Source organism: Beta vulgaris, chromosome 1 (genome assembly GCF_026745355.1).
Source record: "Beta vulgaris subsp. vulgaris cultivar EL10 chromosome 1, EL10.2, whole genome shotgun sequence".
In the NCBI taxonomy this organism is placed as follows: Eukaryota; Viridiplantae; Streptophyta; class Magnoliopsida; order Caryophyllales; family Amaranthaceae; genus Beta; species Beta vulgaris.
This window is the reverse complement of record NC_079202.1, coordinates 48,542,787-48,684,899: the sequence shown is the minus strand read 5'-3', so window position 1 is coordinate 48,684,899 and position 142,113 is coordinate 48,542,787. Positions and strand designations below refer to the sequence as shown.

The window sequence follows — 142,113 nt, the reverse complement described above, 5'->3', positions numbered from 1 at the left end:
AAATCCTATAACTCTATATGAAGTAGTCAATTAACTTACGTAAAACATATAAGCTTAATCTATAAACATAATATCATAGGAAATACACAGTTAGACTGCTCTGTAGTTACTTTAATACGATCTCATGCTTTAGCACATAATCAGGGTTTTGAGTTAGGGCTTTTTAGGGCTATTACAACAATCGTTGTTTAGAAACCTTAACTTACTAAAACTCTATGTCGTACACTGTGCTCTGGGACCCGTTTTCAACACTCAAAATTTTTCAAAACTACATATGAAAACATGAGTTATTATTCTAATTTATATCCCTTATATAACATATCAACTAAAGAAAAATTATTCTCCAAGATATAATTATCTTCTTGAATAATTTTATTCCTAAAATTAAGGAATAAAATATTTTCCTTTCCAAAATAAAATTCACTGGATTTTTCTTTCCTTATACGATAAGGATTCCTCCATATCTTATGCCAACTACTAATCAGATTTTAAATCAATTTTTATCCAAAATCGATTTTTCTTAATTTTTTCGAAAGCTAAAAAAAATTATCTTTTTAAAAACTGATTTTCGAAAATAAAAATTATTTGTTTTTAAAACTAATTTTCCAAAATAAAGTTCCTTTTCTTTTTAAAACTAATTTTCGAAAAAAAAAATCATTTTCTATTAAAAACTGTTTTTCGAAAACCTTGTTTTATTAAAAGTCTCCCTTTGTTTTCTTAACTCCATGTAAACATGACAATAATATGATCACCTATTTTCTTAACTCTAAGAAAATAGTTAATCACCTCAATTTCATATCTTTAATTTAGCATACAGTTATAATATTTTAATTACATTATATACTGTTGAACCCTAGTTTTGATGATGACAAAGAAACAAAGGAACAAACTAAGTAGTGAACTAATGAGTTATTTAAGTGTATGGTGTTTAAGGTATCAATAAAGGAACTGGGAGAATACGAAGTCAAGGAAGAAGTCAAGAGAGGATTTCAAAGGCTAAGTAAAGAAGTTTCTATGTTGATACTGGAGCAAGCATTGGATCAAGAAGAAATAGAAGCTAGGGGTTTTATTTTCTAGTTTCAATGTAAAGGAACAAAGAAAGAATGGTAAGGAACATGGCATTCTATTTGAGAATGAGAGTTTGTTCCTTTATAAGGAACAAACTAAGTGGCACTAAACGAATATGTTAAAGGAACTTAGTTAATAAAAGGAACTAGACTTAGGCGTGCAAATTATAACGGTTAAAAATGAATTGAGTAAGTCATGCCTAAATTATAGGAAATTAGTTATATCTAATTTCAAATGATAAAATCAGTTTTAAAAAGAAAATCTGTTTAAGAAAGATTTTATTTTTCGGAAAATAAGAAAAAAAATCCGGTTGTTAAAAGATTTTTTTAAAAGATATTATTTTCTTAAAGATTAAAAATTCAGTTTTAAAGATAAAAAGAGTTTTTAAAAACTGATTTTCGGATAAAGCTCAAGGAACTCCTATTACTTAGGAGTAATGGCTGAATTAATATCCACGTTCATTATAGTTCATGGGATCATGGGACATGATGTGAAACGTGTTCCTTAGGGGAAGGAACATCATGGGTTAATGGACTTAAACATGTACTCTATTTAATCCCACGTTCTTCATGATTAACACTATAAATATAGAAGTCTAGATAAGTTCCAAATTGTTCTGACTAAGTAATTAAGTGAGTTTAACTTAATTAAGTGTCAGTGCCTTCATTCTCTCATAATAGCCATTTGTTCTTTGCCTTCTTACTCTAATTCCACTAAGCTTATTTCGATCAATTGTATTTTGGTTTTTGGGGTAAGGGAACTTTGAGTGAAGTTCTGTAAGAGAGAAGGCTTTGAGTGAAGCTTGTATGTGTGAGAAAACTTCGAGTGAAGTTGAGAGGAACTGCTGTTAAGGGAACAGTGGTCAGGAACTTGAGTTTAGGAACTCAAGGTGTGGCTCGAGTTAGAATTAGGTTGTAACAAGTTGTTTGGCCTAATTAGTGAAAGTGTTGAGTTTAAAATCCCTAGTGGTCGAGGTTGTTTCTTCTTGTTGGGCCCAAGAAGTTTTTCCTCGTAAAAATCCCTTGTGTTCCTTTAGCTTGTTTATTCGTTTAAGTTTTAATTTCCGCAAAAAGTTACGTTTATTTCTACACCTACAATTCACCCCCCCTCTTGTAGTGTTCCTAGGGAAATAACAATTGGTATCAGAGCTAGAACTCACGTAAGATAGGAAACCCTATTGAGAAAAAGATCCAAGGAACAATGAATACCACCGAGAAACTTGAAGAAGGTTATTCCACTCAAAGGCCTCCTATGTTCAATGGGAAGTACTACAACTATTGGAAGAACCGCATGGAGATATTCATCAAAGCTGAAAACTATCAGGTATGGAGAGTCATTGAAGTTGGTGATTTCGAAGTCACAACTACAAATGACAAAAATGAGGTAACTCTTAAAACCCCTCTCTGATTATGACAAATCTGATTTTGAAAAAATGGAAGTAAATGCCATGGCTATTAAATTTGTGCATTGTGGACTTGGACCCCATGAACATAATAGGATCATGGGATGCAAATCCGCAAAGCAAATATGGGATTTACTAGAAGTAACCCACGAAGGAACTAATGAAGTTAAAAGATCGAAAATTGATTTACTTATGAATCAATATGAACTGTTCTGCATGAAATCCAAAGAAAGCATCCGAGACATGTTTACTCGTTTTACTAACATTATAAATGAGTTGGCTTCTCTTGGAAAGTTTATTTCATCTGAGAAACAGGTTCGAAAGGTTCTTAGGAGTCTTCCTAAGACAGATGGATGGCTAAAGTCACTGCTCTTCAAGAAACAAAAGACTTCACTAAGTTCAACTTAGAACAGCTGGCAGGGTCACTTATGACTCATGAGCTTCACCTTGATACTGAATATGGTGAAAGCTCCAAATCAAAATCAATTGCTCTCAAAGCAGATGATGAAGATGATTCGGACTCAAAAGAAAGAAGCAGCCCTCATGGTTCGAAAATTTCGAAAGATGTACAGGAACATGAAGAATGGAAACTTCAAAGGTAAAACTAAGAAATTTTCTAACAAAGCTGCTTGTCATAAATGTGGAAGTACAGATCACTTCATCAAGGAATGTCCTCTTTGGGAAAATGACAAAACCAAAGAAAGGAACAAGGAACGCTTTGCTGAAAGGAACAAAGAATCAAAAGCACCTTTCTCTAAGGCAAATGTGCGCAAAGCTATGATAGCTGCTTGGGGAGATTCAGAGACGGAAGAAGAAGAGGAACAACCAACTGAAGAAACAGCAAACCTTTGCCTCATGGCAAACACTGACGAAAAAGAAGATGAAGAAAAATTGAGGTAAGTCAACATGGACTTGAGTCAGAACTAGATGGTAAAACTAGGCTGAAATATATGATCTTCTTTATGATGCAATTCTTGAATGTAGAGATGAACGTGAAAAACGTGAACAAACGGAACAAGCCTTAAAGTTTGCAAGGAACACATAGAATGGCTTAAGAAAATGAGAACAGATGTCGAAACAAGATTCTTTGATTATTTGATAAAAACTTAAAAATCAAAGAATGTTATGAAGTTTGAAAAATGAAAATTATCTAATTAATTTAGAGATTTCACACTTGAAGGAATTTGTCCCTGTTCTGAGTTCCTTTGATATAAGATCAACCCCTTTGAAAGGATACAGATCTGAGATTGAAAAAATGAATAAAGAGAAAAATTTTTAAAGGAACAGATCTGTAATCTTAAAAAGGAACTGGTTGTCGCAAGGAACAGAGGCAAAATCATGAAAGTTCCTAAGTGGATTGAGAAACCACAGACCAAAAGGAAGGAAGGTCTTGGTTTTGAAAACTACAAGAAAAGGAACAAGACAAAGAAATATGTTGATCTACCTAGTGATAAGTTTTGTATGTATTGTGGCAAGGTAGGTCATTACATAAATCAATGTCAATTAAAATCTGAATGATTGGGAAAAAGTGACAATAAGTAAGAAAAAATGGGTTGTCAAAACAAATCCTAGTCAAGAACAGGAACCCACGAAAGATGGGGTTCCTAAACTAACAACTAGTTGATTTTTGCAGGTTGGAGTGAGGGGGAACAACACTTGGTATCTCGATAGTGGTTGTTCCAAGCACATGACAGGAGACAAAACGAAGTTTCTCTCACTCACAACCTATGAAGGTGGAGTGTAACATTTGGTGATAATAAGAAAGGTAACATAGTTGCTATGGGTAAGGTCGGTAAGTCACCATTACACTCCATTGAAAATGTATTTTTAGTTGAAGGTCTAAAACATAATCTATTAAGCATTTCTCAATTCTGTGACAAAGGAAATACTGTAAAATTTGATAAAGAAAAATGCTTTATCATCAACATTAAAACTAAGAAGGTTATCTTGGAAGGAACAAGGAAAGGGAACACATACATTGTGGATCTAGACCTTGTTCCTCAAATCAATTTAACTTGTCTTAGTGTTATTGAAGATGATTCACTTCTTTGGCACAAGCGTCTAGGACATGCTAGCTTTTCATTACTTGAGAAACTTAGATCAAAAGATCTTGTTTTAGGATTACCATCCATAAAATTTCATATTGATCAAGTTTGTGATGCATGTGCACGAGGTAAGCAAGTAAGATCCTCTTTCAAATCTAAAACGATTGTAAGTACCACTAAACCATTAGAATTATTTATATGGACTTATGTGGACCCATGAGAATTCAAAGCAGAAGTGGAAAGAGGTATGTACTTGTATTGTAGATGACTACTCTAGGTACACTTGGGTTATTTTTCTCACTAGTAAAGATGAAACTTATGATGAGTTCCTTGTCTTTGCTAAAAGAGTTCAAAACTAAGTGGACATAAAATAATGCACATTAGATCAGATCATGGCAAGGAATTCGAAAATTATAAATTTGATGACTTAAGCAGAGATAATGGCCTAGATCATAATTTTTCTGCCCCTAGAACACCACAACAAAATGGTGTTGTAGAAAGGAAAAATAGAACTTTGGAGGAAATGTCTAGAACCATGTTAATTGCTAGTGAACTTCCAAGGAACTTTTGGGCTGAAGCTGTTAATACTGCTTGTCACATAATTAATCGTGCCATGATGAGACCTATCATTAATAAAACTCCTTATGAACTTTATTTTGGAAAGAAACCAAATATCACCTATTTTAGAACATTTGGTGCAAATGTTATGTGCATAATAATGGAAAAGATAATCTTGGAAAATTTGATGCAAGGAGTGATGAAGCAACATTTTTAGGATACTCCTCACATAGTAAAGCTTATAGAGTATATAACAAAGAACTATGTGTGTTGAAGAAAGCATTCATGTAATCTTTGATGAATCTGACAAATATAATCCAAGTATACAGGTTGATGACTATGAGATAGGATTAGCACAACCAAGTACAAAGAACGCAGTTTCACAAGAAGAAGAAGAAGTGAAAGAGGAAAGGAACGAGGAATTTGAAAATAATGACATCAATGATGTTCCTGTTCCTCAAGCAGGAGAAGATGCTCCTGTTCCTCAAATGAAGGAACTGAGTCCACCGAGGCTAACAGAGGAACAACTGAGCAGAGTTCCTATCTACTCAAGGAACTCATGAGGAACAACATGTTCCTATAAGAGAGTTTCAACCAAAACCTTGGAGATTACAAAATCACATCCTTGGAACTCATAATCAGCGACATATCCAAAGGTACGCAAACTAGATCTCAGTTAAGGAACTTTTGTGCATTTCATGCGTTCCTATCAATGATGGAACCAAGAAATCATGAAGAAGCCTTAACTGACTCTGATTGGATTACTGCAATGCAAGCTGAATTAAATGAGTTTGAAAGAAACAAGGTATGGCATCTAGTTCCTCATCTAAACAACAAAAAGTAATTGGCTTAAAATGGGTGTTTAGAAACAAACTAGATGAATATGGAACCATTGTAAGAAACAAAGCTAGACTTGTAGTAAAAGGTTATAATCAACAAGAAGGAATTGATTATGAAGAAACCTTTGCTCCTGTAGCTAGATTAGAAGCCATTAGAATTTTAATTGCATTTGCTGCTTACATGGGATTTAAATTATATCAAATGGATGTTAAGTGTGCATTTTTAAATGGCTATCTAAACGAAGATGTATATGTTGAACAACCCCCTGGTTTGAAAATAATAATCTCCCAAATCATGTCTACAAGCTTGATAAAGCTCTTTATGGGTTAAAACAAGCACCTAGATCATGGTATGAGAGATTATCAAAGTTCCTTTTAGAAAACAATTTAAAAGAGGAAAGGTTGATAAAACCTTGTTCCTAAAATCTAAAGGAACTGATATTTTGCTTGTTCAAATATATGTTGATGACATCATATTCGGAGCTACTAATGAAACATTGTGCAAAGAATTCACTAGTTGAAAAAGGTCAATTTGCGTCGCCCCATTTGCGTCGCACAAACACGGAAACGACGCAGAAATACTATTTGCGTCGCACTCAATGAAGAGTGCGACGCACAACATAGGTCCATATCATAAAAAGAAGATTTGCGTCAGACAGTTTGAAGCACGCGACGCAAATGATCCGACAATGTGCATCGCACGTACCCAAGTGTGCGACGCAGATGACAGAAAATAAGGATGGGCCAAGCTTTGCGTCGCGTGGGCTACGACATACGACGCACATGATGGGCTTCGCTTATTTAATGGCAAGTTTTTCTTCAAACCCTAAAACACTACCCGTCTCTCTCTCTCACTGTGCCTCTCTCTCTCACTGCGCCTCTCTCTCACCCTCAAACCCCAAAACACTACCCGCCTCTCTCTCTCTCTCTTTCTCTCACGGCGCCTCTCTCTCTCTCACGGCGCCTCTCTCTCACTGCGTCTCTCTCTCACGGCGCCTCTCTCTCACTGCATCTCGCTACTTCTACCATTTATTTAATTCGCATACAAGCGTGGCATCTCCGGTTTCCTGCTAATTACAGTTTTTGTCTCTCATATTTCATGCATCTCGCTGCTTCAGTTGCGAAAATAATGATGCACGAAGTCTAAATTAAAGGAAAATGGATAACCTCAGAATAAAAGAATCAGACGATGCGACTTCTCCGGTGACTTCGTGCTTCTCCGGCCCACTTAGCACCTTTTTCTTTCTCAAACTGAAGAACTCATGAACTGCGATTGTGTTCCTGCTTCTCCGAATCTTCGCACATCTCCGTTTGTTAGATCTCGAAAGTGATGATTCTTCGTTTTTTTATTTAATAGTTTTTAGATCTGAAATGTAAAGAGATTCTTCTTTTTTTTTTTGTAAATTAATGATATTGGTTTGTTAGATCATGTATTATTGTATTATTTGTATTATTGTTTCATTTTATGAAAGTGATTGTTTGTTTGATGTTGTTTCAATATGTTTGTTTGATGTTGTTTGATACTCTTATCAGTTTCTTGAATAATTTTTGTCTCGTTTCTTTTTCCTCGAATGCAGTACTGCGTTTTTTTTATTTTTCACATTAGGTCATTTGCGTCGCACATGGCACGAAGTGCGACGCAGATGACTAATTTGCATCGCACCCCGTGCTATATGCGACGCAAATTCCCTTTATATCTTGCCTGTAATTTGTAGTTTGTGTCCTCGGAAGACTAATTTGCGTCGCACCATATAAAGGTGCGACGCAAATAGTTGAACCATCTGCGTCGTTTCCACATACGACGCAGATTGTTTCCGAGTCATTTGCGTCGAGGGCTTTGGCGTCGCACCATAGTCCGACGCAAATAGGCGCCTCACATCCGATGCAAATTGCGTTTTTTGTACTAGTGATTCTCAAGTCTCATGAGCAATGAATTTGAAATGAGTATGATGGGTGAGTTAAATTTCTTTCTTGGACTACAAATCAAACAAACTGAAAAGGGTATAATTGTTCACCAACAAAAATACATAAAGGAACTATTAAAGAATATGGCCTCGAAAATTCAAGATAAATCACACTCCTATGGGAACTCAACTAGATTAGATGAAGACTCCATAGGAACAAGTGTTGATCAAACAAAATATAGAGGAATGATTGGTTCACTTTTGTATCTAACTGCTAGTCATCCAGACATAGCTTTCAGTGTTGGTTTGTGTGCTAGATTTCAAGCAAATCCAAAGGAGTCTCACCTCACTGCTGTGAAGAGAATTCTTAGATATCTTAAAGGAACAGATGTTCTTGGACTCTACTATCCAAGAAGTGATACATTCGAACTAAAGGATATGCAGATGCAGATTATGCTGGAGATCTTGTAAATAGGAAAAGCACCTCAGGTATGGCACAATTCCTTGGTCATAGTTTAGTTTCTTGGAGTACCAAGAAACAAAACACAGTTGCTTTATCCACTGCTGAAGCAGAATATGTAGCAGCTGCTGCATGTTGCTCTCAAATGCTTTGGATAAAACAACAACTTAGTGACTATGGAATAAACTTTGAATGTGTTCCTATTTATTGTGACAATACAAGTGCTATAAGTATATCTAAAGATCCAGTGCATCATTCTAGAGTAAAGCATATACATATCAGACATCACTTTTTAAGAGAAAATGTTGAAAAAGGTTTGATTAAACTTGAGTTTGTCAAACTGAGATCAGATTGCTGATATTCTAACTAAGCCTTTGCAAAGGGATAGATATGAAAATTAAGGCTTGAGTTAGGGTTAATAAAATTAAGTGATTGTTCCTATGTCATTCCCCCATGTTTGAATCAATTTGAGTGACTTTGTGTGCTAAAAATAATTGTGTTTAATTGCCTAAGACCATTGCAAATTGGAATGTTGCAAACATAAACATGAATTCAAAAAATTAAACAACTCACAAATGTCACATAAACTCCCCTTACTGTTCCTAAGGTTAAGAAACATGCGATATGAAGGACATTATATGTAGCATTAGTTGTTCCTATAGCACAAGTTCCTTAGCATTTATTTTCTTTCAAAATTAAAAACTCATAAAAATTCGAAAAATCCGAAAAATCCAAAAAATAAGGGGAATCAGATTTAATTAAATCTTGGTTCTTATTAATTATCTTTTCGTTTTGTTTTCCTTTTTATTTTTATTTTTTTTATTTCTTTCCCGCGTGTCATAATTACTATTACATGCAAAACTTCCTTCTTTAATTCATCTAAGAAACCGTGTTCCTCTCAACTCTTCATCTTCACCATAGCCGAAACCTCATCACACCCTTTGATACTCCATAAAAACCTCCAAACCTTCACAAATCATGGCAAAAACTTAAGAAACTCTCCTTTTCCACATCAAAAACTCCGACACTTCAAAAATGGAAAACTTCATCTCCAACCAAAACCCTTGAAACCGACATAATTCAAGAAAACCCCATAGAGGAACAGCAATTAGAATCTCCTAGAAGGAGTAATGCAAGAAGAAAGTTAATTGGGGAAGACGATGAAGAAGAAACCCCGGAACAATCTCAGGGGGAAGAAGAAGAAATTGCTCCTCCAAGGAATGTTTCTTCATCTTCCAAGAAACGGGTCGAACGAAGTGAATCTAGGTATGTTTTGGGTTTTTGCGTCGATTTAGAATGGGCTAATAAAGTAGAATTTCAAGAATTAACCTCCATTCTAAAGGAACAAGGCATGGAATTCTTGTTTGAATTCGCCTTTAATAATGCTCTTGTTCCTCTAGCTATGGATGAATTCTGTGCAAATTTTGTTAATACTAATGGAACTTGCACAACTGAGGTTAGAGGAAAGAAAATAAGGTTTAATCAAGCCACTTTGGGCAAAGTATGGGAAGTTCCTTGCAAAGGAACTGATTTGTACTTTAAACGGAAAGGAACTGTTTCTTTTCCGAATTTTCCTCAAGACAAAATTTTAGAATATTTTGGAGGAACTGCTGGCCAAAACAAACTTAACCATAACTACTCTCTCCCTTCACAAAGTGCGTTTAATTTGGTTGGAGAGCACTCATTCCTCGAACTGAAAAGAGGAATGAAGTGGGTCTCCTGGATATGTGTTACATGTTTTGCTTGGACCACCACATACAAATCAATTTCCCTTCCCTCTTCATTCAACATACTCATTGTATTGAGAAAACTGTGTATTGGGTACGGTGCTTGAAACATCTTTACTTCATCACTTTGAAGTAAATTACGGGTTGGACCACAATAGGATCAACAAGGGAACATCTTGAATGAGAAGACCTAAATGGACTTGGTTGTCTGTCCAAGAAGGTGTACTCACAAGGAGGATGGCTCCAAGTTCCTCAGAAGTAAAGAAAACTGCCTAAACTTGACTTAGAAGAAGATAATGAGTTATCTTGGATGACCCCGTTCCTAAACCGGAGGAACCGAAACCTAAGAGGCGCAAACACATTGCCATTAAGCCTAAACCTTCTGTTCCTCAGAGAGTGAGGAAGAGCACTCGTATAAAATTGCTCAAGTTTTCGTTCCTTCCAACAAGGATCTCCATTAGTCCTTTCGGATAATGAGGAACAGGAACCTCCATCTCAAGGAACCTACTCCACCACCATCTCCTAAACTTCTGTTCCTTTCACCAAATTGCCCTATTTCACCTTCATCCTTCTCTGTTCCTTCCAGTTTTGAGCAGTTGAAGGATGAAATAAAGGCCCAAATCCTTTTGCTTCCACCTCCACAACTCTTCACCCACACCACATTCCTTCCTCCCATTTTCACCCTTCACCTTCTGTTTCTATTCCTGGAACAGATGACCTTCCATTCTAACCCTCTCCAGTTCCTCCACAAAATCCACCATCTGCCTCAAGTTCCAAGGGTAAGGAACAGGATACTCCGGATGATGCCAACTGGGTAAATGATGTTGTCTTCCTGCTCAACATATGATCAAGTTTTAAATCATCTTCATTGGTTTGGATGCTAAAACTGATACAATGTTCAGTCTTATGAAGAGCTTGAGTGATACAGTGGTTGCGCAACAAAAGAAGATGGACTCTATGGCCCGTGCCTTGGAGGAGTTGAAGGAACAGGTTGGACTCAACCATGGGGTGGTGATGAAGAAATTAGAGGATGTGGTAGAAGAAGAAGTTGTAGAGGAACACCATTCCCTTCCCTTTCTTAGTTTTTTTTTGTTGTTTTGTTGTTCCTGTTTCTTTAATCAAGGAACACAACCTTTGTTTAATCCTTTTTCTTTTCTTTCTTTGTTTTGTTATGGAACAAGTGCTATATAATCAATGACTCTTGCTATAATGTCTGTGTTTCTAAATGATTTGCATAATTTCTTCCTTGGAATGGCTAGTATTATGTGATTGATGTTTGAGCAATTTTACTCTTTGATTTTCTAACTTAACCACCAATGGTGCTTGTATATTGGTCTTAAGGTGTTAAATCAATTCATCAATACATGCAGAGTTTATTCTTTTTGAGGATGACAAAGGGAGAAAATGATTTAAGGAACAAATTGTACATAAACTTAAAAAAATTGAAAATTGGAAAAATTAAAAAATGGATAAGGTAAATGAAAAATCAAAAATAGGTTAAGGTAAATGAAAAATCAAAATTCAGTTACTTACATAATTGTGTTTTATTTTTCATTTTTTTCTTTATGTTTTTGTCATTATCATTCACTTATATTATTTGTTATTTTCCTTAGTTTGTACCTTTGTTGTCATCATCAAAAAGGGTGAAATTGTTGAACCCTAGTTTTGATGATGACAAAGAAACAAAGGAACAAACTAAGTAGTGAACTAATGAGTTATTTAAGTGTATGGTGTTTAAGGTATAATAAAGGAACTGGGAGAATACGAAGTCAAGGAAGAAGTCAAGAGAGGATTTCAAAGGCTAAGTAAAGAAGTTTCTATGTTGATACTGGAGCAAGCATTGGATCAAGAAGAATAGAAGCTAGGCGTTTTATTTTCTAGTTCCAATGTAAAGGAACAAAGAAAGAATGGTAAGGAAAAGTGGCAGTATATTTGAGAATGAGAGTTTGTTCCTTTGTAAGGAACAAACTAAGTGGCACTAAACGAATATGTTAAAGGAACTTAGTTAATAAAAGGAACTAGACATAGGCGTGCAACATTATAACGGTTAAAAAGATAATTGAGTAAGTCATGCCTAAATTATAGGAAACTAGTTATATCTAATTTCAAATGATAAAATCAGTTTTAAAAAGAAAATATGTTTATGAAAAAGATTTTATTTTCGGAAAATTAAGAAAATAAATATCCGGTTGTTAGAAAGATTTTGTTTAAAAGATATTATTTTCTTAAAGATTAAAAATTCAGTTTTAAAGATAAAAAGAGTTTTTATAAAACTGATTTTTCAGATAAAGCTCAAGGAACTCCTATTACTTAGGAGTAATGGCTGAAATATATCCACGTTCATCTATAGTTCATGGGATCATGGGACATGATGTGAAACGTGTTCCTTAGGGAAGGAACATCATGGGTTAATGGACTAAACATGTACTCTAGTTTTAATCCCACGTTCTTCATGATTAACACTATAAATATAGAAGTCTAGATAAGTTCCAAATTGTGTCTGACTAAGTAATTAAGTGAGTTTAACTAATTAAGTGTCAGTGCCTTCATTTTCTCCTAATAGTCATTTGTTCTTTGCCTTCTTACTCTAATTCCACTAAGCTTATTTCGATCTATTGTATTTTGGTTTTTGGGGTAAGGGAACTTTGAGTGAAGTTCTATAAGAGAGAGGCTTTGAGTGAAGCTTGTATGTGTGAGAAAACTTCGAGTGAAGTTGAGAGGAACTACTGTTAAGGGAACAGTGGCTCAGGAACTTGAGTTTAGGAACTCAAGGTGTGGCTCAAGTTAGAATTAGGCTGTAACAAAGTTGTTTGGCCTAATTAGTGAAAGTGTTGAGTTTAAAATCCCTAGTGGTCGAGGTTGTTTCTTCTTGTTGGGCCCAATAAGTTTTTCCTCGTAAAAATCCCTTGTGTTCCTCGAGCTTGTTTATTCGTTTAAGTTTTAATTTCCGCAAAAAGTTACGTTTATTTCTACACCTACAATTCACCCCCCCTCTTGTAGTGTTCCTAGGGAAATAACATATACACATGAATTTAATATCACTATACCTAAGCTTGCTTCGTTGTCTTCAAATAATCCAATCTTGATAGTTGGATCACTGTTATAAATATTCATGTTATAGCACAAAGTGTATCATCATCAAAATAACATTGACTTAGAGTCACAAACTGTTTATGACACAGTGTTGTTAACAACTTCTTTTGCAAGAGACTTTTCGTATCTTAAGGCGTTTAACTCAATATTTCTCTCTTCGGCAGTTTTTGAAGCTCGTTATTTAATTTCATCAATTCATTACAGTCCTCTAACAAATCCTTATATTCAAATTTCAACTCAATCTTCTGCTTAGTTAAATTTTTCACTTCTTTTTTCATGATTGAAAAATCGTCATTTATTTATTGACAATCATCAATGACATTTTTAGGAAAAGTAACAATTTGTTTTTTTATAGAAAGATTTTTTGAAGGTTTTAGAGAAAGAAGACTTACATCACTGTCTTCAGTTTCATCTTGGGAGTTCGAACTTTTTGCCATTAGACACAAGTAAGAGTCGTCCTGGCACTATGCCCTTCTCTGTGATGTTTGTACATCATTCAGACATAATTTTGCTTCATGGTACCGTGCCTCTAACTGTTCTTCATCAGAATTTGAATCTCCCAAAACGGCAGCACTTATAGCCTTTTTGAATTCTTTCTTAGATTGCTCCCTTTGTTTCTTTAGGTTTATCATCATCCCATAACGAACATTTCTTTATCCTATGATTGTACTCACCACACTTGAAACAACTAGAATTAGTAGCACTTTTCTTAAAGTTAGTGCGATTACCTTTCAAATTTTCATATTTTCTAGGATTGTTGTTTTTGTTATTTTTGAGAAAAAATTTAAATCTTCTTGTGAGAAGATCAATATCATCATCACTATCACTATCTTCAATTTCCAATTTAGTTCTCAAGTGATAGTTTTGTCAAATTTTTAGCTTCTTGAATAGTAGTTATTTTAGGGAGTCAACGATTTGTTAAACTTCTTAACACCTTTCTTACTAAATCTTCAAAATTATATAGGTTTTTCCTAGAGATCACAATTCATTAGTGATTAGTGTACATCGAGTAAACATCTCTTTAATTGTTTTTTCTCTCTCATAGTACACAATTCATATTGTTGCACAAGAAAATCAATTCGAGATTGTTTTACCTGATTCGTACCTTCGTGGGCCAATTCTAAAGTATCTCATATGTCCTTTTCCGTAGAGCATACCGAGATCCTTGAGTATCATCAGGTTCCATTCAAGATAGCGAGTCTTCACAACCATATAGGTGAATTAATTGTGTTTCTCAATAGCATAAAATATATCTTAGGATTCATTAAGAGTTTAAACAAACTCAACCTCCACAAAAATTACAGCGCTGGATTTCTCAAATGCTTAGCTAGAGCACCTGCCACATAAGTATAAATCCATTAAGAATTCTTAACGAATTCATCCTACTACAAGCATTACAACACAAAATGCCATAAGGATGTAATATAAGTAATGCTAGTTATATACACTTCATGAGCTTGATCCACATCCCCCTCGACGAATCAAGAACTTGGTTCCTTGCCAACCCCTTAGTCAAAGGATCCGCCAAATTTCTTTCGGACCGTACATAGTTCAAAGCAATAACTTCATTCTTGAGTATTTGTCTCACCAAACTATGTATAAGGCGTATGTGCCTCTTCTTACCATTATAATTGTTATTATTACCTAGAATAATTATAGCTTGAGAATCACAATGCAAAGATACCGGGGAATATTTTTTTCCCCCACAATGAAATGTCAGCAAGAAGACCCCTTACCCAATCCGCTTCTTGACCTAGCAGAGCAATGAATTCAGATTCCGTGGTTGAGCGAGCTAAACATGGTTGTTTTGAGGACTTCCATGATATAGCACCTCTACCCAACATAAACACATAACCACTAGTGGAGACTACTTCATCATTATCGGATACCCAATTGGCATCACAAAAACCTTCCAAGACATTAGGAAATCGATTAAAATGAAAACCAATTTCCATGGTGCCTTTTAGATACCTTGACAACTGATAAAGTACACTCCAGTGTTCACTACTAGGATTATGAGTATTACAACTTAATCTACTTATCGCATAAACAATGTTGGAACGTGTGCAGATCATCAAAAAATATCACACTCCCTATTACCTTAGCATATTGCTCTTGAGAAACACTAGCTAGGATCCTTATTCTTCATGAGCTTTACACTCACATCATATGGAGTCTTACATGGCTCCACATCATAGCAATCGAACTTCTTCAAAATTTTCTCCACATAGTGAGATTGATTCATTAAGAAACCGTCCTTGAGTTTGGTCAACCGGATACTAAGGATCACATCGACTTCACCTAAGTCCTTCATTTCAAACTTAGTAGAAAGAAAATCTTTAGTGTACTTTACAACCTCAAGGTTAGTACCAATAATAAGTATGTCATCAACACAAAGACAAATAATAATACAAGATGAATTCAACACTTTAGAATATACACAAGAGTCCGAAGAATTAGTCACAAAACCATCACTCCTAAGAGCACTATCAAACTTTTCCTACTATTGCTTAGGAGCTTGTTTCAAACCATACAATTACTTCCTAAGCCTACACACCTTATGTTCTTGATCCTTAACCACAAAACCTTGTGGTTGAGTCATGTAAATCTCTTCATCAAGATTGCCATTAAGGAAAGTCATTTTAACATCCATTTGATGAACCACTAAGTCATGAATTGCCGTTAAAGCAACCTAAGTCCTAATGGTGGCAATCTTAGTCACGGGTGAGTAGGTATCAAGAAAGTCAAATCCCTCTTTTTGAGTGAAACCTCTAATACTAAGTCTAGCTTTAAACTTATCCAAAGCGCCATCAAGTTTCTTCTTCTTAGTAAATATCCATTTACAACTTATAGATTTAGACCCTTTAGGCAAATCCCATAAGTCCCAAGTATGATTAGACATGATTGAATCTATATCACTTTTAATGGCCTTTTTCCAAAAACTGACATCTATGGATTTTATAGCTTTGCTATAAGTCTTTGGGTCTTCTTCTAAGAGAAACAAAGAAACAAAATTTTCACTCACACAATTCTCAACAAGAAAAGTAGTCAAGAAATCCGGTCCAAAGGTAGTCTCTACTCTAACCCTCTTACTCTTCCTAGGTTGAACTTCTTCCATTATCGTAGTGGGAGTAGGAACACTAGAACTCGACAAATAAAAATCCAAGGACACATCAACACTTAACTCATTCATATGCATAGACGATGATGATTTCAAGGGAAAAATATGCTCAAAGAAAATCGCATCTCTAGATTCACAAATAGAATAATCACTTAAAAGCATGAATCTATATGTGGCACTATTATGAGCATAACCAATAAACACACAATCAAAAGTTTTAGACCCAATAGTGGTTTTCTTAAAATCTGGAAAAGCAACTTTAGCTAAGCACCCCCACACTTTCAAAATGATCATGTTAGGTTTATAACCTTTCCAAAACTCACAAGGAGTTTTATCCAATTTATTTTATATGGGGCACTCTATTGAGTACATAACAAGCGAATAGAACCGCCTCTCCCCACATATTGTCGAATAATTTGGAACTTAAAAGAATTGCATTCATTGTTTCCTTTAAACATATATTTTTCCTTTCGGCAATACCATTTTGTTGTGGAGTGTAAGGGGAGATTAGCTCATGGATGATCCCATTGGCTTCACACAGTTCTTTTAAAGACCATTTTCCATATTCACCACCTCTATCGGTTCTAAACCTTTTAATTTTAAGATCAAGTTGATTTTCAACCTCGATTTTATACATTAAAAATTCACTTTTGGCCTCATCCTTAGTTTTCAAAAGGTAGACTTTAGTGAATCTTGAAAAATCATCAACAAGAGTTATATAGTAATTTTTCCCTCATTTACTAGTAGTGCAATTTTTAAATCCCGCTAAATCCGAGTGAATCAACTCTAGCAATATAGTTTTTCTTGATACAACTTGCTTAAATGGTTTCTTAGTATGTTTGGCCTCAACACAGATAGGATATTTATAGGCTTTGTTAATTTGGTCAAAAGAAATTAAGTCCATGTCCTTTAGTTTTTTCATGTAAGAAACATTTAAATGCCCTAATCGATTGTGTACCCGAAACAAGATTCCTCCTAAGAGAGGGAACATACAAGACATTATTCAAAAACAAAGTTTTTCTAGAAGTGAGTTTAAGGTGGACCTTCCCTTTGCCGAGAACTCCTGCGGTGCTACTATTTTCCATGTAAACATGGTCTCCATCGGTAGCATCTTCAAAGTCAGTCATGAGAGCCTTGTTAGCACAAATTTGTCTTGATGCTCTCGTATCCAAGATCCATTCCACCTTGTTCTCCACCAAGTTGGCTTCAACCACCACCACGATTATCACTTCATCCTTTTCAACAAGATTCGCTTGGGAGGCACCATTGGAGTTGTTCTTGATAGGCCTTGTGCTCTATCATTCCACACACATAGCACACCCCTTTGGTCTTTTGAATCTTGTTAATATAAGTGAAGTTCCCTTTGCTTGCACTATTCTTATTCTTACCTTTGAACCCGTTTCTAGCCATATGAGCACTAAATTCAACCAAGTTAGCTTTAAAATAATTCAAAGAGGGAAAATGAAACTTATCTTTGAGTCGGTTAGCCTCTTTGGTCCTCATGTGACCAATGAGCTCTTGAAGGTTCGTGTCCTTCTTCTTGTGCTTCAAAGAATTTCGGTAGTCATTCCATGAAGGTGGGAATTTCTCCGAGAGCCCATTGGCTTGAAGAATTTCACACATTTCCATCCATTCTCCTAGGATTTCGATGATGATGTTCTCATAGTCATGAACTTGATCCGTGATGAATTTTTCATCCGTCATCTTGAAGTTAATCCGCTTACCAACAAAATATTTTTTCTTACCAGCATCACTGGCTTCGGTTTGCAAAGTGTATTTAACGGACTTGCTTGACCTATTGGTGATAAGGAGGTCAAAAAAGATTTCATTCACATGATGGGGAATATGAGCTCGAATAAGTTTATTGTCCTTCTTCTTCTTGGACCAATGCATCGGTCGCCTTCTTGACATCCTCCGCTAAAAAGAAAGGGATCCTGAGCTACCGCCTTACTTGCTTCAACTTCTTCGACCACATCCTCATAGAACAAATAATCTATTTCAAGTTGTTCAAAGAATGTCAACAACTTTTGTGAACATCTCTTGTAATTTTTGCCATCAAAAGACTTTAAATTAGAGAGGTCAGGAATAGTCTTGTTTTAACACCCCCATATTTCCCTCTTTTGGAAAATACATTTTAATATAAAACTCCTTGAGAAACTTGAGAGTGTTACCGCCACGTGATAACGTTAAAGGCTTTAATACTAACTACAAACTGAACTTTAAACTAATGCAGCGGAAATAACTTAAATAACTTCTCTTTATTAATATAACTTTATTGTACAACTATATAACAATGGAAATAAAGAAAATAAAATAACAACTCCTTGACTAATTATGATTCCTTACTAGCTCCCCCATATGAAGTATGCATCATATCAACCTGCAAATTCTGCTAGCCAAGCTAGGGTCATCACAAGGACAAAGCCATAAAACAAAACAAAACAAAATCGTGTCAGTAAAAAATACTGAGTACATGTATATGCGGAATGTTAAACATTTTATTTAATTAAACTTTTGAAATATTTAATTTCAAAAAAAAAACCTTTCTGGATACTTGAAAATACTTGTATAATATAAAGTATATAACTTTAATAAAAACTCATTTTCCTTGCCTAGGTACCTTGCCTAAAGTGTGCACACCCCCCAAGTTTAGTATTCCATACTGAGTCTATTACGAGGGGAACTACCTTGTCCACATGAGTTATATAAAAAGTACTCGGGTAAATAATATAATGGCTACCGTTCTTGCTAATAAATGACAAGTCGTTGCCTCTTTATAATTGCGATCATAAAAGATCATATATCTAATAAAAATCCTTCTAAAATAATCCTCCTTTAAAAAGAATAATAATTCTTAAAACTTAGCCATATAAAGGCGTAAATAAAATAACTTGCTCATGGGTTAACCTTTGAAAAATAATAATAGTTCAAAAACACCCCTTTTTAAATATTTAAACATGAATCAAAAGATAAAACTCCTTTTAAAATATTTGAATATAAATTCAAAGATTAAACTTTATAAATATATTAAACGAAAGACATAATTCAAAGTTCATAAATAAAATTTGTAAACATTCAAACATGCTCATATAAAACAAATGCAGTTCATAATAGAACTCATAAAAATATGTATTTCAATCCAAAATATTTTCCTAAAAACATGATACTACACTTGCAAAACAATTATTAAAGATCTACAAATACATGCACCTTGTAAACTAATAATTACTAGGGAGAAAGAGAAAGGTAGGCTAAAAGAGAGAGAGAGATAGAGTTCAAACTTGAGAAAATAGATTTATTTCTCAAATTTGGTGTGAAAAATTATTTGGTGGAGACCCCTATTTATACTAGTTAGATAGGTAGAATCGGGATAGGATTAGGAAACTAAAAGATAAATTTAGGAAAAAAGATAAACTAATCTAGCTAAGATATAACTAATATTTACGCTTATCCAACTAAGATCATGCACCGAAGTCAATGTTTTGCTTCTTTTTTTTATAAATCCTTTTTCTTTAAATCTTTTTTTTTCTTTTCTTTTCTAAACCTTTTTAGATTTCTTTAAAATATTTTAAAATTTTATTTTGAACCAACTACTTGAATGTAAAACTTAGGAAAGTTAGGTCCAAAATTCATTTGGGCTAAAATTTATTTTGAATACCCAAAACCTTTCTTATAAAAGCCTTTCTAATAAATAGTAAGCCTTTTTAGTAAATAAAACCTTTTTAAAAACTAAAACTTTTATAAAAATATAAATAATAACTTACTAAAAATACGAAGTATTACGCTTGTTCAACATTGGAATAGCCATATCCATCGTCATAATAATCTTGTTTTCAAATTGTTGTATTTAAAGGTTTTCAAGGCTAGAATGAAGAACAAGATATAAACAAATATTATGAACTTGTTGTGCATGGTAAACAAACCATTGCCTTGAAAACGAGATTCGATGCAATCGGGGTGCACAATTGTAATCACCGATTCGCTCCTTAAGGTTCACACAACTCTCAACGCACAATGGCACTCTTGGGTGTGAGATGAAGTCACTAAAGCTTATACCCGAAAGAGAGGAAGAAAAAGAAGAGAGAGAATAAAGATGTGTTTTCCAAAACCAGAAAAATGAATCATGTTTATAGGATTAAAGAAGGAGAAGTAACATCCGAAAGAAATTAAAGTACTTCGAGGAATCCAATGATCATAATCAATTCAATTAAACACATGATAATGAAGAATAAAAACTCTCATCATCAATAGGAATATGGATTAGAATAAATCACCATTATAAGGATGAAAACTATCCTTAAACCACGTAATTAAGAGGAGGTTACAAAAGGGATCCAAGGAAATAATGAAAAAATTCTAAAAAAGTGAATTGTAGTCTTTGCCCGATCGAGCCCGTGACAAAAATACCAAAACATCACAAAGATCGCTTGGGTGAGAAGATCGCTTTGGTTATGGCATGGTGAGAAGGGAAAATAGACTCAGGATAGGGTTAATGTTAATGTTAGCACTAGTAATTCATTAGACATTGATATGTGGAATGTCGGGGTTGAGAATGAAGCTGTGATAGAAGATCATGTTAGGATTGAAGGTGTTGATGTAGTAGGTGATGAAAATGACAATGGAGATAATAGTGACACTGAGGATGAAGAGTTTGGTGATCGATTAGGTGAGATGTTGGAAGGGGCTCGTGACCATTTTAATGAGTGGCCACGAGTGTTTGACAGTTTGTCTGAAGCTGCTGGGAAACCCTTTTATCCAGGGTGTACAAAATAAACTCAATTGAGTGGGGCTTTAACTCTTTTCAACATAAAAGCAAAACATAATTTGACTGATGTAGGCTTCACAGAATTCTTAGAAGCTTTACAAGATATGTTTCCTGAGGGTAATTTGTTACCAAAATAATACCTACTATGCCAAAAAATTAATGTGTCCTTTGGGTTTGGAATATGAGCGGATCGATGCATGTCCAATGATTGCATGTTATATCGAAATGAGTATGCGAACCTTTATGAATGCCCGAGGTGTGGTAAGTCCCGCTACAAATTGTCGGATGGGGTGGAGCCCGGACCGGGTAATATGGGTCTTTCTGCGAAAGTGTTGTGGTATCTTCCAGTTGTGCCAAGGTTCAGGAGGCTCTTCTCTATCAAAGAAGATGCACAAAACCTAAGATGGCATGCTGATCGGAGAAAGAAAGATGGGATGCTTAGGCATCCAGCAAATTCTCCTTAATGGAAAGCTATCGATTCCAGATATAGAAAATTTGGTCAGGAAGCTAGGAACTTGAGACTTGCATTGTGTACGGACGGAATGAACCCTTACGGTACTTTGAGTAGTCAACATAGTACTTGGCCTGTTCTTTTAGTGATATACAATCTTCCTCCATGGTTGTGCATGAAGCGGAAATATATTATGTTGTCTCTTTTAATTTCTGGGCCTAAGCAGCCGGGAAATGATATAGACATCTATCTTGCACCTCTCATCGAAGATCTCAAAAAGATGTGGGACGAAGGTGTTATGGTGTTTGATGCGTATTCTAATGAAGATTTCAGGTTTCATGCTATGCTATTCTGTACTATAAATGACTATCCTGCTTATGGAAATTTATCGGGTTATAAGGTCAAAGGAAAAAGGGCATGTCCCATTTGTGAGAATGGTATGGAGGCTACACATTTGCCACATTGTGGGAAACATGTCTATATCATTAGTAGACAATTTTTACATAGTTCTCATCCATATCGAAAGAAAAAAGCATAATTTAACGGGTTTTTTGAAAATGCTCCAGCTCCTAGACCGTTAACTGGAAAAGAAGTTTATAATCGTGGTAAGGGGATGGGAACAGTATTTGGTAAGGGGGTTAAACCTTCGGAAGACGATGGTGTCATTTGGAAAAAAGAGTCTATATTCTGGAGACTTCCTTATTGGAAATACTTAGTAGTTAGACATTGTCTCGACGTAATGCATATTGAAAAAAAATGTTTATGATGCAATTATTTGTACTCTTAAGGTTGATGCTAAACAATCATATTATGGGATCATTCAAGAAATATGGGAGCTCGATTATTGTGACTTCACTATGCCTATTTTTCAATGCAAGTGGGCGGATAATAGACGTGGTTTGCAAAGGGATGAGTGCGGTTTTACTCTAGTTGATATGAGTCGTCTGCGTGACATTGAAGAACCTTTTATCCTCGCATCGCAAGCAAAACACGTGTTCTATGTATCTGATCCTGTAGACACTCAGTGGTGCATTGTTATTAATGGGAAAATGCGAACTTTAGGAGTAGGTGATGTTGACGACGAAGAAGAATATGATAAGTTTGATGATATCCCCCCTTTCTCAATCCCAAATGATGATATGATGAATGTGTCTGATACTGAGAAATAGTTACATGCGAATGGATCACCAAGAAGGTATAACGGTCATCGAGCAACCTATTGACCAAAATTAAATGTTAAAAATGTTCAATATGAGTAATTTGACTTATAAATTTATGTACTTATAAAATATTTTGTCATATAATGTGATGTATATTGTTTTAAATTTCGTTAACACTCTATGTTGTTTCTATGTATATGCTACAGATATTGCTAGTGACGATTCGAGCGATCATTCATCTGAGTCCGATGCACCATTTCACCCAGAAAAGGAGGCTGACCAGGGAGAGGACAGTGATAGTGTTGTAGATGCTTTTGATGCTTGGATGGAGAGATTTGAGCTAGATGCTGATAGGAATGCTTTACTTGGCATTGAGGTGACAGGTGATCAGCAGCCACCCCCCTCAGGTTCGTGTTTATTTGAATATTGTAAATATTGAATATGTAATTTACTTGTTCGTTCTCTAATTTAATTTCCTTATTTTGATTCTTAGATCCACGTCAGACCGATGCATATTATGGTGCACAAGGGATCGGGAAGAAGTCAAGTGGGAATCCAAAGGCATCTAGAAAGAGTAAAAAGAGGTCCCATGATGAATCTCCACAACATAGGAGATATGGTCTTAGAGTTTGATGATTTGGGAAGACCAACAGGCAAATAGTTATAATTTATCATGCTTATTACAATTTCATGTTTAGATTTCTAATTGTTTGCTTTATTAGGTCAATGGCGAGTCAAGTATGGTATTTGGATCGGTCTTTCTATACGGAAGCTTAACATCAATTGGTCATGGAGACACATTTCTCCTACCTTGTTGGATTTGATGTGACAGACACTATGGTAAAAACCTCTAACATATCATATATACTTAGTTTCATATGTTTAATGGTAGTTTTTATTGGTAATACAAGATATAGACAAGTTGGAACCAAAATAAGCCATTTTAGGCCATTTCGGACCATTTTCCTTCCAAATGAATGAATATGAATAAACTCATGCTAGTTTAAGTTGTAAACACCTCTAACATATCATATATACTTAGTTTCATGGGTTTAATGGTAGTTTTGATTGGTAATAAAAGATATAGACAAGTTGGAACCAAAATAAGCCATTTTAGGCCATTTCGGGCCATTTTCCTTCCAAATGAATGAATACGAATAGTTTCATGCTAGTTTAAAGTTGTAAACACCTCTAACATATCATATATACTTAGTTTCATGTGTTTAATGGTAGTTTTGATTGGTAATACAACATATAGACAAGTTGGAACCAAAAAAAGCCATTTTAGCCTATTTTGAAAAACAGAATACCTTTCACATTCCCGACTTGGTTCCATACAAGAAGCAGTAATTGTTTGCGGTGAACACTAGATGGAGGGATTTTAAGAGCAAATTGGTATCTGGTTGGATCACAATGACGAGAGTTAGATCAAAGAAAGAGAAATTAGGTGATAGTCCGCCAGATGTATACAAGCACATCACGAAGGAGGATTGGGCCACCTTCAAAGGAAAGATGACGTCAGATGATGCTATAGTAAGTTTATAATCTAATTATTAACTTGGTTTTATTAATTTAAATAATATTATATTAACTTAATGTATTTTTTTTGCAGAAAAAGCGAGAAAAGGCACTCGAGAGCGCAAAAAAGAACACACATCATCACCACTTAGGTCAGAGGAGCTATGGGGATGCTAGAGAGTTGTGGAAGCAGGAGAAATTCGGTCCACCTAGTTTTGATTCTGGATCATCATCTAGTACACCATCCTCCTCTGTGTCCTCCACTTTTAACCGGGGTGATGATTGGTGGTGCGCGATGCATAAGAAAGATCCTGTTACTAAACAGCGATTTATTCCAGCTGAGGAAACAAAGATTGCAGCAGACAAATACGTATGTATATCATTATAATTAACTTTTAGTTTGACATGAATATTTTTTTCATTTATTAACTACATTATTACTATTAACTTGTTTTTTGGGCAGTTGGAGTACAAGGAGAAGCAAGCCAAGGGTGAGTTCATTCCGGTTCGTAACAGAGACGCCCTTTTTATGGCTCTTGGAGAGAAGCCAGATCATTCGGGTCGCTGTTATGGTTTTGGGGGCGTGAATGTTGGCTATATGAAGGCTTTTAGGTACGTACCTCGTATGCACTATAGGAGATCGAGTCAGGAACAAGAGGAGGAACTCATGCGGAAAATGAGTGAAAGGTGGAGGGAGGACATCGCCACATATATGCAGAATGTGATGATTTCACAGCCCACTCAGCCACCTACACATCCACCTACCGGGCCATATCCTTCACCATCTGCTGGGCCTTCTCCTTCACATATACAAACACCTACTCAGCCACCTACTCAGTCACCTACTGGGACATATTATCTTTTTCCATATCCTTCACATGTACAACCACCACATACTCAGCCACCTACACTCAGCCACCTGTTGGGCTATATCATTTTTTCCCTTCACCATTTGCTATGTCATCTCCTACACAGCCCACTCAGCCACCTATTCCGTCATTTGTTCCACCATTTGTGCCATCTCCTACACAGCCCACTCAGCCACATATTCCGTCATTTGTTCCACCATCTGCTTCACCATCTACTAGGCCATCTCATGCTGCTTCACATCCCACTCAGCTACGTACTCCACTATCTGGATTTTCCGACACTCATTCTCCTCAGCTAAAGGTACATATAATTATTATATATACATGTGCTTTATACAAAAAATTATCTTATATACATGTCCTTTATACAAATAATTATCATATGTACATGTGTGTTTTAATCAAATAATATCAAATAATATCTTATATACATGAGCTTTACGTTGCTGTTAGGACGAGGTTCCATGTCGATTGTATTTGATAGATCCAACTAGTGGAGAGACTTGTCTAGTGGCAGATGCATATTCTTATGCTTTTGATGAGACCACTACAGTTCATGGGTCTAGAATGATGAATGACCACCTGAAAGTGAAAATTCATCGAATTATAGAGAAATATGATCATTTGCCACTACCTGTTCCCGTCCACTACTACAAATATGTGCAAAGAAATCACCCATAAGAGACCATATTGATGATATAGGTGGTTATTTAGTAAAAAGCACCTAATTTGTTAGAAAAGGGGTCTCTTTTCATATGACAAAAGGACCTACTTTTTAGAAAAGTGGTCTTTTTGCATGTCGCCAAAAAAAATTCCAAGACAAAAAAACCCCTTATTCTTATTAAGTGGTTACTTTGATTTTACATCCTTTTTTGAAAATTGATGTCATCCATTAAATTTAATTTTCATATACACTTATTAGTCATTAATAGGTACATTAGAATTTACCAAAAAAAAAAAAAAAAATTGGAAACGTAATCTTGTGAATAAGATTACGAACCGGCCTTTTGAAGATGCAACCCTAGAAGGATAGAAGTAGAACTTTAAATATTGTATTATAATGTATTATTGCTTTTAGCCTCTAACCCCCAAACCCCCGTCACTAATCCCCTATCGCCCGACGCCGACGAACCCCTTAGTCCCTAGTTACTCGAACTTCACGACTCCCCACCCTCCTGTCTTCCGAAGCCCATGACTCCTTCCACCCCCGACGCTCACGACTGCCAACATTCTCATGAGCCCAAATAGAGGATTGTCATATGTAATTCCTCATAGTTCCTTCATCTTTCTTTATTGTGCAACATTTAGTTCGTTTTCTCTCTCCTCATATCTTACTCCTTCAGGTATCCATTATTCCACTCATCAATCTTGAAGATTATATAAATTTCATTTTGCAAATGTTTTTTTTTTCTTCTTTTGGCATTTGACAATAGTTTAGAATAAATACTTAGAAAACTTGACTGAACCTCAAACGGAAACCAATTAGTCCGCCATTACATTAAATCTTCAACTTCTCCATTAACGCCCAGAATTACGTTATCTCATTTGAAGCAATTTCGCTCTATATCTGTTCTTGACCGATCACTCTTTCGCCGAATTTGGGTATTGCAATTTGTTACTCATCTTTCTCGCTTTTTTTCTAGGGTTTATACGATATCAAATTCATCGTTAGTTGTTTTGGTTTTTTTTTGCTAACATTAATTTGGGTGTTCACTCTACCCCCTTGAATTTTACTTTTCTCTCTCCTAGGTTTTATACTAAATTTGAAGTTATAGTGATTTCTCTTAATTTCTTGGCGGTAGATGGGTTAGGGTTTAGCCAATGGGTGCCATAACAACAATTAATCTTGAAGATTATATAATTTGGGGTTTTCAATTCTTATGTGACTTATTATTGCTAAGCTTCCCTAAATTATTCACCATGAATCTACTATTACTTGATTCACCCGCATCCTCATATTGCAGGTTCATTTGTTTGAATAAATTTATAAAATTTAAGATTTTGTGTGTTGCTTATATGTATTGCAAAGCTTGGACGATATAAACTCTCGTTTTTTTTGGGAGCGAGCACTGCAGGTGTGATTGCAGTCATTCTGTATAAATTTACAACTACTATTGAGGCAGCTCTTAATCGGCAAACTCTTTCTGATAGCTTCTCGGTTTGTCTTTTCACTTCTTGACTTCTTTCCTTTTCTTCTGAAGAGTTGTGTCTCCTGATCAATTTCCATGCATTTCACTCTGTTTTGTGTTTTGGAGCTGAAATGGTGATTTGATGGTTGAGGGTTTTAAAGGATCTTCATACTATAAGTAAATTAGAGTTTCAATATGTCAATTTTATCTATTTTTTAAGCATGCATAGAACTGGTTTATTGTTGTTCTTTTCTCACTATTGCATTCATAGCTTCACTGCAATACATGTTACATAATTGCTTTATTGCTTGTCACTACTACTATCTACTACTGAAACTGAGGATACTATTTGCTGCATAATGTTGGTGTTCTTAAATTTCTTCCTTTTTGCCCATTGAGCCTCATCGTTTTGGAAAGAACATCTTTTTGTATACTTGTGTTTATCTTTCTTCCCATGGTTGTACCTTTTTTCTGTCTTATTATTATCTTTAGAGCTGTTGATGCCTGTTTGTTTCAGCCTCCACCCATGCAATTCTTGGCTCTTAATAATGGATGAGAGTTATCTGGGTTGATGTAATCGCTTTCCTGAGTTTATAGTCTGTGAATGTCTATCACCCTTAGATAACATCTTTATAACCTGGCACTGCTTAATTATCCAATATTAAGAATAAACTACTGACACTCTGTCAGGAGAGTTGTGATGATACTTCTCATGTCTTTTGCTGATAGTTTCCTTTTTCTATCCCTCTTTTGGTTTACGTGTTGTTGATTCTATTACGAAAGGGAACATCTGGAACTGGAGTAAGTTTGAGTTGATTGTGTTATATATTTGTGTGTGTGCAGGAAATAGCGATACTAAAAGCGTCTTTGGAAACTAAATCTGTGCTGACTACTGTCTTCCTTGGGACAGAAATTGTGCATGCAAAGGATAGAAAACGCATGAGTGTATACTAAATCATCGCCATCTATCGTCTTCATGCATATTCTGGTGCTTATTTGTTGCGTTTTGCCGTCTTAATTATTAAAATACTTAATAGTTAATAATGAGTATCTTTCAAAGTTCAAATGCTTTGGCCTTTAGGGATCGGATTACATTTGTATATGGTGTTTATGCTGTTTTGCTGAAGCTAATGGTGTCATCTTATTATGATATAGCTATGATATTGTAGAGTTGCAGCACTAATCTTGGCCCAACAGCTGACATTGTGGGTGGATTGTGGAGATGACTCGTCAGGTATCATAATATTGTTGGACACCACAAAAGCTGCCAGGCAAGGATTTGCGATTGAATTTACAGAAAGGATTTTCAGTATAACGCCCCCTACTCGTGGTAGTATTTTGGCAGAGCTCACATGCACAAGTGTGATGCGGATAGGAGGAACTTGAATATAGCCTAGATTTTGACTAGGACGTATAATGTATCTATATGTTTTTCATGTTTGAAAATTTTGTCTATGTAGTTTGAAATTTTCTTAATCTATTACTCATTTTACGAAACACATTCGTTGAATAATTGAGTGGTTAAGGATATTATTATGTAAATAATTATTTTAAATGAATGACTATTTGGTACATGTTTAATGGATGGATAAAACACATCAAGTGTATTAATATATTATGATAATATGTTTAATTAAAAAAAGGGGATATATGCAAATTTTTACATTAAAAAAGCCAATATAAAAAGCTGTTTTATTTATGTTGAGCAAAGAGACCACCTTATACAGATAAGTGGTCATTTTTAGTGGAACAAAAAAGACCACTTATTTGCCTAAGTGGTTTCTTGGTAGAGTTAAAGGTACCATTTAAATCAAATAAGTGGTCTCTTTCCTTCTTTCCTAGTTCCTCCAACCAGCACCTAAGCTACCACTTTTCTTAAACAGTGGTCTCTTCCTTTTATTAAAAAAAACCACCTCTAAAAAGTGGTCTCTTTTTCTAAGAGACCAGTGAGCTAGAGACCACCTCTTATGTGGTCTCTAAGAGCATTTTTAGGGGGTCTCTTCAAGCCTTTTTGTAGTAGTGGTCCCTGCATATGAGTTCGACACTACAGCTACTGCTTTGGGTACTTGGGTGCAATGGCCAAAAAATTTAGCGCAAATGTTAAGTGATGAGGTAATTGTTCATATAGGCCTCCATGTTTGTAAAAATAATAGCTTTCAATTTAAAAATTTCATAATCTTATGCGCGTTTTGAAAAATAATTATTAGGTTACACCGACACCTAAAAAACAAAAAGGGATTTCGAGGGAGGCTGTTAGATCTTCTAGCCAGCTGCAGTCAGCCGGTTCGACTTCTCATTTTAGTCCAGTTATCGATGATCGATCATTCTTGGACTCCCTCACTGAAGACTGCAGGGAGTTAGCATATACGCTTGCCCTTGCCGTCGCAAACGATGATGTTGTTGGTGTTACCTTGCCGAGATCCTTGTTCCATTATTCAAAAGATGATGGCACCGCTTTTCTGACCAAGGAGGATATTGGTCAGTTTTTGAAAGGAGCAATGATTAATATTTCTATTATCCAAGTGTACATGAGCTAACAATAATCAAAGTTATGATATTTTTTTTACATTTAGTTATATGGTAGTTGTATTTTTCACATATATATAATTTACTTTTGCCAATTTTTAGGGCTACGCAGTCGGACTTGGATGGATTTGGGGATGCTATTGGACGTGTTTAATTTGTTGGATGTGTCTGCAAAGTACCACTGTGGAGGTGCATGCATCGGAGGAGGTAACGAAGTACATTGTGCATGCTATGATGGGATCCGTCGATGTAGGTGCTAGTATCATGTTCGCGTCAATCTTTCAAGAGTAATATTCCATCTTAATATCTACAAATATGAATTGTTGCATGATATGTGATTTTTTAAGTAATTATTGATATTCAATCTTGCAATAGCCATCATTGGATGCTCTTTGTCATATGTCCCTTGCTTGGGATAATTTATACCTTCGATTCTGCCAGCTTTCACAAACCGCGGAAGTTAAAGCTTAAAACGCCTATGATAGCATAAGTTGATATGCGTTTGATATATTTTAAATGAATTGAGATTATAACATACAACAATTAAAGACTAAATCATTTGATGTTGTGTTATGTAGTGCTTTTAGGAGGTTTCGGATGAGCGGCTACAAAGTTCGTCGGGAGAAGCTTTTGTGGAAAAATGTTGAGGTATATATAATAGAATTGCTTGATTCAATTAAAGGCTTACTTTATTCTCATTATACTATAAATATTCTCATCTTCTTAAAACTTTTGATAACAACAAGGAAGCACGGAGTGCGGTTATTTTGTGATGTGATACAATTTTGACGTACTCGCTTCATATTTTGGTTCGGAGGATTTGGACAAAGTAAGTTTATATAATTATTCATTTCATATTAAATATATTTAACTATTTGATGCTAACTTTGGTAAATTATTTTCAGGTTGCTCAAACCTTTACGAAAGATCCTTATACGGAGGATCAAATCAATGAGGTGAAGAATAAGTGGGCAAGATACTTTATTGATGAGTGCATTGCGTAGGTTAGTTAGTTTATGTTAATTTTCTTTGTTTTTCTAACTTTAGACGAACATATACATTATTGCAACTTGTACCAACCAACATTTATATATATATATATATATATAATATATAATATATATATATGTATATATATATGTATATATGTATATATCACTACTAGAAAAACCTTACTTTGGGGACGCTTATTGTTCGACGCCTCGGCATAAGTGCGGCGCGGGTTTAATTTATCCCGCAATATCTCGACGCTTTTAAGCGTCGAGAAGGTTGCCCACGCTTAAAAGCGTCCTCATTACCCGTGAAATAGAAATATTCGCTAGCTTATCACTGTATACTCCCGCTCGAAATTTTAGAGCGAGCAAATAAATTAAAAAATAAAAAAATCCCCCCCCACCCCCCACCCCCCCCCACTACGCGTACTATTATCACTCAACTGCATAATAAGCGAAATTTCAGAGCAACTGGGTAGTTAATGGTGAAACCCTATCTAATCAATTCTTCTCAATTCGCTCATAATTTCTCGCCATAATCTTCGCCTTTGATCATCAGGTATGCCTTCTTCTCTTCCTATCTTTTTCGTTCCAATTGTTCGAACTTCTGTTGAAGTTTTCATCTCCTACCTATCAACAGTCTTGAAGTAATTGGAAAGCTGCGAGAATTTCTCTGAAATTTCAATAAAAGTGTTCTGCTTCGCCATCATCTTCTGCATCATATCAGGTAATTTATGCCTTCTGTAAATTGTCTCCAATTGTTGTTTTTTTTGATGAATTTTGTAAATGTCAATCTGTTTTTTCGAATTACAATTGAATTCTTTGTCTTCAACCTCCCATCAATTTAGACTTGAAATTTTCATGCCTTTTTTTTAGCTCACTGTCAATCTCGAATTGTCTAGAATATGTTTTTTAAATTCTAAAGGTTTTTCTTGCCTTTTTTTTCTTCAATCTCAAAGATATGATTTTTGATGGAATTATTGTAAATTGAATAATTAAAAGGCCTCTCATTATACAATATACAAATGTCGACTAACTGAAATTTTTATGCTTTATTGTTTCTTGAAATTTTCATAATTTAGTGCAATAAGTTGATTTCCTTTACATGCCTGAATACCTGATGTACATGCAGTATCTGTAATGAATTGGAAGTGTTGATTTTTCGATGAATATGGAGAAAACTATTTATGTTGAAAGCTTTGTTGTGGTTAAGGTATGCCATAAGTAGGAAACACAGAGAAGGAAACTAGATTGACACCAATTAGCTTTACAGACTTCTACATGTCTGTGTCTTTTTTTAAACTTCAGTCACTAGAATAATAAACTTTTTTTTCTTCGGCAAAAGCGTAATCAACTATTCCTGCCTACATTATGGATTCATAGTATTTTTAGCTGTCGTTCTGTAATTCTCTTATGTTGATTAAAGGAGGGCTTTTGGTACCATCATGCAGAGCCAAATTATTTAATGCTGGTTTACTGGATTCCTGAAAGTATTTCTACAATTCCTGCAAATGCTACACATCGCGTAGGAGTTGGTGCTATTGTCTTAACAGAGAACAGAGAGGTAATACTTTGTTCTCCTTATTCTGATATATGTGCAATTGCTTGATCAGTTCATTTCCATAAATCCGTTGCGGCGCTTTCTCCTACATAAACAAATGATGGTCTATATGATGTGGAAATGCTTTTGAAGAATCATTAAATTGTTATTCCTTTCCTTGTACAACGTATTAGTAGGGCTATCTAGATTGTATGTCAAAAGACTGCGCGCTACTTCCTCGATTCCCCTCTCCCACTTTTTATTTCCTCAGGTTTTCAATGATCTTACTACATTTCTGTAAGTTTTCACCATACTAGAGCTTATGAGGACTGTAACCATGACCCTTATTCGTAATTTTGGCTCTTTTGGATGTGTAATTGGCCCCAGTGGGCAGCCCTTTATTGTTCTTATGCAGTAATAGCTTATGCTACTAGTGATCCATAGGTCTACTTCCCTTTTCTCCTTTAGGGTGCCCTTCCCCATCTTCTACCTCTTTTCTAATATCATGTGATTTTATGTGTGTAGCTATCTAGATTGTATGTCAAAAGACTGCTTCCTCGATTCCCCTCTCCCACTTTTTATTTCCTCAGGTTTTCAATGATCTTACTACATTTCTGTATGATCTGTTTGATACTGGCTTTTGTAATTATCTGGTTGTACTCCTTGAATCAACTCTTATATAAAATAAATAAGTTTTGATATTGTTTATCATTTCCAATTCTCTTGAAAATTTGTGTTTTTTATACTCTTTAAGATTTTGATCAGTAAACTATCAAAATTGTTATGATGCCTCTGTTACTTTTTATAATTTTCTCACGTGGAACCCATCAATCCCAAGGTTTATGATTCGAAAAGCAAAGAACATTTTTTTTTTCTGGTACGCTTTCAAACATAAATTATCGTAGAACTATTTCTGGACAATAACCATGCAAGCTTCCAAAAGATGGAGTCTGACACTATCTGACTCTAGTAGCCAAGGCTGAGTTACATAAGTTTTCATATATAGTAATATAACTGCCTAAGCCATAAACTACTCCAGCACGAATTGTGTTGCTGAAGTGTGGACATATAGGGTAAATACGCAAAATAAATCAAATAGATAGGGAACGTACATAACAATTCATGTTAATCTAGATATGTTAGGCACTGAGTTCAATTTCTAGATATGTTAGGCACTGAGTACATAACAAGTCATATAAGCAAGAGTATTTCGTTTAGGTCATGTTTTATGTGAACTATTTGAAGATATATGTTCATATTTTTTTTCTTCTTAATATGGTTCTTATTTGTTATCGTATATATTTTTTTTGTAGACATGGATTCTAGTTGGATAGATTTACCAAAAGGCCATCCCGCTTATTATAATGGTTGCATGAAATTCTTAGAGCTTGCTAAAGAGACTCTTGTTGAAGGAAAAACTCGATGCCCATGTAATAATTGCAAGTTAAACAAATGGTTTAAGTTGGAAAAAGTAGGAGGCCATATTTTATTGTACGGTTTTTATAAGAACTACAAAAATTGGATTTTTCATTGTAGTCATCAAGTGGGTAACAACTTAGGGCTCCATAGTGATCAAGCAAAGGGAGTAGGTCGAGATGATATTGATGGGTTACTAAATGCAGCTTTTGGGGTTGGTAGTCCACAATCCACTAACGAACCCCCGTTATTAAATGAGTTAGATTCTGATGACGAAGATATAAATGAGATGCATGAAGAGGTAAATTTTCAATTCGAGGTAGATAATGAATATGTATCAATTAACACCGACGCAGAAGAGACAAAGTACAATAGACTCAAGGAAGCTTCTAAAGAGAGTCTATATGAGGGGTGTACTACTTTTTCAAAGCTATCGTTTCTATTGCACTTATTTCACCTTAAGTGTATGTTCCACTGGTCTACTGAGTCTTTTAATAAATTGCTTGAACTTCTATTAGACGCATTTCCTTATATTATGGAGTTCCCATCGTCCTATTACGAAAGCATGAAGATAATTAAAGATTTGGGTTTAGGTTATGAGAAAATCCATGCATGTCCAAATGATTGCATGTTATATTGGGGGGATTTTGCAGACAAAAGTGAGTGTCATATTTGCCACACACCAAGATGGCAAAATGTGAAAGGCAAGCAAGGTGATACAAGTGAGAAAGGTAAAGAAACATGTATGAAGGGGGTGCCAGCTAAAGTAATGCGGTATTTTCCTCTCATCCCTAGACTAAAGAGGCTTTACATGTCATCTAATACTGCAAGAGACATGAGATGGCATTTTGACCGCAAGGACGATAAAATTATCACCCACCCGGCAGATGGAGAGGCTTGGAAAAAATTTGATGATAGATATGAGGAATTTGCTAAAGATCCTCGTAGTGTTAGATTGGGTCTAGCAAGTGATGGTTTTAATCCATATCGTCTTATGAACACTAATTACAGTACATGGCCAGTGATTCTGATTCCTTATAATTTGCCTCCTTGGCTTTGTATGAAGTCATCATCATTTATTTTGTCCTTGATTATTCCTGGAAAATATGGTCCCGGTATCGATATTGATGTTTATTTGCAACCACTAATGCATGAGTTAAAATTGTTGTGGGAAGGTGTAGATGCCTTTGATGTTTATAGTGGAAAAAACTTTAAACTACGAGCATCCTTACATTCCACTATAAATGACTTTCCTGCATATGCTATGTTGTCGGGTTGGAGTACAAAAGGTTATAAAGCTTGCCCTACTTGTGCCAATTCTACTTGTTCATATTATTTTGGTGGTAAAATTGTCTACCCCGGTTCTCGAAAATGGTTACCGATTGATCATCCTTACCGTTCTCAAGCTAATTTATTTGATGGGAAAGAGGAATATGGCCTTGCTCCGGTTCATGCTAGTGGGACAGAAATTTTGAAGCAGCAAGAAGAAGTTAATTATGTTTATGGGAAATCAAAAACGGTTCCTAAAAAAAGAGGGAGAGAAGAAGTTGAGGATGATGAAATTGATAATGATAATGATAAGGTTCTTTGGAAAAAGAAAAGTATATTATTTGACTTGGAATACTGGGAACATAATCTTCTTAGACACAATTTAGATGTTATGCACATTGAGAAGAATGTGTGTGATAATCTCTTAGGAACTCTTTTAGAAACCGACAAGAGTAGAGATGATAAGAAAGCTAGGGAGGCTCTGAAACAAATAAATATAAAATCTCATCTTTGGCTTCAAACGCATCCTAATCGTGTTAAAGAGTATATGCCTCCAGCTTCATACAACATGGATAAAGAAGAAAAAGAACGTTTTTTAAGAGTCTTGAAAAAGCTCTGAGTTCCTGATTTGCAAAGATGTGTGAACATGAAGAAGCGTAAACTTATTAATATGAAAAGCCACGACAATCATATCCTCATGCAAGAAATCCTTCCTGTTGCTTTAAGAGCATCAAATGCCACAAAAGTTATTGATTTGCTTGAGGAGTTGTCGTACTTTTTTAAGAAGATTTGTTCAACCACCATTGATAAAGGAGAGTTAGATACCATTCAGTCAAAGCTTGTCCTGACCCTTTGTAAGATGAGAAAGAGTTCCTCCCAACATTTTTCACAATTATGGTTCATCTACTAATTCATTTAGTGGATGAGGTTAAACTCGGTGGACCTGTTCATTACAGGTGGATGTATCCTATTGAAAGGTCATTATTTCTAATTTCATATTTTCTTTTAATTTGTTAATTTTTTTATATAAAAACCATCGTCAAATCTTCTCTTATCTCTTTCATACTCACGATCTTCATATATATTAAGGTACTTGGCCTTTTTGAAATCTCATGTTAGCAATAAAGCACAACCTGAAGGGTCTATAGCCGAAGGGTTCCTTTTATGGGAGACAATTACATTTTGCTCGAGATATTTAGAAAGTGTTGAGACCATGTTCAACAAACCGAAAAGAAATGATGACGGGGTTCCACACATCAATAACTATCTATACAACTCAGGATGTCGCGTAATTGGAAAGAGAGAAAATGTTCGTCTTGATGACAAAAGTTTAAAGCAAGCACATCGCTATGTTTTACTTCATTCAGATGAGATGAAACAAGTGTTTGAGTAAGTACCATTATTGGTTATCTAGTGAAAGTATTAATTATAACTTTAACAATATATTTTTTTTCAAATTCTTAAGTGATTTCCTCCAAGTAAAGCGGCAAGAGCATCGAGTGGGCGAAATTGCGGCGAATGAATATAATGAAAATCAATGGAGACTTAACGAATTCTCCGATTGGTTGCAAAACCAGGTTATATGCTTTAAAATTTCGGGTTGCCTTAATTATTTTATATATCAATCAAAGTTTAACTAAATATTTTACCTGGAATTATAGATCCATAACCTAGATGATAACACAGTAGAAGGAAAGCTGAGAAAAGCGTTGGCCGGTGGTTTAAGCAATCGCGGTAAAAGGATGAAAAGCGTTATCATTAATGGATATAAATTTGATACCGTGGATCGTGAACGATTTCGGAAGACACAAAATTCTGGAGTGATGGTTGAAGCCGATGGCCAAGAGTATTATGGAAAACTGAAAGAAATTTTCGAGCTTGATTACTATGGTTCATTTAGGGTTGTAATGTTTCGTTGTGACTGGGTTGACATTCGTAGGGGTTTTAAAACATACCCAAGTGGCAGAGTTACTGTCAACTTCTCGAAGTTGATGCACACTGGTCGAAATTTGCATGATGATCCATTTGTTTTCTCTTCTCAAGCAAAACAAGTTTTTTATGTCGAGGATGAGATACAAAAAGGATGGTTGCACGTAATTAAGACTAAGCCCAGGGACTTGTTTGATATACCCGAGGATGACGAGATTCTAGAATAGAAGGGTTTTGGGTTTTTAGAATTTTATCATTGTTCATTTGTGGATTTATGTTTTGATTTTGGATTCGAGTTATTAACTTTTATTTAATGGTACTACTTTGTCTATTCCACATTTATCTTTCTTATTATTCCTCTATTTGCATTTCCCTCTTGATTTCACTCTATATCTACTTAAAAATTATGTAAATGAATGTGATATGTTGTGGATTATTTTGATTGGGTGAAAGCTTTGCTGAGGATATTGATTATTGATGTCGTATTGTATCGATTTATAGTATAAGCCACTTAATTAGGCTTTGTTGTTAATTTTTTGGTTAATTGCTTCATGCTCTGTTGTTCAGATTGGAGATTATTGTTGTTTTTCCGTGTCTTAAGTTAGCATGTTAATTAAAGGAACTAAGATTGGATTAAAAAAACTTAAGTTCTTGCTATCATTATGGGAAAAGTAAACCATATTATAGGCTTATAGCATAGCTACTATGATGAGAACTCTTTAAACTGTTCTTCGGATAAGTTGGTCGATGGAAATAGAAGTTTTCATATGATACTTTATATAATGAGTTTGTTTGAGTTTTTGACGTTGGCACCTTTGATCTTTTAAAGAACCTCTTCTTTTTCCTAGTAAAGCATATGTACATCAGTATAAACAAGTAATAATGCTTTAAATAGCAGTTTGAGATTGTTGTACTGTACAACTCTCTATCTCTTATACATGGCCTCAGGTCTGAGTTTCTTAATGTAGGCCAATTGATCTGTTGGCCTTCAGTTTATTAGCTGGATTAAGGAGAGACCCTCTTCCCCTTGAGCATAGGCTTTAATTGATCTTTAAGTTACCATTATTATATGATATATTCCCATACTGTTGACCGAATTGTTTGGCTTCTATTATCGCTTTATTTTCGTTTCCCAGTTGGTGGTAGTTCATTACTTCAGACTTTAGAGACCATTGTGTTGATTATGCATTATAAAGATACTTTGTGGTGTTGGATTGGATATTTACATATGTCTTGTTCTCTGGATGAATCAAATTTCCCCTAATCTAATCAGTTTCTTTTTCTTCCAACATTTCAGACACTGGTAAGGTTGATTTGGTAATGAATGTGGTTGAGCGTGTGAGTGGAGGTTTCTCGGCTGGTGGTGGAATTTCGAGTGGGTAAGAAAAGATGATGTGATAATGTTATATACAGTCTCCAAAATGATGGTTTTAAAGCTATGTATATGTTTATTCTGAGGCACTATGGTTGCATATGCATTTACAGGATAACAAGTGGCCCTTTGTCAGGTCTAATTGGAAGGTACTATTCTGTTGCTTAGAATTTTTATTCTTTTAATTGATAAAATACATATTTCCTCACATTTAGGCTTACATGCTATAATGATCCTAGAGTACTTCCTAATACTTTTTAATCTTATTCGATACTCTAAGAAAAGAAATTACGTATGCCCTGTACATAACCGAAAAAGTGCATAATTCATATGATAGAGAAAATAATTTGCTCTACTGTTTAAACTATTTAGAATTTCCAGTCTACTTTGGGGGATCCGAAACACTTTACACACCTTATTAGATGTAGTAATGTACCAATGTGTCTGTGTAGATGTCTACAACGTTATTTAAGTCTCTAAATATAGCATCGACACTATTCTTTTCACATTTGAAAATCACATTTCAAGTTTCATTAAGTTCACGTAAAGCCTTTGTGAAACTATTAAAGGTTCACCTAAAGCTGAAAGTGCAATTATTACTAACAAACTTGTAGTCGAATTAGTTTTCTGACATGGTGCTGGAGAAACAAAAACTGGATCTGCTGTGCTAAAATCTTTGGATTCCCTGTAGCTAATAGCTAATAATTTCAAGCTTCAAATTCAATGCATCATACAGGCCGATGCTAGCCTTATCTTTTCCTATCGTCATAATCTGAAGCTATAATCACATTTCCTGACTATGATATGCTTGTCGATAAGTCGAACAGATGGGTCAGATAGGATTTCAGATCCAGTAAACTTTAAGTCAGGTGTTATTTACTCTTTGGGTGAATTGTTTTAGGTTGTCAAATTCATGCGCATGACCCAGATATTTCGCATTCAGATCAACCGTGACCTGGTATTGCATCTTATTACATGCAGGAGAGTATACAGAAATAAGATGAAGACTTATATTAATCAGCAAAGCTACTCCTGACCTAACTAAATTACAAATTACAGTATTTGGACAGTAGAATCTGTCCCATACAGATGATATAATTCTATATTCAGAATGTTCATAATATATTAGAATATTCAATGGACATCTATTAGACCGTTTTGAGGGTTCATAACAGAAAGAATTCTCAAACTCTTTTCTTTTCTTTTCTTTTTATTCGCTAACGCCTGTGTGTTTCATCACAGTCAAAATGACTAATATTATTTAATCAATAATGTAGATGTAAATTGTAATTTTGCTTCATTTTAAATATTATAGTAGTTTTCAGAAGGGCTTGATCATTATCGTTTTTTTCTAGCAGTGATATATTATGACTTATCGAGGGAAGAGAACGAGGGACGTACATGCAGATGACCAGCCCAGTTCATTGTCTTCACAGTCACCAGGTGCTGCTGCTGCACACAACTCTCCTTCGACCGAAAATGCATCACAATCAAACAAAAAACAAATCCTTCAATCGCAGCCATATGAGGTTCCTTCTAACGTTGAATTTGGACCATTTTGCCCACCAAGTGCCACCACAACAAATCCTTCAATCACACCAAGTGCAACAACTAGCAAACCATTAGCTATATGGAAAAACCCTCCTTGTATCACATCAAAACCGCTCAAAATCCCTCCTGCTTCTTCTACTCATACCCCACCACTCAAGCCTTCTACTATCACATCCAAACCGCTCAAAATCCCTCCTCCTTCTTCTACTCATACCCCACCACTCAAGCCTTCTACTATCACATCCAAACCGCTCAAAATCCCTCCTCCTTCTTCTACTCATACCCCACCACTCAAGCCTTCTACTATCACATCCAAACCGCTCAAAATCCCTCCTCCTTCTTCTACTCATACCCCACCACTCAAGCCTTCTACTATCACATCCAAACCGCTCAAAATCCCTCATCCTTCTTCTAGTCATATCCCACCACTCAACCCTTCTACTAATACATCCAAACCGCTCAAAATCCCTCCTCCTTCTTCTACTCATACCCCACCACTCAAGCCTTCTACTATCACATCAAAACCGCTCAAAATCCCTCATCCTTCTTCTGGTCATATCCCACCACTCAACCCTTCTACTAATAAATCAAAACCGCTCAAAATCCCTCATCCTTCTTCTGGTCATATCCCACCACTCAACCCTTCTACCAATACATCAAAATCGCTCAAAATCCCACATCCTTCTTCTGGTCATATTCGAGCATCTCTCAACCCATCTACTAGTACCCCGCTCAAAATCCCTTCTAATTCCTTTGATCCTATCCCACCTAGTAGGTCGCCTTCTAGTCATAACTCCCCTACTATCTCACCTCTTAACCCATCAGAATCCCGTAAGCCAACAAAGCAAAAAGAGGGTGAAGAATCATTAATGAAGTCGAGAACATCAAAATCTGTACGGTCAACATCATATCCAGATTGGCCTTCAAATGTTCAATTTGATACGAAGGAAGAGGTTATGACAAAGGGTAATGTCTTTCCTTGATGGTCTACTAGGATTTTGACTTATATTGGTATCTATTATATCTATTTATGCTATTCTAATATGTTTTTATGCAACGTCATCCCATTATTTATCTCTATGCAGATGCTGAAGGTAACATCACATTGGTGAGTGGTCCTATTCCGACAATCAGTGTGTGGAGTAACAACGGCGTTAAATACTGTGTTGAATTCAACGAGTTTTACCAACCTCTTAGGAAAGGTGGAGATATCTTGGTCAGATTCATTGGTAGCATTGCAAAGGTAGAGACCTACTGTCCAGTTGGAGAAGTGAATTGGCATAACGTCGATAAGAAGCTGAAAGCTATGTTGGTAGAGGAGGTCAAAGTAAGTATATATTTGATTCTTCTTCTTACTCATTTTCGCGCATTTATGTGTGTTAGGTTGGGATTTGGCTGGATTTTATCATGTTTGTGTCATTGTGTGTTTGAGTATGATGGAATTCGTTGGTGTTTTTACTAATTCGTTGGTTTAGCTTATAGTAGCACCGTTGGTACCAATCACAGCATCTGCGTATAACAATGGGACCTGCACCAACTCATGTTATATTTGCACCAACTGTTAATTTTTGAATGAAACAAATACATATAAGAGACAAGTTATATTTGCACCAACTGTTAATTTTTGAATGAAAGAATAACAGTGAGAAATTGTTGGAGGGATGAAATACGACCAGCATGTTATATCCTCGACTACTCTCTGTGTAAAACTCACATGGGCCCTCTTTTATTTCTCTCCATCTCTCTTTTCTCCTTGGCTCCTGTGCCTTCCCCATGTTGCAAGTAAAATTAAACAGAGGGGAAGTAACTAACTGCAAAATGTTCCTCTTATCTGTGCTGCTCACAAAACCTCTTGGAAGAATGAAATGCTGACATTTCGCATTAGATGGACGAGCAACTTGACATTCACATCTTCACTATGAGGTCATTCGCATCAATTTCAGTCTATCTTAAACTTCAGCTGCACTAATTTCCATGTCCATGTAAGAACCAATGACCAGGATGAACACTTAGAGTACCAAATTTTGAAAGCAAATGAGTTAGCTCCAGGACAACATTATTCTTACAAACTACCTCCTCTGAACCAAGAATTACTACTAATGCTGACAAAACTTTGGGACTTTAAAGGGTACAAGCAACTGTAATCAATCATCATGCAGAACCTTTTTCTGTTTTTGGGATTGATAAATCATAGAATAATCTCATAAAACTGAGAAATAGATCCATTTCAAAGCATAAGCTAGCTTAACAATACTATACAGATGTACGAGTTCGTAAGGTACTATATGATTCTAGGTACCTATCTAACGCAGCAACTAGCTACAAGAATTGTTCTCTATCTTAAAGTTCTCTTTCACCCCTCCGATATGCAGATAATAACAGAACATGTTAAAGCAGCATGATCCTCATACCACATCCAACACATACATTCAGCATGGTTGCATAAACTTAAATGATTTAAATTCTAGAACCAGATTGCATTATGTAATAGTCTCTCTTGATTTTCACAAAGATATTTCTCTAACCAACTCCCTGAATTTCCGCACCCACTAGAGTGACAGTAACTAACCACCTGCCAGCTCACTCTACATTTCAGTATTCTTCCTCCTAGACCTCCTGGTGTAGGTGAACCTGATAGGTGGCCTGGCACGTGATGTAGCATTACCCCCTTCCCACACAGCAAGCTTCTCATTGATTCTTCTAGCCAGAGACCCTGTCGGTAAGGTTGAAGCTTTAAGTACACATAATCTCCAACCTGAAACTCCAATTTGCGACGGTGTGTGTTCTCCTGAATCTAGACGTCCTAAAACCTATGAAAAAACAGATCCAAGCTAGGATATTCTGGTGTTTAGTTGCTCAGTTTATAAGCACAAACTCAGCACCTAGTTTACATCCAATTGAGTACAGTATGTCTTATTGTTGCAACAGAATAAAGACCTAAAAGCAAATTAAAACATGACAAATCAAGTAGTAGCATATAAAACAAAATAGAATTATATGATTAATGCCATCTGTTCTTCTTATACTTGCTACTATACTGTTTTAATATTTAATTGTTCTGACTTATCAATCATAAGCTCTTGCAAATCTTGAAATAACATACTTTGTGCGACTTGTATGATATATTAAGTTCGGGTATCCTGACAATGCCTTCATAATAGTTCTGTTGCTGCCTTCAGAATAACAGTATTTTTTAATTCTCTTTCTTTGGATATGCTTGTAAACGCCTAGGCTCACCCACGATACTATTTTCTTAAAGGAACGCTTTGTAATTCCTGATGGTCCTGAATACGAGAAACAAATCCTCAAGCGTGCTAACAGAAGTTGGAGGCATTTTAAACACGAGCTCAAGTCACATTACTACAAACCAGATGACAAGACTCTCGATGAGATGTGTAATTTGCAGCCACCATACGGAATTACTAGTAATCAATGGATAAAGTTGGTTAAGCACTGGCATTCAGAGCTAGGGAAAGTAAGTTACTTAATAATATTAATTTCTATGGAGTCATTAGTTTACAAATAGCATCATTCAAAAAAGCTGACAAGTGATGACATAATTAATTTTATCTTATGGTAATTGGTTTGATCATTTTTGTATGCTGTATGTACCATATCATTCCAATCAAGTCTATAAATAGCCAAAACGGTATAGCTTGTTTCATACTCAGCAGAACACACAATCTTCTATTCTTCTATAGATTATGACTAACTGTATGAATGATTGAATGTACACATGCATGCATATTACATACACTGAACTAGTGAAGCTAATGATTGACATTTGATAAATCTTTGTTCTGTATTTTTGATAAATATTTTTTTTCTTTAATATGAGTGCAGAAATTGTCAGAAGCTGGGAAAGATGCACGAGCTTCCCTAAATCAACTTCACAGATGTGGCTCCAAGAGCTTCGCAAACAAGCAAGCTGATTATGTATGATTCATGAATATTAACATAAATATATATATATATCTAGGAAAAATCTTTTTGGAATATATATATGTAACTAATCTTGTAGAAATTTTCTATGATTGTTTTTACATTTAAAAAATTATTAGGAGGATGAGCATGGAGAAAAAATGAGTTTATTAACTCTTTGGAAAAAAGCTCATATTGGAAAGGATGGAAGCTTTCTACCAGACACACTCACAGAAGAATTTATGGTATAAGTACAGATTAAAATAAAATAATAAGCGTGCTTCCGTTTATTGTAAACTAATACTTCTTATATTTTATATCTTAATATTTGTGTAGGATGATGCATATGCCAAGTTTGAATCATTGAAGCAAGCAAACCCTTCCAAGTCTGACTTAGAACTTGAAGATGAAGCTTTTGAGCACACCATGTATGATGGAGAGATTCCCAAACGTCCCGTAGGTTATGGACTTGGAGTTCGAAAGGGGGACATTTACGGGGTGCATGGTGTCCTGAAGAAGCAAGGGTGTGGAAGAGTTCGAAAGACGGCCGTGTTCATGGAGAATGATAAAGAAGAATTGTCCACTCTGAAGAAGGAAAATAGATTGTTGAACACCCAAGTCCAAGAGAACAAAGAAGAAGTGTCTGTTCTCAAGAAGGAAAATAGCTTGTTGAAAGCCAAAGTTCAAGAGAACAACTCTCTGCTCAAAACTCTTGTTGGACAATTTTCTCAACTAGTAGGTAAAGTTCGTAAAGGAGAGGCTTCAATGCACCTTTTAGATTGTGCACAAGCAGTCTTGGAAGTGACAAACCAAAAGGTACCTTCCTACTTTCAAACTTTATCTAAATTCCCCTTCCTTATGAATGAGCTAATGTACCAAGCAAGAAAGTTTCTGCCCAGAGTACAGCCCTAGTACTATAACCTTTATCTTTTTTATCAGATACATTATTTTCTTCTTTGACATCAACATTGATAAGTTGCTTGAGTTTTACATGATCATTCTTCTGATCTGAACCTTTCGAGGCGGTTGCACGCAGCATTTACTTTACTCTTGTTTATACTGAAGAGGATTGAGAATTATTGGCTGCAAATCTGTGAACACGCACCCATCTATCTGTTTTAATTTTATCTTTAGTTTGTAGTATTACATGACAGTATATTGAAACAAATATGTGGCTATCTAAGTGAGTTTTTTATTTTTCTGTTTTTGAAATGGATTTGAGTTAATTCCGTTTGCAGTCTCTCATTTCTCCTGCCACCAATTGGGATAATACACAAACTGGGAGTCAACAGCTTGGTTTTTTTTAGGGTGTCTAATGTTTATAATGATGGCCAGGATGCTGACAGCTTAATGAAGTTTAGGACATGTGAATGGCCTTACTGATATGCTGGATGTCACTTGATCTAAACATGTTACTGTTTTTCCTAAGGGATGAAACAGTAGTTTGATGTTATTCTAGGAGGGTAATGTTTATGAAGTTGGAGAATTTTGATATGGAAATTGATTTTGCTAGCGCCTGTAGATGGAGACAGCTTATCTCATGAGACTTGAGTTCTTTTGTTGTCTTTGTTTCTTCTTTATTCTTCTCTAGAGCTATGCACTCTTATGTGATTCTTCTTTATTTAGTAATTAGAAAGTTTAAGACATGGAATGAGTAGAAATTCATATATAGTGATGCCTGAACATTAAATGAAACGAGAGTGGAGTGGTAAGAAACACGAATGATGGTGCTGGACTTTCCATGTGATGCTTTTAAGGTCATCTCATGGCGCTCTGCACACTTTGCCATAATCATCTCTCTACCTGGTCACTTTTCACAACCTTCATCTTTTTTATCAGCCAGATACATTATTTTCTTCTTTAATTTGACATCAATCATTACTATCGTACTGATTATATTGTCTTTTTTTTCTCCTTTTGAAGGTACTCGAAAATAATGAAGGTGCAAAAGATCAAGAACGGATGGCTTCAAAGTAGCTACTATCGTATCGTCATCTATTTTACTAGCGCGCTAGATCTTATTAGTTAGCTTATTTTCAAGGTTACTTCACTTTGGATATTTTTATTAATTAGCTAGACTTAACTACGACATACAATTTGCAATTATGTTTGTAGGGATTTTAGTTATCTTAGTATATTTACATTTATAATATATTGATCAAAGTATTTTTTTTTTTTACCTTATATATATATATATATATATATATATCTTCAAGTTTATAATGTTTGTTATAATTTATTCTAGAGTAAATATACGTACATATATATGTGTGTGATAATATATATATATCTATATATATATATATTTATATTATATATATATATATATAATTCGGAAAAATAGCAAAAGGGACTACAAAAACGAAAATACATTTTATAGTCATCATGAAATTTTGCCAAATAATTAAATATTAAAATTTAAATCCAACTTCTCTTTTAACGACGCCAAAAAGCGTCCAGATTTAGAGGCAGCAAGGTGCTGCGAGTCAACGGGAACGGTGACGCTTTTACGCGACGAGACAATTGGGGACTATGTTAGGCGTCGAGAATGGCGACGCTTTTACGTGTCGTAAAATACCTACTCAATTGACGCAACGCTTTTAGAAAGCGTCGCAAGCAAATTTAGCGACGCTTTTTGGCGTCGCCAAATGGGTTAAAAAGCGTCGCGATAACACTCCTTTTGTAGTAGTGTAACTTTATAACTGCACTCCATCTAAATACCAAAAACAGACCCAACTCCCTGTCACTTGAACTCCTTTATTTCTCCCTCTCTCTTTCTCTCCCAAAATTTGAAAACCACCATTAATGATGGTGTGCTGCTGAATATTGAAAGACATCCAACTGATTAATTGCAAAAAGGTAAGTTCACTGTACTATCCCTTATTAAAGTTTTCATCTTTAATCTCTTCATTGCACTAACACAAAACTTTTCGAAAATGGGGAAAAGCAGAGCAAAGCAGCGTAGGAGAGCAAGAAGGAGGATTCCCAACTACAAAATAATCCAAAAATGAAAAGGATTTGAACAAAAGCTTGCAAAATCCTAATTAACCTTTGATTGAAAGAGCCAAAATTGAGATAAGAAATGGGAGATGAGGCAGAAATGGTATTTGGAGTACAAAGAAGCAAATATAAGTAAGGGAAATTAGGAGGGAAAAATTTGTCAAAGTAGGGCAAAACAAGAGGGAAAAATTAGAATAGGAGTGCCATTTAGAAATTGAGGCAAGTCAATGTTTGAAAAGATTGGTCAACGTCGGAAACCGGTGGTGAGGTCCTTCGTCACAATATTTTTTGTTGTTTGGCCTTTAAATGCCAACTTTTTTTTTAAAGGTCCCTTCTCGCAAAAACAAAAAATTCTAAGGTCCCTTTTGGCAAATTATCCTTGTTTATATGATTAATTAACTCATTGACTAGGTAGCACATTTGCACTTGGATTAAGCTTTCTCGCTCTATGGCTTTCTATTATTACATCAATTGGATTGATGTTTGTTGAAATCCATTGAAATTTCACTTGTGAGTGTCCCACAATGGAAAAAGAGGAGAGAATAAACCACTTTATAAGATGAGGAGTTACTCCTATCACCAATTGGTTTTAGAATGGAACCTCCTAACTTATAAGTGGGCTAAACTCTCCTCCTCCTTATTGGGTTACCCAGGCCCATTTTCATATAATCTGAAAATTAACATGGTATCAGAGCCCGGGTTGCGAGTCTTGTTTAAACTGGGTATTTGATCGCTACTGGATAAGGATTTACCTCGACAGGATGTCCAGCCCCTAAGAGGATTATTCTTCTGACCTGTGTCACTAAGATAGAATCGCTAAGTCGAAGAAATCGTCAAGTTTTGGTTAAACTAAGTTTATAAACTATATAAATCAAATTAGGAAAAACACTAGGAATGGGAAAACATCACAATCATAGTTTGCATCCAGTAACCATGTACATATAAGTGGGTTGACATGTATTGGGGATATGCAAAGGGAATAAACAAACCTAAACACCTCTAAAATCGTTGTTAGGGAGTTTAGAGTCCTAATTATGGCAACAAAGGTTATATTTCGATGTGTTATCACCTAACTAGGCCAAGTTAGGAAATGAATCAAACCCAAGCTAATAACAATCAACAAGTGATGTAGATCAACTAATCAATCATTCATGAAGGTCAACCTCATTGAAGTAAACCATTAAATGGGCAACAAAACGGTCAAAAGGCAATGGAACATCAACTAGGTCACCAATCAATATTGGTGATTGAAATTGGATCCCAAACATAGCCAACCTAATAAAATCTACCCATGAAAATAGGATGAAAACAATGATTGGGCTACTCCCAATCCTAGTTAATGAATTACTCACTACTAATTATACTACCAAAAACTAGCAATAAATAACCAATCTAAAAGTAGCAAAAACCAAAAATCAATACTTTAAAGCAAAAGCAAAACAAAATCTAGTGAACAAACAAGAAGAAACTAGGAAAATATGAAGACTTTAATCTATATTAACTATTAAACATGAAGATTAAACAATAAATACATGTAACTAAAGCAAGAAACTAACAAACTAGAAATGCATAAAAACAATGAGAAACAAAGAAATGATTGAGAGGATTACTAAAAAAACAAGAAACTTCAAAGAAATTGTCACTTTTTCATTGATTTTCAATCTCTAAATTATACCTCTTGAGCGAAGTTTTCTCTCTCCTACACTAATGAATAAGTTAGGTATTTAAAAATCTAGATCTTCTTCAAAATGGGCTAAGAAAAGGCCGAAAAAAGGACCCAGGCAGCAGCAGCCCGGACGAGCTAGGTTGAGGCCCGAGTGGGGCAAGCTAAAGGGGCTCGGGTACTTTCCGCGGACAAGGTCTTCAATCGGCGAAACTGGCAGAACCTAACAGCAACATAGCGCCCAAGCGGGGCGAGGAATAGACCGGCGGGTAGAATAGCCCGGGCGGGCGGAGCAGGGCCCCGACAGGCTTATTCTTTGGGCGAGCAACACGATCTTCTCGAGGAAGTCAGTGGGCTTCACTCCATCACGAACCCGGGTGAGCTGGCTAGAAGCCTGGGTGGGCTGGATAGAATCCTGGGCGGGCCGTGACCACGCTGGGCTTTGTTCGCTGGAATGGGCTACACGGGCTTGGTTCGCTGGGGTGGGCTAAATGGAGGCCCATGCATGCTGAGATGTTGTTGTGACTGTTGAGTTTGGTTCTTGTGGTCCTCTTTTCCTCCCTTTCCAAGTGCTTCCCACTTGTAATGATTTTAATTCCTACAAAAATGGTCAAATAGAATAACATGGAGAGAAAAAAAACAAAAATCTCTATTATATAAGGGAAGGGGGGAGCAACGGTGTCCTCTTTTGAACGGACTATTTTGCCCCCCCTTCCCTTATTCTAAATTACAATTGGAATCTCAATACCAACATGGGGGTCAAACAAAGCCACCGAAAATTAATTTTCAACAATCACTCAGAAATCACTTATATGAGGAAACTTTACAAATCACTCACAAAATTGAGAAAATCACGTTGTAAAAATCACGCAAATCACTCAAATGATCAGGAAACTTTACAAAAACTAAAAATCAACTTACAAACTAAAACTATTATAGACGTCAATACATACAAAAAAATTTACAAAATTCACTTATAAATCATTATTGTTCTCAATAACCGTTCATAATTACATACTCAAAAAAATTACCAATAAACACAAATTTGAAAAAAACATAAGATTTTGACAGTGATATCGCACATTCATCCATCGGCGATTTGCGAACTTTCAAATAGGTACATAATTCTTTTAATCGTCAAAGTTATTTCACATTAATCGACTGTTATGTAGTTGGAAAAATGGAGATAATCTCTATTATATAAGCAAGGAAGGAGGTGTGGTATCCTCATTTGAAATGACTAGAATACCCTCTAATAAATTAAAATACATTTGTATATTAAATTTAAAAATGAGAATCAATGTAACTTGCCATATGGAATAAGTCAAAAATGGAATATGCAATCACCATTAATAACTTGACTAGATTGACACAATAATCAATTCACGAAATTAATTAAAATCTTCAATTTTAAAAAAGTTAGTGATATATCATGACAATATAATACTTCGAATTTACAAAGTTCAAACAATATGCATGATTTATTAACATTTACAATCGTTAAAGAACTATACTAAAGCCGCTGACAAAGAATTATTAAATCTCGACCAAAATTTTCTAACAAGTAAAAATCGGTGACCTTTAGTTCAAAAAGATAATAACATCTATTAAAAAACTCAATAATTTAAATTACTACCAAAATAATTTTAGATTAAAAAAATATATGTCGACGCACGCATCGCGTGCATATACGGCTAGTATATATGAAAAGAGGGAATTAATTAACACAAGAGGTAAAATTAAGAAAATAATAAACTAAAAAGGAAAAGAAACTAAGAAAAAATAACCTTAAAACAACCCTATGTATGAGATAAAATCTCACTCATCAAGCAACACCCAACAGACGTACGATGTTGCTGCCTGTTTGCAGCCTACGCCCAACAATGATACGATGAATGACCATAGTGGATTTCTCGCAACTCGGATAAGGATATCGAATGAATTGCAAACAAATATCTAACCAAAAAAATTGTCCGAAATAAGATTTAGCATTTGTGTATGGGTAGAAGAAAATTTGGAATGAAAATTATCTCAAAAGTTAACTTTGCAAACTCGGTATGTGGTGTTGAAGATATGTAAATATAGAAGTAGTCTTGTATAGAAGGAATTCTTTTCAATGTAGGATTCCTCAAATAGCTTGTATTATATATTCTTTTAACCTAATGTGAATACATAAGTTTTGAGCCCCTAATCTTATTTTACATGGTATCAGACCAAAAGGCTGATTTTTTTCGCCTCTCTCACTTTTTCTCTCCTTGTGTGGCTGTCGGTTTCTGCCGGAATTATATGCTGCTGAGATTCCTTGCTGCCGTCACTGTTGTTTCCTGCGCTGCCGGAATTCTTTGTTGTCGCCACTACTGTCTCGTGGCTGCTGGAATTCCGTGGTTGTTTTCTTTTTCTCACTTCTTGGCTGCCGTGATCTCCCTTCATGGTGGGAGATGATGATAGCCCTGCCGCTCGCTCCTCCACAATCATCTACTCCTTTTATTAAATACAAATACTCCTTTTATCTTGGTTCGGGTGATCGTCCGGGTGATTTTATTACTCCTACCCGCCTCAAACTCGATTATTATGATGATTGGGTCGCTGATATAAAGATGGCACTTGAAGCTCGTAGGAAATTTGGATTTCTTGATGGCATCATCACCGAGGCCATGCCTCCCTATACCACAGCAGACTGGGTAACTGTTAATGCTATGCTTATTTCTTGGACCACTAACACTATTAACCCTAATCTACTCTTCCTAAGTTTCGTGATGCTTATCGTCTTTGGGCTCACTTAAGATTCGTTTTGCTTTGGTGAATGGACCTCATACTCATAACCTTAAATCTGCTATTGCTAAATGTGAGCAACCTAATTCCATGACTGTTTCCACTTATTATAGTAAATTACATACTTTGTGGAGGAATTGAATAAACATAAACCTTTAATTTCATGTTCTTGTTGCTCTAACTGTGAAGCTGGTTCTCGTCATGCCTCTCGCCGTAGTGAACAAAAATTACATGATTTTTTGATGGGTTTACATATTGATTATGACCCTTTTCGATCAAATATTTTATCTCCCGACCCCCTTTTATTTTTTGACCCCGCCTATCACTTAGTGGTTCAAGATGAAAGCGTTAGGTCGTTGTCTCTTCCAGTTAATAAGCCCACGGATGTGCTGTGTTTTGTTATACAATCCAACACAGGTCAGGGTCAGGGTCAGGGTCCTGGCCGCGGTGAGTGTCCTGCATGTACTAATTTTAATAAGGTAAGGCACGATGTGTCTAACTAAGTGTTGGGTGCTTCATGAATGCTCTCATTGCAAAAAGCATGGTCATGTCGTTAGCGCTTGTTATGAAGTTGTTGGTTATCTAAATGGTTGGCAAGGTACCAAAATCGAAGCTCGTGGCTCTTGATCTTCTTCTTCTAGCCATGGTCGTGGCTCAGTCAAGGCCAATGCTACACCAACTCCCACTTGCCGCCAGTGCTGCTGCCATCACAAGCACTTCTTTGGCTTCTATCTTCTCCATCGATCAATGGAAAGCTCTTTTCGGGATTATCTGTAATGCTAAAGTTTCGGATGATCGCTTGAGTGGTATGTTTTCTTCTTCCTCTTGGATTATTGATACGGGTTCTTTTCATCATATTATGGGTGAATAATCTTGGTTATTTGATTACGTTGAGGTTTTCAATTATGTTGTTGGTCTTCCTCATGAATCAACAGTGGCCGCTGATAAGTCGGTTTTTAGTTGCATATAGGTAGGTATTAAGTCTCATTTTCATGAAGATTTTAGTGCATATTAGGTCTAATTGCATGATTTGGGCACTCTTCTGAACTATTGTGTTATTTCGAGACACTTTCGGGGTTTTCATGTGATTTTCAGGTTATTGAGGCCGATTGTGACTAGGAGGAGCTCATATGGTTCGTAGATGGTCTAGATGGCGGTTTTCGGATGCAAGAAGATGAGTTTGAGTGCTTTTGGAGTCAAATGAATGATGATTTCAAAGATTATCCTCTTTGTGGGACCAAGCAGAAGTCCGCTTGCCCACGCTGCAAGGTGCACACCCAGGCAAGATCTCGCTTGCCCACGCACCAAGGCGCACGCCCAAGCGAGATCTCGCTTGCCCGTGCGGAAGCGTAACAAAATCGCCCAAAAGCTTCTGTTTTGCACGCACGCCCAAGCAACTTTCTGCTTGCCCGTGCGTAGTGCTGCACGCCCGTGCAGAATGTCGCTCGACCGTGCGTGCTGCTGCTCGGTTAAATCCGCGACTTTTAATTATTTTTCTTAGTTTATGTAAACGATATTAGGTTTTATTAAAACAGACTTTTGGGTACTTTTTCATTATTAGAGAATAGAGTATTACTTTTTAGAGAGTTTTTGGAGAGAGAACTCCATTATTGAACCTTGAATTCTACAAGTTTGATTCCTTCAAGTAAAGAATAAGTTTTTCTAATCTCTTCTTTTCCTTCATTATTATCATGTCTTTAATTTGTTATTATTTGTTTTGCTATTTCAATTATGTGTGAGTAGTCTATTAATCTAGGGTTAAGTTAAACCCTAGCAATGATTAATACATGAATTCCTCCATTAATCCCATGTTTATGTGATCAATGTTCTTGTTTGATTGGATTGTTCTTATGCTCATTATCATACTAGGATAGATGATTTTGATTTGACTCCATATATCTTGTTTTCAATGGGAATTGAATCTAGATGGTTTTGTTGATTCAATCAATGGTATGAATATCTCTATGGGAATAGTTAGATAGGATTGCTAGGAATTTATTTGTAATGCTATGCTTAATGTCTCTTTCTTGCATGATTCCACGGGAGTAGGTTTGATTGCTTGTTTAGAGTAGCCATTGGTACTCGGGAGAGGTCTTTGGTAGTTATAGGGTGCATTACTCCTCTTGAATCGTTGATTATGTTTATTGGGATGGAAATTATTCATGTATTGGTCATGCTAGTGGTGATGCTTAATTCTAGATGTTTTAATTAATTGATATACCTTGTGTGTTTCTAGTAATTGTCATAGTTTACATTAGTCTTAGTTCAACATCCTTTCCATCATCGTTTGTCACTTGTTTAGTTAGATTGAGTCAAGATACCTAGTGTTTGATACTGTTTGTCCCTGTGGATTCGACCCTGACTTGCCCTGCTACATAGTTAGGAGGTTAGTTAGGTAATTACTTTTGATAGGTGCGCGACACGCCTACCAGCCGCCACTAGCTCACAAGGGTTCTGTTCGTTTGTCTGATTCCATTATTCTCATTAATGTTCATATTGTTCCTCAATTAAGTTGCAATTTAATTTCAGTCTCTCAGTTATCACATGATATGTCATGTATTGCGCAATTAACTCTTTTATGTGTGCTATACAGGACCACATGAGGGAGCTGCTTGGAATATGGGGAATAGGCGGGATGGACTTTACTACTTCTACGGGGATGAGCAACAGGGGCAATTTTCTATCAACAATATCACTTCGGAGTTTGACCTTTGGCATAGGCGTATGGGACACTTCAGATTGAGTGGTGAAGTTACTTCCTCCACTTTGTGGTCATAAGGGTAGTTTGAATAAAGCATGTAAAATATATTTTCGTGCTCAACATCCTAGAGACAAGTTTCCTTTAAGTTATAATAGAGCTAGTAGGATTTTGAGAAAATACTTTGTGATTTATGGGGTGCTTATAGACATGTTTCTTCTTGTACTGGTGCAGGATATTTTCTTACAATAGTTGTAATCCCTATAAATTTATGAATTTTATAAATATATTTTAGTATATGTGTGTATATACATATGTATATATATATATATATACATATATATGTATATATATATAATTTAGTTTAAAATAATTTATTTATTTAAAAGGTTGACTATTTTGAAAGTCAACGGAATTATTATAAAGATTTGAGGAAGTTATAATATTTTGTTAAGGCATGCTTTGAAAAATATTTTAAATACTAATTGGATTTGAAAAATGATTTTAAATGGGCTTGAGGAATCCAAATACTAATTGGACTAAGAAAAGGAACTTCTAGTAATGTTAGGAGTTTATTCATCAATCCTATTCATTATTCTATCCTACTTAGGATCCAATTGTCTTTTCCTAATCCCAAAAGAAAAGCTTGCCTATAAATATTATTAAGCCCAAATATTTTACCCAAATATTCTCTCTCCTCCTCCCAGTCACAATAGCCGACCACTCTTTTTCTTCCTTCCACGTTGTTTTTCTCTTCGTTCTTCTTTATTCTTCTTCAAGAAACACTTTCTTCCTTCACAAGAAACATCATCACGCACAACACCACCACCATTACCGTGGTCCTTGTCCGGCGATCCTCTCTTTCTCTCTTTTCTTGTGTTGGTTTGATTTCTTTTCTTCTTCCTCAAGTTTTGATTAAAGATAATGTTTTTATGGTTTGTTTTAGTAATAGTTATGATTAGAAGCTTTAATTTACTGTTATAATGATCAATCTATGATTATATAAATTATGTATTGAAAGTAAAAAAATTCAAATTTGATTATTATGTTTAAATTGGATATTATCAAAGCATGGATTTTTAGCGTGTTAAAGATTGAAAAATCATAGTAGCATGTTATAAACTATGAAATTGATTTCACTTATGAATTTAAGCATGTTTAAGTATGTTTAAAGGGGGTTTTAATAATTTATAAGTTTCTGAAATTTTAGAAAGGTTGTTATTAATGGAGTTTTATGGGTTTTCATGACTAGTATAGTAGTCCTATGCTAGGGAAGATGAGTAATTGAAGTTTTAATGATAAAAACAACTTTTAAATATTTTTAAAGGAAATTTAAAGTATTCTAAAGTTGTTGTAATTTATTTGGAGTATTAATTATAAATTCTATTGGTTGTTTTAGGCGGAGATTACTCTATAGGCGACTTCTAAAGTGTTAAAAAGTGGCATATCAATTTGTCTACACAAGGTACGTACATACTTATGTGTTGTTTGATGTAGTATCATGATTTTAGGAGGGAAAGTTATGTAGTATCATGTATAAGAATTTTGTGGTTCATATATGATTACTAATATATTGTATTCTACATGTTTTATGCCTGTGTGCAAACATGTCAAGTAGGGGTGTTAATGAGCCAGGGTGGTTCGCAAACTGTTCGAGCTCGGCTCGGTCAAAGCTCGGTCAAAGCTCGGCTCGAGTTCGAGATCGGCTCGCGACCTTAACGAGCCGAGCCAAGCCTAGTAGAGTTCGGCTCGAAAGCTCGCAAACATGTTCGGAAAATTTTAAAGTACAAATTTTTATACATTAATTTCTAACCCAACTTGAATTACAATTTCAAGTCCATTTTAAAAATATATACCATATTAAAAAAAATTTGCCCAATTAAAAAATACAAACTAAGGGCTTTTTTCTCAACCCAATGAAAATTTAAAACAAACAAACAATTGTAACACTCACCCTATCCTTCCTTTCTCTTCAGCTCCTCTCATCCAAACACATTATTAGGAGAGCTAATTTGTCATACAAGCTCCTGATGTTAATCATGAAAAATGAATCCAGAAAACCGTATTATGTCCCATCCAAAAAAATAGATGTTCTGATAAAATAAATGAGAGAATATGTGGGTTTCAATAAAATCTGCTATAATCTGAAAGCTAGATCAGTTAACACGCAGATAATGACATGAAAGTTGAAACAGAGGCTCTAATAAGTCAATATTATATATTTCAGAGGTATATGGTCAACCTTCTGATTTCCTCTCGAGGTATCATACAACATTTTCCGTTGCTTTTAACCATTGTTAAGAATGCTTCTTTGTCCTGTTGATGATTTGTACCAGTACATTTCAGTTGCAGAGAAATGCAGCATTTCGTAAATCTCAAGAGGGAATTCCATAATGGCTCTTAGGGATTTGTCACGACAGTCAAGGTCGAGAGATTCATATGAGTATGATGCAACCACTTAAAGCAAACATGTGAATTGTGACTCCTTGCTAATAATACATGCATACAGCATACCGCATACCGCATACGACAACAAGCTAAAAATTATGTTGTCCCACATCGGTGGTTTTAACAATGATCTATGTCAAATGCTCTATAAAATAAACCCTTGAGTTAGATATAGACTACAACTTGCCTATTATTTTTTTGGGCTATACAGTGAACAAAAGTTTGGATAATAAGGCCTCTAAAAAACTAAATTTTTGGGCCTTTTAAATTCTGACTTTGGAGTATATGCTTTAGTTGAACTTGGACTTCGAGCTTTTCGAGCCTAACAAACTCGAGCTGAGCCATAGGTTTTGGGATCGAACTCGAGCCGAGCCTAGTATTTCAAGCTCGACGAGCTTCGAGCTCGAGCCGAGCCGAGCCTAGTCAGGTTCGATCTCGGTTCGGCTCGTTAACACCCCTAATGTCAAGTATGAGATTTAATTCTGAGATTAATATCATGTTTGTATGGAATATTGATGCAAGCATGTTGGTTGAAAACTTTATTTATTAATTCACATGGTAGTAATAATATATTTATTAAGTTGGATCATGATTGAAGTATGTGTTCCCGTATATTATTATTTTCACTACTCTATGATGATTGTGGACCTTATTTGGTAAGTTGATAATTTCTGTCTTTGAAAGGTAAGTTGGTTGCTGACTAACTTCAACTAATAAGAAGTATTGGAAGGAATTAATCTTGGGTTGTAAGTTGTATGATCACTTATTTAATCATAAGATAAAAAGGAATGAAGTTGTGAATGTTTGATTATATATTATCTGTATTGCCTGTTTGTCATAACAAGTAATAATTGGTAAATCATGTAAAATGAAACTTGGATAGTAATAAACTTTAGACTAGAGCACGTCTAAAGTTGGACAATCAAGAGTTGGGGTTCATAGTGGTCGTGCCATGGCTTTTTTTGGGAATTAGCTAGATTGATCACCATTCCTATTTTTATTAAAAGGTTCCTCGATATCGTAGGTCATTATGGAATACAGAGTCGCGCCCGTATTTCGTCTTTCAAAAGGGGGGCTGGTTTTAGATGAGACAACTCCGTCCAATAACTATTTCATTAAAGTAATAAAAAGATTGTTAAAGTTTAGTTCAGTAAAAGTTATCTGCAGATTTTTAGATTGTTATGTTGTTTTATCCCTGTTTATATTTATTAGTATCATGTTAGGAATATTTATTTATTATTATGTAGTACTTAGCTTTGCTGACTACGTGCTTTGTTTGTATGTGTTAATCATGACTTTGCCTTATTGATCTTGTGATGATCAATTCTTGGTGAGCAGATTCTTTAGTGCACTGACATCTATAGGTGTGTAGATATGCATCATGGGGTTTTGGGAATGGAGAGCTCGTGTAGCAGATTAATCTATTTATTGTTTTAGTAGATACATTTATATTTAAGTTTTGTTTAATGTTAAAGTTAACAATATTGTTTGATTTTAAAGTTACTTTGATTATTTATTATATTCCAATTCTATGTTCAGTTATATGTTCTCCGCTGCAAAATTCTGAAAAAGCCAATATGTTATCACATGGGCGATAATGCTTCGATGATTCTCTGATTTTATATTTGAAAAGTATTTTTTGGGAAAGAGAGAATCATCGGGGTGTTACAATAGTTCATGATTTTTCTCGTGTTGTGTTGATATATTTATTGGAGGATAAAACTGAAGTATTTCAAATGTTTATGGCTTTCGTTGCTATGGTTACTTGTCAATTCTCTCAAACCATCAAAATTGTTCAAAGTAACAATGGCACTGAATATAATTATCTTTTGGAATATTTTCATGCCTCTAGCATCATTTTTCAAACTTCTTATGTTGTCGCACCTCAACAAAACGGGAGGGTTGAGTGAAAACATAAATACATTTTCAATGTGGGGAGGGCTTTGTGTTTTCAAGCTCATTTACCAATTTATTTTTGGGGGAAGGAGTGTTCTTACTGCTGCTCGTCTTATTAATCAAACTTCTTCTGTCCTTTTAGATAATAAATCTCCATTTGAAGTTCTTCATGTTTATTCTCCTGCTTACGAGGCTATTCACACCTTCAGTTGTCGTTTTATTTTTTTCATAATTACAAAACTAAGCACTAGTGGAAAAATAAGGAAGGGTTGCGCTAAAAAAGGCCCTTAGGGCTGTGCTTTTTGACAGCTGCCCTTTCAATAGCAGTCCTTCACTTTTTAAGTAGGGATGCGCTTAAAAAGCGCAGCCCTTCACAACAAAGGGCTGCACTTTTTACCTAAAAACGCAGCCCTTCTACAAGTGAAGGGTTGCGCTTTTTACCTAAAAACGCATCCCTTCTCTAGACAAGGGCTGCGCTTTTAGGTAAAAAGCGCAACCCTTTTAGACCAAAAAAAAATAAAAAAATTGAAATCATATAGTTTCATAAAGCAACAGCAACAACAGGCGTGTAAATGCAATTCCAGAATTGAAATTAAAATTTAGATTTTTATTGATTCTGATGAATATCATACAACCAAAATACTGTAATATACAACTGAAATTAAATAATTCCTGAAATCTTAGTGTTGAAATGAAAAAAAAGAACGGAAATAGAAAAAAAAAAGGAACGAAAATAAAAACAGAATGAAGTTAACAAAAATGAACAAAAAAGAAAAAAATAACCTAAAATTATAGATCTAAAAATAAACTAATCTGAACATTAACGAAAATTAAAAAAAATAACCCTAAAAAAATAAACTAATCTGAAAATGAACAAAAAATGAAAAAAATAAACGAAAATGAAAAAAAAACCTAAAATTATAGATCTAAAATTATAGACCTAAAAAATCAACAACAGCGGAGTTCCACTTTCTGTTAGTATCTGTGAAATGAGAGTAAAAAAACGAGATTAAGAATCATACATAAGATTTCTGCAATTATTAATTGTTACATCCAATACAAAAACTTAACTGCGCTGTGTTAAAAGTTGCATTCAAACAATCTGGAAGGATGCTAATTGATTTTGGAGGAAGTTGATATGAGTTGTTCCGAAACTCAATTTGCACTATGTTGTGTATCATTACGAACAAGAATTGTAGGAGGAGATGGGGGAAAAGGCGAGAGAATTATAGATCTTAGGGTTTTTGAAGCACCTGTTGCGAAGTACTCTGAAACACCTGTTGCGAAGAAAATGATTAGAGGAGGAGATGAGAGGAGAGGAGGAGATGAGAGGAGAGGAGAGGAGGCGTGAAGAGGAGAGAGACGTTTTTTTTTTTGTGAGGAGAGGAGGCGTGAAGAGGAGAGAGACGGTTTTTTTTTTTTTGTGAGGAGATGAAGAAGATGAGATGAAATGGGAGGAGAGAGAGGGTTTCAACTTTCCCCTAGTATATGTGAAGGGCTGCGCTTTTCTATTAAAACGCAGCCCTACTTTAACGAAGCGTTGCGTTTTATTTAAAAGCGCAGCCCTACTGTATAGAAGGGCTGCGTAATGAAGAAAGCGCAGCCCTTCCAGCACAGCCCTTCCTTTTTTTTCCCCTAATGAAGGGTGACAAGTTTGCTAGTCGAAGTTGAAAGTGTATTTTTGTAGGATATCTTTATAAAAAGGATTAGAAGTTGTTTGATTTGAAGAATAAGGAATTTTTTGAAGAAGTATTTCCATTTGAATCACATGAAGATACCAACATTACACCATCCTCCCTCTTACCTACAGACACCAATTCCCATTCACCCGAATTTTGCCGAATTCTCTTCTCCTTCCTTTCCTCAAAATACACCACAATCACCCAAAATAATCCCTCCCCAATAGCCCACAAATCTCCTTCTGCATCACTGGTCCAAACCCAACGCCCAATGAACCCCACCTCCTCCCCTCTCAAACTCCCTGCTTTACACGCTGATGGGCCAGCGCCAATACCCCATCCCCCTCTCCTCACCTTGCCCCTGTTTCACACGATGATGGGCTATCACCCACTAACTCATATCTCTCTCACTCTCGTGTCCCTGTTTCACCCGCTGGTGGGCCAGTGCCAGCTGCCTCCTCATCATTTCCTTCGGATATTACTATCTCTAATGCAGGCCCACGCCCAAAGCTACCCTCTTCTCGTCCTTCCTCTCTTTTTGTCCCTAAAGTGGACCAAGCCCAACCATCCTCTCCCCTCCACTCTTCTTCCTGGCCTAACTTACGCCCTTCTTTGGGCTCTCCTCTTCCGCCCTTTACTGTTGGCTATGATGAAAATGTTGTTGTTAATGATGAAATTGTGGATTTAGGCCGGGGAAAAAGGGAAAAAAATTTCCTTCGTTTTATGAAACAATTATGTTACTCACTCTGCGGTTGCTGAAAGTCCATCTCCCTCTGCTTCATCCTCATAGTCTCTCTCAGGTACTCCTTACCCTATAGCTCATTATATAAATTGCAAAAAAAAAATATGGACATTATTGGAAGTTTATTGTTGTTGTTATTTCTAACAATGAACCCAGATCTTTTAAAGAAGCTATGAAGGATGATGGATGAAAAGCTTCTATGCAGGATGACATTTGTGCACATAGACTTTAGAGGCACTTCGTCCAGGGAAGCGTGCCTTAGGAAGTCAATGGGTTTATCGTATCCAATATCTGTCTGATGGTTTTGTGGAATGGTTGAAATTCCGTTTGGTTGTTTTGACAACTATCAGGAGGATGATGTTGATTACAATGAAACTTTTGCTCCTGTGGCACAGATGACCATTGTTCGAGCTTTTCTTGCAATCGTTGCTTCTAAAAATTGGAAACTGCATCAAATGGATGTTCATAATGCATTTATTCATAGTGATCTCGATGAGGAAGTTTATATGAAACTCCCTCCTGGTTTTGAATGTCCGAAATCTCATATGGTTTGTCGTTTACGCAAATCATTATAGGGGTTGAAGCAGGCTCCCCGTTGTTGGTTTGCACAATTATTCTCGGCCTCGAAATGGTATGGTTTCCTGCAATCTACTCTGATTATTCTTTGTTCACTTACACTCGTGGCTCTGTTCAGCTTAATGTATTGGTTTATATCGATGATATCATTAATTCTGGGAATGATTCCACCTCACTTACCTTGTTTAAGACTTATCTGAGTGATTGTTTCAAAATGAATGATGTCGGTCCTTTGAAATAATTTCTTAATATTAAAGTGGCTTGAGGTTCATCTAGTTTTTTCTTTCGTCAACGTAAATATACGTTGGATATAATTTCTGAGGCTGGGATGTTAGGTACTACGCCTAGTTCCTTTTCCATTGATAAAAACCAACGCATTGCTCATGTTGGTGGTCCAGTTCTCGTTATTGCTGCATCCTACCAATGTATTATTGGCTGCCTCACCTACTTGACTGTTACTCGTCCGAATTTCGCCTATGTGGTTCATATCTTATCTCAGTTCATGTAGGAGCATAGCCAGGCTCACTGGGCGGTTGCCTTTTGTGTTGTTCGTTACCTCAAAGGCACACCCGGTCCGACATTCTCTTACGTTCGGATAGTGAGTTATCTCTTCAGCAACGGTGTGATTTGGATTGGGCCGCCTGCCCCCTTACCCGGTGATTGTTGTCAGGCTGGATTGTTTTCCTAGGTCATTCACCTATCTCTTAGAAAACTAAGAAGCAATACACAGTTTCTCCCTCTCCTGCTAAAGCTGAATATTGTTCTATAGTTGCTCTTACTTGTAAACTCAAGTGGTTTAAGGGACTTTTGTTGAGTTTGGGAGTTCATCATCCCAAGTCTATTCCTTTTTTCTATGACAATCAATTTGCCATTCATCTTGCTAAAAATCTTGTTTTTCATGACCGCACAAAACATATTAAGATTGATTTTCACTATGTGCAGAGATGCTATTCTTGAAGGTCTATTGATCCTTCTTATGTGTCTACTTCTACTCAATTAGGAGATATTTTTACTAAGATTCTTGAGAAGTCTCAATTTGAATTTTGTTGTTCAAGTTGGGCAATCTTGAGCCCCATACTCCAACTCGAGTGAGGGTGTTGAGGATATGTAAATATAAAAGTAGTCATGTATAGAAGGAATTCTTTTCATTGTAGGATTCCTCAAATAGCTTGTACTATATATTCTTTTATCCTAATGAGAATACATAACTTTTTAGCCCTAATCTTATCTTACACGTGGCAACTAAACGCTAAGCATAATAAATCATGCCACATATCGAGATCAACCACACAAATTCATCAAAATAGTTCACATGAACATAACTTAGTAATGAAAATGTTCAATTGGTGTATATCCTCAATAATTTTGGATATCCTCAATAATTTCGCATCATATACAAAACAATAGAGTATAACCAAAAATACTTGACTAGATTAGTTAACATTATTTTTCAAAAACAAAACTAATGATAATAAACAATAAAAACATAAACATGCACATGAACTTCAAAACTGTAAGCTACTATTACGAAAATAGAGAGAAATGTAAATATAATGCAAAAATAAATAATCACGAATAACATTTCAATTTTAAGCATCGATTTTAGCTTTCTTTCCACCATATGAAGAACGAGAGATGATAAGACTATAACAGTGTTCATATAGTATTTGTGTAAAAAAAAAAAGAAGAAAAGAAACACAAACACCATGGTGCAACACATACACTATGATGCAATACATACACTATATGGATATCTGGCAAATGGAATATACCCATCATAAATTTATCATTCCTCAAGACGAGATCGAGGAATTATCATCATTCAGCAATATGCATTAGAGATGTAAGTGGACCGCGAAAAGTTAGAGTTCAATATATATAGTCCATTCCAAACTTATCAGACTGGATTAGATGTCCGGTAACACCTCCTGCTCTTCCCTACTCTCGTGTCTCTGATTGCTGGCCATCGAGCTCCAAGCTTAAGATTGTGAGGAAGTCCCTATTCTCCCATGAACTACTTCTTTTGTCCAAAAAAATGATTGATCGAAAAAATGAGTCACCAATGACACAGACACATATGGGATAAAGCCATATGTTTAGGAGTTCTGATATTCAATATCCATTATTACCTTACTTATCATGATTTTCTTATACCACTTGTTGATATTATGGACGATCAAAAAATACGTTTGTTTTTTACATTTACAAACAATTATAATCATCGGAAACGAGATGTTATGGATTGTGTTGATTCAAAAATTAGAATGTTTTAATTAAGGGTTCATACTGCAATACTTGTCTAATTGTATTTTTTTTTTAAAAGAAAAACTTGTCTGATTTTATCAAACTGAAATTAAGCTAGAATAATATTAGTCCCCTCTTTATGTTTCATATCCTTTGCAAGGTGAAGCACGTAACCACAATCCCCGACCTTTCTCGTTATCACCTTTTCCATCCGGAATACTTCACACCCCTAGTGATGAAGATAATATTAAATTCTAAGAATGTATAATAGTTACAATAACTAAGATACTATTTTTGTTCCTCGCAACTGTTTCTAGTTTAATTTGCACATCTGACAATACATATCGTGTCTATTAATATATAATAACATATTAGTAAGACATTATAAAAAAAATGATATTATTAAAATACTCATGGAAACGAATCAAATAAGTCCCCACATAGCTATGTTTTATCTTAATATATTGATAAAAAAATTAGAAGATTATTTACGATTCTAAATAATGTCAAGATTCTAAGTAGCAACACCACTAAGAATGGAAGGACTAGGGAGTAGTATATTTAGTACTTGTACGAAATGCTACCCAAAAAGCTTGTATAATAATTACTCCGTATTTGCTAACAAAAACCGTATATATCACTTTATAGCACACCTTCCAAGTTCCACCTTATTAATACCCCTTGCATCTTCATTCTTCCATGTTAATTTTTTACATCTTGTTAGTTATCCAGCAATTCTTTTAGCACTCATCAATTGATACTATTCTATATGCTTTCCTAAACAACCTAATGAATTTGCCTAGCTATGATAATTCAAATCTCCAGCAAGGCATTACTCTCTACATATACCACTTACAATTTATAGCCTATTTAGTGTCATTATCAAATGTAATAGTAAAAATTCTAATATAAAAAAAGACCGTCTAACGAGAAGTTCTGACTTAAACTACCAAGTTTAAGAGCTGAAGTAAGGTACAAACTAGAAAAGCAAAAAGCAGCACCAACTATAAATGCATGCAAGAGTACATCAATAAATCTAATCATGAGACTATAGTTTAAAGCTGATTATGAATTTCAAGATTATGAAGATGACATTAATGAATACAAACAATGCATAACCAAACATTGAAAAAATTTCTCAAAGAAGCCATGGGCCGGTTCAGTTCGGTGTGAACTTAAACTGGACCGATTAGCTGATTGATTCGGTCCGATTCAGGTTCAAGGTTGGGTTTTCTCAAACTCGAACTAGTTCGGCCCCCAGTTCATGGCTCGAGACGGGCTAAACCGATTCATGTTTGGCCCACCAGTTCATTGTTTTCTTTTTTTGCGTAAATGAAAATGCGCTTTGATTTTTAAATTCTAAATGTATATGCACTAGCATTTACATCCATATACAGTTGTGTTTTTGATAACTGGGCCAAAGATGAAGTACTTTTATGCATTTTTTCGACTAGTTTGATAGGCCGGTTTAGGGTTTAGTACTTTTTATGGTCCGATTCAGGGCTGAGTGTGGTTCACAGTCCGGTTCAGGGTTAGGGCAGGACCGGTTTCCTCACACATCAATTTGGCCCACGAGAACCAGTTTGGTCATCCGGTTCCGAGCTGGTTTAGGCCCGATCATCTGGCGGTCCAGAATGGACCGGTCCTTTTACGGGTCGGTTTAGGACTAGGTCCAATTAGGCCCCACCGAACGGCCACCTCTATCTTAGAGTAGTTAAACTGGTACCTAATTTCTGTAGTCAGCACTATCTTAGCTACATACCTTGCTCCTCCCAGCTCAACTACAAGATATCACGTAGGATGTATTAATAATGTAATAGAGAAGGGGAATAAGGGTGCGTTCTATTCAACTTATTGGACCTGAACTTATTGAAACTTATCTGAACTGAACTTATTGAACCTGAACTGAACTTATTAGAACTTATTAAACCTGATTCAACTTATTGGACCTGATTGGACCTGATTGGAGCTTATTGGACCTTATTGGAACTTATTGACCTTATTGAAACTTATTAGACCTTACTGGCCCTGATTGAAACTTATTAGACCTTATTGAACCTGATTGAAACTTATTAGACCTTATTGGACCTGATTGAAACTTATTTGACCTTATTAGACAAAAACATTGACCATGAATAACATAAATATTACCACTAACGTAAATACTACCCCTCAAAATTTTTTATGGAGTAATAATTATTATAATTCGTCCTTTAAAAAATAATGATTATTAATTATCTCTTATGTTAATTATTTAACAAAAAAATTTACTATTTATATATTTGCCTATACATAACTTTCACCACTAATATATCTAATAGTTTTGTTTTGGTTTTATAAGAACACTAGTAGAAATCAAAAATTTATATTTCATGTTATTAGTAACGAAAACATGTTATCTCTAGTTATTTAAAGACGAATTCAAAATATTGTAATAAATTATTATTATTGTTAACCTTAATTATTTGACCATGATTATAATATATTTAATAGCAATTAGAACAATCAAATAATAGACAATAATACAAGTATAATACTATACATTGTGTACTTTAATAAAAAATTCTAATAATAACATAATCAGCTAATAGTAATATGAATAATAATAATAGACATAATATAAATAAATAATAAAATAATAGACATAATACAAATAATAATAAAATAATAGACACTAATACAAGATACTATATAATCATTGTGGTACTTTAATTAAAATTCTAATAATAACATAATCAGCTAATAGTGATATGAAATTATGAATAACAAAATAATGAACAATAATACAAATGTTTATTAAACATTGACTATTTGGACCTTATTGGACCTTATTAGACCTGATTGGAACTTATTGCACCTGATTGGAACTTATTGCACTTGATTGGAACTTATTGGACCTTATTAGACCTTATTGGAACTTATTACCCTTATTAGACATTATTGCAACTTATCTGAACTTATCTGAACTTATTGGACCTGAAACTTAATTTTTTAAGTTGAACAGAACGTACCCTAAATAGCCAATTTCGACTGATGTTGATGATATATGTTTAATAGCAGTGCATAAAGGCTGAGGAGAGTGTATCCAGCATTTCAGCTTAAAGATTACAAAGTAAAGGTTGTAGATGCAACATAGCCTCTGTCTTAACTTCATTTCGCTTAACTTTTCCTGTGCTTGTAAGTGGGAAAGGCTTCCTCCATATCATAAAAGCTTTAGGTATCTTAAACCTGCAAGCGTAATATAACAATAATTCATCAGTTAGCAAACTAAGTCTCTCTCTCAGGAGTGAGGAGGTATTTAACAGCCATGCATACAGACAGACAAAAGGAATGTTATTTGAAAAGAAACTAAATGACAAACCGTTAATTAGCAAACAAGAGAGGGTGACATCATTTAGATAATTTTACTTGTGTGGCCCCCACCGCGTTTCCTATCTCTTGATTGCTAATAGCTTAGCCTTACAAATTTTATTTCTGTTGGGCAATGATATGTGGAGATGGGTAAAGGAAGTGTATGTTGTAAGGTGCGTGTGTGAAGCCTTGTGCATCGAGCATAGATTGCTGCAAGACGAAGGCAAGTCTATATAGCATAGCTGATGCCAAGCATGGCAACAAATTAAGGCCCAGCAGCCCACATGATTTGGTGACCTGCGCCCGCAGTTCTAGGCGCTGCCAGCACCTAGTGTACTGCCAGCCCACAGGTTGTGTCCTGCACCCGCAGGATATTCCGCCCAGCCGATGTTGCTTTTTCCTTTTGGTTTTTTCTTGTTTATTTTGGTTTTCTTGGTTAATTAGATGCCTAATTAAAAAAAAAAACCCTAGTATAAATATGTTTGAGACCGTCATTGTTTAATTATCAATTGAAGAGAAATATTCTTTTAATCTAGAGAGACTAGAGAACCTAAAGAGAGGTTAGAGAGTAATCTAGAGTGATTAAAGATTTCTCCTTGTATTATCATCTCATATTCAAAGTCCTAGTGGTGTTTTTCTCCCTATTCAAGGGTTTCCACGTTAAATCTTTGAGTATTTTTTATTGCTTGATTTGTTAGCGCCTACGATAAATATTCCTAACAAGTGATATCAGAGCTAGATTGAATCATTGTGCGGCTAGATCATGTTGAATAGGTATAATGGATGCCGGGAAGGTGAGGATTGATAAATTCGATTGTAAGGATTTCAATTTCTAGAAGATGCAGATTGAGGATTATCTGTACGTGAAAGACCTATACCAACCTGTGTCGCAAAAGAAGCCTGCTGCAATAAAAGATGAAGACTTGGCAACGTTGGATCGGAAAGCACTAGGTGTAGTTCGATTGACTTTGGCAAAGAGTGTTGCTTTAAATGTCAAGGAAGTGAAAACAACGGCGGGGTTGATCAAGACTCTTTCAGACATGTACGAGAAGCCTTCTACTGTGAATAAGGGATATTTTAGATGTGTCGTTTGTTTGAACTTGAGATGATTTATGGTGAACCTGTTGCTGAATTTATAAATGAATTTAGTAAAATTATTAATCAATTGGCCTCTCTGAAAATTACCTTTCAGATGAGGTAAAAGCTTTGATTTTATTGTCATCTTTACCAAAAGTGTGGGAAATTGTAGTTGCTGCTATTAGTAATTCCATAGGGAAGGAAGCACTAAATTGGATGATGTTAGGAATTTGGTGTTGAGTGAGAGTACTCGGCGTAAGGATTCTGGAGAGTCATCCGATGGAGCATACAACACTGAGGGTAGAGGGAGAAGACAACATGGGAGATCTAAGCGGAGAAAGTCCAATGGAAAAGGGCAGTGGAAGAATTGGTAAGGCAGAAGTGGACTGTGGGGATGCGGCGAGAAAAGTCATTATAGGAGACAACACCCATATTCCAAAGACACCGATAACGGAAAGAAAAAGGAGGAGGATCAAGACAATGATGAAGACAGTGATGGTTCGAAGAACTCTGTAACGGAGTATGTTTCTGATGCTTTGGTGGTAAGTAATGCAGAGAGCTCAACTGGTTCATGGATCTTGGATTCTAGTTCCTCGTTTCATTCTTCGTCTTGCAAGGAGTTGTTTAGGAGTTGTTTCAATCTGAAATTTGAGAAACTTGGGAAAGTGTACATTGCAAATGATAGACAATTAAAGGTTAAAGGCAAGGGAGATGTGAGCGTGAAGCTTGCAAATGGTGACGTGTTTGAGCTGAAGTATGTCAAGGAAGAAAAACTTGATATCAATTAGTCAAATTAACAAGTCCAACTATAAGGTAGTGTACAAGGGTGGTTCCTGGAAAGTTGCTAAGGGTGTTATGGTAGTAGCTCGAGGGGCAAGAAGCGGAACAATGTACACCATAGGGAACACGACAAAGGTAGCTAAGGAAAGGATGAATAAAACCTCACAAATAGTGTCGTTTAATCAAAAGTCCGTATAAAGTAGGCCTGTGAAGAACCGTGGTAGTAAAGTCGGTGTCTCTTCGGCTAAAGTGGATTGTGGAACGAAAAGGTGACGAAAACACACATTAGTGTGGTGCGTGAGAAGTCGAGCCTAGAGAAGGATGTTTTGTTTGGGTGAGAGCATTGTCGGGATGCTCGTAGAACTATAAAGAGTCCTTATGGTTCGTGTTGTGATAGAGACTCGGGGTTGAGTGAGACCTCGGTGTTGCTTCCTCTGTGACAAGAAAGTGATTCCGCACTAGGTGATGTATAGAGAATAATGATGACAAATTGAGATTGTGCTACATATTTATTGGGGGTTGTGTTCTTCACTTTTACCGATCTCCAGGTGGGAGATTGTTGGGTAATGATATGTGGAGATGGGTAAAGGAAGTGTCGTGCATCGAGCATAGATTGCGGCAAGACGAAGGCAAATCTACATAGCATAGCTTGATGCCAAGCATGGCAACGAATTAAGGCCCTCAACCCACAGGATTTGGCGAGGTATTAGCCTCCACCGGCGCTGCCGAGCACCTTTTGTACTGCTTAGCCCGCGGAGATTGTGTCCTGCACCTGCAAGATATTCAGCCCAACCCATGTTGCTTCTTCTTTTCGGTTTTTTCTTGTTTAATTTGGTTTCCTTGGTTAATTAGGATGCCTAAATAAATAAATAAAAAACACCTAGTATAAATATGTTAGAGGTCGTCATTGTTTAATTATTAATTGAAGAGAGAAATATTCTTTTAATCTAGATAGACTAGAGCTATGTTGCTCGGACTCTTCATTTCACCTCAAGTACCCGTGTCGGATCCTCGACACTCGGACATGGGTGGGACACTTGGACACTTTATTTTGGGCTGAAAAATAGAAAAAATTCCAAAAAAATAGCCGAGTCGGACACTTGGACACGTACCCGTGTCGGACATGGGCACCCAAGTCTGAGCAACATAGGACTAGAGAACCTAAAGAGAGGTTAGAGAGTAATCTAGAGTGATCAAAGATTTCTCCTTGTATCATCATCTCATATTCAAAGTCCTAGTGGAGTGTTTGTGGTTTTCTCCCTATTTAAGGGTTTTCACGTTAAATCTTCATAGTGTTCTTTATTGCTTTATATCTTAATTTCTTCATATATTATACTTCGATTGTTTGATTTGTTAGCGCCTACGATACATATTCCTAACAAGTTCCTTTTGTGAAGAGGGGGGGGGGGTTGGAGAAGGAAGTAGAGAATAACCTAGTTAAACTTTTAATTCGACAATACTCCTTTAGCACGCTAGTAGATAAGTGGCATTCCACATTGCTTGGCAGCGCAGAGTCAGTCCAGATCCAGTTTTCTGTAATTTGAACACAAGCAACAACCATTTCACCTAGACGTGCATGTGGGAGTCCGATGACTACCACAACCGAAATTCCAGGATGTTGAGATAACACGACCTCCACCTGTGTGTCACCAATATAGCACTGATATAAGCCCAAAAGGCGCATAAACAACAGTCAAATACAATTACTTACCAGAGAATTATCTATTTGTTATTGTAGAAACGCAAAGAAACAGAGTTGTTCATGCTTGGTGTTTACAACCAAAAGAGATAACTGAGGCAAAAGAACGTTCTTCTTACCTCTTCAGGATACACATTCTCCCCTCCACTTTTGATACGAGAATTCCTACGGCCGACAAGCCACAAATTCCCATGTACATCAATGTGTCCACTATCACCAGTGTCAAACCAGTCTGCACCTGAATCAATTTCTACAGCACTACTCTGACCCCAATAACGAATCATAACATGGGAACCCCGAGTCATAATCCTCCCCACATGAGAAGATTCCTCCTCTCTGTTTATCACTATCTCAACATGAGGTGCTGGCTTCCCAACACAGATACCTCCTATTGGGTGTACAGAGATGGGTGTAATCTCGCTTACTTCCATTAGGTGCTGGTTAGCATTGTTAACAGCTGGATCATAGAGGGTGATGAAGGTAAGAGAAGAACAGGCCTCCGTCATACCTACATTCAAATATTAGAAATAAGAAGAGTATACCAAAATAACAAGACAGTAAATCAGGCATAGTCATATGTACACGAATACATAGATTATCAGATTATAGTCATTATACTCCCTCATTTTTTCCAGTAGGGACATTTTTTATATACACTTACCAACGCACAGCTCTGACCATTAGTATTGTTAAGCATCTTGAAAGTTGAAACACACATTGAGATGGACATCTTACTATGATTTGGTATTTATATATTGGTCAGAAATTTCAGAGCAAGGTTAATATATAAATACTCCAAAAAGTCTAAATGTTGCAACTAGAAAACAGAGGGAGTAAATATGTATTGTTTTGCAAAGATGAAGCCAATTCTCAATTATGATGGATTTCAATATTCTCAAGTAAAGAGAGCCTCCAGCTCTCTTTAATTTGGTGAATCACAAAGATACCTCACAAGGTAAGGGTAAATTTGTGGTTGTTGGTGTTAGTTATGCAAGCCCAATAGTCCAACACGCTTAGTAGGGTCCAGAAACACGTTGTGGATTTTGGGAGTGTTCAAGAAAACATTGTATACGAGTTGGCAAGTTTCAGTTTGTTCATTGGGTGAAACCCATGTCCGCGGGGTTTTCCGCCTTTTCTCGCCTTATTTTTCTAGTCTTGTTATGTTAGGATTCTTAAGAGATTATTTATTTTCTAATATGTTGATAATTGTATTAGGAAGATAAAGGATTAGTTTTCTAACTCTAGCTGGATGAGGTCTTAGTTAGATGCTAATTCTACTAGGGGTAGGATTCCAACCTCTATATAAAAGGGGCTTGCGATCATTGTCTTGTATATTCATCAAATATGGAGAGAGATTACAAGATTATTATGTTTCTAGATAGAGTTCTTGAAAAAGTTGTAATTTACGGGATTTGTGAATTTAAGATTTTGCTAATATTCATTGAAGGATCAGTGAAACTTAAAACGGTTGGTGGTTTTTCCTCTACTTGTTAAGGGAGAGGTTTTCCACGTTAAATTGCGTTTGTCATTGCTTTAATTTTTTGCTTCCTAAAACGGGCTCATGAGAGAAGTTCAAGCAAAATTCATTCCAGGTCTTGAATGATTGGCCTTATTGTTCAAGTTCTATTAAATACCTCAGATTTTCTTAAATTTGACTCTGAACTAAGAGCAAGGCAACTGAGCTTGAGATTTAACAAACTCAACTATGGCTTAAGATATAACAGCTAAGCTAAGATTAAGAATTTCAAGTTGTCACGAGTCACGACTATCAAAAAAGGTGGATGGCAATCTATCTACATCATTGAAAATGGACACAGAGGGATTACCTTGGATTTAGTGCCCCTTTTACATGCAGCACTAAATCAACTTTTGGTCAGTCAGATGGGGTAACATAGATAGATACTAATCTCTCCGATAGTCCAATCCAGTTTCATATGGTATGCTTTTTATTTAAGATGTACCCTATGAGAAGGCAAAAATCTGACTGAAATATCTATGAAGTTCATTGATGGATTAGACTGTTATGTATTCTAGAAAGATATCCTTGACATAATTGATTTGTGGAAATTCTACTACTTCACTAATACAAACATGTCCCATTGATTAGTTTGATTATTTTCATAAACTTAGTTCAGCAGTGAAAGAGGTCATGTTTCGACAGTGTTACTTTTGTGTGAACTTGACATCTACTGTGGGCTTTGCATGTTCGCATCCCATTCACTATACAGTGAGTAAGTACATAACGGGTGCGTGCTTTGAAACTGATGAAAGGGGTCAAAACTAAGGCATGAATCTCCAACCCATATGTAAGATAGCACACATCGCGCATGTGCACATGGCAAAATATGCCCTAGACCTGAAAAAAGATTGCTGTGTTCAAGAACTTAGCGAATTCGATTTCAACCCAAAACCTAAATTTACTTAAAGTTGAACCATGAGTATCTCCATGGCAAGAACAAGTCAACCCATTAGATTAGTGCAGCAACCTATGATGAGATAGAGGATACAGCAAAAAAAGTCTCTCAGAAGCCAGAAACATATATCTAGCATAATGGTATTGTGGAGGAGACTTTTTGCCCACCTTGAAAGATGCACAAAAGTTCTGGAGATGTAAATAAAAAAACAGTTGCCAGAAAATTAGAGACCTGTTCTTTTCTTTTTTTGAATTCATGATAAAGTAGATTGAGGAAAGAACTTCTGACTGAGATATTGACAACAAGACAAGTGATGAATACCATAAGCAGAGAGAAGTGTGGCACTATGAAAACATCTTATGGCATCGTCAACAAGTTGAACTGAAAGGCTCCCACCACCATTTAAAATCTTCCTTACGCTTTGTTTCGGTTTCCTTGATTCATTGTACCTAGAAAATGAAAATTAATGACCAAATCGGTAACACAATAGGTAACAATAACATATCTATTTCTATTTAGAATCACTATAATTACTGATTACATTGTACAATCACAGACATGTCACTAGAATTAGCAGCAAAAAAGATAAGGACATGCTCTTGGACATCGTCAATGGCACTTATTCAAGCGATTATTGAGCCTAGAAGGAAACAAACACTTTAAAAAGGGGAGACGGCCCGGTTGGTTAGCGGTACTAAATGGTGGTAATGGTAATGGTTTTTAGTTCAAATTTCTGAAGGTATTTCCCATGTCAACATCCATGGTAATGCTAGTTTATCCTAAAACATGCGTTTTCCTTCCTAAAATTTCATTACCATCCATTACCCCTTGGGAAGGTGGTATTGGGTGGTAATGGAAATTTATGAAGGAAAACACATGTTTTGACATCAAGTTCCATTACCATAGATGTTCACATTGGAATATCTTCAAAAACTTACACTAAAAAGCATTACCATTACCACAATTTAGTCCCACTAACCAAACATGTACTAAGAGTCTAAAAGCAGATTTGACAACAAGAACAAAGAAGAGAAAAAAAAAAATAAGATCAGAAATGAAGAAAGAAGATATTTGCACAGAAGAAGAAGAGAAGAAGAAAACATATTACCTAAAAACTACGAAGTAACTTCTAGCTTTTGAGAGCTAGTCTCTCCCGATACAAAGATGCTAATACATGATTTCTCACCTCTCCTAAATCTCTTAGACATCCTCTGTGAACCTTAACTAACTGCTAACTCAAATCCTAATATTACCCTTCCTTTTCTAATACAAACGGAGTCTAAGATAACTACCAATCCTCAAATTTCATGTTAGCAGACTTAGGGTGTGTTCTCTTCCCCTTGTAATATAATAAGTTGCATGGATCATTAGGTCCAATTCGGTGTAAAGATAATTTGAATTAAGGGCTGATCAGGTTCAACTAGGTCTAATAACTTCAATTCTGATACAGGTGAAGAAAACACACCTTTTAATTTCCTTCTACACAATTATCCTTCAACTTCCTTCCTGTTTAAGTGAAGCGGACAGGTGGCCTCTGTTTCGGGTCCATGACAGGCAAATTCTAGCTTAACCACAGATATCAAGAACATGTGTTTTGGGTTTCACTTGTGTGAGTCCTGCTTCACACAAATGGGATTCAAACCTGCTTCGAAGAACATTCTTAAAAAAACATTGAGTGGATTAAGGTCATTAAAGCTAATTATCTTGATCGTTATGCATTGGGTTCTTCCTTAGATTATCTGCCCATCCAGTTCATTACATCAACCTCATTAAGAATCACTTAAGTGGACACCCAAAAGCTCAATTAGCAAGGGTGAAGTTTAAAATCACTATCTATAACAAAATCACTATCACAATATCACAATATCACATAAGTTTAAGATCTTGTGAAGTAGAGTATAACAACCCATGGTCTGGTGTACCTTTTAAGTATAGAAAAATTCTCTTTGCCGCTTTCAAATGAGAAGTAGATGGGTTCTCCATAACGCGACTTACTAGATGTCTGGTCGAGTACAAGTTAAGTATCGTAAACTTCCTATCAGACTATTGAACAAGGTTGGATTCACCTTTTCTCCATATGAATCATTCTTTATTTTATCCCATTCTATTGGAGTGCTCACTGGATTAAAATTCATCATATTGAATTTCTTTGATAATTCTTTTACATATGCTTCTCGTGAGATCAAAATTTCAGCATCACCTTGTACAACTTCAATTCCTAGATGATAAGACATAAGTCCCATATCTGTCATCTCAAATTCACGTGTCATTTTTTTCTTAAAGTCTTCAAACATGTCTATATTCCTCCCTGTGTATATGAGATCATCCACATAGATGCAAACATAGATAACATCATCGTTTTTCTACTTCACATAAAGTGGATATTCGTGAATGCACTTTGAAAGATCATCATGCAAGTACTTTCTAACCGACTATTCCATGACCACGGTGCTTGCTCTAACCCATATAAAGCCTTTTTCAATCTAAGTACTTTTCTTTCATGACTATTGACAACAAGTCCTTATGGTTGTTCAATATAGACTTCTTAGAAAAGCATATTTTACGTCCATTTAATGTATTTTCCATCGAAATTGGGATGCTATTGAAATTAGCAATCTTACGATCTCTAGTCAAGCAACTGGAGCGAATACCTCTTCATAATCAACTCCTTGCCTTTTGCTTGTAACCTTTTGCAATAAGCCTTGCTTTGTATCTTACGACATCACCCTTGGCGTTTTCCTTGATTTTATATACCCACTTGACTCCAATTGGCTTCTTTCCTTTAGGAAATGTTGCCAGCTCCCAACTTTCATTCCTTTTGATGGACTGATTCTCTTCATTCACTGCATGAGTCCATTCCTTTTGTTTCTTTGCTTCATCAATACTCATTAGTTCGATATCAGAAACAAAACAAGGAGGTATTATCTTCAAACCTTTCAATCACTTCACAAAGATCGAAAAGACTTCTATAGTTCTTTGGAGCTTCACTCGAACTAGATAATTCTAATTCTGCACTTTGAATGCAATGGAGGTGATGACATATGAGGAGATGGTGGTGGTATAGTGGGAGTAGCATCTTCATCTTGATGTGTTGAATATTTTTCATCAAAATAAGGAATGTAAGATTCTTCCACTATAGTACTCCAATCCCGTATTGCCTCTTCATTAAATTCTACAATTCTGCTGATTACTGTCTTGTTGGTGCTTGGATTGAACAACTTGTAACCCTTAGATTTTTTATCATATCCAATGAAAAGTAATTTCTTACTTCGATCATCAAGCTTAGACCTTAATTATTTGGGAACTTATGCATAAGCAATGGAACCAAATACTTAGAGATGTGATACACTTGGCTTCCATCCGCTCCAAGCTTCTTAAGGTGTCACATTCTTTAAGCTCTTTGTAGGGGAGCGATTAAACAAGTAGACTGCACATAAAACTGCTTCTACCAGAAGTGTTTACGCATCTTCTTATTTTTCAACGTGGATCTAGCCATGTTAGAACAGTTCTATTCTTCCATTCCGTTTTGTTGTTGATTCTAGAAACTGTAAGTGGTCTGCGAATTCCATGATCCTCACAATATTTGTGGAATTCATTAGATATAAATTCAACACCTCTATCTCTTCTTAGTGCTTTGAATTCATAACCACTCTCTTTCTCTACCATTGCTTTGAACTTTTTAAAGGTATCAAATGCTTAAGATTTGTTTTTCAACAAACAAACCCATTATTTTCTGTTATAATCATCAATTAAAAGAATAAAGTATGAACTTTTACCGAGTGATTTGGGTTTAATAGGTCCACATGTATGTGAATGCAAAACTTCAAGTGGCTTTATCGCTCTTGAAATAGATTGTTTTGAAAATGGCTTTCTCGGATGCTTGCCAAGGAAACATGCTTCACAAAGTTGATTAGGAAGATCAACTCAAAGCAATTCTCTTACCCTTTTCTTGTGTCCCAACTATCTAAGCCCTTCAAAATTAAATTAAGGTGACCAAATCTCATATACCACCTCCAAGAAGGATCTTCCACACAAGTCTTCAAACACATTGGACCAACTATTTGTAGACTTATTAAAAACATTCTATTTTTCGTCATAGAAATTGTTGCTATAAGGTTGGAGTTTCTATCATGAAGCCACAACTTTTGTCCTTTCATCAAAATTTTGCATCCATTGACCTCTAAAAGTTGGCCCACACTTAAGATGTTACTTCTCAAGTTAGGAATATAATAAACATTCAGAAGTAACCTATGACTTAAATCTTTCAATTTAATCATGATTGTACCATTCCCTTCAATCTTTACTTTTGAGCCATCACCAAAAGTCACATTATCGATCACACCAATACCAAGATCAACAAATTTGCTTGTGTCTCCTATCATATGGTTGCTCGCTCCATTGTCAAGATACCATGTACAATTATCTTCTCTCTTGTCTTCTACTTTGAGAGCTAACAATATTGTTTGATTCTTTTGCATCTTCTTTATCTTCAATAAGATTTGTTTTTTCTTGTACCTTTTTAGAATAACATTCCCATGCAAAATGGCCATATTTATCACAATCATAAGTTTATAACATTAAATTAGCCTTATTTTTATTGATATTAAATTGGCCTTATTATTATCCATGACCTTCAGTAGAACTTTCACCACTATAGAAATTTTGGAACGTTTGGTCATTTCTTTCTCTTCCTTGACCACGTCAAATACCACAACCATGTCCTTGCTCGCTGCCTCTTCCACGTGATTGGGACTTTTGTTTATCACGTATATCTCCGTTGTTTTTAAAGGAGATTTTCGCTTGCAAAACCTATTACTCGTCTTCCTTCTTTTCTTTTTTGAGAATCCTTTGCTCATGTGTTTGAAGAGACCATTTAGTTCATCGATTGTCATGGAATCCAAATCCTTATTTGACTCTTCAATTACAACCACTAAATGGTTGTACTTAGGATTAAGAGAATGTGGTATCTTTCCAACTACGCGTGAATCTTGCATTGATTCACCTAACCTCTTCATTTGGTTCACAATATGTAAAACTCTTGTAAAATTATCTGAAATGGATTCTTTTTTTCAGCATCACAATTTTTTCAAATTCTCCTCTAAGAGTTTGAAGGCGCACCTTTACTCTACTTACTCCTTCAAATGAATTTTGAAGAGTATCCCATGCTTGTTTAAAGCTTGTTTGCATTAGCAACTTTCTCAAACATATCATCATCCAAACCTTGATGGATGATCGTACGTGCATTTTGATCCTTTTTCCTCAGCTTCTTTTTCCATTTGGCTTAATTTTGAGTCATCTTCAGATTGTGTATAACCTTTCTCAACAATGTCCCAAACTCCTTGTGCACCAAGAATTGTTTTCATCCGAAGAGACCATTTACCATAATTTTCTTTTGTAACTCTAAGATATTGAAAAGCAATGACATTGCTTTTTTCACAATAATATAGAGAGGAAAATAAAAAAGCACTCAATAATGTATCTCTTATAATTCTCTGAATAGGAATTGGATTAAAAATGAATTACAAAGCAACATATTTATAAAACTAAATATACTATGAAACTAATGCTTTTCCTAATTCTACTCTTATTCAGTAATCTTAGTTTTCCTTAATCTTCTCATTAACGTACATTAATGTCAAGTTTATTTAGTTACTATTTCTAAAAGGGCCTATTACCAATATCTAAGCCTTCTAACTTGCATTCAATAGCTTATATCACCTCTAACACAAACACTCGAACGACAAAAAACCATCATAACTACCAATAAACAGCCACGGTACAAGAATCATCCAACTTCTTTTGGATTTCATCAGCAATAAGGAAGATGCTTTACTAGAACAAAAATTTGCAATTAAAAAGCTTTTTCACAATAATTGTGTATCTTTTCGATGCTGATTGATCAATCTTTGTTCAATGAAGGATTTATTGTGTTCGTTTTAATTTTTCAACGGACTTTTCTTCAACTCTCTATAATAGGTTACTTCTTGTTTGAGGTATAGCAATAATAATGTTTCTATAGCTCCTTGCCTTTGTTTTTGTGTTAAATTGTCTTAGCATTCAGCCCACAATAGTACAGTATCCTTAGCTATCAAATATGCTTCCTAGCACGGTAGATTTCTCCATCAATCCCATAAGTTAGCCAAAATTTTACCTCGCTGTTCGATGGTTGGTTTGTGAGAATCTCTCTTACAGAATTGCAAAAGTTGGTATTCCAAAATTTTATCACCACAAACAAACAAACCAAAGTTTATCATCAAAATAAGAAACTTCATGATTATGTGTCAACTTATGCCTGAATCATTAATATTAAGAAAATAATAGAATAGATGTCATCAGTGAAGTACCTCATCATAGAAACCAGAGAAGCGAGTATTGCCGGAACAGTGATAAATGAAGTTACATGGTTTTCCTCTATGGCTTTCACTGCCAATGTAACTTCAAACTTGGGTATCAATACATGACAACCTCCAGCCAGTAGCATGGCTATGCACGAGGATATCCCACCTATGTGGCACAGTGGGGCAGTGTGCAAGTAAACCTAAGGAAGGAAGCATAAAATATAACCGGGTCATCAGGGTTTGTTCTTTCATTTTACTTTTCAAATTTTAGGTTCCATTAGAGTTCCTAGCTATGGCAAATGGAATTTTGCTATCTTCAGTGAATTTTGTGCTTTCCTATGCCAAAATAATGGGAGGGGGTACTTCTTTTGCTTTCTTATTACTTGCTATCTCATCAATTTATTATATCAAATAGAGGAACCATGAAAAATGGCATACATCATCTTCTGTGTAACCCACAACAGCAATTTTTGCCAAGGATTGCATGATTAAGGAAGTATGGCTTATAGCAACTCCTTTCGGTTTGCCAGTGGACCCTAAAGAGAAGAAAAGAATAAACAAAATTACAATGCTAATTAAAAATGATATATGACAAGTCATTTCAATTTTTCAAGAAAATACCAATAGAAGTACTAAACAACATTTTTGAATAATATATGCTGATTCTAAAAGTGGTCTCTACGCCATGTCGAAAGTGTGCCAACACCCATATTGTCTTGCCTTTTATGGATGGAGCTTATTAATCAAAGACGAGGTGGGTCTTGATTCAAATTAAAAACCAATGACGCTCCAAAGTATGAACCACCCTTTGCCTATCTATTGGGGATTTCTTAACCTTAAATCACCTTTATTAAACACGAGTTCTGATTACCTATCAAGCCTTTAAGCTTATATGGTATATAATGTGGCTAAATCCAATTCAGATTTTAGAATGGACTAGTATGAATTGATCACTAAATACATTCCATATCTAGCACACCTCCATTATTTCAGTCATAACTCTATCCACATATTCCACAAAATCAGAACGTATAAAAGGGAAGAAATTTTCCAAGTATGAGAATCTTCATCACATATAACAAATTCACACATTAAGTTGAGGATGGAACCAGGAGCTAATTTCAATTCATTTAAGCTTACAGGTTCTCATATGTCAATATACAATAACTTAAAGAACATGTAATACCTGAAGTGAAACATATAATAGCCACATCTTCAGGTGCCCAGCAGTATTTGACAGTTTGAAAATTTAGGAATGGCCTCTTACATCCTTGTATACCTGGTGAAGAATAATCCACAGGATAATAGTTGTCAGACACATAGCTAAACCTCTTCACATAAAAGGTCCAACACAGCTTCAAAAGGAAAACTAGGATCTAGAGTCATACCATTTAAAGATGAATAATGATTTCCAATATACACATGCCACCTTGGAGAAAATATGGTACCCTTTTGCAATTCTGACAACCACTTGCAAGATTCATCAGTGACTATCATTGCTGGTTGAATGACTTCCAGTGCCAGTCTTGACTCCTCCAAACTCTGGTGATTATAGTAACTGAAGGTATTAGGCGATTGCTAGATAAGCTGCCTAAGGATATTACCATCTGATTCTCCATGAGATGCTAGAAAATCCTGAATCCTGATTTGACATATAAATGCCATATATGACATCTAATGCACAGTAGACAATACGAACAGTTGGTAATTATTTCACAAACTTATGATTTCCGTAGTCACAGATTTAGTTCATAAAGGTCACTTAAATCACCAAATTCATAAAGCAGACATGAGCAAATGAATAAAAAATAAAGACATATGCTTATACCCTTACATAATTTGCCCTTAGCCCTTAGCAAACTTTTTTTAAGCCAACATTGGGAAACAGAGTAACAGACATTGTTAAACATATGAATGGTGGAAATGCGACATTGATTACTTGGATAGTTGGATGCCCTATAAAGGATGCTAAACATTCTTAATTAAGTCATGCAAAGAAAAAACAAGTCTATCCAGTGCTAGGTGAAGACGCATATATTAACAAAGGAACATACACAAGGCAACTTAAGTACTCAACAAAGAATCTGGAAAATGATGCAAATCATTATCTTGATACATGACTACATGAGCATCCTGCAATCACTTTCCAAAATTTGGGACAAAGTGATCATAAGAATTTAAGGCACTCTGAGGCATATGTTTCAAGTCTCTAATAATTACTTGACATATGTAATTCAAGTAAGACCTTTCACAAGGCCTTCTGTAAATGCTCATTAAGTTTACACAATATAGGCAGCTCGCTAAAGGTATGACCTACTCAATTATGAGGTGGCAATAGTTGATAGAGCTTTACGTAGATTCTCCTTATATAAATGGGGCATCTTTTAGATCACCACTCACTACGACTAATTTGGCAAAAACATCTCAAAAGCTACAAGGGCCGCATTTTCTTTTTGACCTTGTCATATTCAGTCTCTTACCACTTCGAAACTAGAGAATTCTTCTGTTCCACACTGGTGAACTAAGAACATTTGGATGTATCCGTAAATTACAGAAAAAATAACCCATGAGAAGTAGACAACAATATTTAGGTTAAGAAATCTCGAAGATTTTGCTCCTATGGAATAGTAGACTACAGGTTCTTTGTCACTTTGTGTCATGGTTTCAAAACAAGGCCACATCGTATCCTATCTCCCGTGTCGTAAAGGTTTTCAAATCTAACGAACTGATATTACCCGCATCGTAAAGGTGTAAAAAAACCGCATTTTAGGCGGGTTTTAGGGATATTTCATGGTTTAAGCCAATATTCAACGGTACGACAATCGCATCATCCCCGTTCCCGCATCACCATGACCGTTACGCAACACCGAAACCGTATTTTCGCACTATGCTTTGTGTTCTCTGTTTCATGTAGATAAAAACCTTAATTTCTTACCCCCTATGTCGGGTATTTATTTGATTGTAAACATCAAACCTCATCAACCTTAACCAGCAATTTCTATCATTATATCTTAGTAAAATCTATAAAATGAACATCATAAAAGCGAACATGTTCTTTTCACAGTATAACTCAAAGTACATAAAAACTAGTTAATGACTTAAGCTCTTGAAATTAATTCAACAAACTCAAATGCAGCCAATTATTTTAGAACAGAGGTAATAGAAAACTATGTTCTGACTTTTGAGTGGGTCTCTAAGAAAGAACTTATTTACTAGTTAAGATTACACAACAGGATATATAAGATACATTCAGGCCTCTCCAAATCCTGCCAATGGCAGTTTGCCGCCATTATCTTTTGTCCCCTCATGAAAAAATACTCAATAAGCTTGTGAGGCTCTGTTTCCATCAATTAACTTTCTATGAAAGAAATCCCCTTTCTTTGACATTGCAAAATAATCTTCATGATGATTCACATCCTCATTTAGGCTGCGTCCTCACTCCTCATCCCCTAAACTGATCTGAACTAAACTTATCAAGCCTGATTGGACCTAAATACCTAATCAACCTTGATTTCACCTTATATTCACACCTTATTTGTCCTAATCAACCTTGATTAGACCTTATCAGCCTGGAACTTAGGGGCATATCTTTCTCCAGATGGGCCAGGCCTAACATCTATAAATCTTTTACTCCATATATACAAGTATCATGAAGATGTCATAGGGTAGGTTGGTTTAAGCTAGTTCTAGTTCCCCCAAGCATTTTACTTTAGATTATTAAATATAATGTGCAGATACCTTTACAGCTTTACTTCTCAAGCACTAGAAATTCACTCTTCACTTTAGATTATTAAAGATAATATGCAGAAACATTTTACGGCTAAAGCAATAGAAATTCACTTTTCTTTGAAGCAAAAAAAGATATATTGAGGAAGGACAAAATTATTATACATACCCAACGATAATTAAGAGGAGCACTTATCCCCCCAACATATGCAACAGCAAGTAGCCATCCCAGATACCAATCACTAATAATCAGAAGGATGAAAATTTGGTCATCACCACACAATTTAGAACAGCCAAAAACTACATACAATTATGGAAGAAATTACCTAATTGAAAAGTACCAAGAAGAAAATTTAAGAGAGGAGCAAGGACAACAAACCTGTTAAAAGCACAAATGGCAACAATGTGACCACGACGGAGGCCCATTTCGCTGAGCTTATAAGCAAGACTCAACACACTTTCTACGAACTCCTTGCCTGACTTTCGTCGTTCATTCGCAATTGTCACCGTGGAATTGCTTCGAAGTGTTAAGAGACGGTTCAAACATTGGCAAATGTGAGCCGGCATTACTCCTCCTCTTCCCACTCTTGCATTAGAAAAAGGCATAGATGAGACACAAAATGAGAAATTAATAAGGATCACAAGAGTAAAGATAGAGGACACTGAAAAGAAGTGTCAAACCCAAACCTTATATCATCCTGTCACATAATGACATAACCATGAGTCCATCACTACAACCTATTCGTAAAACACACAAATCAACCAAAGTTTAAATTCTTCAACTCCCCTCGACTCGCTAACACTACTCTAGACCTCCATGGCTCCTTAAATCTCTCCATACCTTGAAAACGTTCTAGTACATTATTATCATAACTTACAGATGCCACTGAACTAACATTCAAGCATAGGACTTTTGTAACTCTCAGAAAAAAATCCAAACCTTACATCCTTCACACTTCATAGCCTAACAATCACCAACAAATGATACATTAATTCATTGATTTAAAATCACACGACATCTAAAATATAAATTAAACCTAACAAATACATCACATTGGATCAAATAAAATTCTATTATGCCAAAATCACCATCGGTGAAATATATGTTCGAACTATCTCATCAAAACAATAAAAAAAATGTAGAAATTTAAGCAATTAGGAGATTTATAATCAAATTATACTATATGCAGTTGATTATAATATTTTCTTTTCTAGCAATAAGGAGATTATATAAAAGTAATTAAGCATTAATAAGGAGATTATATAAAAGTAATTAAGCAATAACAAGGAGATTATATCAAAGTAATTAAGCAATAACAAGGAGATTATATCAAAGTAATTAAGCAATAAGGAGATTATATCAAAGATAATTAAGTAATAATAAGGAGATTGAAGTCAAAGCATGCAATTATCTTTTGGTGTAGCGTGGCTTACTTACCTGTATTATCTTCTGGTGTAGCAGCAGGCAAAATTCATTTCCCCACTCTATTATCTCTTATCTTATATTTAAAATAATTTTCTGATTTATTAGGAAAACGTACAATAGTTTGGTTTGGATATGGTACTTCATATTTTTTTATGAAAAATACCAAAAATCTTTTCTCACTCTTCTCGGGTCTTCCTTGTTTGGATGAGGAGATAAAGAGAGAGAACTAGTGGTTGCTGAAAACCGCCCTTATCCCGCGCGCACGCAAAGGATGACATGAGGAGGTGACTGGTGAGGTAAAGTTGTAAGAGAGAGAAAGTCTAGGTTGGTTCTCAAGAGCTATTTAGGGTTTATTTGATTCAACTTATTTTAACTTATTCTAAACAAAATAAGTTTATGGTCGATTGGTCGGTTTGGGAACTATCATTTCAGGTAAAATGATGTAGTTCTTGAATCACTTGTTTGGGTACTTAGGGCATGTTCTCTTCGGCATAAAACAGCTGAACTGAACTGATCTGAACTGAAATGAATTGAACTGATCTGATCTGAACTGAACTGAACTGAACTGATCTGAACTGAACTGAACTGAACTGAAATGAATAGTGATATGTGAGAGTAAAAGTATTGTCAAGAGCTGAACTGATCTGATAAAACAGCTGAACTGAACTGAACTGATCTGAACTGAACTGATCTTAATTGAACTGAACTGAACTGAACTGAACTGAACTAAAATGAATAGTGATATGTGAGAGTAAAAGTATTGTCAAGAGCTGAACTGAACTGAACTGAACTGAACTGATCTGAACTGATCTGAACTGAACTGAATTGAACTGAACTGAATTGAATTGAACTGAACTGAACTGAACTGAACTGAAAATAAGCTGGGGAGAACAGACCCTTAATGGAATTGCATTTGAAATTGGGTTAATTCCAATACAATCCCAACCCAAGTTAAAAACACATGGTATAAATCGTGTTTCGCTAAATGTCGTCCTGTAATTTTCTACTAATGCCCTGCATTTTTATAGAAAAATACATGGGTTGCATTTAATACATGAGTTTGTTTCCCCATTCCCTCCTTTCCTCTTTCCCTTTCTTTATTTAAACTCTCACATGTTTTCGATGTGTTTCACACAAAACCCCACCACACTTTCTTTATTCATTAATTTTCTCTTAAGATTTCCGACATTAATCAAAGTGTTTACCGATGTTGACCTACACTGACCGGCATTGACCAATCAGGAAAAACCAACTCTGGCGTCATGGCAAATAATATATGTTTTTTTCGTCGGTAAAAGTAGTTAAGCGACTAAAATAGGCATTTGACCAGCTGGTCAAGCGACTAAAATAGATGTTGTACCAGCTGGTCAGGCGTATAAATTAGGCACCTAACTAGATGATTTGATATTTTTCTTTTGTAAAAGCATGGTTAATATTGTTCTTACTAATAGATTTTTAGCTTAAAATTTTGAATATATATAGTAGAATAATTATGTTTACATGATAGAATTTACTATGTTCATATGGAGTAGATGTAATACCCCTCATGATTGCTTTAAAAGTATTTAGTAGGCTACTCATTCCAATAAGATGCATCTTTCTTTTAGATAGCTCATTTCCTTAGTTACTCCACAGTTAAGCGTGCTTGGCTGGGAGTAGTTCAGGGATGGGTGACCTCAGGGATGGGTGACCTCATGGGAAGTTTCTCAAAGTGCGTATGAGTGAGGACAAAATGTGCCGGAAGAACTTGTTTTGGTTATTGAGAACATTTGTTGGCCCTGGATGTTGGGGTGCATTGTCATAAGGAGCGACCTAGAGGTCGTCATGCCGAATATCTGGAGTCTCCAGGCGACCAGTTTCCAGGCAGAGGCGATCTACAAGCCGTATGCCGAATATGTGGAGTCCTCAGGCGCAACGAGGGTGTTGTTGTTCTCAAGTGGGGGTAGGGGTGTAAGTTATTTGGTTAAAAACCGAAAACCAAACCAAACCAAACCGAATTAGTAATTTCGTTTGTTTTTTTTTTGAAATTCGGTTTGGTTTGGATTCAAAAAAATTATTTTTTCGGTTTTTCGGTTTGGATTGGTTTTGGTTTTGGAAAACCGAAAAAACAGAAAAAAATCGAATTATTGTCACTTAACATACGAATTTTGTCTATTATTTTTTTTTGTTTCTTTTTTTTAATATTAATTACGAAAATACAAAAATATTGTCACTTGAAATACATATTATCAAAAAATTTGGTTTAAAGTCAGTTTGGTTTTTATCTTGGTTTGATTTAATTTCATTTCGGTTTGGTTTGGATTTTGGAATATGAAAAAAAATTGGTTTGTTTTGGTTTGGATTTTGAAAGATAAAAAAAATCCAGTTTGGTTTGGTTTGGTTTGGTTTTTGATTTCATATTTTGGTTTGGATTGAGTCGAAATTCGGTTTGGATTTGGTTTGGAAATTTCAAAACCGAATTTATTTTGGTTTGGTTTGGTTTTGACCTTAAACCAAACCAAAAACCGAACTTACACCCCTAAGTGGGGGTGTATATAATACCCCTCATGATTGTTTTAAATGAATTTAGTAGGCTACTCATTCCAAAAAGTTGTTGGCCCTGGATGTGCATTGGTGACGATAAACTCGACTCCGTAAGAGTTGGGGTGTTATAGAAGAAATTTAGAATATATGTAGAATTTACATGATAGAATTTACTATGTTAATATGTAACACTACCCCGGTTTTTGAAACAGTTTATTATTTAATTTATTAACTATATTATAAATTTAAGTTTATTTAATAATTAAATTCATTTATCTTTAGGAATTACTTTGTAAATAATTTATATGGTTATAGTGGGACAAGTTTAGTAAGTAATTTAACTAATAGTAGTAATGTATATATATATATACATATGTATATATATATATATACATATGTATATATATATATATATATGTGTATATATATATATATGTTATTTATATATATTATATATTATTTATATATATATTTTGGAATAGGATCTTGTGAAACACCCATTAAAATGAAAACTGAAAACAGAAGATCTGGAGCGTTGATTTTGATCGTATGGTTTATATCTCAATTCCCTCTCTCCCACTCTAACACTCCCTCTCACTCATCAAACTCAACCACACTCTCTCTCCTCTAAAGATCAACCCAGTGAATTTGTCCATCAATGGCAGAAAAGATGGCAGTTGTCAATGTCAGTCGCTTAACCCTTCCATTTTTTTTCTCTCTCCTCCATCAATGGCAGAAAAGATTTGCATCTCTACTTCTCTCTTTACTCCTCTGCGAGCTTAGATCAATTCCTAAAATGGCGAAAAATAGTAGATGAAATTGGTGATGTTTCGTTCGGATTTTTATCATCTTCTTTTCTTTTGTGGAACTTTTTCAGAGTTTTGTCATCAATTCATCATCAAATTCATCATTTCCTCTAATTTTAGGGTTCTTCTTCTTGATTTTTTCCTATATTCTGATATCTGTGTATTCTTTCTCGATTTTTCTTTTTTAACTTTTCATATTTCATTGTTTTGAACTATCTCTGTTTTGATTATTGATTGAGGTTGAATAATTTTAAATTTCTCTGTTTTCTGGTTTGAGAGTTATGTGATTTGATGAGTAATTGTTAATTTTATGATAATTTTGAGCTCATTTTGTTCATCATTTTCAGATCTTCAACTGAATTTTTGAATCTAGTAATTTTCGATCGAAATTGCGAAGAGATCTTCATTTTAGTTGCCAAAGTGAAATTTCATTAACATATATTTAGCTCAGTTCAATGGATTCAATCATCCGGATAAATTAATCGGTAAAAATGCTAATGAAATTTCATTTTATTTTTATTATTATTCTTTTGAGCTCTGGTAGCTGAATTTTATTAGTTAAAATTGAGTAATGAGTTATTAATGCAGATTCGACTGACATTGACGACATTGGAAGAGTTGACAGTAAGTTGAAAAGATCAAAAGAAGCAACGCATTTGCGATACGAAGTTTACGGAATTTGCAGGAAGAAATTCAAGAAGAAAACACTCATAAATCTCGCTCTCACCGGAAACTCGGCGATTTTTAGTCTCACATGTTTTCAAGGAGCTCACCGTCAAAATTTGGCACGTATACACAGTCCTGGTAGAAATTTTCGCCATTTTAAATTTATTTTTCCGATTATTTTGTTCTTTTATTTGCTGTCAAGAAGAAGAAAAAAATATTTGATGCCTAATAATGTAATTTGATACTGGATATAATAGGCAGTATTGTTATTAGTTGCCAAAGTATTGTGATTAGTTGCTGTTTTAAAGCTATTTGTTACCTCCCTCTCACTAACATATATTTCAAGGTAAAAAGTTACCTTAAAAGTGGTAATAGTTACTCTTATAATAAATAAAGTTACCGTTGAAATATATAGAACTATCCTTAATATAATAAAGTTACCCCAAAACTGATAAAAGTTACCCTAAAAGTGTTAAAAGTTACCCTAAAGGGGTTAAAAGTTACTTTGTTTTCAGTTTTCAGCCTAAAAGGTTTTCAGCGGATCCTTCCCCTATATATATATATATATATATATAATATATATATTATATATATATATATATATATATATAGAAATGAGTTCCTATGAGAATGCATACTTACATGAGAAATGAGAATGAAATTTATTCGATATAACTCTTATGAATAAGTGATGTAACTCTAATGAAAAAGTGATGTAACTCCAAAAACTGAATATAAGAAGAAAAAAAAAGTTCAAAAAAAATTTTTTTTTTTGGGCTCAAAATTTTTTAGGGAGGTATAACTCTAATGAATAAGTGTTGTAACTCTAAACCAATCGTGTGGTCGAGACTCATTCTCATATCTCATGTAAGGAGTATTCTCATGTGATCTTGCCCATATATATATATATATATACATACATACATACATATATATATATGGGCAAGATCACATGAGAATACTCCTTACATGAGATATGAGAATGAGTCTCAACCACACGATTGGTTTAGAGTTACAACACTTATTCATTAGAGTTATATCCCTCTACAAAATTTTGAATTCAAAAAAAAAATTTGTTTTTTTTTTGAATTTTTTTTTTTCAAATATTTTATTTTTGGAGTTACATCACTTTTTCATTAGAGTTACATCACTTATTCATAAGAGTTATAGCGTGTAAAATTCATTCTCATTTCTCATATAAGTATGCATTCTCATATGAACTCACTTATATATATATATATATATACCTAGAAAAATTTGCCTACGTGTCATGTACACATCTCTTCTGTCCACGTGTCAAGTGCAAATGAATTTTCTGCTACGTCATCACAGCCTATTTCTTGGACAAGTGGCAACATGGTTGATATGGCATTGAACTCACCATATAATTGTCGTGCAGATCTCACCAAATCATGCCTAACCAGTTCCATGATCATTGCCAAGTTTGGTAAATTTTTAATTCTATTTTTAATTGCCGCTTTAATCTAGATATTTTTTAAATGCTATTTTTTTAATGCATCAATTAAAATCCCCTAAATTCGGTAAATTTATAATTTAATCTACCCATTAAAATTACTTGATCTATGCAAATTAATATAATCATCACTACATAGGGCCTGCTCTCCCCAGCTTATTTTCAGTTCAGTTTAGTTCAGTTCAGTTCAGTTCAGCTCTAATAAGTTCAGTTCAGTTCAGTTCAGCTCCAATAAGTTCAGTTCAGTTCAGCTCCAATAAGTTCGGTTCAGTTCGGTTCGGTTCAACTCTATTCTTTTATAACCATTTTGTTGAATATTATTATTATTATGTTGGTATAATTTATTTTACTAATTACTATTATTATTATTATTTAATTATATACCATTACTATTAAGTATTATTATTATTGTTGTTTCTATATATATTTTTTATTATAGTTTTACTAATTATTACTATTATTATTAGGAGGAACATGGTTTAGGTCAAAGCACAAATAAACCCCACTTTTTTTAGCCCATAAACCAATCAAATCGCGTCAAGACGGTTTATGATGTAATTTTCGCGGTCCGACCCAATCATTATTTTTATTACTAAATATTTTTAAACTATTAAATCTAATTATTAAAATAGTAATATTAATTTACTTCTTAGATATTATTGTTATTATATATCATCGTCAAGTATTAATATATTAATACAAATAATATAAAATAATTATTATTAATTATCATTATTATCATTAATTATTATTATTATTAATTTATGATTATTAATATTATTTATTTATAAGTATCATTTAAAAATATTCAAAATACTACTATTATTATTCATTATTATTACTTATCATTATAATTATTATTTAATATTCATATTATTATTGTTTAAAATATTATTTATATATTTATTACATTCAATTTATTTCAATGTAATATAATTCAATTCAATTCAATTCAATTCAATTCAATTCAATTCAATTCAATTCAGTTCAGTTCAGTTCAGTTCAGTTCAGTTCGGTTCAGTTCAGTTCAGTTCAGCTCTGATAAGTTCAGTTCAGTTCAGCTCCGATAAGTTCAGTTCAGTTCAGTTCAGCTGTTTTATGCCGAAGAGAACAGGCCCATAGTCTATAATAAAATCCTAATTTTTTAAGGAGAGTGTCAAACATAAAATCCTAATTATTTTTAAGGAGAGTGTCAAACATAAAATTCTAATTATGTTATAGGATCAATCGATGCATGATTTACATTTATAAAGATTTCACCCACCTCCTATAAAACTGATTATAACCATTAGAGAAATTCAAACATCTGCCAATGATTTACATATAGTAGTTTCTTTCAAACCTCTAGAACTCGCAAAAATTGAAGAGAGGGAAAGCAATAAGTTTTGCTGTTAAAAAAAATTGAAAGCAAACTCTTCTCCATGTCATATACTCATAATGAGTAAAGAGAAAGCAACCAGCAAGATTGAAACCAAACACGGAATTTAAAAAAACGGACTCACAAAATTGTGATAATGCAATAGGTTTTGTTATTTAAATCTTTTGAGCTAAAATCAAGTAAAAAGTTGAGTTGATCTGAGAGAACTGAAGAGAGAAGGTTAGAGATATTTGGGTTCATAAGAAAAATTAGACTAAAAGAAGAGAAGACAGAAATTGGCGATTTTGAACCGAGAGGGAAGAATAAGTTTAAAGCAAGAGATTGGCGATCTGAAAATTTGCAACAATAATCATACCCATGAGCCATGGAGGCAGAGGAAAGGAGGAAGAAGGCACAAGACAGAGGGTGACTAGGGGATAGATTAGCCCTTGACATATGGTCTTCAATCTCTTTTCGTAGCTCTTCATTGTCTTTATTTTCAACTTTTAGAGTACTTTTAGTTGCATCAAATATTATTCCTCAGAAAAAAAGACAGTTGAATCAACATTAAAATTGAAGGCTTTTAACATCGATATTAATTGAGACTTTAGGCCTGTTCTTCCCAACTTATTTCCAGTTTAATTCAGTTCAGTTCAATTTCAATCAGTTCAGTTTAGTTATAATCAATTCAATCTAGTTCAGTTCAGTTCCTAATTTATTTATTATCATTACTATTAGTCAAGTTAATTTAATTCAGTTCAGTTTATTTAGTTGTAGTCACTTCAGTTTAATTCAGTTCTGTTTAGTTGCAATCAATTCAGTTCAATCATTTTAGTTCAATTTAGTTGTTTTATAGGGAAGAGAACACACCTTTAGTCGTGGGTTTTGATTTATAATGTAGACAAATTATTTTGGAGTTGCAGGATAGATAATTTTCACAACTTTTTATATTGCTTAATTATTACTCCAGTAGAGTATATTATTAGATATTATAGTCGTATACAATAATTATCTTTACGTGTTATTTGTCTACATTAATAATGTGTAAGGGTAGCAATCAGTTCGAGTTGGGTTAATTTCAAGTTCACCTGATTTCTATTTCGGGTCACTTACCCCTAACTCAAACCTGACTTGATTATGATTTAAGGTCAAAAATCAGAATTTGAACCCGACCTTTTCGGTTTCAGGTTGACTCGAAACCAACCCAAAATGACATGACTTTAAATTTAATCATTGCAATAATTCAATACATTAAGTGAGTCTTGAATTCAAATGTCAACTTAATCAAATTTAGAAGATTCAAGAAAAGGGTTTGGTCTAATACAAGTTAGATAAACATAAAATAGGTTATAAAAATTACAAAAGTAAGATTTATTGTAGGTTGGCCTGACTTGGATTTGACCCCGCTTTTAAATCAGATTATTCGGGTTGTTTTGAGGTTCAAAAATGTTACTTAAAGTTGATTAAATTAAACTAAGCAATGTATGTGCTTTTAACTTAGTACCATTTGATCATTTATATGGACAATAATAATAATAATACTGATTATTATAGATAATTTATTTTTCATTATAGTGCATCGCACGGGTTGTAAGCCAATTTTAGACTATTCTCGCTCAATACAATATCATATCATCTTAGATAACAAGTCCATTTAGTTCTTTTGTTTAAGGTTAAACCCATTTTAGACTATTGACATTACAAGATCATAATATCGTGTAAGATATTTCTATATTCAATTCTTAGATATATATATTATAGAAAAATTTATACATTACAATATATATTACAATTATATATTACAATATAAATGAAATTTATTGTCTTTCTGATAAGATGAGTTACAGGTTATTTTTCTAATAAACTAAATTGAAAAATGTATTTTTCTCTTTAATTTTTTTTGTTAATTTACATTAGGGTAAATTTTAATGTCACTACTTTATGTAGGCTTTGCGAAAGCTAACTCAATACGAAATACGACCCGAACTAACCCAAAATAAGCGGGTTAGGGTTGGAACTTGACCGATTTTCTAACCCATTGACTAAACATGTTAGGTTGAGGTTGACATTTTCGACTCGAAATTGACATGCTGTGACTTTATTAACTTACGAATATGTAGAAAGATTTCAAGGTTGTGCCGTGGTAGAAGACCACTGACTTGAAAGCAATTACAGTCCGATAACGGTGGTAATCGATCTGGCCGGAAAGCTCCCCAAGGTTTACACAGCAGCCTAGACTGCCACCACTAGCATAATAGACTTTGGAGAGACGGAAGAGAAGAGAATATTTTATGTGTCTCATAAACTGATCAGAGGCACTGATTTATAGGAGAGAATCAGGCCAAAAAACGGAAGACAGTAAATAGGAGGATATTAAGGGATTGCCATTAATCCTGTAACGGTCAAAACGTTACAAATCTCCAACGGCCACACACGCGCTCAGCCCCGGTCCAAAAATTTAGTTAACTTTATTCGCCCAAAGCCCATAACCCATTGCCCTGGCCCGGTCCGGACGGCGTGCGCGTGTGATAGCAAGCCCAAACCAAACACGACATCCAACCACAAAACATCTCAAGTACCAACTCAATAATAGGAAGGAGGGAGGGAATTTAAAAACAAGGAGGCATTCCCTCCCATAAATAATGTGGGACAAAAGAATAAAAGAAGCCAAGGCTTTTCAAGCATTAACTCCAACACTTGGTTTGTCCATGGCCCCTCCTTTTTGCTAGGAAAATGGGTTAGGTCGTGCTCGAATCACTGACCAAAATATCATGTGCATAACTCGTTAATTTTCATCGGGCCAGATTAATATTGGTTACCTCTTCTCTTAAGTTTTATTGAGACTTCTTTCTCGCTTGTGACAATTTTCTCTAGTATGACTTCCCCGACTATGAGCACTCTGGCTTGTGGAGTGTTGCATCACACCAAACGAACTTGTGAAATTGTGATTTGTCTCTCGTCATAAATATTCATTATAACAAAATTTCCCTCTAACAGAAACACCTTTGAGCATACCGTCCACTAGTACCGTATGCGTTTGAGGTTTCGAGACTTTGAGGCTTTGAGCTCACTAATACTATTAGTGGAAGATAAGACGAAAGGATAACAAAGCTAGTTCATTCTAACACGTTTAGAACTTTAGACTAATTTGGTAGTTGGAGTTGGTTGAGACTTCACAGCTGCAACTTAAGCTATAATATAGTATATTAACAACAATTGTTTGATCCATAACATAATGTGGCCATGTAGGTATTCAACAATCGAGATACAATGATACAATTGACAAAAGTGTTATTCTATTGACAGTAGTCAATTAGGAACGTACATTAAATAACGGTAATAAATAACCTTATCTATTGTCCATTAAGCTATTATAAAATTTAAATCATTTTGTTAATTATCAATATTGTACCCAAATTACTAGTCTCAAACTCTCAACATATAACTGAAATTTTGGAACTAAAATTTTGGGTCTCTCAAGGAATTAAAACTCTCTCGTTCCGTTACAGAACGGTCGTTTTGTAACGGATTTTGGATTTGCCGTTCCGCGAAATCCCGGTATGGAATGCCTTAATTAAATTCACATACTTATCGCCACTTTGTCCGTTCCGTAACACGAAATCGCCGCGTTAGAACGCTTTTATCCCCGTTGCATTCGTTCTTTTCAAATATTGGCCAATTTTTTTTTTACGATTTAATTATATAGTTGATGAAACATGATATTCTAATAGATTTGATTATATTATGGTGTAGTAATGCTTCATAAACTTAAACAATAATGCAAATAAGGTTAAAACATTTTAATGTGAATTTTTTTAAAAAAATTCACGCCACATCGGCCACGAAACGTTCTTTTTCCCCGTTACAAATCGTTTCCGCGACAATGCGGCCGTTCCCGCGACCGCGTTTTTTCCCCCTGCTCTCACTGATTGTATTTGATTACTATTTAGTTATTTCAGTTTTTTCCGTAATTCATTTCAACTACCTTAAGGGATAAGAAAATGAAATATCTTAAAATATTCAGATTAGTATATGAAAATTTACAAGAATAATCATAATTATGATTGATCTTCCCATAATAATCACTTCTATTGATTATTCTAAAATAACCTCAGTTATAGTCTTACTTATAGAGAGTGTTTCTAAAATGATCCTAATTGACTAGAAATTAGTATGAACAATTAAACAAATAAATGTAGATCCTTCTCCTCCAAAAAGAAAAGTCTTAATGGAAATTGGAAATATTATAAAATGGAATGAAAAATATTTGCCATCTCCCATCTGTTTTTTTTTTTTTGTATGAATATAGTGTACTCATGCATTTTATGATAATCTCTCTGACTTCAAAGATTTTCACCAGGAAAGAAACTCTATAATTTCTAAAACGTTGAAAAAAAAGAATCAGCCGTACAAATGATTAAGTTAGAAAATTGCTAATTAATTGCTTCATGATCATAACACCAAAAGTGATTACCGTTGTTCATAATTAAGATTCCAAGAACAACAAACAATTTAAATTCCAGCTGAAAAATAAGGCAGCCATATATATGTACAAAAACAAAGGTATACACAACATTAAAGCCGAATTTTGGTGTATATAATCTCATCTGAACAAGGTTAATTTCTATACAAATATGTACATTTACCACTTCTCAACTTTCTCTTTTCTGGGAAAAAAGATTAAAAAAAAAAAATTGGTCCACCCATTTTGGGGGGCCTAAAATCATAAATATAGATTTCATCTAATAAATCTCTCAAGGTGAGATATCTGAACTGCGATCATTCTGATTCCTTGCTGACCAAAATACCCTTTCACTCCATGAATATGATCTTTTCATAACTCTAATCCTTGGTGGTAATGGTCTTGAAGAAGAACTACCAATCAATGGAACCGAGCTCGAGTTCGAGTTTGAGTTTGAGTTGGAGTTGGAGTTCGAGTTCGAATTCGAGTTTTGTTGCAAATATGGAGGTCTAGAATTTCTATAATCCATAGAATAAGACCTCCTTACAAGTAATGCTACATCATTAATATCATTTTCCATTTTACTTTGATCAATATCAACAACCACCTCAAAATCTCCTATATCTCCCCTGTTTTCAACCACCAAGCTAACATTATTATTATTATTATTATGATTATTACTACTACTACTATTATTATTATTATTATTATTATTATTCCCTGTTTGGCTACCACCTAATTCAACATCACTTGAATCCGAATCAAGCATCGGGGTGAACTCAGCCCGCCTCGAATGACCGAAACTCGGCTCGTTGGACGCCATAGACGGCCTACCGGAGTTAACAACAATATCTGCTCTACACATTGGGCAGTTGGTATGTGACCTAAGCCAAGTATCAATACAATCAATATGAAAAGCATGCTTACATTTAGGCAAAAGTCTAAGACTTTCACCATGTTGAAACTCACTAAGACAAACAGAACAATCTGTACCGTCAATCAACCCATCCTCCTTCTTGTATCGAATGACCGTGATCGAATTGATCACAGATTGATGCAATCCAACGGTTGAGATTAACCAAATGGGGTGATCAATCACAGGATTATTATGATCATGTGGATTATTGACCATGTGATTAATCCTATCATGATCAGGATGATGATGATTATTATTATGAGGTTGAACTAAGTGATCTGAGTTAGACCTTCTTATTAAGCGGGTCCAGAAGGTACAATACTTAATGACAATAGCATAGTATGAGACCAAAAGAAATGCACTAGCTAAAACAATGATTATTACAATCAAAAGGGGTGATAAGTGGAGAGAATCATGGGTGGTGGTGGTGGTAGTGGTGGTAGACGACGGAGTTGCCACGATCGGTGGCGGTTGTAGCGGTGGTGGAAGAGGCGGTAGAGGGTCGGGTTCAGCCGGAAAAGTGTAACATTCATCGAAATCACCACCACATGAGGGATCACAAAAATCAGTGCAAGGGAGAGTATTAGTATAATTTGTAGTAGTGGAAGTTAGATGATAATAATGTAACAGTTTTCTAACACTAATGGCCATAATTAAGAGACCATTTAGGAGGTAAAAGAGGAGAAATAATAGGTTGGATTTTTGGAAATGAGAAAGGATAAGTGGTTCCTAGTTTAGTCTAAGCCTTGTCCTGAGGGAAAGGAGATCAAGTAAAGAGAAATTTGTTGAACACGTTGTTTGTTGTTGTTTACATTTAGATGGTTGCATTTCTCTTTCAAGTTTTAGGTGTGGTAAGACACTATATTTTGACGTGCTTGTGTATTTGAGTCTTTTAAATATTCTTTTTCAACTCCTTCATTCTCAATTAATAGTTTTATCAAGTAACATTTATCTTACACTTTATATCTTATATTTAACTCCACGTCTCACTTTCTAAAGAAGCTAAGCCAATGATGATTGTTATTTTTTGTAACATTACTATAAAATATATTTTAAACATATGACTAGAATATTTCAATTGCTTTTTTTTTTGTAACAATTCAAATATATATAAACTTGAAATTTTCAATGTTATTAAATTATACTCCCTTTGTTTTAATTGATAGACAGTTCCATGGCCTATAGTTTTTAGAATTATAATAGACAACTAGACAAGATATATGGAATAATTTTCAGACATGATAGTTAAATCATTCTTCTTACTCGTGTTCATATTAATATGATAATGTTGTCATAATTTTTTTTAGATAGATAAGTTAAAAAGAAAAGAAAAAAGGACAAAATATAAATCGTCTTATGATATCTCTCATCATTCAAAACTACGTATTGTTGAGTGATGTATCTAGTAATTAAAAATTGGAGTTTATCTTATAGATTTATAAATTTTACTACAATAAGCCAAAATTCATACGAGCATATACTATTATTTTAGATCGATGTGACTCCCCTTATTATTATTCCAATTTATTTGTTACCAATGTTTTTTATAAGTTGTTGCAAAAAGAACTTATAAGTGGATTGGTGTTAGTCTCAACTCTTAAAGCCAAAAAAAATATTATGCCAAATAGATCGAGACCAAGGAAGTATCTATATCTTTTAGGTAGTGTTGGCCATGTTTGGCCTAATCATGGTAGACTCGCCTGCATGCTGCGTCAGACATACGGCAAGAGCACACCTAGAGAGGCAAGAGTTATCTCCTCAAAAAAAAAAAAAATATGGAAGGAAAAGAAGCCAAGAGAAGAGTATATAGTGTGTAGTTACTTCTCACTATGGCCAGATGCCAGATGGCCTGCACCTCTAATAGTACATGCCTACATTCCATGTTTCATCGTTTATGCTTGGACTCTAGGAAAGTTCTGAATAATTACTACTTCATCCGTTCTACTCCCTTCGTCCCATAATATAGTGTCTATTTCATTTTTGGTTGGTCAAACTTTAAAAATCTTTGACCGAATATTCTCATTTATATATATAAAAAAACATATTCATGTGGGATCTTGTTAGATTCGTCTCAATGTGTAGTTTCATAATATCAACTTTTTATATTTTTTATTAATACGAAATTGAAGATATTAAAGGTCAAAGTTACGTCTTGAAGATCGTGTAAAAAAGAAACAAGCACTATATTATGGGACGGAGGGAGTATAATATAGTGCTTGCATTTCTTTTTGGGTGTCTCAAAATGTTATGCCTATTTATTTTTTATCAATTTGTTTGGACTAAATTATCCTTCATTTCTACATAAAACTTTCCAAAATGCCCCTACTTTCTTTTAAAATTTGTGCTCCCTATTTATTGTTTTACACCATTTCAAGGAATATTTATTGCTCTTTCATTTTATTTTAAAGGAAAAAGAACAAAAAAAAACTAGTTCCAAGATAAAAATACCCAATAAACATTTACTTAAATATATATTTTTATGAAATCCTAAAACTCCTTCCATTTTCCTTAATTCTTGTGAAAAATGAGAAGTGAGCACTATATTATGGGAACAGAGGGAGTAAATTATTAATGGTTGAGAAAGGGCAGAAGCTTTTGCACATCATGTTATTGTAAATCAGGACTTCTTTCACATCATAATGTAGAAACCTTTTCTTCGTTGAAATGTTAATCATCCACAATCATAATTTTCATTTTTCCACTCCTGACTAATATAATAGTCCATAGTTAGTAGGTTGTATGCATACTTTATGTGAATATAGTATTTCATGTCCATTATATGTTCAACACAGACCCAAGTTGAATAGGTCCCAATATATATTAGATTAACAAATGACATATCTTGTAATCTTATATTATGGACACTTAGAGAGCACTTGTGGGACATTTCAAACATTTAATGACATCTTTTTAACTAGAATCTTTGAACAAAAATTAAGATTTTCAATAGAAAAACATTTTTCCAAAAAAAAAACACAAAAACGTAGATAAGAAGAAAAAGAAAAAATAAAGAAAGCCATAACTCACGAACATTGTTTTATCTTCATACAAGATTAGTATTGCAACAAAAAAAACGGTTTTTTTTACCAAATCCCCCCGAGTTTTCACGAAATTCACCGGGTACCTCCGCACTTTTGAAAATACACGAGGTACACCTCAGTTCAACATAATATACCCAAATACCTTTAGTGACTAATGGCGTTAGTCGCCGTTAGTCATTAACCCTAAATTTTTTATTTTAAACCCTAATTAACTCATAATCCTAACTCTAATCCTAAATCTAACCTTAAACCCTAACCCTCTCCCACCACCCCCTCCCCCACCCTCCCAGCAGCCCCCCCTCCCACCATCGCCCAGCAGTCCCCCCTCCCACCATCGCCCAACAGCCCCCCTCCCTTATCTCCCCGCAGTCCTTGCCCCTCCCCCACCCCAAAAGCCCCGACGTTTTCCCCACTCCCCGCAACACTCGTTGATTTTCGCACTCTCCCCCCAACCCCACTCGATTTTGGCACTCTCCCCCCACACTAGCCGATTTCTGTTCACGCGTGCGTTTCTGGGTTGTTCATCGACGAGGGTGGGGGTTTGGGTGCCGAAATCGACTAGGATTGGGGGGAGGGTGCGAAAATTGACAGGGATAGTGGGAGGGGTGCTGCATGGAGGTGGGGACAGGTAGGGGCTGCGTAGGGTCGGGGGCTGCTGGACGATCGTGGGAGAGGGGTGGTTGGGGTGGGGGAGGGGGCTGCTAGGACGGTGGGGGAAGAGGTGGCGGGAGGGGGCTGGTGGGAGGGTAAGGGATGGTTAAGGTTTAGGGTTTGGGGTTAGGGTTAGGGTAGGGTTAGAAATTAGGGTTTAATTAGGTTAATTAGGGTTAAGACTAACGACGGGTAACACCGTTAGTCACTAAGGGTATTTGGGTGTATTATGTTGAAACTTAGGAGGTAGCTCGTGTATTTTCAAAAGTGCAGAGATACCCGGTGAATTTCGTGAAAATTCGGGGACATTTGGTGAAAAAACTGTAAAAAAAATCTAAAACTTAAAGGAATATTGCTTTATAATATATTTGATTTTAGGGATTTTTCACCAGGTACCCCTGTGGTTTTTCAAAATTCATGGGGTACCCCTTGTTTAAAAAAAAATGCACGAGGTACCCTTTCTATTTCTACAAAATGCATGAAATATCCTTAATGACTAACGGTGTCAAGTTTTCGTTAGTCATTAACCCTAATTAATTATTTTAAATCATAATTAAACCCTAATTCTAACCCTAATCCTAACACCTACCCTTAACCTTAACCCTAAATTCTAACCTAAACCCTAACTACCAGTACACCATCCCTCCTCCACCCTTCCACCACCGCTCCCCTACCCTCCCACCACCCCCGCAGCCCCCTCCCCCACCTTATCGATCTTTGTCGAACTCCCTCCCACCCCCGTCGATTTCCGTCAAAGTCCCCCCCCCGTTCGAATCCCGTTGAATTCCCCTCCCCCACCTTAGCGGTTGTTGCTCTCTTCTCAGCCAAAACAAAAACACACGTGAAGGAAGGAGCACGAATAGGGTGATGTGTTGTTGTGCTGCTATTTCACGGCGGCAACAAGCGAGGAGACAGTGAAGGTGGTGATGTGGTGGTTCACGAAGAGGAAGCAGCCAGATGAGAGAAGGGAAAAGGGTGGCTACAAGGGTGGGTGGGCTACGGGGGGTCGAGGAAGGGGTGGTTGGGTGATTAGGGTTAGGGTTTAAGGTGGGGGTTAGGTGTTAGGGGGTTAGGGTTAGTTTTGGGATTAGGATTAGAGGAGTTAATTAGGATTAATTAACCCTAATGACTAACGAAAACTTGACACTGTTAGTCATTAAGGGCATTTTATGCATTTTGTAGAAATAGAAAGAGTACCTGGTACATTTTCTTAAAACAATGAGTATCCCATGAATTTTGAAAAATCATAGGGGTACTGGTGAAAAAACCTTTGATTTTAAGATATATTAATAAATAATATAATGTTTTATTATATCATTTTTCATATCCATAATTTTCTAGATAATGTTTTTTCGTTTTCAAATCGTCTTTGTACCTATGTCTGTTCCATTTGTGTGCAACCTATATTTAAGTTATTCTATGAGTTTTTTTCATGTTAATTTCTATGATACTAGTCAATGGGTCTGATTGGTACTAGCATGCCTTAGTTCCATCGGACCCAGTTTGCCCAACCCCAATCTAGCTCGAATTTTTGTTTTCCATGCAAATTCAGGATCCCCGACTTTATCCCACTTTAGCCTACTTCGATAACCAACATTAACCCTAACATGCCCGACCCTAACAAAAGAATTATCCAAAAAAAAGGGATACAAACCCTTAACTTTGACTCGTGATCTAACTCGATCTAACTTGTTCGTATCCTAGACTTAGTTTGGCTCGTGAAAAACATGCCTTAGCATTTATCTCCTTTAACCCCAATTATGACCCACACGACTCACCTTATTCCCTAAAAGAGTCATTTAGGGTGCATTCTGTTCAACTTAAAAAATTAAGTTTCAGGTCCAATAAGTTCAGATAAGTTCAGATAAGTTCAGATAAGTTGCAATAAGGTCTAATAGGTGCAATAAGTTCCAATAAGGTCTAATAAGGTCCAATAAGTTCCAATCAGGTTTAATAAATTCCAATAAGTTCAGTTCAGGTTCAATCAGTTCAGTTCAGATAAGGTTCAATAAGTTCAGGGCCAATAAGTTGAATAGAACGCACCCTTATTAGGGTTGACTTACCCCCGGCTCAACCTGTCTTTGACTCCACTGCAACTTGACCCAATGCATTTAAATTGATCGCATGCTATATGCTACCGGTTCTTGAAGATCTAGAATATAATCTTAGATTTGGAAGTAGAAAACATTGCTTTGCTTTTACCTAGTTACTTATTCCAAATTTTCCAATGGAGTCATTTATAAGTGCTAAGTATACTTACCACTAATTAGGGTCAAATTTGTTAGCAAGTAATCCAATACTTGTCTAAGGACAAGAAATATTCAGGAAGCCAAATCCAATGACTCTTTCAGGGTGAGGATCAGCTTATTATCACTCCTCTTCCTCGCCCTTCAACATTTTTTGACCTTTCATGTTAGACTAGTTAGACTGATCATCATGCAAGTCGCAAGAGATGTGGGTTTCCCATAAGAACTCTCTCTATCCTATACACAAACCAAAACTTGATATTTCCTCTTTTAGAAATAAGTGAAACACAACTTTTAAAAAGCTCTTACAAAAAAGAGAGAAGTGTTTCATTTATTTCAGAATGAACGAAGTATTAATTTGGATTATGAAAAAAATGTAGCTTTATAATTTTATTTGACCCAAAGAAAAGATGATCAATACTAATTCCTCATTTAATAGCATTCTATCCACGTCTTTCTCATATAGCTAGTAAAAAAGAAAATTGTTAACGTGAGGATTCGAACCCTCAACCTCAAGTATGAAAGAAAGAGATCCAACTATCACCCCTACATACTATCTATTTAATCAAAACTTTTTAAAATGAGTATGATATATGAACGGAAAACTTGTGAAATCCATATAATAAATTATTAGATAAATTTTTTAAATGAGTATGAAATGACTTATGTAACTACTGCTAAATTGTAGCATTATAGCATATAAAAACCCCGAGACATCGTACGAGCGTAAATACTAGTAATTCATCATAAGGTGGACAAATTAACAAGATAAGCCGTATAAGCATTAGAGAAAGCATGTTAATGTAAACTCCCGCCTTCTAGCATTCTCCAACTAAAGACTAACAATTATAGATGCTAATTTGTTTCTTTGTCTTTATCTGATTAAATACAATAGCATTGTAATTGCTTCATGTTTGTAAGAAAATAGAATTTAGGTTATACGTCTTTGTCAGTTTCTTGATTGCTTACGGCTATTATTATTTATGAAAAAGTTGTGGTTGGTGTGAAATTATGGTAGTATGGTGCCTAATTAGATCGTAAATGAGGTTACCCGTCTAAGTCATCTATTAGGAAGAGTAAGTACCAAGCACTATCCCCCTTGCCTTATTTTATTTTTTCCTTCATAGCTGCCTCATATTATTTTGGCGTGGCTTAATCTCAATCCAGCACCTAATTCTTCAAAATCCCCCGCCAGGATCCTTGAATCCAATGGTATAATTTCCTATTTCCTACATAGAAGATCAGAGCTTTACTAAGTAAATTAGATATTAATTGATTTTTAAAGTCTCTCTCTAGCAAAGCCTAGGGTTTGAGAACGAGTCTTGGTGGTCGAGTGCCGAAATCTCGTTACTGGAGTCTGTTTCCCTTTCTAGGGATCTTGTCGGTGATTATGGCCGACGAACTGGCGTTGAGATGTGCTAATCTCAAAATAACGGCAGAGGAGGAGGAGATTGTTGACGTTGAGGGTTCGAATGTTGTAACAATAAATCTTGACCTAGCCCTTTTTGTTGTGGGACGAATCATGACAGAAAGACCATTCAATTTCGAAGCTTTCAAAAGGACAATGAATCAAATATGGAGTATATCAAAGGCTGCACTTTTTCGGCCTATTGAGCATGGGTTGTTTGTCATACAATTTGCGAATTTGCGGGATCGTACTAGGGTATTAGAAGGTCGTCCTTGGACTTTTGATAATCATTTAGTGTTGATGAATGAGATTGATGGATGTACGCAGCCTTCAGCCATTATCCTAATGCAATCTCCGTTCTGGGTACGATTATATAACCTTCCACTGGATAGTAGGACCGAGAAACATATCCGGAGTATTGGTGGTATTGTAGGACATGTGCTGGAGGTGGAGAACATTGGTGTATGTTGGGATAAATCGGCTCGCATAAAGGTGCTGCTTAATGTCTCGAAGCCGTTGCGCAGAATAGTCAAGCTCTGTAACTCCAAGGGCTCTATTGTGGTTGTCGAAGTGAAGTACGAGAGGCTTCCGACGTTCTGTTATATGTGAGGTCGGATTGGACATATTGAACAGGATTGCTGTAAGGCCGATACGGAGGAGAGTGATGTTGAGAAACAATGGGGAGTCTGGCTCCGTGCATCACCGCGCCGACGTAGACTACAGATGGAGGAGGAAGCGAAGAGATTCTTGAAGTGTTCACGATCATTAGATTTTGATAAAGTCCCTGAGGACGAAGGGACAAATTCTGGTGAGGCTTTACGTGTGGAGCCTATTGTTGCGAGGGGTGCGAAGGATTTGGTTGCGGTAGAGCCGACACAAGCTGCTGATGGGGCATCCCCAATCATTAATGAGACCGAATCTCAAGTAAGTTCCCATGTTCCTAATGAGCCTACTGTTCCTCTTGTTTTTGCGGTGGGACGTGGGTGACCTTCCACAAAAGGTCAAAAACCAAAAATCACAAAAAAAAGAATAACAGGGGGAAGAAGGGGGTTATCTCTGCTATAAAAACATGTCTGGGGGTTATTAAAAGTGATAAACGCAAGATGGGAGATGACATGTTAATTGATGATGAAAAAGATGGAGGTGACTATGTAAATAAAAAATGCAAACTTTCTTGTGTTAATGAAAGGGTTATAGAAAATAATAATGTTTGTTTGGCTGTTGGTTCCGAAGTCGAGTTGGGAAGTCATATTGATTTTCAAGTAGCGGAGGTTGGCTTAATCCAACCCCGCGAACAGCAATGAAAATATTGAGTTGGAACTGCAATGGGCTTGGCAACCCATTGTCAGTTAAAGCCCTCCAGGACTGGTGCTGGAGGGATAGGCCGGAGTTAGTTTTTGTTATGGAAACGAAGATTGATGCGCAGAGACTTGAGTTGATTAGGAATAGATGTGGTTTTATGAACGGTGTATGTTTTAGTAGTAATGGAAGATCAGGGGGAATGGGGCTGTGGTGGCGTGACTGTGGGGTAAATGTGTGCTCCTTTTCGCATCATCATGTGGAAGTGGATGTTTGTGATGCTGATAATATCCCGGTCTGGAAAGCAGTGGGAGTGTATGGCTGGCCCGAAGCAGCTAATAAGAGATTGACGTGGGAGCTGATGCGAAATATTAGACAGGGTTGTGTGCTACCTATGCTTATGTTCGGAGATTTCAATGAGATTTTGGGGATGAACGAAAAGGATGGAGGAGCTATGCGTGGTGAGCGACAGATTAATGCGTTTCGGGAAGCTATAGAAGATTGTGTATGTCGAGATCTAGGGTATAGAGGGAACATTTTTACGTGGCAACGGGGAAACTCTCTTGAAACTCTAATTCGCGAGAGGTTGGATAGGTGTCTGGCATATAGTAATTGGTGTAACATGTTCCCTTATGCTGAGGTGATTCACTTTCCTATTTGTCATTCGGATCACGGGGCGATATTATTGAAATTTGGTGACAGGCCAAAAAAGAGACAAAGGGCAGACTATTCCATTTCGAAGCTCTTTGGTTATCTAGTGATGAATGTACGAAGGTGGTTTCGGATGCGTGGGTCTCAGTTGCAGGTGATTCTATTCCCTCACGAATTGAGCAGATGGCGAAATCACTTTCGTCATGGGCCTCGAAAACATTTGGAGATGTTCGCAAAAGAATTAAAAATGCTGAACGAAAGTTGAAAGAAACGCAAGGGGGGCAGCTGGATGCATACTCATTACAACGATGCCACGAGTTGAGTAAAGAGTTATGTGCCTTGCGAAAACTAGAGGAGAGCTACTGGCATGCGAGAGCAAGGGCGAACGAGCTTAAAGATGGTGATAAAAACTCCAGCTATTTTCACCATAAAGCGACTCGGCGTAAAAAAAGAAATTTCATAAAGGGGTTATATGATGAGCATGAAGGGTGGCGAGTGGAGAAAGAAGAGATGGATGCGATCATTGCAAATTATTTTTCCAATTTGTTTGCTACAGAGAATCCATGTCATATGGAGGAAGCGCTGGAGGGGATTGAGGAGCTAGTATATGAGAAAATAAATGCCGCATTGGATTTGGAGCCAACGGGTGAGGAAATTCGTGAGGCCTTATTTCAGATGCACCCAAATAAAGCACCTGGGCCGGACGGAATGCATGCACTATTTTTTCAGAAGTTTTGGGGTACGGTCGGGGGTGATGTCATCCAGTTCTTGAAGGCGTGGTGGCGTGGTGAGATTGACTTGTCGGAGGTAAACAGTACGTGCATTGTTTTGATTTCGAAAAATAACGACCCCAAAAGAATGACGGAGTTTCGGCCCATAAGCTTGTGCAATGTTCTGTACAAAATAGTCTCCAAAACGCTTGCTAATAAATTGAAGCCTATGTTGGGATCTCTAATCTCCGGTCAACAGAGTGCTTTTGTGCCTAAGCGTCTCATTACCGATAATGCACTGATAGCTTTTGAGATATTCCATGCCATGAAAAGAAGGGGGAAAAAAAAAGATGGTACTGTGGCATTAAAGCTGGATATGAGTAAGGCATATGATAGGGTGGAATGGAGTTTTTTAGAAAGAGTTATGCAAAAGATGGGATTTAGCTTTGATTGGGTTCGACGCATTATGCATTGTATGTCGAGTGTGAGGTTCTCTTTCAAGTATAATGGTGGCATTTCGGGCTCTCTATATCCATCACGGGGCCTTCGTCAAGGGGACCCGATATCTCCATACCTTTTCCTTCTTTGTGCAGATGCCTTCTCTCAATTACTTTCAAAAGCATCAAGCGAGAATTTTATACATGGGGTGCAGGTGTGCAGGGGTGCTCCAAGAGTGTCCTACCTTTTCTTCGCTGACGATAGTATTTTATTTGCTAGAGCTAATCTGCAGGAATGTTCTAAAGTGGCTGATATAATCAGAACGTATGAAAGAGCATCTTGTCAGAAAGTTAATCTAAGTAAGACAGAGGTAGCTTTCAGCAAATGTGTGGGTGCAGCAAGAAGGAAAGAAATTGCAGAGACGTTAGGGGTTCCGGAAGTGGTGAAACATGAGAAGTATCTCGGATTGCCTACTATAATCGGGAGATCTAAGAAAATGGTGTTCACATGTCTGAAAGAGCGCATATGGAAGAAAATGCAAGGATGGATGGAGAAACTGCTATCTCGACCGGGAAAAGAAATTCTTATCAAGGCTGTTGCGCAGGCAATTCCTACTTATATGATGAGTATTTTCAAAATTCCAAATGGGCTCATTGACGAAATTCACGCTGTGTTAGCAAAATTTCGGTGGGATCTACAGTTACATCCAGGAAAATTCACTGGCATAAGTGGGAGTCTCTATGTTTGCCAAAAGCAATGGGAGGTATGGGCTTTCGGGATTTGAAATGTTTTAACCGAGCGTTGTTAGCTAAGCAAGGGTGGCGGTTAAGCATGGACCATTCTTCGCTGTTACATGGAGTTTTAAAGGCTCGCTACTACAAAAACTCGGAGTTTCTGGAGGCTTTGAGGGGTTTCGATCCGAGCTTCAGTTGGAGGAGTATATGGGGGGCTAAATCATTGGAGGGTCTCAAATGACGTGTGGGAAATGGTACATCTATTAGGGTTTGGGACGATGATTGGCTTCCGGGAGAAGGGGCCTATCTGGTACTGTCTCCTCCCCCAAATAGTAATCCTGACCTTCGCGTTAGTGAGTTGTTGGGTGTTGAGAGGGGGTGCTGGAATGTTGATGTGGTGACTGAGAGTTTTGAGGCGCAGGATCGACAAAGGGTGCTTGACATCCCTCTTCCTTTATCTTGGCGAAGTGACTCATCATATTGGTGGCCGACTTTGTATGGCACATATACAGTACATTTCGAGTATTGGTTGGGAAGGTTGGGGTATGCACGAACGTGGGACCTCTACCATGGGCAAAGAGAGCGGGATTTATAGCGGACGGTGTGGGGGTGGAAGGACCACCTAAATTGCGACACTTCATCTGGAAAGCGTGCAAAGGTAGTCTAGGGGTGATGGACGTTCTACAAAAACGGCACATTCGCAATAATAGTACATGCTCTGTGTGTGGATGCGACGACGAGACAATAATTCATTCACTGTTTGAATGTAAGTATGCATCGAATATCTGGAGGCAAAGTAGTTTTACGAGCAAACTCCTGGATGCCCCATCCGCGTCGTTTGCTGAGCGATTCATGTGGTTTGCTGGCCAAGTGGAAAGAACGGATTTAGCGGTGTTTGGATCTCTCGCCTGGGCTGCGTGGTTCTGTAGAAACCGAGCAGTGTTTGAAGAGGTGGCGGGGATGGATGCTGTCTCTATCGCTGCGGGCTTCGTGAAGCATAAGTTAGATTATGTGAAGTATAATGCGAAGGTTGGACAGCATGCTAGCCCTGCCATGTTTAATGGGCCATCCTCATGGCAACCGCCACCAATATCTTATGTTAAGGTCAATGTAGATGCACACATAACCCAAGGAAATGGGGTGAGCTTGGGATTGATAATTCGAGACGATTGTGGAGCTATCAAAGCTGCTGGGGTTCGCAGGTTGGCTGCCAAATGGGGTCTTGAGATGGCGGAAGCTGCTGCCGCGAGATTTGGGGTGGAAGTGGCCCGAAGGTTGGGGTTTTCACGAGTGATGCTGGAATGTGATGCCCTCAATATTGTGCGAGTGATCCTTGATCGCAAGAAGGGAGCTGCCCCTATCTTTCTTATGTTTGATGATATTGCTGAAATTAGTTCTTCTTTTTCGTTGTTTGAATGTGTGCATGTTAAGAGAGATGGGAACACAGTTGCTCATTCTATAGTTAGATGGGATGCTCTTGTTAACTCTGAGACTATTTGTACGAATTTGTTCCCCCAAAGCCTTCAAACTTTGGCGGAATTAGACTTAATATAATTTTCCAGCTCTGTTTCCTTTCAAAAAAAAAAAACATAGAAGATCATTGTTCAAATCTTGATGAAAGTAAAAATTTAAATCTCTATTATATAAGCCAAGGGGGGAGCAATGGTGTCCCCTTGGAATTTACTCAAATGCCCCTCTGGCCACCTAATCAACCCCAATTCCATGCATAAACTTGCCAAAATAAAAATATCAATCAAATCAAATTTAAACCCAATCAACTCATATAATATTCAATCATATAAACTCACCAATAAAAAAGATCCAATCAAAAAGATACATAATCAAGAACTGACCAAACATTAATAGTACATACAATAACAAAAAAAAAAATTACACGGCATAACACCCTTTCAAATCAATTTTTCCATAGCACAAACTCAATTACAAACACAAACTCCAAATAAAAAAAAATAGTTCTATTCATAGATTGGAGCAATACGAAACTCTGAAATTTGCCGATTCTTTACCGTTAATCAGGTACGCAGTTGTTCGTTATTGAAAATAAAATTATGTGTGATGTTCTATGTTCATATGTACTATGTTCCAGTAAAATTAAACTCAAATTATAGTAACTCTTACAAATATGTGTTGTAATATATTTTTTCAAAAAAAATTTTAAACTTATATTACAGCTTATTTAAAATTTAATTTGAAGATAGTTGAAATTCAAATTAAAATTACATCATAAGTGGTCGAAAAAAATGCAATTTCTTCAAAAATGACTTCAATATTCGTGCCCTGGATATAAAAAAATTGAGACAAAATATGAGAACTCGAATTGTTTTTGTGCCCATATATTAAAAAGAATTTGAGAAAAAAAATACTTAAACCCATCTAAAATCAAAAAAAAATTTCGTTAATATAACTTTAATATTCGTGCCCAAATATTAAAAAAAAAAAGACATAATATGAGAACTCGACTTTGGAGGAAATCAAAAAAATACTTAAATCCATATATTAAAATCAAAAAATTGTGCCCATAATCGAATTTCAACATAAACCGCAGAGCTTGGGCCATGACCGCAAGCAAGCTTGGCGATCCATGATAGGCTGAGCGAAAGCCAATTCGATGACCGGCAAAGCCAACTCTGCAACTTGCTTGGGATAATCCTCAGCTACTAATCGACGATCTCAAATGGATAGAGAGAGAAAAAATCGAGCTTGTGGTTTGAATTGGGGGAAATGGATGAAGATGATGTTCAATTGAATATAGAGAAGAAAAAAATATTGCGTGAAATTCAGATTATGAGTATGCATGGTAATTTGGGGAGTAGTGGTTTGATTTGGGAGAAATGTAGTCGCACGCATAGCGTGCATTAAAAGCTAGTATTGTTGGAAGGAAGGGGGGTTTGGGGTGATGGACCGTTGAGTGAGTGGTCCTATACAAAGGCGCGCAATCCAGAAGATTTTCATCTTACCACAGATTCTCAAAAGGGGAAAAAAGATAGTTCTCAATCTCCCCTCTGAATGATACCACGTTGTCAACATAGAAATAAATGTCACATATGACATATATATATGCATGATCAATTGATCAAGATAATATCTCCAGAACATAAATATGACATGTAATATTACATAAAAGAAAAAGAACATATAGTATCAGATGTCTAAATAAGCAATCAGATAAACATGTTAGGAATGGAGCTAATTGGTACTTAATAAGAGGGGAATTCGGCCTAAGATAGACGTACAACAATTTTGACTTAAGTTTATCAATAAGACAACTTATATATGGTTCTACCTAAGACGACATTACATAACCCGTTATGTATAACAAAAATAAAAAGTCTAAGTAATCCTCCAAATCATGTAGTAAGTTAAGTCAGGATCGTTGATTCTACAAAAAAAAATTGCTCTATAGTTAGCTCTTAAATTATGTTAAGACTAAATGAGATTAATATTTGTAATGGTCGAATAAATTATATTAATTGATCAAGATATAAATAAAAGACTCTAAATTAAGTATCTCTACTAGCATGAAGTAATACAAGATAATTCCTATCCAAACTAATCAATTAAATGTTCACATGGAAACTTACACCCTATAAAATACCATAAACCTCCCCCGAGTATCTATGACTTTCCTAATATGCTATCAAGCCTAATTCCGTGAAATCATGCAAATTAAAGACATTAAACATAAAATCCTAATAATTTCCTAACAGTCCATTTTACCTACTCTCGTGAAAAATGTCCTTAATTGAAATACTCAATTTCGTCAAAATCCAACACCATTGTGATCAAGACGATAGAATAATAACTACTAGTGGAAAAACGTGCTTTTGCAACTTTTCAAATGTTCGTTTTTTTCCTCAAACGCAATAGTTGATGAGTTTTCGCCAAATTTTGCTAATTTTTTTGACATATGCTCCGGTTGACCGAAGCATTTGTGATTTCAGTCTTTTTTTTATATATATTCCTTCGCTTCCTTCCTCTTTTATTGTCTTTCCCTAGTCCCTGCTCCCCACCCCCCCCATTTTCTCTCTCATCTCTCCTCTCGCAAATGGCGACCTCTCCTCTCTCCTCCCACCACGAAAACACCGACCATCTCCCCCATCAACGAAAGCTAAGCACTTACGGCCCGTTTGGTAGTTGGTCATAAATGGTGGTAATGAGAATGAATTTGTGTGTAAATTTGTGAAAAATATCATTGTCCATTCCCATGGTAATGCTAATTTATCCTAAAGTGTCCACTTTCCTTCTTGAATTTTCATTACCATCCAATACCACCTTGTAGGTGGTAATGAGTGGTAATGAAAATTGCTTCCCCTTGGAGACAAAAACACAAGTTTAGGGGTGAGATTGCTTGTCCATGGAGAAAAAATGCCTTCCCATGGAGATTTTAAGGGTGCTTCCCCAATAAAATTGCACTTAAAATTCATTCCCATTACCGCAATTTATTAACGACTACCCAACGGACCGTTAGAGTTTTGATTAAAACATGGTTTTCCCCCTCTCTGACTAACTCCTTTGTCCCTAACAGAAAATTGGTTCTTTAGCAGCGACGACGATGGTGGTGCAGCAGCAGCAGGAGGAGAGAGAAGATTTCTTCAATTTCGTTAGATCTAGAGGTAACCCTAAGTTTTGCTTTCTCTCTCCTTGTTCTCAGATATAAAGGTAACCCTAATTCCCTAGCCTCTTTTGTAATTCTTACTGCTCCGATGCCATGTTTAGCTTCGTCTCCGGTAACCTCCAACTTGCAGGTGAACAACAATCTCAAATTTACCCTCAAATTGATATGGTTTTTTCCTGTTTTGAAAAAAAAAAACAATTAGTTTCTAATTGATCTGCTATGTGATTTCACTTTTTACTCTTGAATTTTATAGGGTATCATATTAAAAAGAATTTTTTGGATTATTTAATACTTTTTAAGGCGAAAATTTATATTGTTATTTGCCATGAAATTTCAATCGTGTTTTGATTAATTGAAAATCTTCTCTGGATTATTGAAGTATGTTTGTGATTTGTCCTTTCTCAAACATTGTTTTTTTTTAACTTTTTATATATCATGTTGGTAGGCTATGTTTTTTTTTTCTTGTAACTGATGAAACGTGCTTAAAATATGTCCTTGCTATGCGGATGCATGAATATTGAGTATATGCATCATGAGACCCTATTTATCTTAGAGTTAGACTTGCACGTGCTGTAGAACTTGATGTTTGTAGCGTATATACTTTTGGTAATTTTTACTAGTGATGTTGTTGCTCTTTAAGATAAAAAATAATGCTTTTCATTAATTGTTTTTCGCTTGATGTTGCTCATTGTTGTTGCTATACAACATCGGTAAGCTGTATTTTTTTTTTAAAAAAAATTGACAAATGCTTCGGTTGTTAAAGGAACACCGAAGCATTTGTATCACAAATGCTTCGGTTTTCCCTTAGCCAGAGTATTTGTTAAATTCTCGTATGGCGTCTGCTACGGGTAAAATACATAGCATTTGTGGGATTTTTAACTGGAACATTTGAGCTTTTTTGTACTAGTGAACAATATTAAATTATCCCTAATCTAGTATTGAAATATGCTCAATCAAATAAGCAAGAATAATTATTAAATAATTAATTGGGAAATTTAAAGGTATTATCATGAATTAATTCATTGTAGGGTTCAACTTAACCATAGTTTAAAGAACTACCCAAGCATGATTGAGATAATAAACAAGCTAGAGAAGAATAATTAAAATTCATAACAGAAAACAAAGAGAAAAGAAGGAGAAAATAAATAATTAAATTAATAAAAGAAAAGAGAGTTTTGGAGAACAATTAAGATCTACAAGTTTCTCTCTCTAACTTATCTCCATAACCTCAAAAAAGTGTATAAACATTAACTAAGTCCCCTCATAAAACAAGTAAAAGAGTATTGGATTTTCCTACGTTACATCCTTTGTGTTTTTTCACTTTCTACGTTGTACCCCAATCTTTTATAAATTTTACACGGTACCCTCAAGTTTACCTTTTTTTAATGCACAATACCCTTACCGTTGATCATACATCATTAATTTCGTCTATTTTTTATAATTTGGTGGAACAAATCTGATTAAACAATCCCTTTAAGGGGTAAACCGTAAACTATGTATAAATCAAATTATTTCCATTAAATTAAAAAAAATAAATGAATTAATGACATATAATCAGCAGTTTGGGCATCGTGCATTTAAAAAGGTAAGGTTGAGTGGTATCAGGTGGAACTTATAAAAAGTTTGGGTACGACATAAAAACTGAATAAACACAAGGGTATAACATAGTAAAACCCAAGAGTATTTATAGCTTTCCAAAATAACAAAATCGGCAAAATAAGTCGTGCTATGTAGCAGATCAACACAGACGTGTCAATAAAGATACGGACATGTTGACATGTAAGCATATAAACTATTATACCATATCTCCCTTCTCTCCTCTTCCTCCTAAAAAAGTGTAATCCTTTTCTTCTAGTTTGGGAATGCCATCATCATTTCGATGGTAGCAAACCCACAATTCTTCTTTTTCTTCTAATTTTTATTGCTTTTGTCAATAATAATTCCCCCATTCTCTATTGTTTTGAGAGTTTATATCCAATTTCTGGGTTCTTTCTCTCCTTTTATGGGATTTTGGAGTTTGATTTTATTCTCTTCCCACGTGAAAGTTTAAAAATTGGTATGGAAAATTGTTTCTATTAGTTGAAATTGAAGACTATCAACATAAAGGTATTGAAACTTTGGATGCGGTCAACAAGGATAAATCAAGAATTTTTTTTCCCAAGACTATATCAGAATGATAGACTTCTCCATCAATACCTGCTTGATTCAGCAAATACAAGGGGATTGTGTTGTATTGCTGAATCTGGTTCATTATATTTTCTTCGAAAATAAATTTGATTTGATCTTGTCTAATTATATCTTGTTTTTTCTTTAATACTTACCGTAGATGTTATTTTCTTTCAATTAATAAAATTTCTCTTTAAAAAAAAGTATAAGCTATTATACGATTAGAAGTTGTTGCTTTGGAGAAAACAGAGCAACACGGACGTGTTGTCCCGTAACCATCAGATTTTTAAGCTCATCTTCGAACCACTATAACTTTTGATCAGGAGCTTTGTTTGGCAGATGTAATATGTTGTTGGAAACCTCATTATCATATTTATAAAAAAATTATGAGAAAAATAGTGAATAGGTGTCATATTTCGCACAACCATGAATAGAGGGTTGTATCCTCTTCAATTCTAATCCGTTGTCAGCATATATGATATATCGTTTCAAAGGTAATCCAAGAGAATTAATCCTAATTTTCTTCATAGGAGTATATAGTACCTGAAATTATATCAAAACACAGAAAAACCCGTGAAAGCAACAAAATTTATGAAAAGAGATCTAAATATGCACAAATGCAATGTAAATGCTCTAATACTACCTGAAAATGCACGTATACAAATAAATTATGCTAATATATGAACTTATTAGTCATTAAATAGACTGGAGCGGCACCCATTGATGAAAAGTAGTTTGAATTACTTACAAGTACAAATGAGGTTCTAATGTAAAACAGAATGGATTAAAGAGAGGAAAAAGGGGGATGGATTAAAACAGTAATTACAGGGCTATACCTAGAAAAACTAGCGCAGCTTTAGCAAAACCCAAAGGTTATGAAGGTTGTCTAGATTTTTGAGAAGAACACACCATGTAGTTTCATTTAGATCGAAGTTGCGAAAATTACTGGGATAAGCTTTAAAGTTGTCCATGTGTTGTTGGTATCTTAAAGTAAAAGCCCACAAGATAGTCCCACATTATGCGCAAATTAGATCATGCACCGAGGTGCAGGATGAGCATCCTGCACCTCGGTCTAAACGGTGGCGTTTTGTGTGTTTGAGGAGGGGCCAAAATTTGGCTTTTTGGCGCCTTTTGTGAAATGGGCCAGCTTGGGTTATGTCATGCAAAGTCATGCTGTACTTTGTAATCAATCAATCATTCTCTCTCTTTCTCTCTCATAAATTTTAGAAGAAGCAATTTAAATCTCTCTCAATTTTTTTCTTCTTCACTGATTTTCTCCATTAGTTTCATAATTTTCTTTTATGTTTTTTTACCAAAAGTTTTAGATTGTTGGATTTTCGGTTTTGCATTTTATAAATCTTTACAAGTTTCATGGTACGTAAGTTGGAAAATGGAGGATATAACTGAAAATGAGGGAGTTTGAGTAGACAATATTGGTCTTCATAATGCAATGGAAGATTTAAGGAATGAAGGAGAAAGGGAAGAAGATGAAGTAGCTAAGGAGAATGGTATTTAGCTACGAATTTTTTTTCTAATGTACAAATGCGTGTTGGATGATGTGCAAGAGTATAGGAGTGTACAATTGGGCATTATCAATGTTCAAAGTGTTGACTTTTAATGTACAATATTATTTTATGCTTTTAGTTAGATACGTCAGATATCCCATGAAATGTCATTTTGCGCAGACAATTTTTTACTTTGGTAATTACATAAGTCAGTCATTCACTTTGTCTCTCATTTATTGTGGTAGAAACAATTAAATGTCTCTCATTTATTTTTCATTTATTGTTGTAAAAACAATTGAATGTCTCTCATGAATTTTTCATTTATTGTGTTCTTCATTGAAGTCTCCCTTATTTTCATGTATGTCTGTCATAAATTCCGGGAAGTTGAAATTATGTATGTATTCCTGTTTTGCATATGTAAATTTGTGATGTGTTTAATGTTACTCACTTTGACGATTAGAAGATAACTAGAAATATACATTTAGGGTATTCCAGTGATCATATCAATGACAGCCAATGTACATACGTTTATATGTGGGGTAGTATTATGTTGTTGGTGTGTAATAATGCAAATTGTACATGTTGTTATGTTATAATTGTTACTTTATTTGTCTATAGAATACGTTGAGTGCGAGACATCTGAATTGATACAGAAAGAGGTGGTTAATGATGAAGAAGCTTACAAGTTATACAATGACCATGCATTTAAATGCGGATTTGGTATCCGTAGGGGAAAAGTGTGTTGGAGATATGATACGAAGACCATCAGGCAACGTTTTTTGGTTTGTAGTCGTGCAGGATTGAAAGACATAAAAACTGGTGTGCCTAAGGTATGTGTTATGTTTGTTTTTAATATAAGTCATGATAATGTGTACATTAATTTGATATATTAGTGTTGGGGGGTTGTGATGATCATTAATTCAAAGCTAATGTTCACTGGAGTTTACTTGAGGGATTTGGTATATATAGTGATGATCATTATATGTAGGTCATGATATTAGTAAACATTAGGTAGTGATTTCAAATGATTGTAAAAATATTGGGGTAAGATGTATATTGGTCTAAATATATATAATAGTGTTGTGGAATGGTAATGATCATAACTGGAAACTAAATGTTCAATGGAGTATACTTGATGTTCTTTTTTGGCACAGGCATATACTAAGCTTGATCAACGGTGTGATGTAAAGCGTACATTCAATTTGATGTATCCAAAGAGTCTGGACTTTTCATTGTTACTAAGCACCATATGATTCACAATCACCCCATGGTGCCAGTAATACAAAGACATTTAATTAGATCTCATAGGAAAGTTACTGTTGAACAATTGCACATGATTAATAATTTGAGAAGTTGTGGTGTTGGGGTTGCTGAAGCTGTGCGTGTATTGAGGAAGGAAGCTGGGGGATCTGCCAATCTTGGGTTTGGGCACAGGGATGCTTATGATGCAGTTGCTGCTCAAAGAAAGAAAGAACTTGATGGTTGTGACAGTAACCAGTTAATTAAGAACTTTTCACAAAGGCAAGCAGTGGAATGTGATTTTTACTATGACGTTCGACTAGATGCTATTGGCCACTTAATAAGTTTTTTTTGGAGAGATGGAAGAATGAAAAGGGATTATGAAGTGTTTGGAGATTTGGTTGTTCATGATACGACGTACCGAACGAATAAGTATGGGATGATTTGCGGTCCGTTTGTTGGGATGAACCATCACCAAAGGAATGTGATGTTTGGAGTTGGTTTCCTACTAAATGAAGACACCGATTCGTTTGTGTGGTTGTTTGAGTCTTTTTGAAAAGTATGGGAGATAGGTCGCCTATAACCATAATGACTGACCAAGATGCCGCCATGGCGAAGGCTATAAGCATTGTCTTTCCCAATGTTATACATCGTCTTTGTATATGGCACATAGGGAAAAATTCCATCAACAATATAAAAGGCTTGAGGGGGAAGGCTGGATTTGTGGATCTATTCAATTATGTTTTAAAACATTGTGAGACCAAGAGTGAGTTCAAGCACTATTGGACAAGGTAAAGTAGTTTTATTTGTTGAATTGGTGTTATATTGTTCATTGTTGTCAGTCAATGTTCACTGCATAATAGTTCGTGTTCATTTGGTGGTTTGTTGATCAATGATATTTTTGTTGATTAAATTAACAAAGTAATGTTCATAGTGGCAACCTTAATGTACAAGTTGTTAAATGACAATGTACAGTAAGTAGTTGATAGTAATTATGATATTGTAGCTCAGTAAATGTCATGATGTAATGTACATAATATATGTGTATGATTAGAAATCTATGTTCACTGAATGAAATGCAATGTTCTTTGAGACAAAGCGTATGCTCACTGGTTATAAAACAGTTGTTCTCTGTATTATGTATGCAGTATGACTACCAAGTACAAGTGTGATGCATGTCCTTGGTTGATGAGGTTGTATAAGTTAAGGAAGATGTGGTGTCCTGTCTACTCCAAGGATTACTTCTCAGGGGGGGTGCTGTCATCTCAAAGAAGTGAGACCACAAACCATTCTTTGAATCAAAGGCTCCATAGAATGCAAGGCCTTTGCGATTTCTACAAGGTGTTTATAGATGTTGTTGAGGAGTGGAGGGATAGGGAGAATGGTGAAGATTACAATGCACTTAATGGCAACAAACATCTAGCATTTGTAGATGTTAAGTTACTCAATGAGGCAAAGAAGATATACACTGTGGCTGTTTATCTGACATTCGAGGAAAATTTCATTAGAGGTGCGTCATTTTGCCAGAAACTAGTCAAGTATGATCCCCCTATTTTTGAATACCATGTAGGTCGCACTGAGAAAGAATACTTAATGCATCTTGTTAGATTTGACCAAGAAAATATGACAATTGATTGTACATGTAAGTATTTCACTGAGATGGGTCTATTATGTTCGCATTCATTGAGGATTTTCCACATTCATAATGTTGAAAATATCCCCGAAAGATACATTTTGGGTAGATGGGCAAAACATGCTATGTGTACAAGAGTTGACGATGACGTGGGCAAGGATGTAAACATTGTTCAAGCGTCGGTGTGGCGTGTTCAAACTACTAGGGATTCTTTAGCAATAATCAATTCAACCCAACATGACATAGCTGCTAGGAAGGTTGTGGAAAATGCTTTAAGTGATTTGAAGTCAAAGGTTGTGTTGCTTATTGGGAAGGTTGATGAATCTATCACAATTGATGAAGTGACAAATTTGTTATATCCTGTTGTGAAAGACCCACCTAAAAAGAGGAAGAAAGGAGCTAGGAATGTAAGGTTGAAGAGCACTGTGGAAAAACAGGTTAATAGGTTAAGAGGGTGGAAGAAAACTGCTGAGAAAGCTGCATTGAGGAACAAGGCAAAAGCGCAAAAATCTGTCCAGGTACTATTAGTACATTGCAGTTGCACAAATGTTCATCGGTTATAGTCGCATGTTCATTATATAGTTATTTGGATAGTAGGATAATATGATGTATATTTTTGGCGTGCATAGTTATTTTTTTGTATTGATGTACACTGGTATTATGTCTGTTCATCTGTTATTGGTACATGTTCATTGTATGATTGTATGTATAGTTTGATACGAGCATGGCATATTTGAGTGGACATGCTAACAAGATATATATGGTATATATGGGGATGTTCAATGTGTCTTGGTGACATTGTCCAATAAGTATATTTTGAATGTTCATTGTCATTAAATGTTAATTAATTTATAATTAGTTTTAGTCAGCTAACATTGGCTAATACAGGAATACATTGATATACCTGAAGAGTGTAATGTAGCTCACTCAACACACAACAAGTCTCTTCTTGATGTGTATGGACCTGACGATTATTTCCATATTAACCACATCCCTGGGGAAGGTAGTAATGTTGAGCAGCCGCATCATAAAGCCGCTTTGGAAGCCTACCATGAATATTCTGAGAAGCTTTTTGGTAATTGAGAATCGATATTTATTGTCAGTTAACATGAATATTTTGATGAGCTCTTTTGGGGGGAATGAAACGTAGTCCACAGTGAATGAGTTGTTGATACACTATTTATTTTTTGAATTCATGTAGCTCATTCACATTGTACTTTGTCCAAAACACCCAAAAACGTGCTTGTAATTCTTCTAGTAAAGAGGTATGTAATTCCTCTTTATATAATTCCTCTTGAAAGAATATTTTGATAATACAATGCTTATAAATCTTATATATATTAATTTTAGGTAGTGAACATGAAAGAATTGATAATGTACATGATAAAAATATGAGTAAAGAGGTTGTTATTTGAAGAAATGCTTGAATATGCGTATAATTACGATTGAATGTGTAAGGAAATTGAGTGAACATGTAAGGAATAGTAATGTGCAAATCACACATGTGATAGTATTTGTGGCAAATATATTGAAGTTAGCAGATACAAACATTGGAATGTTTACCTGCGCAAAAGTCAGTAGGTGTTGCTATACAAAAGTATTATAGAGAAGTAGTATCAAGCAACGGTATTGTATTGCTAATACAAAAGTATTACTAGAAATGTCTGGGGGGGATCATAAGTTTTGTTTAGTTCAAGAAAAAGCGAGCATTACAAATGTCTGATAAAAGCGCGGAGGTGAAGCTATGTGTCCTTGGACTTCCCTTTAGCATGCGCCTTGGCACGATCAGCAACCCACGAAGCACGGGTGTTGACTATGGTCATGAGAATGTCAATGCAGTACTGAATTCTCAGTTGCTTGATCATGTCAAACTGGGGACAAATTAATTGTGTGAGGGCTTGAAATATGAGTAATATAATCCAGTTCTACCAAACTGTATTACAATGTACATGTCACAAGGCATACAAACAACAATGTACATGTGAATGACATACAATGTACATGTAAATGACATACAATGAACATAAACTGTATTACAATGAACATAAACTGTATTACAATGTACATGTATAAGACATACAATGAACATAAACCTTTAATGTACATGAACCAGACATGTAATGATCATCATTGTAAAAGCAATGTACATGGCACTAGGCATACAAGCAACATCAAAGTAAGAACAATGTACATGTATATGACATACAATGAACAGAAACCTTATTACAATGTACATGTGTGAAAGTTAACAAGCAGTGAACATAATATTAACTTTTACTGTACATGAACCAGATATGCAATGATCATCTAAGTAAATACAATTTCGATGTAAAAGACATGCAGTGGATATGAACATATTAAGAAGTATATTTTGTGTGAACAATGAAGACATATGTAGACAAATAATTTCTTACATTATCAGCTGTGAGGCCAGTTTCAAAGTTGTCTTCCCATTCGCCGTTGTATTTTTCCATATGGCGCATCGCATAAATGCCACAGTCATAAGTGTTGACGTTTGTTCTCCATGGCATTTCCACTATGCGAGGCCTTAGAGGGCTGCTTATCATGTTGTAGCCCAGGGATACCAGGAACCTACCATAAGCAATTGCCTGCACACAAGCAGTAGGTGAGAATGCTGCAGAAACATGAGTCAGTGCTTGAGTTAAGTGGTGGGAACTTACAATTTTAGCTGGGTAGTCTTTATACTTGTCGTGAATGGAGACATTTTCTGGTAAAATTTTGTTGTCAAGTATATCCAAAGTCATCTTGTTGAAGTTTAAGCAAAAGACATAGAAGTGGTCTGATGCGCACACAGGGAAGAAAACCTGCGACATAAGAATGTACAATAAACAGCATCCAAAGAACAATCAATATAAGGATAATGTACAATGTTCAGTTACCAATATCGGAGTAGAGAATACTGGTGAGAGTAATGTACATGTGGATAAATACAATGTCCAATTAAGTAAGTCACAATGTACAGCATAACATGTGAATGAGCAGGGAAGTGGACATGTATGGGAGAAAAATAGATAAGTAAATAATTAACAGACATGAGAGTAATGACAGAGTAATGTACATATGGGGAAATAGAAATGTACAAGTGAGTAATGACAATGTACAGCAAGCAGTTTACATTATTGGAACAGGGAAGATAACATGTAAAACAGGTGCTGAACCATAGTGATCAATGATGCGAATGTCAATGTACAACAAGTAATTGAGGTGATATATTCACAGATGTGTGAAGAGCAATGTACATATAGACAATACCAGTGAACATTGTAGGATACGAAAATGTACATAATACTATGTGGCAATGTAGAGTAAAACACAATGACAGTTATGAAAGAGCTTACCAAGTCAAACTGGTTGACATTTGTAATGCCCTGGTCTCTGCACTCATAGGTGAGCCTTTCAACAAATTGCTCCATCCTTGTATTCTCAGTGAGCCTTGCAATCTTTCTATCTTCTTGCTCTTGCTCAGGGGTGCTCGGGGAGGACTTGAAGCATTGGGGAACAATAAGTGCTAATAAAAAAAATACAAGTTTATAAAAATATTTGTTAATACATAATAGATAGAACAAGTATATTAAAAAAAATAAGAAATAAATGAAAGTGATGTACATGTGCTATGGTTGAGAAGAAAAGTCGTTGAGTTGAGCCGGCCATTCGATCCGAGTTCCTTTGGTTGAGGATACGTGCCCATGCATCAAGGAAGCCGTTCCAAATTTCGACGTCGTTCCCCAAAGTAAGGAACTGGGATCTGTTGAGGAATGTGTTACCGTCATCGTAGAGCAAGTCCCTGAGGTTGATCAATAATTCAGTACAAGGAAATTATACCATAGAGAAAATAAATCCAATGTACATCATATATCAGTAGTTTTATACTAGCCAGTGTATATTGAAGTCAGAAATATGCAATGTACATCCGAAGGTATACAATGTACATTACAGAATAACAGAAAGTACATGAATTCATTTTTGTAAGTGGGTTGTGGATATTAGCCAAAGTAAATCAGTCAAAAGGAAGTAGTTGGCAAGTAGTTTATAACTTACTCATTATCTCCAGCATCAAAAGCAAAGTCTGCCAAGTAGGTGTTGTCTATTTGTCGCTTTCCTCTTTTCTCTTCTATTAGGTGGGAGTACTTGACCAAATATGGGGATCGGAATATTGCGGGTTTGATGATTGTGCGGCGTGGCCTTGATGCTTCTTCATTTCTAGATTATGCATATTCAAACAGAAGAGATACGAGGGATGATGAGTTAATTGGGGTGCAAGTAAATTGAACTTGGTACTGTACAAGAGATACAAGGGAATATTAGTTACCGAGGTGGGGGGGAATGATCTTCTGACCCTGACTCGTCACTTCTTTGATCAAGAAACACATGTAGTAGAAGTTATGATGTGGCAAGGAAGAACGTATGACGTGGCATTGGAAAATGTTAACAAATGCATACCTCATTGAACTACTCAGAAGCGAGTCAGCTGGATAATCCTCCAGTCGCAGTGGATCATCATACAGAACACTATGGGTTTAAAATTAGCAATGACCAAGAGAACCCATACTAACACACTAAGCATTGTACAGTGATCAACCTTAATAATCTAATGAACATGAAGGGTAGGTCAATGTACAACACTATATGATTAGTAGATTTTCGGGACAAGAGAATTGATCACAGTGATCATTAAAACCAACACAATGTATAGTAGGAAGGGTACATTGATCAAATAAGTTGATCATATGCACCTTTGTGAGCAACCACAATTCACCATTCTTGTGTGAGGTGATAGTAAGTAGTACAATGAACAACCAAGGTAACAAAGTGAACATCATGGGAAGTTAAATGTACAACATAAGTTTATGATCATAATGCAGAACATCAGTAAGCAAGATGATCAACCAAGATATTTGTGATCAATAGTAACCAACACAATGTACAACAGGAGATGCAGTTAGCATACAGCCCAGTGAACAACCACAGTAAGCCAATGAACACAATATAATAGAAGAATGTACAATTCCAAGCAATTTTCAAATGAACAATTTTATACCTTTCATGTGATTGGATGTGAGGCTGTTGTGTAATTTCATCTACTTCAGCGTTGGAACTGGTGTAAATTCAATCATAAATAAATTAAAAATCACTGGCATATGTTTACTTAGAAAAACACTCACACAAAGGAAATAGTCATGGAACAAAGTAAGTAGTTCATGTTAGGAAATTAGTAAAATCCGGGGACAATGAGTCAAGTGAACAGTAGGAAAATTAGTCCACATAGGGATTACCCCATAGGCGGATCAGTGTTAGACTTGGTGGTGGGGAAGAGTTTATCAACATGTATGTCGTCGTGATCTTTAAAAATATCAGCCAGTGATAGGATTGGGGAAAATGATGAAGATGGTTGATCTTGTCGCGCTGATGGCCTCCCGACACCCAACTCCAAGTTCAGGTTGAAACTTGGGGCCTCAATATCACATACTGGTTCTTGTGACTTCAGACGTGATTGTACAGCTTGGTCCACAATTTCCCAAAGCTGTGATGAGAGGAAGAAAGCGCTGTCTTGACTCATAATGGAGGGATTGTCTTGATCATTGAGAGGGGGGGGGGGAGGAGGATGGTTTGGTGGTTGTGCGGCATTCTCGTAGCGAGTGCAAATCGCCTGAAGAATGGTTGGAGCAAAGCTGCTGACCATGGGATCACCAGTGAGTTGCGGGCCTTGGTTGAGTAATGCCGTCAACTCAATGAGATTTGCCGTGAACTTGGAACAAACATTCATTAAGTTTGATTTCCAAGTCTGAAAAAAGATAAGGAAACGTTAGAATACTGAAAAACTGTGATAAATATGTAAGATGTAGAGTTGGTACTAATGAAAGGGCCCACCTCAAGGTCAGTGGGTGGTTGTTGTTGCTGTTCATGGTGTGGTTGTTGTTGTTGTCTGTGTTGTTGCTGCTGGTAATGAAAAAAGCCATTGTACAATCCATTAATACAGAATGTACAAACAGTAGAAATTAATGTACAATATAGGGATGTCAATGTACAAATACAACAGACTGTATGTTGGTGAATGTACACGCAGGTGGTACCCAATGTACACTAGTACCAAATGTACACTAGAAGGAAGGTAATGTATAAATATATATGTAGTGTATAGTTCAGAACAGAAGGCAGCATTATTATTCAGTCAGAAGGCATTACCTGTTGCTGTTGATCTTGTTTGTGTTGTTGGTGTCGTTGGTGGTGTTGTTGTTGGTCACGTTGCTGCTGAAGTTAAGAAGTCAAATATTGTAAGTAAAACAAGGTTATGTACATTATAACAATCACAATGCAGAATAAGGTTATGTACAATATACAATCCATAAATTGACAATGTACAATAAAGGCAATGTACACTAGAAGGAAAGTAATGTACAAATATATATATATTGGTTAGTGCACAACATAAGGCAGAATTATTATTCAGTCAGAAGGCATTACTTGTTGTTGATCATCATGTTGTTGTTGTTGGTTTTGCTGGGGAAGTAGAATATTGTTAGGACAATGTACAATAAAAAACAACACAATTTGAATGGGAGCAGAGAGGATGCATTACTTGTTGTTGTTGTTCATCATCTTGCTGCCCGTGCATGGGAGCAGGGATCCTTGGCAGAACAGTCCCCATGGCAAGTCCCGACCGGAACTCGTAATCAATCCTGCTGCGGATAAGTTCCCGCTTCCATACAGAGAGGAGCGGGAATGCACGGGGAGGCTTGTGGAGTTCTTTCTGTAGACGGTCGAAATAGCAGACCTAGAAAATAGTAGAAGTATAAATGTTTGAACTGCACCAATTAAATGATTACTGGAATATATAAGACAATTGACATCCGTATGTACATGAAAGTAGATGTACATTAAAAGAGCGGTTGCCCACAGTGAACAATTAAATAGTTGACAAATGAACAAGCAAGCAAACAACAATGTACAACAAGTAGATGTGCACAGTAATGTACAATGGGATAATTACAGTGAACAATAAATGTTCATTAAAATCAGTATAGTAATTGTAACAATGTACAATTAGGGGGGAAAACATTGAACAATCAGGTAAGTCACAATGTACATGTAAGGGACGTTGTAGGGTATAATAAGATTCATGGCACTGTACAAGGAACAGTTAGGTGAACAAGTATGATTAATGTTCAGATTAATGTACAATAGGATAATAACAGTGAACAATTAGTTATGAAGCAATGTACATATGTAAAATTTCAACTTGTTTTTTTAGTGGGATATTGTTTACCTGTAAGAAAGGCAGAGGACCAGCAAAGAATCTAGTGGTGTCCTCTTGCCAAGAACAAGCTGAATGAAGCAATGATTCAATGGTGTACTTGCACCAGTTGTAGTTTGGGATGTTGTTGACGTCAATGGTAGTTGACAAGAAACCTGTGAGAGGTTGGGGGTTGAGCGTTGATTTAATGCAGCAGTTAACGGCCACGACTAGGAAGGTCCTCTTCCAATTGTCCGTTACTGGCACTGCGGCATCAGCAAGTTGCGTCGCCATCGTAGAAACATATGGGGAACCCCTCTGGACGCCAACATATTCCCTCCACTCCTCCAGCATAAGCCTGTAGTCAGCAGCATCATTATCCTTGTTGTCATCAACCAACAAGCCTCCCAGTGGAATCCCATACACCAAGTGCACATCGATATCTCTGATTTCAATTTCCCTACCTCGGCGAAGCATGAGGGATCCACTACCAACAGAATATCTGCTAAGAAGCCTAGCACAGAAGATAGGGTCATTCTTTGGCATGTCTAATTCCAGTAGACCGCCAAAGCCCATATCAATGATTGCTTGCCTCTTCTGTGGTTGATTAGCAATAGCAGCAAGGAAGGCTTTGAATGGAGCAGTACTTTGCCTGACTTTGACACAGGGCTCAGCAGGGGTTTTCTTTTTTTTTTGTGGGGGCTTCACATCAGGTGGTGAATCACTACATTGTACATGTGTAAAAAATACGGTGAACATTTAAGCAGAGTCCATTGTACACAGTTGGAAATGAGATTACAGGTCACAATGTACATAAACCCAATACTAATGTACATGCGCATGGAAGACCAGTGAACATGCAATAGAATAATAATGTACATTAAAAACACATATGTACCAAATCATCCTGACTAGTAATGTGACAAGATAGTATTGTTCATTAGACTGAACACTATTGTTCATCCAGAATAACATAGTGTCCATGTATGTGTAACAATAAATTAATGTAGACTGAATAGGAATGTGTGACAATGAAGCAAATGTACATACACCTAATGTTAATATACATGCGCAAGGAGTACCAGTGAACATACAATAGTGTACTAAAATACAAACACAGAACACATATGTACATGCACCCAATACAATTGTACATACAGAAGAATACAAGTGTACATGCATTGAGCACCTTACCTGGACTTAGTAGCTTTGTCCTTGCCCTTTCCAATTTTTATCTTGAGGGCCTGCTCTGGGGCTTTCCTCTTGACAGACTTTCTTGGAGCTGCTTCAACTGGGGCCTTGGAAGTTCTTTCAGGGATCTTTTCTTTCCCCTTTGCAGCCATTGTGATCTTTATTCTCTTGCTGGGTTGGGTGCTGCAAGATATAATTAGGTTAATATTTAGGCAGGTGTAAACATTGACATAAAATAACTGTATTGTATGGAGAACTTACGCCTGGGCATTTTTCCTCAACCTTGCCCTCAAAGTAGCAATTGGAACCCTGCAGAACAATAATTAATGTAAATCATAGTAAGTGAAATGAACATGGAAAAAGTACTAATGATCAAATAATATATTTACATTGTACAGCAAGTACATATAACATATTCCTTACTCTTCTTCATTTTCTGATTCATCTTCTGCAGGTATATTTACATGACTGTGATGGGGTGATGATGGTTGTGAAATTGGTCTGTGAGTGACATAGTCAGTAACTGGATAAATTAGTATTAGGTGAAAAGGAGACAAGTGTAGAACGACTTACATCTCAGTATTTTCTGGAATTGGGCCAGAATCATTAATTGGGGGCCTGCCATTGTACATCAAATATACCCCAATGAACATTTGTGGGAATAGCAATATACATTATTCATTGATCATTATGAAATGACCAATGTACAAAACAAATGAACATGTATCTAATTACCAATGAACATGATTACATCTACCAATGAACATTATGACTTAAAATGAACACAAGTGTAATATCAATGTACAAGTACTTACATATCAGGATTGAGTGGGATGTTCTGAGTTTCAGGAATAGTGGTGCTTGGATCAGTAATATGTGGCCTGGCATTGTACCAAAAAAATGCCACATACAAGTATAATATCAATGTAGGAGGAACAATTATGACATAAAATGATCATATGTATAATATCAATGTACAAGCACTTACATATCAGTGTTTGTTGGGATGTTCTCACTTCCAAGATTAGGGGACTGATAATGAGATGAAAACGCAATGAACATTAGATGTAATATCAATGTACAATGAAGGCAATGAAGGCAATTATTACTTACATATAAGATGATATAAATGTACTATTGAGACAAAGCTAACAGAGTGTACAACAGAAATATGAACAGTGGGAATATGCACAGTGTGTACTTACTTCTCAGCAGTTGTGGGATCAGCACCCTTCTCAATAGTGGGCGTACTGGGGGGCTGTCATTTTACATGGTCAGTTAGTTTTTCAACAAGCAAGCAAATACGAATGTACAAACTATGCACCTTGGATAGAAGGTGGAGTTCTTATTGTAATATATACAAATGTACAAACATGAATAGACTAAAGTACATTGAATTTAGGGGAATGTACATATGTACAAACATGAATAGAGTAAAGTACATTAAATATAGGAAAATGTGCAACAATAATATGTAGACAAATGTTGATCAATGTACATATCAGGTATGAAGGAATGTACATTCCTATTCAGACATTGTACAACATGGCTTAATAGAACCTACTGGAGGGGACTGTCATTGTACATGCTCATTTATTCTTTGACCAATCAAGCAAATAAGAATGTACAAACTATGCACCTTGGATAGAAGGTAGAGTGCTTTTTGTAATATATACAAATGTACAAACATGAGTAGATTAAAGTACATTGAATTTAGGGGAATGTACAACATAAATATGAAGTAGTCAACTTACTTCTCAGCAGTACTGGGATGATGTTCTTTGGTAGGTATGGGGTCCTTCTCAGTGGTTTCCTTGTCAATAGGGGGCCTAGTGGTGGGGCTGTCATTGTACATGGTCAGTAGTTTTTGAACAAGCAAGCAAATAAGAATGTACTAACTATGCACCTTGGATAGAAGGTGGAGTTCTTTTTGTAATATATACAAATGTACAAACATGAATAGAGTAAAGTACATTGAATATGGAAAATGTACAACAATAATATGTGGACATATGTTGATCAATGTACATATCAAGTATGAAGGAATGTACATTGCTATGCAGACATTGTACAACATGGCTTAATAGAACCTACTGGAGGGGACTGTCATTGTACATGCTCATTTAGTCTTTGAACAATCAAGCAAATAAGAATGTACAAACTATGCGCCTTGGATAGAAGGTAGAGTGCTTTTTGTAATATATACAAATGTACAAACATGAGTAGATTAAAGTACATTGAATTTAGGGGAATGTACAACATAAATATGAAGTAGTCAACTTACTTCTCAGCAGTACTGGGATCATGTTCTTTGGTAGGTATGGGATCCTTCTCAGTGGTTTCCTTCTCAATAGGGGGCCTAGTGGTGGGGCTGTCATTGTACATGGTCAGTAGTTTTTGAACAAGCAAGGAAATAAGAATGTACAAACTATGCACCTTCGATAGAAGGTGGAGTTTTTTTGGTAATATATACAAATGTACAAACATGAATAAAGTAAAGTACATTGAATATAGGAAAATGTACAACAATAATATGTAGACAAATGTTAATCAATGTACATATCTAGTGTAGAGGAATGTACAACATGTCTTAAAAAAACCAACTTCAGGGGCTGTCATTGTACATGGTCAGTTAGTCTTTGAACAATCAAGTAAATTAGAATGAATAAAACAATGTACATTGCATTTAGAAAATTGTACAACAATAATATGGAATTAGTCAACTTACTTCTCAGCAGTGGTGGGATCAGCTTGTTTGGTAGGTATGGGGTCCTTCTGAGGTGTGGGCCTATCATTTGGGGGCAAAACATTCCAAAAATGAACAGTCATGCAAAGTCAAAAGTACAACCTAGTATTAAAGGAATAAATGTACTCACTGTTCAACAGTTACAGGTGTCGGACCTGTCTGCTTGTCAGTAGCACCTGATGGGGTGTTACCTATTGGAGGGCTGTCAGGGTACATGTTGAGTTAGTTATTGGTGTACATCGTCAGTTAGTCTTTGAACAATCAAGTCAATTAGAATGTACAAACTATGCACCTTGTTTAGTAGTTGTAGTTCTTATCATAATATATTTCATTGTACAAACATTAATAAAACAATGTACATTGCATTTAGAGAATTGTACAACAATAATATGGAAGTAGTCAACTTACTTCTCAGCAGTGGTGGGATCAGCTTGTTTGGTAGGTATGGGGTCCTTCTGAGGTGTGGGCCTATCATTTGGGGGCAAAACATTCCAAAAATGAACAGTCATGCAAAGACAAAAGTAGAACCTAGTATTAAAGGAATAAATGTACTCACTGTTCAACAGTTACAGGTGTTGGACCTGTCTGCTTGTCAGTAGCACCTGATGGGGTGTTACCTATTGGAAGGCTGTCAGTGTACATGTTGAGTTAGTTATTGGTGTACATGGTCAGTTAGTCTATGAACAATCAAGCTAATAAGAATGTACAAACAATACACCTTGGATAGTAGTTGTAGTTCTTATCATAATATATACAAATGTACATTATGAAAATGTACATTGTGTATAGGAAAGTGAACAACACTAATATGAAGTAGTCAACTTAATTCTCAGCAGAATAGTGACTTATTTATTCTTGTTATGTCAATAGAATAGTCACTTTATAGGCACTATACTATTTTTGTAATGCACAACCAATATAGTGCAATTTTACGGAATGTACAACAAACAGTAACGGGGGGTGAATACTCCTTTTTTGTAGTGCACAACCACCATAGATCAAATGCAATGTACATTGAGGGTCACAGAATGTACAATAAATTACCACATGTCCATTGTACATATCAGCATTAGTAATGAACAATTAGGTGTACACGGATGTACAAAAACATACGAATGTAAAACATTGAATTTGTTCGCCTGCTATATCAAAATTCACCATGCAATCATCGTTATGCGAAATACAATTGGAGTCACACAATGTACAAGCCAAAGTAGGATATTTGTCACAATTCAGAACACAATGAAGAAGCCTAATTCACAATGGATAGGGGTGAATACTCCTTTTTTCGTAGTGCACAAACAGCATACATCAAGTGCAATGTACATTGAGGGTCTCAGGATGTACAATAAATAACCACAGGTCCATTGTACATATGAGCCTTGGTAATGAACAATTAGGTGTACAATGGTGTACAAAAACATGCAATAATAGACATGCAAAGTACAATTGGAGTCACACAATGAACAAGCCAAAATAGAACAAGCCAATTTGAATTGTGAATCTTGTAACCGCCACAAATATGAAGACCAAATTTCCAAAATTATGTGACGATTTTCCAAAATGAAGGCAAATTACAATAAAGAAACTTACAGAATATCTTCACCCATTGTTAGTTGTGGAGATGGAGGAATGATTCTCAGAGGTGTTGGGCAAGGAAGTTTTCGTTGCCTCGGTTGCCTTGATTGCGGTTGTTTTGGTTGTCTTGGTTTCTTCTTCTCGCCACTGTCCATAAACACTACTGCCCAATCTTCTTTTGTGGTGGTGCAATTCAATTTTTTTGGGTGGTAATCGGAGTTTGTGTGGTGTGAATTGTAAGAAGTTTGGTTCTTTTTTGGAAAATGGAGAGAGAAAATGGCGGAGAGAGAAACCGAAAGAGAGAGAAAATTGGTAGAGAGCGAAAATGGTAGAGAGAGAAAGTGATGAATGAAAAATATGGAGGTTGAGTGTGAAAAATATGAACAGTATATTGGGCGACGTGATTAGCAGTTGACATCACTTCAGTTATTAATGTGTGAACAGTAAGGGTCAAATCAGTTACTTTTTTAAATCTTCCCATGTACATTGCGAACAAGGGCTTGTACATTACGCATAAAACACTTCCGAAAAGCGAGCGTTTCATTCACCTTTTTCTGCGTTTTGGACAAGGTGCAGGATGCTCATCCTACACCTTGGTGTATAATCTACTAATTGCACATTATGCCACAAGAAAATATGAAGCCCCAAGACGCCGACATTTAGCAAATACTACTTCTCACCATATTAGTTAATAATAATAATACTAAGACACAAACCATAATATATATTCGAAAAATTTCCTCAGAACATCATTGTTAAAACTGCAATTTATATTACACACCTGGGTATATTGCACATTCAAGACCAAATGTTTTTTCATTTTTACTTGAAGGTCTACAAATCAACAAAAAAATAAATATAGCTTGGTTGTATGGCATAGATTTTCGTGTTCGACAAACAATTAGTGCAAAATAGTAAATTTGAAAAAGATAAAGTTTCAAATATTAAAAGAAAGTATAATTGTATAAACATTCAACAAATTCAGTCCTATGAAGATCTTGTTGCCCTGTTGACCAAATACCTTCCTTCAAAGTAGGTTAAACAGCTTGTGCACAAAATTCGAATGCGCCACCTTTGTTAGATTAAGGGGGAGCATTATATGCACTGCATTATATTTCCCTTCGATCAGGTTTATCCTGACAAGGTATTTATGAGGCAATATATTTAAGTATATAATAAGGAACTAAAGTTGTACTCTTTTTCTTTCCATTAGATTTTTATCTCAATGGAGAAAGTGTTTTGGCGTCTCATCGTGAGAGGCCAAATGGCCTCTCATAGAAGGTACCAAAGCTCAAGAGGGCATGATTTTTGTTATTTGGAGGTATCGAAGTAAGAGTTGTTTTGGTATTATTGATACCAAAGCTCAAAGTTGATACTAAAGTAAGTATAATTGGTTCCAAAACTCAAAAGTTCATACCAAAGTTCACTTACACTTGGGTATCAAAGTAAGAGTTATTTTGGTATTAGTACCAATTTTACCGAACTTTGGTATAAGTTGTACTAAAGTTCAGGGCCAGTTTTTTGTCTTTTTGGCCAAAATGTCAAAAATACGACTGTAAGAGGTCATTTTGGCCTCTCACAATGAAACGTCTATCCAAACTCATCACAATGAGTTTTACCTAATAAAGTTTATAACGAGACAACTAATAAACTCTATTAAAGATTGACATTTAAGGAGAAGTGTTATGAATCAAAGATGAATGACCAAATATTTAATGTAGGTATCATTTTTCTTTAACTATGAAGTAGTCATGGTGTAATACAAGATGTAAGAGTTAAATCTACTATAAATATGGTGATGCACTTAATGGAGTGGCCCTCGAAGAGTGAAGAAACAATCAATTGTATATATATCGACATCCTCTGATGTAATCTTCAGTTCTCACTCTTTATTTCACAACACTTTAAACATTGTTTGTTTTCTTTGATCTTCTTTTGAAGTTGTTGTAGACAACAATATATATATATGGGTAAGATCCGCTGAAAACATCTCTTAGTCTGAAAACTGAAAACAAGGGTAATTTTTACCACTTTTAGGGTAACTTTATATAATTTAGGCGTAACTTTTGCCTGTTTTAGGATAACTTCATTATATTAAAGATAATTTTATATATTTCAAGGGCAACTTTATATATTATAAGGGTAACTTTTAGTACGTTTAGGATAACTTTATTATGTCATAATTAATTTTCATCTTTCTAGGGTAACTTTGAGTATTATAAGGATAACTTTGAGTATTATAATATAAGGTAACTTTAACTAAGGATAAATTTAACTAAATAGTATTACAGTAACTTTTAAGTCCTGATATCACCCCACCTTCTTCTTCAACCTTCATCTTCTTCAACCTTCTTTTTCTCCCTCAACTCTTATGATAAAATTAGGATACCAAAAATCCTTGCTCAATTTCAAAGACTTTTCTCATTTCTTATTTTTGCTCAATTTCATAGACTTTGCTCATTATGTTTTGTTAGAGATAAAGTAGGGTACTAAAGATAATGATAAATATCTTTAGGATATATTAGTAGTTAGGATATAATATTATTTTAGGCAAATATTATCTTATGATTTATTTCAGATAAGTATTAAGAATTATAGATCTTCTAGAGATGGTTTACGGGTAGGAGTTTCTATGTACTCCTATATATATTGTAGTCATCATTCATTATTGAACACGGCTTAATAAAATCATATTGTTTCTCTCCTCTCATAAATTTGTCATCAAGAGCCAGTTAGATCTTGGAATCATCTACAAACCTTTTCTCCCTGCCGGTGGGTTTAAATTTTTAACCCATCAGTGCGATTTATAAACCTTTATCCGAAAAAAAAAACTTTTTACGGAAGCTTTTTGTATAGCAATGATTAAACATATGGCTCAAAAATAAAATCCATTAGGTTAGATAGATTTCAATAAGAACGTCATTAATATATTATGTGAATAGATGATGATGGTGATGCATGATCATATTGCATCATGCGGTGAAGTACGAAGTGTGTTAGCAGTTAACACAGTTGGTTCTTGGTTGTGCAGAAGAAAGCTCATGTACTATTGGCTTTATTTTATTTTTGATTTTCAAAAAAAACTAGGCTCTCCCTCTGTCATGAGATAAGGTTTCTTTATTGACTTTCCTTGTGCCGTGAGACAAGGATTTTCTCTGATTTTGAGCATATTTTGCTCTAGAAAACAACATCTTGTTTGATGTTTGTTCATTAATATTTGGCGAGTGGTTCGAAAAGAATGGCGTCCTTTGTCCAACTGATATTTGTCGGGTTCGAAAAGAATGACGTTCCCGTTCAACTGAGATTTTATAACACGAGGTTTGAAAAGAATGACGTTCCTCAACCGAGAAAAGACAGGTTCGAAAAAGATGGCGTTCTTGTTCGAGTGATATTCAATGGGTTCGAAAAAATTAACGTTCCCGTTTGACTACAAAGGAAGGTTCGAAAAGACTGACGTTCCTTCAACAAAAAGAAGTTTCAGTTCATCCAATTGATCTGCAACTATTATTGAATTTTTTTCTCCAATCGCAATGTGTGTATTACTGACGTTGCGATTGCGGGAGGGTGTTAGAGATAAAGTAGGATACTAAAGATATGATAAATATCTTTAGGATATATTAGTAGTTAGGATATAATATTATCTTAGGCAAATATTATCTTATGATTTATTTCAGATAAGTATTAAGAATTATAGATCTTCTGGAGATGGTTTTCGGGTAGGAGTTTCTATGTACTCCTATATATATTGTAGTCATCATTCATTATTGAACATGGCTTAATAAAATCATATTGTTTCTCTCCTCTCATAAATTTGTCATGTTTTTGCTCAATTTGAGTGATTTTTGCTCATTAATTACAAATTTTGCTCATATTAAAATTGAAAGCTTACTTAATCTTCAATGGAGGTTGAAAATTGAAAACTTACCATCTCAGTTGTTGCATTGGAAACTTCAATCTAATCTCAAATGTTAGGTTTCGCACAGATTAGTAACACATCTCGACATTATAAGCTCCTATCTTTCTCTCTCTAAAACATCGAAACTCCCTTCCAAACCCATGAATCTCGAGATACTTTTATTCGAAACTAATTAATTGAATTTTGATTTCCTAATTCTAAATTTTCGAGATACTTAATCTTCAATTAAACCTAAAATCTGAAGAAAAAAAAATTGAAAGCTTAATCAACCCTGGAGGTCTTCCTTCAATGGAGATTGGAAAATGCTGCAAAAAGAGTTGCACTTAGCACGATCTAGAATATATAGCAACAGGAGAGATAAAGTATTTGGTAAAACATAATTGGATATTGCTGTTTACAAGAGAGAGGAAGAGAAAAAAAATGGAAGCTAAAAACTTGTGTCCACAGGATAATAATAGACAGCTAAGATCTGTTGTTTTCAGTTTTCAGCTTTATGTGTGTTTTCACAAGATCCTATTCCTACATATATATATATATATATATATATATATATATATATATATATATATATATATATATATGTACACATATATATATATATATGTACACATATATATATATATATGTACACATATACATATATATATATGTACACATATACATATATATATATGTACACATATACATATATATATATATGTACACATATACATATATATATATGTACACATATACATATATATATATGTACACATATACATATATATATATGTACACATATACATATATATATGTACACATATACATATATATATATGTACACATATATATATATATATATTATATATATATATATATTATATATATAATATCACATGAGAATGCTCCTTATATGAGAAATGAGAATAAATCTCAACCACACGATTGGATTAGAGTTACAACACTTGTTCATTAGAGTTATACCTCCCTAAAAAATTTTGAGACCGAAAAAGAAAAAAAAAATTTGAACTTTTTTTTCTTCTTATATTCATTTTTTGGAGTTACATCACTTTTTCGTTAGAGTTACATCACTTATTTATAAGAGTTATATCGAATAAACTTCATTCTCATTTCTCACATAAGTATGCATTCTCATTGGAACTCATTTCTATATATATATGTACATATGTACATATATGTATATATATATGTACATATATGTACATATATATATTTATGTACATATATAGTAACTAAGACAAGAGCTAAGTAAGCAAGCAAGAAGGAGAGGCTAGAAAAGGCAAGGGGCTCTCCATCTCTAGGAGGATTGTGTCCACGATCTGGTAATCTAAGCTTTGCTTCTTCTGGTCGGCTCGTATTAGCCTGTGCTTTATTACAGCTATCGCTATCTCGTTCTTTTAGTCTTTTTAACGGTACTTGAATCTTAAGTCGCGGTCATGTCTTGCCCTCCTCTAGTATAGTGACCGCTTTCATCTTTTCCCCGAATTTCATCACTTCCAGGCTCAAGTGCCTCTTCATCCATCTTAATTCCAAAGACGAGCATCTCCTGACTGTAACTGCTATGGTTTACAGTCAATAGTTCTTAACCAACTCTTTCTCGCCGAGCTTTAAAAAGTTTTAAGAGAGAATAGGGAGTAAGGCAATGCAATTGTAGAAATTGGACTCGGACTTTCTTTCTTCTCCTGCGGAGCTCTGATAAAGTCACCGGTGGCAGGTTAGGACAGTTCTCTTGCTGCTGATTTGGCCCTGCGCTGATTCAGGAGCTTCTTCTTTAGTCTAGGTTATGAAAAAAAAAAAGAAAGGTAGTTGACTTACTTAGTGCTTGCATTAAGGGGTGGACGAGAACAAGAAGCGTTCGCCAACTTTGATAGACATAGCATTGCAAGCAAATAGAGCAGAGAGCTTACTGTTTGTTTCTATTAGAGTCGCGAGCTTGTTGTAGTCGGTCTGAGGAGGGGAAAAGCAGGGATTTCCTAAATCAATTCGAGCCGTGCAAGGACGCGGGGATATGGAGTATAGCCAAGTGGTAACGTATATACATATACATACACATACATACATACATATATATATATATATATATATATATATATATATACATATATACATATATACATATATACATATATACATATATACATATATATATACATATATACATATATATATATATATATACATATATACATATACATATATACATACATATATATATATATATATATATATATATATATATATATATATATATATATATATATATATATTTTGATAAGGAAAGAAAACTTAGGAGACCCCGTCAATCCGGTGGCCAACCTAAAACATCCTTGCGGATATAGAGGGAAAAATCAAAATCAAACAGCGGGTGGAACAACTGGAGAGTCGGACACGAGTGACCCCTATTTGCCAAGAAATCAGCAACCCTGTTAGCTTCCCGAAAGCAATGCCTGACCTGAAAAGCACCAAAAACCGAAAGGTTAGCACTGATATCAACAATAATATTTTTAATCTCCCAGGGGATCTTCCAGACAGCTCGAACCGAATTGATAACCGCCAGATTATCCCCTTCAATGATCAAATTAGAAATATCAAGCGACTGAGCAGCTGAGAGGCCCTCCTTAAGGGCCCAAGCCTCAGCTTGGATAACCGAGATACTAGGACCAAGCGCTTTCGCCCCAGCAAGAACAGCTTCACCATCCGAATTTCGGATAACGAAACCTAGAGCCGTCGAGCCCGAGGCTAACTTAGACCCATCAAAGTTAAGCTTAAAAAAATTCGGCAGAGGGGGAGACCAAATAGTCTCTGGACCGGACCGAGGAGAAGCTGAGACAGCCTTGTGCTTATTAGAAGGGGAGGACCCTAAAGGGTCACTACAGAGGGCTTTGCCCCACTCCATGACATAGGAACTAATAATGGCACTCACCTTCCTAGAGGAAACCACTTCATCATTGAAAATCAATTTGTTCCTAAAAAATCAAACGAACCACCAGACAAAAGAAAAGCGAGCAATGTCTGACTTAGAAGAAATAGAAAGACAAGATTCTAGAGCCGACCTAAACGAGGACAAATCAATAGTAGCTAAACACCTGGGAGGAGAAGGCCAAGCAAAACTAGCTCGGAGGTGGGAAAAGATATCAGCAGTGTATGGACAAGCAAAGCATAGATGACCAATCGATTCACTCGCATTAGCACAAAAGGCACATTGTTGAGGGAGAAAAATATGACTTCTCTCAAGACGAACCTTAGTCGGGATACCATCATTACAAGCTTTCCAAAGAAAATTTTTAATTTTAGGAGGAATATCCAACTTCCAAATCCAGTTATATTCAACTGTCTCTAACTCCATAGAGCTGAAACCCTGAGCCAATAAGGCCCCACTCTTAACTGAATACTCTCCATCCGACGTAAGACCCCAGATCAGGTTATCCGGTTGAGGAGAAGAAGGGAGATAGATAGAGAAAATGTGAGAGACAATATGGGGAGGGACTAAGGACAGAAGAAGAGGAGAATTCCATTGGAAAGCATCATTGATACAATATTTAACCAAAAGATTCTCCGAACCCAACGTTGGAGAGATGACTGAGTTAAGCGGGTATTGAAAGGCCCAATTATCCGACCAAAACCGGATTCTACTGCCATCCCCAACTTGCCACTGAAGGCCATTCTTAAAAATATCACGTAATTTTAATAAATTACGCCATTGCCAAGAAGCAGACTTAGAAATTTTAACAGTAAGGAGGGCACGATTTTGAAGATAACGTTTGCGGACGAGGTTAACCCATAGGTTATTCTCCTGTTTTACTATTCGCCAAAGAAGTTTCATTTGGAGAGCTTGATTATTAACTTCAGCCTTACGAAAGCCTAAACCACCCATAGTCTTTGGGGTGCAAAGTTTGTCCCACCCAATGAGATTGGGGGCTTTTGAGGCAGGATCTTTATTCCAGAAGAAATTCTGATAGACTTTATCTAGCTTACTAAGAATAGATTTGGGAAGTGAAAAGCTTTGCATTTGAAAGCTAGCTTTAGTAGCAAGATTAGCTTTGAGAAGAATGGACCTACCAGCTTGAGAAAGAGAATTTGCCTTCCATTTCGGGAGCTGGTTAATTGTTTTACATACAACCGGACTAAAAGTTTCTTTTGTGACTTTAGAGTGAACAAGGCGACAGCCCAGATAGTCCCCCAAGTCCGAAGTTTCTTGCATCTGAAGAATGGACGCAAAATTTGCCTTTTCCTCATCCGTTACATTTGCCGTACATTGAAAGGAAGATTTATGATAGTTGACTAGTTGTCCCGACATCAAGCAATACTTGTCAAGAATCTGGCGAATTACAAGACAACTATAATTAGTTGCTTTAGCAAAAATCATGGTATCATCAGCAAAAGTGAGGAAAGGAACCCTCATCCCCGTTTTACCAATAGGAACTCCAATCGGTTTTGTAGGCCCAGAGGCAGCGTGAGCAAGGAGTCTAGCAAGCAGCTCAGCACAAAGAATAAATAAATACGGGGACAAAGGGTCGCCCTGTCTAATTCCACGAGACGGGGAAAATTTGTTTCCCGGGATTCCATTAACTAGGACTGAGAAGGAAGTAGAAGAAACACAAGCCTTGACCCATTCCACCCATGTAGCACAAAAGCCCAATTTGTCAAGGGTAGAGAAAATGTAATTCCATTCTAACCGATCATAGGCTTTTTCCATGTCAAGCTTTATGGCTATCCACCCTGAGGCACCAGACTTAGTTTTGAAAGATTGAAAAATCTCATGCGCTATTAGAATATTGTCTTGTATGAGTCTATCAGGAACGAAAGCACCCTCAAGAGGGTGAATAATCTGACCCATAACCTCCTTAAGACGAGAGGTTAGTACTTTTGAGATAATCTTATAAATAGTCGAAGATAAGCTAATTGGTCTGAAATGATTAGCTGAGGATGGGTTGTCGATTTTTGGGATGAGAGCCAAAAAAGTATGATTAATTTCCTTTAGGATTTTTCCAGAGTGAAAAAAGGCTTGAACAGCTCGAGTAACACTGTTCCCTACTAACGTCCAATATTTTTGAAAGAAGAAAGGAGGGAAACCATCGGGCCCCGGTGATTTATCTGGAGCAAGACTAAAAGTAGCACTTTTAATTTCCTCACCGGATACCGGGGATGTTAAGTAGAAATTATCTTCCGGAGAAACAATGGAGTCTAATAGGGAGAAATCATGCTCTACATCAAAGAAGCTATGTGGGTCGGAAGAGAAACGGGACTTAAAGGAGTTAGTTAATTCATTGGAAATGAGATCCGGATTGGTGATCCTTTCATTTGTAGAGGAATTGATTTCCTTTATTAGATTTCTATTGCGCCGAATGGTGGCATGGGAGTGATAATAAGCTGAATTAGTGTCTCCTAACATGAGATAATCAGATTTACATTTTTGCTTCCAAAACTCACGACTAAAAGAAAGAAGGTTAGATCGTTTTTGAAGAAAAATATCTTGTTTTTTTGAAAGAGCAATATTAGTAGGATCCGAAATTAATTGTTGTTGAATTGACTGAAGTTTAGTATCAACTATCCGTAATTGTCTAAACACATTACCAAATTGGCTTTGATTCCATACTTTAGATTTAGATTTTAATAACTTGCATTTCTGAGTAAGTCTAAACATATGGGATCCAATAAAATGAGTGCACCATGTTTTCTTGACAAGAGTATCGTAATCTTTCCTAAGACACCACATTTTTTCCAATCTAAAAGGGGGGGCTTTGGAGTGATTTACAGGGAGATATTTGAGTGTTACTGCACAATGATCCGAAGAGGTAAAAACATTATGAATTAGTTGTGCTTGCGGAAATAAACTCAACCAAGACAAGGAAGCTAGTCCTCTATCCAAACGCTCAAGAATATTATTAGAGCCTCCTTTCTTTTTTCGCCAGGTAAAACAAGAGCCTGTGAATGGGATTTCAGTACAAGAGAGGCTAGATAAAATATGCTGCATTGTAGTAAATCTGGCCATTGCAGCTGTGGAACCACCCATTTTGTCAGATACCTTTGATATCTCATTAAAATCCCCCAAAATTACAAAAGGAAGAGATAAAGATTGAGCATAGGAAATTAGTTCTTCCCAAAACTCATTCTTAAAAGCTTGTTGTGCAGGTGCATAAATAAATATACTAATAAAGGACAAATTCATGCTTGGAATCTGAATTAAACAAGCAAGAAATCTAGAAGCTTTATAAACAACCGTGAGATTAAAGGGCTGAACATTACAATTTTTCCATAAAATCCATACACCACCTGAAAAACCTAGAGTGGGAACATAATCAAAATACTGGAAACCACATTGAGTGGCAATTGCTTGAGTAGGGGGAGATTGAGTTTTCACTTCGCATAACATTAGAATTTTAATCTGATTAGATAAGCAAAAGTCCCTAGTTTCTACTAAAGCATTCTTTCTTGCACAGCCACGAATGTTCCAAAAAGCAATAGTCATTATTTAATTCACAAAAAAGGTGGAGAGAGGGCTACCCTTAGTCATAAAGGAACAAAACTTAGTTCCTCTTCCTCTTCAGAGCAGATGAAGCATCATCTTCATCCTCCTTGTCTGCAATCCTCCTCTTGACTGACCCAGATTGAGAAGAGAGCTCAACTGGATTAGCAGCATCCACACCCATCCTGATGAGTTGGTTGATAATAGAGTTGTCAGAGTGCAAAGAATGGAAGGAGTTCTCAGGCAGAG

At 35.6% G+C, this 142,113-nt stretch overlaps 8 protein-coding genes across 19 annotated transcripts; 4 read left to right on the top strand and 4 right to left on the bottom strand.

Moving 5' to 3' along the window:
- Positions 1 to 33,482: 33,482 nt before the first annotated feature.
- On the top strand, positions 33,483 to 35,471 carry LOC125492284 (uncharacterized). Its single transcript, XM_048634520.2, has one exon. It carries the CDS (start codon positions 33,483 to 33,485, stop codon positions 35,469 to 35,471), a length of 1,989 nt encoding a protein of 662 aa, XP_048490477.2.
- Positions 35,472 to 39,514: 4,043 nt separating this feature from the next.
- Positions 39,515 to 44,537, top strand: LOC125496423 (uncharacterized). The gene is made up of 6 exons (XM_057392310.1): positions 39,515 to 40,670; positions 40,790 to 41,031; positions 42,964 to 43,179; positions 43,548 to 43,640; positions 43,766 to 43,870; positions 43,962 to 44,537. The coding sequence occupies exons 1-6, from the start codon at positions 39,521 to 39,523 to the stop codon at positions 44,535 to 44,537; spliced, it is 2,382 nt and encodes a 793-aa protein (XP_057248293.1). The 5' UTR covers positions 39,515 to 39,520.
- Positions 44,538 to 62,648: 18,111 nt separating this feature from the next.
- Positions 62,649 to 84,416, bottom strand: LOC104891609 (2-succinylbenzoate--CoA ligase, chloroplastic/peroxisomal). 10 transcript variants are annotated; one of them, XR_008968927.1, is made up of 11 exons: positions 83,108 to 84,137; positions 82,898 to 82,970; positions 80,391 to 80,544; positions 80,189 to 80,281; positions 79,441 to 79,538; positions 79,009 to 79,202; positions 72,986 to 73,113; positions 70,370 to 70,758; positions 69,985 to 70,190; positions 66,355 to 66,571; positions 62,649 to 63,119 (listed from the first exon to the last, which is right to left on the bottom strand). XR_008968927.1 is itself a non-coding variant. In XM_010677320.4 (11 exons), exons 2-11 carry the CDS (start codon positions 83,293 to 83,295, stop codon positions 66,442 to 66,444), a joined length of 1,653 nt encoding a protein of 550 aa, XP_010675622.2. In that variant the 5' UTR covers positions 83,296 to 83,314; positions 84,167 to 84,416; the 3' UTR covers positions 66,079 to 66,441. The 10 variants fall into 10 exon arrangements, 8 of the variants coding, with proteins under 8 accessions (XP_010675622.2, XP_048497832.1, XP_048497826.1 ...); XR_008968928.1 differs by having other exon boundaries at positions 62,649 to 63,116; XM_010677320.4 differs by lacking the exon at positions 62,649 to 63,119 and adding an exon at positions 84,167 to 84,416 and having other exon boundaries at positions 66,079 to 66,571; positions 83,108 to 83,314.
- Positions 84,417 to 95,555: 11,139 nt separating this feature from the next.
- Positions 95,556 to 97,221, bottom strand: LOC104891634 (RING-H2 finger protein ATL54). Its single transcript, XM_010677351.4, has one exon. It carries the CDS (start codon positions 97,007 to 97,009, stop codon positions 95,735 to 95,737), a length of 1,275 nt encoding a protein of 424 aa, XP_010675653.2. The 5' UTR covers positions 97,010 to 97,221; the 3' UTR covers positions 95,556 to 95,734.
- A 14,402-nt stretch (positions 97,222 to 111,623) lies between these two features.
- LOC104889215 (protein FAR1-RELATED SEQUENCE 5) lies at positions 111,624 to 120,026 on the top strand. 3 transcript variants are annotated; one of them, XM_048641904.2, is made up of 5 exons: positions 111,624 to 112,170; positions 116,462 to 116,673; positions 116,998 to 117,873; positions 118,231 to 119,233; positions 119,604 to 120,026. In XM_048641904.2, exons 3-5 carry the CDS (start codon positions 117,644 to 117,646, stop codon positions 119,796 to 119,798), a joined length of 1,428 nt encoding a protein of 475 aa, XP_048497861.2. In that variant the 5' UTR covers positions 111,624 to 112,170; positions 116,462 to 116,673; positions 116,998 to 117,643; the 3' UTR covers positions 119,799 to 120,026. The 3 variants fall into 3 exon arrangements, with proteins under 3 accessions (XP_048497861.2, XP_048497864.2, XP_057249937.1); XM_048641907.2 differs by having other exon boundaries at positions 111,624 to 112,302; XM_057393954.1 differs by lacking the exon at positions 111,624 to 112,170 and having other exon boundaries at positions 112,328 to 116,673.
- On the top strand, positions 115,789 to 117,638 carry LOC130590245 (protein FAR1-RELATED SEQUENCE 5-like). Its single transcript, XM_057392305.1, has 4 exons — positions 115,789 to 115,846; positions 116,462 to 116,673; positions 116,998 to 117,050; positions 117,197 to 117,638. The coding sequence occupies exons 1-4, from the start codon at positions 115,789 to 115,791 to the stop codon at positions 117,636 to 117,638; spliced, it is 765 nt and encodes a 254-aa protein (XP_057248288.1).
- Positions 120,027 to 120,345: 319 nt separating the features above from the next.
- On the bottom strand, positions 120,346 to 121,535 carry LOC125499603 (uncharacterized). Its single transcript, XM_057396428.1, has 3 exons — positions 121,397 to 121,535; positions 121,130 to 121,324; positions 120,346 to 120,586 (listed from the first exon to the last, which is right to left on the bottom strand). Exons 1-3 carry the CDS (start codon positions 121,478 to 121,480, stop codon positions 120,458 to 120,460), a joined length of 408 nt encoding a protein of 135 aa, XP_057252411.1. The 5' UTR covers positions 121,481 to 121,535; the 3' UTR covers positions 120,346 to 120,457.
- Positions 121,536 to 123,935: 2,400 nt separating this feature from the next.
- Positions 123,936 to 127,811, bottom strand: LOC125492287 (uncharacterized). The gene is made up of 8 exons (XM_057392302.1): positions 127,732 to 127,811; positions 127,582 to 127,659; positions 127,420 to 127,467; positions 127,162 to 127,341; positions 126,001 to 126,691; positions 125,314 to 125,508; positions 124,605 to 124,673; positions 123,936 to 124,518 (listed from the first exon to the last, which is right to left on the bottom strand). Exons 1-8 carry the CDS (start codon positions 127,809 to 127,811, stop codon positions 124,006 to 124,008), a joined length of 1,854 nt encoding a protein of 617 aa, XP_057248285.1. The 3' UTR covers positions 123,936 to 124,005.
- Positions 127,812 to 142,113: the final 14,302 nt, after the last annotated feature.

Bases quoted from the DNA above. Each gene is read 5' to 3' on its own strand.
- LOC125492284 (XM_048634520.2), top strand. From the start codon at position 33,483: ATGGATTCTAGTTGGATAGATTTACCAAAAGGCCATCCCGCTTATTAT.
- LOC125496423 (XM_057392310.1), top strand. From the start codon at position 39,521: ATGACTTATCGAGGGAAGAGAACGAGGGACGTACATGCAGATGACCAG. The intron at 41,032-42,963 runs GTAAGTATATAT...ATTTTCTTAAAG, and splicing joins TGTTGGTAGAGGAGGTCAAA to GAACGCTTTGTAATTCCTGA. The intron at 43,871-43,961 runs GTATAAGTACAG...ATATTTGTGTAG, and splicing joins CACTCACAGAAGAATTTATG to GATGATGCATATGCCAAGTT.
- LOC104891609 (XM_048641869.2), bottom strand. From the start codon at position 83,334: ATGCCTTTTTCTAATGCAAGAGTGGGAAGAGGAGGAGTAATGCCGGCT. The intron at 79,539-80,188 runs GTATTACATGTT...TCTTCTCTTTAG, and splicing joins TATTATATGTTTCACTTCAG to GGTCCACTGGCAAACCGAAA. The intron at 79,203-79,440 runs GTATGCCATTTT...TTCCTTCCTTAG, and splicing joins TGGGTTACACAGAAGATGAT to GTTTACTTGCACACTGCCCC.
- LOC104891634 (XM_010677351.4), bottom strand. From the start codon at position 97,009: ATGGCCATTAGTGTTAGAAAACTGTTACATTATTATCATCTAACTTCC.
- LOC130590245 (XM_057392305.1), top strand. From the start codon at position 115,789: ATGGAAGATTTAAGGAATGAAGGAGAAAGGGAAGAAGATGAAGTAGCT. The intron at 115,847-116,461 runs GTATTTAGCTAC...ATTTGTCTATAG, and splicing joins TGAAGTAGCTAAGGAGAATG to AATACGTTGAGTGCGAGACA. The intron at 116,674-116,997 runs GTATGTGTTATG...TTTTTGGCACAG, and splicing joins TAAAAACTGGTGTGCCTAAG to GCATATACTAAGCTTGATCA.
- LOC104889215 (XM_048641904.2), top strand. From the start codon at position 117,644: ATGGGAGATAGGTCGCCTATAACCATAATGACTGACCAAGATGCCGCC. The intron at 117,874-118,230 runs GTAAAGTAGTTT...TTATGTATGCAG, and splicing joins TTCAAGCACTATTGGACAAG to TATGACTACCAAGTACAAGT. The intron at 119,234-119,603 runs GTACTATTAGTA...TGGCTAATACAG, and splicing joins AAGCGCAAAAATCTGTCCAG to GAATACATTGATATACCTGA.
- LOC125499603 (XM_057396428.1), bottom strand. From the start codon at position 121,480: ATGACTTTGGATATACTTGACAACAAAATTTTACCAGAAAATGTCTCC. The intron at 121,325-121,396 runs GTAAGTTCCCAC...GCTTGTGTGCAG, and splicing joins AAGACTACCCAGCTAAAATT to GCAATTGCTTATGGTAGGTT. The intron at 120,587-121,129 runs GTAAGAAATTAT...ATTTGTCCCCAG, and splicing joins CTGGCCTCACAGCTGATAAT to TTTGACATGATCAAGCAACT.
- LOC125492287 (XM_057392302.1), bottom strand. From the start codon at position 127,811: ATGTTCATTGGGGTATATTTGATGTACAATGGCAGGCCCCCAATTAAT. The intron at 126,692-127,161 runs GTAAGGTGCTCA...TGTACAATGTAG, and splicing joins GACAAAGCTACTAAGTCCAG to TGATTCACCACCTGATGTGA. The intron at 125,509-126,000 runs GTAAACAATATC...ACTATTTTCTAG, and splicing joins GTCCTCTGCCTTTCTTACAG to GTCTGCTATTTCGACCGTCT.